The sequence below is a fragment of the Mustela nivalis genome (genome assembly GCF_964662115.1).
Source record: "Mustela nivalis genome assembly, chromosome: 11".
Taxonomy (NCBI): Eukaryota; Metazoa; Chordata; class Mammalia; order Carnivora; family Mustelidae; genus Mustela; species Mustela nivalis.
Window position 1 is genome coordinate 24095613 of NC_139030.1, and position 144179 is coordinate 24239791.

Sequence of the window (144179 nt, forward strand, 5' to 3'; positions counted from 1 at the left end):
CAGAAATCTTAAATTTTATTCCCACAATAGCTTCTTCAAGCTTTACCATCTTAGTACATGGAGTTCCATCCTTCCAGTTGCTCAGGTAAAAATCCTAATGTCAACTCTGACCTTATTTTCACATCAAGAAACAAATCTTGTTAAATATATCTTCAAAATACATGTGGAATACGATCCCTTCTTACCACTTCCAGTGTTCTAGTCTGATTTATCTCATCGGATGACCGCCTCCTGAGGTGGTAGCCTCCTAAGTCCTCTTTTTTCTTCTCCTCTTACTGCCCTCAGTCTAACCTCCCCATGCCTTATCTAAAAAGCAGCCATTGACAATATATGACCTCTCTATAGATCTTGTCCTAGCACTTATCAACCCTTGAAATGTGTGTGTATGGGTACATACATTTTGTAGTCCATCTCTTCCCACTAAATTGTAAACTCAGAAGAACAGAGACTTTGTTGTTCTGTTCCCTGACATATTTCCAATGCCTTGAATGTGTCTGGCAAACTAGAAAAAAATCATGCTTAATAAATATCACTTGAATGAATAAATGGACCTCTTTATATCTGCGTGCTCTGTTAGCCACTCTTTCCCTTACCTCCCCCCCTTCTATTGCATTTGGTACCTCCTGGAATAAAAGGATCATTAGGAAGCACATCAAGTGCCTACTGTGTGCCAGAGGCTATGAGAAATAAATACAAGATTCTGGTCTAGGAGGGGAGAAAGACATAAAGAAATGAAAGTAAAGGTACAAGAATGCATAAATGTCAAGGAAGTGGAAGAAAGATTAAATGCTTGGTCTCCAGGCAAAGGCTATTATTCTGGGTCAAGGAAGATTTCTCAAAAATAGAATACGGACTGAAGAAGGAAGTCAGATAGGTGAAGGATATTGACAGTAATAAAGAATGCCATACTTTTATGTCCTTTCCTAGGCTACTAGAACAATGGTTGTTAGTCACTGGTATTTAGAGAGAATTCCCAGGTTCAAGACTGATTTCCCACATTGGAAGAGACTAACAGCACCCAATCTGTATTGTTTACTAAAAAACTCTTTGGAAAAATACAGTTCAACTGTCAGTAGTCACAATGTTCTCTGTGAAGAGCATTAGATTTTATACTCCTTTTGATTGATTTCCAGGTAAGCTTCGGGAAGCAAATCTCCCTTCCCAGTCTATTTTAAGAAAACAAAATTATGTATAAGCAGAAATAAACTTTCATTGCAGTTAATTCAAACTTAATTTTTTTAAGTTTCCAGAATACATTAAAATTAAATTAAAATTAAATTAAATTAAATTAAATTAAATACATTTACCTATATCTAATATAGAGAAATCAATGAACCTTGTGTTTTGTCAGAAGAGAAAAAGTCAATACAACTGGTTTCAATAGGCAGATATCCTTTTTTTAAAGCTACAAATTAAAGAATACCTGAATTTGTATAACAAATATAGAACTACAAGTTTGAAATCTGTCACAATTGATCATAAATGCATATTGGCATGTGTCCATAAATATACACAATGGCTTTCTTTATAAAATTTGAAGATATTGAAGATATTTTTTTATACAGTAAAAGCCAGTATAACTTTCTAAAAATTAAAGAGATTAAATTATACCACAGGTGTAATTTGCAGGTATTTTGGCTTTTTCAACTTTGAATTTCTGCTAGTTAATACCATGTCTGGCATAAGGTAGATTCTCAGTAAATATTAGTGCAATTGAAATTGAGTGGCAGTAGACATGCTTCTTCAAGTCATCTATGAAAGAAGCATTTTAATATTTGCCTAGTAGACAGTTACATGACACACATTATTGAGAAGCAGCATTATTGTTCCTGATTTAGAAATAAGAAAACAGAAGCATAATGAAAGAACAGAATTTATATAGACCATCAACAAATCAACAACAATAATAATAATATCAAATTTGTGGGGCTTTTGTTTTTTACAGAATATCCAGGAACTTTTATCCCCACTAATCCTATAGTATAAAAGTATATACTTTTATATAACCCTATATAATAAGTATATATATAGTAAGTATATATATAATAAGTATATAATCCTATAGTATAAAAGTATAGCATAAAAACTTAACCCCATTTTATAGGCCAGGAATTGAGATCCAAGACAACAGTCATAGGCTGGAGACAAACTGATAATTTTTTTAAAGATTTTATTTACTTGTTTGAGAGAGAGTGAGAGAGAGGAAGAGGGTGAGAGGCAGAGGGAGGGGGAGAAGCAGACTCCTCACTGAGCAGGCAGCCACAAGTGGGGCTGGATCCTGGAATGCCAGTATCATGATCTGAAACTGAAAGCAGATACCTACCTGAGTGAGCCACCCAGGCACCCTGACAAACTGATAATCAGTAGAACGAGGTGGGGCTGTGTGGAAGTAGCCTTGTTCTCCTGTTACCAATTTTACTCTTCTTTCTTTTGGAATGTGTGACATCTTTTGACAGAAAACATCTCTCCCACCACTCTATCCTCTCTTTTCCAATTCCTAGCAATGAGTATTCTACATTATTGAGGGTGTGGGCTACAGCTAACAAGATACATATTTACTTTCTTATTGTTAGCTTTAAGGGTGCTAAATGCAAACAGCTATTTAAAGGTGACTTACAGTAGTTTCCACTTTGCCTTTGTAAATGCTATTCTCTTTGTATAGAATCCTTGACTTCTCTAACACTGTCACCTCCTCTGTGAAGCTCTCCTGCCCACACCAAGAAGAATCAAATGCATTTTCCCCATGATTTCTCAGTGTCTTGTATATCTTTATTATGGCACTGATATGTTGCTGTCATTTGTTATGGCTGTGTTCCTTGATGGAAAAGAGATATTTTTCTGTATTTCTCAGGAGATGCATAGACTGGCACATTTCAATAGTGGTTTCTTTTTAAATGAATAGATGAATAAAAGAACAAATTTCCCATAGTTTTGTTCTTGAACAACAGCAAAACCAACACTGGGGCTTATGGGAATCTGCCAGCCAAATAATAAGAATGAAAAATCAAAGATGCTGATCAAAAATGTGATTCTAGTAACAAAAATTCTAAAGTGATGGCATGAGTCACCTTCCCAAAAGGTATTCACAGAGTGTCTGTTCTTTACGGATTTGACCAGGCACCACTTCTATTCCAGCTATGCTTCATACATCTACACCAACTGGAGAGAGTATAGACTGACTTAAGAATGTATGAGGATTCTGGGATGCCTGTGTGGCTCAACGAATTAAGTGTCTGCCTTTGGCTCAGGTCATGATCTCAGGATCCTGGGATAAATTTCCACATCAGGCTCCCTGCTCAGCAAGGAGTCTACTCCCCTTCCCTCTGCTCTGTGAAGATTTTATATAAAATCTGTGGAGATGTTATCCTCCCGGCCCCCTTGGGCTCTCTCTCTCACACACACAAATAAATAAATAAATAATCTTAAAAAAAAAAAAGAAGAAGATTTTATTTATTTATTTCACAGAAAGAGAGAGACAACAAAAGAGGAAACACAAGCAGGGGGAGTGGGAGAGGGATAAGGAGGCTTCCTGCTAAGCAGGGAGCTCCATGTGGGACTGGATCCCAGGACCCTGGGATCATGACCTGAGCCGAAGGCAGATGGTTAACAACTGAGCTCCCCTGGTGTCCCAATAAATAAATAATCTTTAAAAAAAGAATGTACATGGATTCTTAAGATTGTAGTAGAAATTCAGGTGGTCATCTTACTAAAATAGTTTTCTGGTTTCTGAAATAGAAGCTTCAAGCAAAAGTGATTTCCCTTCTCAGTTATATGGTTTCAGTATTGAATTGGCTACTTGGACTCCCAAGGTGATTTAAATTATAGTAACTTACTCAGTAGGCTCAGATAGACTTCCACTAATCTGAAACAAATTTCATTGCCTTCTCAGACTTTCTGGTATCATTTCAGTAATTCTGGGAATATTAGCAACTGGCACTGCCTGGTTTTGTTTTGCTCAAGTCCAATTTCTTTCAGGGCAAAGATTTTGGGGAAATTTGCTGATTTATATAATGTTAGTACTGAAAAGAGTTGATTGTGCTTATCTTTAATCAATTATCTCTCTCTCTCTCTCTCTTTTTTTTTTTTTCTTGGTGCAAAATGGTGGTTTTTTTAAAGCACGGGGACAGGACCCATGGGCAGAAAGAGCTGCTGCCATGGGTTGTGAGGGATGGCAGGTTATGTACCCTGTGGTTGTGGGGAAGGTGAGGGGAAGGGAGGTTTCAATGGAGCTTTCATATGCTAAAGAAGGCCTAGGAGGTGCCGGAAGACCAATTCACATTTTTGCTATCAAGCGTCTTTGTTAGTGAGACTTGGGTTTAGAAGAAATTTAACTTTTATTTAGGGCTGAGTAACTGTGTTATTTGCCTCTGGAAATTGTGCTATTGATAAGGTAGCTTCTTTGTTTATAGATCTCTAGGATATTTGTAAAGCAAGGGAGACTCCTGTCTGGCAAGATGTGATCTCTGCAAGTTAACTATTTGTTTCTTATGGCGGTCAGGGGTGCCTGAGAAATGCCACACACATTATCAAGGGGAGGAGAGCGAGTGGAGAGGGGGTTCAAGGTGCCAGCCTTTGCTTTGTCCTCAGCCAGCCTCGTGCTCCCTCATTACTCCCCCCCTGAACAATTTTGACCCTTAAATCTTTAAGGTTATCATTAGAAATGTGTTCCCAAATAATAGTACTCCAGGCTACTGATTGCTTTGCTACTGATTGGGTAAGATGACCTGGCATTAGATGGCCAGCTCCAAATGGAACCCACTGGATATGTGGACTAACCAGTGGCCCTGGCTTCCTCCAGGGTGGATAGGTCGCTGTACTAAGGATTTGCCTGGATTCATGGGCACATTACTAAAACCATCACAGTCCAATTATCTCATTTTTAAAGATGGGGGCCCCAAGTTCAAGGTGAGTTGAGTGACTTGCTGAGGTTTCCTAATGCTAGCTGGGGGCAGGCATGCTTCAGAGTTCTGTTTTTCTGTCCATGAGGCCAGTGTTATGTTCACCACCCTGTGCTGCCTCCCACAAATGAGTTATTGCTTTAGGTATTCAATCCAGGGCAATGCAAGTATATGCCATCATGTGTACATTGAAAGCTTTTGAATTATATTTATAGAATTGAAGTTAGTTTAGGCATAAGCTTTGAATTTATTCACCATTTAGGAAAATAGATGTATATGATATTCTCAACCCACTGAACCATATTCTTTCTACAAAATACTAATGAAATACACAGTGTGATCCTGCTTTTCATTTCTCTTCTCCCCCGAGCACCCTCTTTCCATCTGCAGCACTCCATCTGAAGGCAGTGGCATGAATATATCCCCTTCTAGATAACCTTCATGACAGAATGAGCAAGACAAAGATCCCTTTGCCATGGACACATCAAGCAAAGGACTTAAGAATAAGACTCCGTTTCATAGAAGAACTGAAACAAAATGAAGAAAAAATAATGCATAGCAGTTTAGAAATTTTCTGAATTTCTGTAAGAAAATAAATCTAAAAATACATATAATTTTATTCGACCCATAAAGTATGAAGACTGTAGTGTCTCAATACAATGAAGAAGATTGTAGTTGAGGTTCTTAAAGAACTTTACAGACCAAGGTTCATTGGATTTTGGAGCAGTTTAAGGTCAATGAGATGGGAAGGAGAAATAATGGTGGATAGAGAGAATGGGTTTGCAAGGAGTTCCCTGTTAGAATTCAGAGCCAGTATGCTCTCCATGTGCTGAGCAATCCAAGCATCTAAGAAGGGTGTACCACTGGTAGGAGAAAGAGCATCTGACCTGAATCAGGAGACCTATGGTTGAGGAGACCACTTTGCCTTTGGCTGTGGGTACTCATCTGCAAAATACTGGGGCAGGATCAAACAGCCTTATAACTTTTTCATTCTGGGCTTGTGGAGAATTTATCTCTTTGAAGTTCACACTATAAAGAAACATGATAAAAGAAAACATGCTGAAAGTGTTGCTTGGGTTCATTCCTTGTCTTAGACTCTTCCCTCCATTTGGGCCTTGGCTTGATGAACAGTGATAACTGAGAATCACAGAAGAGGAGTGTGAAGTAGTCCTTCTATTTTTTCTGTATTACGGGTGATCTACTATACCCGTTCCTAGAATGTGCTGTTAAGTTTAGCCAACTAATCAGCTGAGGGCCGGTATGTCAAGCTACCTTGATAGGGGTACTGGTACACAGCTTAGCAACTGTGGACCTTGGACAAGTCCTTTCTGGATCTTTAGAAGAAGCTAATTCATAGTTCTAAAGACTTTCGCTTTCACAGATGACTGACTAATGGTTACCAACATCTTCTCTTAATGTAAAATTACTGCATTGCTAGTGTTTACTGAGACCCAGAATTCAGGACTCTACTCAAAGTCTTGTTGCAACACTTCTGTGCATAGCGCAACCATCTGTTCTCTGATCTTGGGAGGGGTCCTCTCTGCTTCTAGGACATGAATGTTTGTTTCCTTCCCCAGATTAGGGAAGTTCTCAGCTATAATTTGCTCAAATATATCTTCTTGACCTCTCTCTATCCACTCCCTCAGGGATCCCAATAATTCTGACATTGGAATGTTTCATGGCATCATTAATCTCTCTCAGTCTCTTCTCTTGGGCTTTAATCTGTTTCTCCCAGGCCTCCTCATTTTTCCTCTTTTCTACCATCTTATCTTTTAGCTCACTAATTCATTCTTCTGCTCTGTTTACTGTGGCAGCCAGAGTATCCAGTTTAGACTGCTTTTCATTCATAACATTTTTAAGTTCAGCCTAATGATTAGATCTCATTTCTGCCCTTAGAGATTCTATATTGTTGCTAATATTTTTCTCAAGCCTAGATATTAAATTCATAATTGTTATTCTGAAGTCTATTTCTGACATCTTGCTTATATCCATATCCATTAGATCTGTTGCAGAGGCCACAGTCTCTGAATATTTTCTTCTTTGGGGGTTCCTCCTCTTAGTCATTCTGTTGGGGGTAGTTGAGGGAATGTACAGAGTCCAAAGTATAAACCATAATCCAAGCAAGATGCAGCTGTTTTATAGGGACCTTAGGGTTGTAGTCCTCTTGTTCCTCCACCCTGTCTTCTTGGGGAGGGGCCTTGCCTATTCTCTTATACCATACACAAAGATAAACTCTAAGTGGGTGAAAGACCTCAGGATGTGATAGGAATCCATCAGAATCCTAGAGGAGAACATAGGCAGTAACCACTTTGATATCAGCCACAGCAGCTTCCTTCAAGACACATCTCCAAAGGCAAGGGAAACAAAAGAAAAAATGAACTTTTGGGACTTCATCAAAATAAAAGCTGCACAGTAAAGGAAACAGTTAATAAAATAAAGAGAAAACCCATGGAATGGGAGAAGACATTTGCAAATGACATTAAAGGGCTGGTATCCAAGATCTATAAAAAACTTCTCAAAGTCATTACTCAAAAAACAAATAAGTCAAAAAATGGGCAGAAGACATGAACAGACACTTCTCCAATGAAGATATGTGAATGGCCAATAGACACGTGAAAAAAATGTTTAACATCATTAGCCATCAGGGAAACTCAAATCCAAACCATATTAAGAGACCACCTTACACAGTTAGAATGGTAAAGATTAACAAAGCAGGAAACAACAAATGTTGGAGAGGATGCAGAGAAAGGGGAACCCTCTTACTCTGTTGGTGGGAATACAAGTTGGTACCCCCACTTTGTGAAGCAGTATGGAGGTTCCTCAAAAAGTTAAAAGTAGAGCTACCCAGTGATGCAGCAAATACAGATGTAGTGAAAAGAAGAGGCACATGCATCCCAATGATCATAGCAACAAGGTCCACGATAGTCAAACTGTGGAAGGAGCCAGGATATCCTTCACAGATGAATGGATAAAGAAGATGTGGTTTGTATATACAAATGGAATATTACTCAGTCATCAGAAAAGATGAATATCCACCATTAGCATCCATATGAATGGGACTGGAGGGATTTATGTTAAGTGAAATAAGTTAAGCAGAGAAAGACAATTATCATATGGTTTCCCTTATATGTGAAACATAAGGAATAGCATGGAGGACATTAGGAGAAGGAAGGGAAAAATGAAGGGGGGGAATCAGAGGGGGAGATGAGCCATGAGACACTTTGGACTATAGGAAAGAAACTGAGGGTTTCAGAGGGGAGAGGGATGGGGGTATGAGTTAGCCCCTTGGTGGGTATTAAGGAGGGCACATATTGCAATGAGCCATGGATGTTACATGCAAATGATGAATCATAGAACACTACATCAAAAACTAATGAAGTGCTGTATGGTGCCTAACATAACAGTAAAAAAAAAAAAAAGCACAGATGTATGTGTCAAAGTAGGATGGTCTTTTAGCTATTAGTAGGGTAGTATCAATATTGTCTTGCCTTAGTGATGGCTTTCAATAGCTATTTTTGCTTTGTCATTATAAATTTCTATTATATCACCACCATTTAGTTTATGCATAATTAACCCTTTGACATATAACACATTTACATTTTTCTAAACGAAGTTTTAAAATATATTTGCACCAAGAATGTAAGAGGGTTCCCCTTTCTCCACATCCTCTCCAACACTTGTTGTTTACTGTCTTGCTAATTTGGTCATTCTAACTGGCATAAGGTGGTATCTCAATGTGGTTTTGATTTGAATCTCCCTGATGGCTAATGATGATGAACATTTTTTTGTGTGTCTGTTAGCCATTTGTATGTCTTCTTTGGAGAAGTGTCTGTTCATGTCTTCTGCCCATTTTTTGATGTGATTATCTGTTTTGTGTGTGTTGAGTTTGAGGAATTCTTTATAGATCTTAGATATCAGCCCTTTGTCTGTAGTGCCATTTGCAAATATCTTCTCCCATTCTGTGGGTTGCCTCTTGGTTTTGTTGGCTGTTTCCTTTGCTGTGCAGAAGCTTTTGATCTTGATGAAGTCCCAAAAGTTCATTTTTGCTTTTATTTCCTTTGTCTTTGGCAAATCTGAGAAACAAGCTGAGGGTTTTGGAGGAGAGGGAAGTGGGGAGTTGGGTGAGCCTGGTGGTGGATATTATGGAGGGCATGTATTGCATGGAGCACTGGGTGTGGTGCATAAACAATGAATTTTGGAATACTGAAAAAAATGAAATTAAAAAAATAATATGACACAAAGAAAAAAAATAAATTTTTGCACTGTGGTTCCACCCATATGAAAATTCCTAAAGCAGACATATTGACATTGCCCCTACACTTTACTTCTATTATGACAGTTCTCTGGCTAGGGCTGTGAAGTACCTTGAACATATGATCAAAGTAAGCCTATAAAATTAATCAGTTGATTATAAGTTCATAGAGCATTATTGTTCTTATATACAAGTATATATGCTGTTGTACTTGTTTTAAGCAAGGGATAGGCACTTTATTTTCTCTGTAAAGAGCTTGATAGTAAGTAATATAGGCTTTGCAGACTCTAAGGAGTCTATAACTTCTATTCAATTTTGAGGTAGCACAAAAGCCACCATGGATAATAGACAAATGGGCATGGTTATGATAAAAAACAAAACAAACCACAAAAGTCACCAAAAACCGAAAAATAACTTTATTTACAAAAGCAATTGATGAGTCAGTGTGGCTTACACATCACAGTTTTGTGACCCCTGTTTTAAAAACTAAATGATGGGGCACCTGGGTGGCTCAGTGGGTTAAAGCCTCTGCTTTCTGCTCAGGTCATGATCCCAGGGCCCTGAGAGTGAGCCCTGCATCAGGCTTTCTGCTCAGCAGGGAGCCTGCTTCCTTCTCTCTCTCTACCTGCCTCTCTGCTTACTTGTGATCTCTGTCTGTCAAATAATAAATAAAATCTTAAAAAAAAAAAAAAAGTAAATGATAAGTAATTTGTATGAGGTCCTCTCAAATTCTTTTTCATGCTGCTTTATTTCCAGTAGAATGTGAGACTCAGTTCAGTATTGCATCAGTTGAGTTTTGCCCAATTTAAATCTGCTGTGTTCAAAAATATTTGAGAATCACAAGTATTCAAAAGGCAAGTTAATCTTATCAATATCCTAAAAAGAGCCAACTTCATTTTTTAACCTTGGTGGAGGCTGGCATTTATAAAACCAAAAAAGCCATTTCTTGGTATATATTTGTGGGAGAGCCTCGAATAGAAGAAATGGGAAGGCAGAAGACTAAGCTAAATAATACTCAGAGCTAAAATATCTGCTTATCAGAATACAACAGAACACTAAAAAAATAATGACAGAAATTCTTAAGGAAACTGCTTATTAAATAAAAATGAAACTGCATCAGTTCTGTGGGCAAGAGATTAGATTTAAAACTAATATGTATCTTTAAGAATAAGACAGAAATATTTATTTTATTAATATAATATGATCTTCAATGGAGAACATTTGTAGTTTGTAACCCATACTTAAGCCTTAAGTATATAAAATTGTAGGTTTTCGACTATATATATGAAAATATAAATCATATGATATTATTAGTCAGTGCTGCTTTAAATAGACATAAATGTAAGCTGCTATAAGTTATATACTATTAGGCTCTAAATTAAAAAATGTATAATATCTGATTTCTGTCAGCATAAAATTGTTTTAACCTTGAACAACATTTATTTATATTTGATGTAATAAATTAGAAAAGGACTTTTAAAATGTTCTTATGGGGGCACCTGGGTGGCTCAGTGGGTTAAAGGCTCTGCCTTCAGCTCAGGTCATGAACCCGGGGTCTTGGTATCGAGCCCCGCATCGAGCTCTCTGCTCGGCAGGGAGCCTGCTTCCCTTCCTCTCTCTGCCTGTCTCTCTGCCTACTTGTGATCTCTGTCCGTCAAAAAAATAAATAAAATCTTAATAAATAAATAAATAGTTCTTATGACAGGTTAAAATTAAAAGAATGTTGGGAGTCAAATTTCTGGCTAAAATGCAGGAAAGAAAGTTAGAATATGTGCATTTAAAAGTGCATCATAAAAAAAAGTGCATCTGGCTAAAATGCAAGAAAGAAAGTTAGAATATGTGCATTTAAAAGTGCATCATTTAAATTTATTAAAACCCTGACATATTTGCAAGCACCTTCCAAGATTCCTTATCATTTTCAACAATCAGGTAGAAATCAATTAAGGGTAGTTGTGATTTTTCACAATAATTGTCTTTGAAACAGTATTACAGTTTTGTTAGGTTAGTAAATTATCTTTACAAACCTTACACATTAGTTATATCCCACTGGGATTTCCAGACTGCCAATCAGTGGAGAGAATGCCAGCTGAGTACTTGGATCAGTAAAGTTTGGTTCCTCTGTAGCTCCACAAACCAAAGATAAATGACCTCTTCTGGGAGCAGCCCTAACAGACACCTGCCTCAGACAATTAATGAGATGACATACACAAAACATCCCCCAAATTCTAACCAATGCAATGGACTCTTACAGAAAGACTCTATCTTATTTTTTATGCAACAAACATATATCAGTTGCCCAGTCTTTGCTTATGACAGCTACTGTAGAGGACTGGATTCATTTGAAGTGAAAATTAGTGAATTGATAGTGACCCTAAGAAAAGAATTTGATGTTTACACTATCTCAACAATCTGCCTGAGGTTTTCTTTATCCTTGATTCTTTGTTTCTTTGAACATCACTTGATCTTGTATTCATAAATGTTTAAGAGGTTCAAGAGCATAGAAATAGTCTAAAAACAAAGAGAATGCTTAAAAACATGTTTATGCATTTCTTGTAAACAATTAGAAAATAGAATGCTAAGTGATAGGAAGTCAGAATTTAATAATTTAGCCTTTTACCTTTATTTACTCTTTCCTGTAAGTCCATATGTGCCCCAAGTACTGGATTCTTCACTCTCACATGATAATTTATGACTAGTGTTGTTCCTTTGCCTTGAGTTTCCATAGCATTGAACTGCAGCAGATCACTTAGCTGTATGTTTTGCCATTGTTCAATATTGTCTGGTTTTGGTTCATGCACGTTAGCTTTATTTCTGCAGTTTAATGGTGAGCTCCTTCAAGCTAAGGATCATGTCTAAGGCATTTTTAGTATCTCTCAGAGCATTGAGCATTACACCAGCCTCACAGCAAACATTAAGAGTCTATTTGTTGATTGACAGTAATCTAAACATAGTCAACATTTCTAGTCTAGGACTGCTTCTGTGCTACTGGACAAAGACAGATCATCAATTTAGGAAAGTATCAAACAGAAATGGGGTTGAGTGACACAACGGGGTGGAATCTAAAATTTAGATTTGAAAATTTTAACTTCTCTGCTTCTACTCATCATGATTCCCCAGGATACATTTAGATTGAAAAGACCACTTGCCCCCCCGCCATTTCTTATTCAGAATTAAGTCTAGGCTTAATGGTTGAGGAAAGAACATCCTTTCTCGAACTTTCACTGATAAAGTCTCTCCATGTCTCACTAACAATGGTTAAAAAGAATTGAAGAATTTCAGTCTGTGATGTGTCATAAGCAATTTGGATTAAGGAAAGAGGGTTTTATTTCTCCCTTTAGCTTATCATTTGCTTATTTTCTTGTTGCTAGGCACATCTGATAATTTGGCAGATCTAGTAATTCTTACACTGCTAATTGAGTCCCCCTTCATTTTTGGGTAATGCTATTTCCACATTCTCAAGCCTAGTTTTTCCTTCCTTTTTACTTCAGAGTCAGGCTCATGACCACAGGCTGGCCAACTGGAGTCCCAGTGATTGATGAAGGCAAGGGCAGAGCTCTACTCAGGAGCAGGCTGCCTTGGAAGTCTGGGAAAGAGGCGACTCCTTTCTGGTCAGGTTGCTGAGATGGCAGACTATATGCATTGATTAGCTTGTTCCTCTTGTTGTCAACATATGGAAAGAGGTTTCCTGAAAAACAAGTTAATGCTGAAGCAAGAAGAACTGAGAGATAGCAAGAAACAGATTTTATATGACTTTGAACACTTTTTCATTATAAGTGATAAACTCCCTTTTCCCAATGGGGCCTGTTTGCTTTGGGTTTTTTGCCACTGAGAGTTCTGTACAATTCATTGGCATTGAAAGAAAATCTTATTGTTCTCCTAAAAAGAACCTAGTGTGTATGTATGTGTTTTTCCCATCATGTTAAAGGTAACAGATGTATCCTACTCTGCTCTATAGTGACTAGGACAGAGTCTTTGCTTGGAAGTTCATGTTACTTCACATGGCATAGTTTTAGCAGGATGTGTATTAGGTTTAATATTTCTAGCCCTAAGGTGATGGCCACACTATGTGTAACACTTGTTTGCTGCCCAGTTTTATTTTCAAGATACCATGAAAAAACTTCTTACACTATAAAAGTATGAAATCCATATGTTGTTTTCTCAGTAAAAGATGGGATATTTTTACATGTGCACTATTTGTGAGTTTTGCCCTGTTGCCTAAATCTGCTCACCCTTCAGTAAAATGCCTGCGAAAATTCCTATCACGTTGAATGGCTGGCTATGTGCCCTTTAAACGGACTAGCACTTCTTACTTTTTCAGTGTAACAAGAGCATATAAAACACAGAGCCTGTGTTCTAGACAGGAGTGATTGTACGCTGGGTGTTATACTCTTAGCTTTCTGTGTTTTCGGTGAACCATGTACTTTGCAACAAAGCAGCGAAGTTAAAATAGAGGACACTAAGACTGACAGAAGAAGTTCCCAGAAGGAGCTTCTGTAGAACAGTGACTATGTAGTAAGGCACTTAGGGCAGGGCATTAGGAGAGTAACTAGCTGTGAGGGACCGACATTTATGCAGTTCTAAAGAGAGACAAACATAACCAGGTGACAATATGGTAGCGGTGTCTGGTAGAAATACAATGTGAGCCCTGTATGTCATTTAAAATTTTCTAGTAGTATTAGTAAAAACAGTAAAGATGAATAAGTGAAATAAATTTTAATAATATATTTAACCAAATATATCCAAGATGTTATTCTTTCAACATGAAATCCACTTAAAAATTATTGAGATATTTCACGGTCTTCACTTTAATATTTGGTTGTCAACATCTGGTGTGTATTTTTCGGTCTCAGCAAATCAGTCCCCATGTGTGAAGTGCTCAATAGTCATGCAGCTGGTAGCTCACGGGAGGAGATCAAATTCATCCTGGCTGGTGTTTGAACTTGAAATTTCTAGCTGAGAAAGAAGAACAAGAGGGCACATCCTTATAGCTACTATCTCTTCAGCTCTACTCTTTTTTCTGCCAGGTTTATTGAGAAATGATTGACATACGTCACCGAGTAAGTTTAAGGCACACACCGTGATGATTTGATTTTCATCTCTCCTGGAATGATGACCACAATAGGTTCAGCTGACTGCCATTTTCTCAGATACATACAATTAAAATAAAAGAAGGAAAAAAAAAAAAAACGAAAAAAAAAAAAAAAAAAACCAGGGAAAAAAAACCCACATTTTTTTCCTTGTGGTGATTTCCTCCCTTAAACAACTTTTCTATATCTCCTGCCTAGTGTCAGCTATTCCAACTCCAATCTTAATCCAAGCTCAAGCCTAGTCCTTACCTCCATCTGCCCTGACAAAGGAGTAGTCAGTGCCTTTTGGTGAATTATTATGCATCAATTAAAGCATTATCAGGAAACAGGTGGCAGTCAAATTAAAGTAAATTAATGTGAATTTAATAAAAGGGCTATTTACAAAGTTGTGTAAGCAATAGAGAAACCACACGAGAGAATGGGGTACCCCAGGAATTTAAAATTAGCCTGAAGGTACAGGGGAGGGAGTCGTTTCCAGAATGTGGAGCAGGAGGAGGTCCCATGACATGGAGAGGGTCCCATGACATGGAGCTCTGAAACTGGGTTGGAGGACACTGCCTGTCTGTGGTTACCTTGTGGAAGAAAAGAAAACTCAAACCTTCTTATGCCCTTTCCTTCCTGCCTCTGAGTGGTTGTTCCCATTGGCCAAGTGGAATTCCAGAGGGCAAGGCAGCTCACAAGGACAGTTACTGAAGCACAGAGAAGGTGGGGAAAAGCTCTGAAGGGTCAATTAAACACATCCAGTACAACTGCCAACTTGAGGAAATTAAAAAAAAAAAAAAGTAAAGTGAGACAAGATAGAATATATAGTTAATATGGCCTTGAGACGTGAAAAACACTAAGTGTGTTTTTTCCTAATCTCTCTGGCATTTGGGTATCTTATATATTTTTTTCCTGGTCTTAAATTATGTGTCAGAATCAATAGTTTGGAAACTGAAGTCCATGGGTAAGTTTCAGGGAGCTCAGGAACTCTCTCTCTCTCTCTTTCTATATATATATATATATATATATATATATATATATATATATATATACCCCCCATCTCTGGGCAGAATCCATAGCTTCCAATAAATTATTGTTTATGCTTATTTAAGAAACCCACATGACAGAGGGCAGCATATAAGCTGTCCACATTGCTGAATATCTCCCAGGGGTAGGATGGTCAGCAACTTTCTTAGTTTGGGTCCCCGAAGTAGACCCCGGTTCAAAGGTAGTAAATCCATAAGGATGTGGTGGGGTAGTAGGGGAAGCAGGAAAGGGAAGGCATAGAAGCCAAGCAAGGGCATAGCTTTGGACACAGTACTGAGATGGGTGGCTTCAGCCCCACCTGCTGGGGACTCTGGGATGTCATTACAGTTGTCATTCCTCATTGTCTAAAGGTTTCCCTGGGAAATATGAATTTCTGAGCCATTTCTGCTCTCTGTAAGAAAGCACAAAGCATCGTCAGTAGCTGGGGCAGTATGTTGAAGAGCCAGAGGTGCTGGCAGTAGGAAGGAAAAGGTCACCCAAACTGGTAAGGGGCACATGGAATAGGCAAAGTTATTTAGCAGTGACCACTACATTTAGTGCTAGTGATGGCAGGTCGGTAGAGGAGAGAGGCAAGAAAGAGGTTTATTAAGACAGGAAGAACTTACCTTCTTTCTGCTGAGGCAAGATGTGCAGATTATGGAATGGGAAGTGGACAGTTGGGCTGGGCGACTGCAATCTACCCACCCGTAGCCACTAGGTCACAAGCCCTGTCCTTTGGCTTCCTAGTGATGTCCTGAAACCTCTTCTGTTGCAGCTTCTTGTACTAGAAGCATTTCATGGTTCTCTAGAGTATCAAAGTGCAAGACATGCAGTGAGTTAGAGTCCCCTAACTGTAGCACAAAGTCTGGTCCCAACCTCAGTCCATTAATGCCAATACCATCCTAATCAACACAAAACATCAGGCCTATCCTAAACTCTCACCCCTCTCCTGCCCTTAGTTTCCTCTTTTCTCTTAAAATAATGACCATAATAATAGTAATGATAACGATGATGATGATGATGATGATGATGATGATGATGGAGACGCACTGAGCACTTATTCCTGTATAGGCTGTGAGCTAAGCATTTTATGTGGAGTACCTATTTACATGTCATTCAGGTAGGATTATTATCCTCATTTTACAGCAGAGAAAACTGAAGCTGAGAGTTGAAGTAACATTCCTAAGGTCACAGCACTGGTGGTGTGAATCCAGCTTCATTCATTCATAAAAAGCTCTGCACTTGAGCTTTTTATTTTGTCTTGTTTTGTTTTGTTCTTCCATAAGGCTGTGTTTCTATCTTGCATAATTCTTATTTCATATGATTGTTTGTGTGAAGATCCCTTCTTGCCTTGGTCCGTCGAGTTGTCTATTTCTTCTTCTGGTGGTGGAACAGCTCGTCTCCTTGAGGGACTCCTCGCCACCATGTAGTGAAGATGAAGCCATGTCTCCCAAACCTCTTGCCCTTTGGGGAAGTTGGTCAGGGTATGTGAACCAAGCTAGTGAATGATAACACTTTTCTGGGATATTTGTTGGAATCGTTTGTAGAGAAGCTTTTTCTCTTTCAAAGATTGAGGGTACTAAGTTTCATATAATCAGGTGCTGTGGAGGGGTCATCCCTGACATCTTGGGAAGAGTTCAAGTGTGAGAATAAAAGCAAAACAGGAGAATGGGTCCAGGACATTGCCAGAGTCCTGATAATATTGTTTAAGTACCTGTCTTCATCCATCTGTGGAAGAAACCAGGTGCATCTAGTTTTGTTGTCAATAAATTCTGCCTGCCTCCTGACACCCAGTTCTTTCTTTTGGCTTACTTGGTCCAGTTTGGTCTAGTTTGCTGATTTGAAATTGAAATCACTTTAGCATATTCAAATTTTATTTCCTCCCTTTTCACTGCCACTAGATTGTGAATTTCTTGAGGGCAGCGACCATGGCTTATTTTACTATTCCAAGTGCTTAGTGTGGATTTAGCATGCAAATTTGCTCATACAGTTTGTAATGAATTAAATAGTTTGGGATCAACACAAAATCCCAAGATTTTGTGGGCAAACCCAGTGATAACTCATAGTAAGCATTATAGCCTCAAAAAGCATATTTCTTGGACAGGCATAGTCAAATGTCTTCTGGCATCTGGGGCATGCTAAATGGACAATATTTTGAACACAAGGATTGTGGCTTGGTTTCCTGTTGGTTTATTGTCTCTGAGTGGTTTGATGAACACCTCACTTTCCTAATAATGTAAACCAGCAATGCCAGCCCCTCCCTCAGGTACCAGGGGACTACAGGTGAGCTGAAGGATGGAGTTGCTATTCTCTCTGGTGACTTGGATTGGACTGGCTGGGTTTTTCTGGAAGAATGATCAATGGCAGCCATATGGTAGAGAATATTATCCTGCTTTGTCTCCTCAGTGAGACCTAAAGATTGGTAGGTCTGACATGCCTGGTTTTTATGTGGGTATCTATTGTCAGCATCTTTATTCCTCAGCAAACCCAGCCTTCCAGCAATTACAGCTGAGCCGCATGTGTGTACCTCTTCCATCTGCATCTAGAGGCCCTTTCCCTCCAAATTCTCACTCAGTCGTGTAAGTCAAAGGCATTTAGTTCCTCTAGAGTGCCATTTCCATGTCATATAGAAATAAGTGTACTGCTCAAACTCCAGGCAGCATATGGCAAAATGAGAGTTTGGTCCAGGCTTAGGGAAGGGAGGACTAAGCCAGAGTGGGAGGTACCGAGTGGGAGGTAAAAATAGTCCGAGCAAGAGTTTTTTCTGGCTTTTCTATTCATATTATTCTCATTCTAAGCTACGGAATTATATTCTCAGTAATGTAACAATGCTGTAGCTATGGAGTATTGTTCGTTTCTATATGTCTGTGTATTTATAGCTAGCTCTGCACTCAGGAGACTAAATGACCACTTCTGTTAAAACACAAAGACAGAGTCAATGTATACCAGTTCTGTGGAAACTACTCTGGATTGATGCCACTATTTCCATAAAGACAAGTTAATTATAACTTAGTATACTAACCAACTAAGAAAGTGTCCATTTCAATCAATTCCTTAGATCTGGTACAACACCTGGAGCTGTTGATAGGTTGAACCTGAGATTCTGCCTTCAGAGAAACTTTCAAAGAAAAGAAAATAATTAATCTAGACTATTTCAGATGAAGTCTGGTAGAACATTTAGAACAAAACAAAATAACAAGGACAACAATAAGAAGTTTTGGGAAAAATGTGTGTTTTCATGTATCTGAAGGGCAAATGTAGAAGAGGAATGCTGTTTGTTCTCATCATTGCACTGGGCAGAGCCGGTGACTAGGCAGGAGCACCTTGAAGGCAGATTTCAGGTGGACTTGGGAAAAAGTCAGTCTGTTCTTCAGTTGGTTTTCTTTTCATTGTGGCAGATTTTCCATCACTGCAGTCACTGCAGATGATCACCCAAAACTGGATGAAGATTTAGTAGAGATGTGTTGTACCAGTGATGGCTCAGCACTTAACCAGGATCCTTTCTCTTCTTTCTTACTGACAGGATCTGAAATTATTATTTGAGATGAAAAATTACACTTCCCTGCTTTCCTTGCAGATAAGTGTGATCAATAAGGAGCAATCATTGGATGGAACTCTTGACATAGTCTTTTTGTCCTTCCTGTCTCTTTCTGGCTTCCTACCTGAAATGCAGATGTGTTGGTGGTGGCTCCAGCTGTCTTTAGAATGATGGTATGACCTTGAGGATGAAGGAGACACATTTAGTATGGTTGGACAAAAAGACAGAAACAGCCTCAGTTCCTCAGGGCCTTATCAGCTTGGACTGCCTACCTCCTTTTGTTTGTAGTCTGAAAAAAAAAATAACCAAACAAAACTTCCATCTTTTATAGACTTTTGCATTCCCGCCTTTCTCATGGATAGCCAAATGCAATTCCTGTCAGAAACATGTATAGTCAACCACCCAACTTTGTGGTCTTTTTCAATTTTAAGCATCTATGGATTAAAAAGTTCATTATTTCACTTTTACCTATAATCCCTATAAACTATTACATATGATAATTAAAAATGGAAAGGTATAATGCTAGAATAATATTGAGACATTACACTGATGTGTTTTTTTCTATATTGTCCCCAGTACCTAAATAACATTGATTCAGAGGCAATTATTTATTTATTTGCTTCAGGGAAGCCTTAAACAGAAGGCTTATTGTTGAACTCTAGTTTCTGATTGGCGTTTTATAGGTCACAGTGACACAGTGTCTTCAAAGCAAGGCTTTATTGAGAGGGAATGGGAGTTTTCTAAATTCCAAAAGCATCTCTCTTCTAACGGGAACCAAGCCTGGCTGACTCAGATAATAGAGTTTTTATAGAAGTCATAGAATATAAGAGGAGAAGGAAAAGTATATAATGAAACAGAAGTGTTCTTTTCTTCACTAATAAAAGGAAGGTCATCAGCTTCCTGTGCTTGTAGAAGATTCTGTAGAGGTGGGAGGGAAGAGAGTGAACATCAAATGGAGTGCTCTGGCTCTCCCATAATGCCAGTTCCCCTAAAATAGGGAAAAGGCAGAAAACCAGGTAAGTTTTATGAAATCGTGGGATTAGTCTATGCAAGGCTAGTCCTCTCATGTGAGGTGTTGGGCCTGAAGTGAGTATGTACTGGCTGTAATGGAAAAGGACATCAGAATATGAAGTTGGAAAGAACAAGGACAAATTATTTCTTTAAGGACGAACTAGAATCCATGGGGACAAAGTGGAACCCACACCTGAAGTTTGCCATCTCTAAATCTTCATGGTGTGGGCAACTGCAGAAGAAGCTGGTGCCTTTACCATGGAAGTGTACACATATACAGCCTAGGGCTTGGAGAAGTTGGAGGAGGGTACATGGCAGGAGAGAGAGGGCCACCAAGGGCTGGCTTGTCACTCCCCCAACAAGGTAAGCTACTGATCAGTGATGGAACCTGTAGGCTATTGCCACAGTGACCAACCTCCTGACCGTAGAAATGGCTACTCCTTCAACTCGACCTTCCAACTCTCATGAGTATTTCTCTGTGACAAACCAAGCTCAGAAACACACAGACAAGAATCTACTGGCAGATACAATGCCTACTTAACAAAAAAGTACTCAGTATGGAACCACCACAATTTATAATGATCATTCTAGAGTAGGTTAGTTTTAGGGAAAAAAAAAAAAAAAGGTAGTAAGCAACTCTTAGTTGAACTCAGAGTTCCACACATGTGTGGAACTCCTCTCCACACTCCTCTCCACAACTCCTCTCCACACATGTGTTTATTAGATTGTTCATGAGATAGGAAATTTCTGGTAATTTGAGGAAAAGGTAGAAATGTATTGTGGTCTGGATAAGGCTAGACTGGGTGATTATGAAGCTTCCTAATGGGTGATATCAACAGGGAGAACAATGATCATGTGGACCAAGATGATGAGAACAAGGACTTCCACTGATCTCTAGGGCAGACAAAATGCGCATGACGACTTGGTCCCATTCTCTGCACTGTCTGGATAAAAGGGGTAAGGAGGGAGATGATAATTATACTCTGTTAAACTTACTATAGAACTTGACACTGCTTCCAATTCTTTTCCCTGCCCATGGGAGGAAGAAGAGGAGAGGATACACAGCTTTTCATTTATAAATAATTTTTTAAGACACACATAGCTTTTGATGAAGGTTCTCACTTATAGAGCAGAAGGCCCCCGTTCCTTGGTTCATGGGATGACACTTGTTTTTTTTTTTTTTTTTTTAAGCATACTCATAAAGACTCTTCATCCTGACAGAGCCATCTAGTTTATCATTATATCAACCTTCTGCTTCCTTAAATGGATTGGGAAAAATTTGGAATTCCACATCTTTTTAAGAATAGGAAAAACATCAATAATGAGTAAGACAAGTTTCCTATTTGTCTATATTCCTCCATGATTAAAATGCTGTTTTTTGCTTTTGTGGCTGTGACATTGCAATTTATAATAATAAATCTGACTGGGCCCCCAACCCTTGAAATCTGATGCTCCCTCCAGGTAGATAGTGTTAGAATTGAGTTGAATCGTAGGACACCATGCTGGTGTCCAAGTATTGCTTGGTGGTGTTAGAAAAATCACCCACACATTGTAATTTGTGACTAGAATTGTAGTGAATTCTTGGCAAGACTCTTCTTAAATATTCCTCAGGCTCTATCATGCCAGATAAACACAAAGAACCCCAGCAGATATGGTTGTTTCATCATTCATAGAATATTCCATAGTATTTGGCTTCAGCTAACATGTAATTCTAATGTTTGTGCAAGCATGAAAGGTGCCTGGGGTATTCATGATTATATGTATGTGTGTTGAATGAAGATGGGAACAGAGCAGGTATGGGTTGGTCTTTCAACAGAGGCTGGCATTACCTATGCCTATCCTTCCAGTTGGAGGTATTTCTGCCCAGGGTGGGCAGAGGCCCTGGTGTACAGGCTGGGCACCCAGCCCTCTTTCAACATGATATGGCCTCCTGATGACCTGCCCTCCCCTCCATCTGTCAGGATGGTCCAGGTTCACTCCCCAACCACTTGGCCCTTTCTCTTTTGACATAGGTGCTAAGCGTCAGTGAATTTACAAGAAACAGCTCACAGAATCCTACTTGTGGCATCCTTTTTTATTCTTTACAGCAAGTGCTGTGCAGAAGTTCTTTCCCTATTTTTATTTTTCCTTTGCTGTCATGAGTTCAGACTCCGGTTCATTAACTCAGACAACTTTGTCTGGGTTTCCTCCTCCCCCTTCCTCAGTTTTTTTTGTCTGCTTGGCAAATTGCTACTTGCTCACTGAGAATTATTTCTCCAAGTTGTACCTTTCCAACTCTGGTCTCCAAGTTCCTAAAAAGGCTAATGAGCACTGGTGCTTGGATTGTAACACTAGACATTTGCCACAGAGCTAATGCAAAATGCATGGCATGTGTCCAATATCAGAAAGCAAAGGGTTGCAGAGTGAGGGGGAAAAAGGAAATGCCTTCTTTATTCTGTGTGACATGGTTATCTGGAGATTTGCTTTTAAAGACACAGTTAAGCCATAGAAAAAGCCAGCTGTCATCAGGATGAACTTGGAGCAGAACTGAATCACGAATATCTTGGAAATTATGCAGAGATTCATCTATGATCAAGGAGAAATTTTAAAATTAAGTTTACATATATTAGATATAGCTTAATTGTTTGGCAGAAAGAGAATCTGTACTACTACCCAATTTATAGGTTTTAATTTGTCTTCTTTGAAAACAAATATTTCACATCCCAGGGAGGAAGATGGTGATGAGCATGTGAGCTGCCCCAAGCCTTTTATTTGGTAACATTTCAGAGTTTACCCATGCCAGAATATTTCATGATCCCTGCCCCCGTTCCTCCCACCCCCTCCACCTCCACTTTCTGATTCTAGGAGGCTGTTTGGTACAGGACACATCAACAGACCCCTTCCACCTGTCTGACCTTCAGTTGGATTTTACCAGTGGAGAATCCCCAAGAGGAGATTGGAGAATGGAAAGAAAACTCATAGTGTTTCTTTCTCTAGTTCCTGCCTCAAAATCACCTCAGACTGGCTGTGACCTTGACCTCTCATGGTGGCACACTTTATAATTCTTTCTCCTTCCAGAAACTGGCCTGCTTATTTCCACAGACCCAGGGGATGGTGCATACTCATCATCATGCTGCTATGAAGGCACTGGTTAACACACCACCCCTAGTTCCTCTACACCTTCATTATGTAATTGTTCCCTTTGTAAATACATCCTCTGCAGTTATCCTATTTTGAGTGTGCCATCTGTTTCCTGTTGGGACCTTGACTGACATGTGTATTACTCAAAAAGATACATCCTACAAATAGAAGTTTCATTCACTAGGAATTTTGGTTAGCATAATCTTAGAGAGTATAAAATCTGTATATCACAGACCATTGCATTGAAAGGCAGGGTAGCATAATGGTTAGGCACACAGACTTGAGAGCTAGCCTGCTTGGTTGTGATTTGCATAGAGTTGTTGTGAAGATTCAGGTAGGTAATATATGTGTCTGGCATTTAGTGAGCACCATATAAGTACAAGTTACTATTATTATTTTTTTTTCTGTGAAATTTTTCTTTATTGATCATTCTTTTCTCTTCTGTTGTCATAGGACATCTTGTTATTCTCAAATCACATCCATGAAGAATAACACAGAGGTGATATCTCAATGTAGTTTTATTTTTTAAAATTAATATATTTATTTTAAGCATAACAGTATTCATTATTTTTTCACCACACCCAGTGCTCCATGCAATCTGTGCCCTCTATAATACCCACCACCTGGTACCCCAACCTCCTACCTCAGATTGTTTTTCAGAGTCCATAGTCTCTCATGATTCACTATTATTATTATTACTATGACTGTAACTACAAGGTTTTAAAAGATGAAACATTCCACAAGGTTAGGAAGACTGGGAGTTATTTGGTGCATGTAAATATATTAAGAAAAAACATCACACTGTGAACAACAGGATCCATTGGTTCAGAGTTTACGATGTGCCAGCATTGTGTTAGTAAGTATTTGAGGTATTCAGCAAACATATATGCAGCCTTCTATCCTCAAGGAGCTTAGTTGAATATGATAAAGTAGAGAATAACAGACAAAATAAAAAGAGATGAAAGGAGGATAGGATTTGATGAGGGGAGGAGAAGCAGAATTACAAGGGTTCTATCCAGCTGTCATCCATATGTTACCTATCTATGTATTGATCTGTCATCTGTCTATCTCTGGATTTATTACAGCACTTTGACCTTGAAAAGCCATAGAGACTGGCTAAATAGTCATAGGAGGCTATTTCTTCTGTCTCAGGATCCTGAAGTCCGAGGGTAGGCATTTAGGAAGGGAAGATGGCTGTGAAGCATGTAATTCAGGAACAGACTAGAAGCAATGAGGATGAGGGGGAGGGGACCACAATAACAGACTAGAACTTACATTAGTCTCTCACTACCTCCCAGCCTCCACGTTCTATGATGGGAATATCCTGCTAGAAAAGCAATTGCCCTTTGTTATGAAGCTGAACACACCTTGACTAAGGAGTTAGGCTGAAAAAGGATCTGGAAGGAGTTGGAATTGCTGTGGGCCCAGATGCTGCTCAACACCAACAAAATGAGGCAGCAGGTAAGTGCCATGTACTTGTGCTAAGAAACCTTCCCATGTGCTGACTTTCCCATCTAAAAGCACTTGGCCATTATATTGCTTCTGTCTTCAAACTCTTGCACAAAATCTCTCATGGCCCCTTGCTAATCAGAAGCTGTGCCATGAAGAAAATTTGAGGCAGTGGAGTGTCAGCTTAGCTAAGTTCACACAGTGAAAATCCTCCAAGAGAAGTAGGATTCATAGAGTTCTGGAATTGGAAGGAACCTAATGCCCCACAAATGGGGGTGAGGAGACTGAAGCCCAAGGACGTAACACAAAAAGTATACTCTAGTGGAACCTGGGTGGCTCAGTCGGTTAGGCATCTGCCTTCGGCTCTGGTCAGGATCTCAGGGTCTTGCGATTGAGGCTCCTGTCGGGCTCCCCAGTCAGAAGGGAGTTTGCTTTCCCTCTCCCCAATCCCTTCCTCCTGCTCTCTCTCTCAGATAAATAAATAAAATCCTAAAAAAAATTCTACTCTAACAGAGGTGTCTATATACCTAGTCTGTTTAAAATAGTAACAAGCATGAATATTTCATTTAGAGAAATAATGAGTTTATGTAAGAAAAATGTGCAGTATATAAATATGTGAATATCATGCATGATTAAGAGTAGTATAGGGTTATTATTTTCAAAACAGGAGCTTGTTACTTAGTACTTAAAAAAAAAGGTATATATTAGGTGTTAAAGAAAAAAATTGGATCAGTTGCCAAAGTTATAAGCAGAGGTTTGGGGAGGTATATGAGGAAAGTGTAAAGTCCTCTGCCACTGTCCCCTTTTCCACATATGATTCCACATATCATTCCTCCAGGACTGTATGGAGTGTCCCCAAAGGGTGGTCTTATTACCCCTTTCATACCCTGTGAGGCTGGTTGGCTGCCAAGCAAGGGGATGCAAGGGCAGCCCTGAGGGTCAACTCAGTGCATTTCCCCCTCACTCCATGATTAAGGGAGAGATTGAATCTTGGCATACTTCCAAAAAAAGAGCATTGCATGCACTGTGTTCCGCTCCTTGAATCTTGCTTGAATTGATGAATGGATCCTGTCTTCAAAAAGAAGGGTTGGATCCTCAGCCTGTTTACTGTGGATTTGCTGTATACATTTGAACAATTCACTTAATCTCATGGTGTGCAATCCATATTCAACCTACATTATTGGATTGTAATCCAGAAACTCTGCCTGGGTTGCTGTACCCCTAAATATGGAGACTCTCCTCAGGCCCCCACCTGCTCCCTGGTTTTCATTTCATTGCAGCTGACTTATTGCCCAGACCATTTGCCTCACATCTGGCCCACCTTTTGGGGGCCTCTCATCCCAAGCTTTACGTAGACATGGTACACACAGTCTCATTTTGTTCCTCTCCTGGGTAATCAACAGATAAATCCTCATCACTGGAAGATTTTATTGGCAAACATTTATGATTGTAGCTAATGCTTAGTGAGTTCTATCTGTGTACTTGGCTGCTCTAACTTCTATTTTTCACAGCAGACCTATGAGGGTAGATAATATTATACTCTTTATTTTACTTGTAAGAAAACAGAGTCTTGTGGCAACATTGAAAAGCTTAAGCTATAGAACTTAGCCTTTATTTCCCAATTTCCTGGACACAAGGTTAATATGAAAGCACCACTAGGATTCTGACTTCATTTTTGCTTGTGAAGGGTAAGGGTTATGAACATTGATCCTACCCTTTTTGGCCGTATGTTAACGAAGACTGTCTTTTCTCCATAATGGCATTTTCTTCCAGACTGAAGAATAATAATAAGTGCATAAAAATGGTGTGTCTGTTTTCCTTAAACGAAGAGCTGTATTTCCAAGAATCTCCAATCTCAACCTTGGGTCCTGAGAGAAGCCTGGTTTATCTGTGCAACAGTAAACATTGTGCTTCTGGCCATGTCTGATTTCAAAATGGCTGGATCAAAACCAGCCTTATTATAAGTGTTAATGTGGTATTTGCTACTACTATTAGCAGTAATATTCCATGACAAGAATCCTACACTTAGCAGATGTGTAGGTAAAAAGTAAATATGTGATAAAGGAGAAGGCTGCTGATTTAGCCCCTCAGCATATGTACATCAAGAGCACCTATTTATCAACTTTGAGAGAAGTGAGTGGTAGCTTGAGGAAAAACTGAATTCTGACATGCAGTCCGAGTCTGGTTCACATATTCTCTCAGTAGTAACAGTCTGGCAAGAGCAAGAAAATACCTGAATGTTTAAAATATTTGCTAGAGAAGGCAGGACAAATATCAACAGAAGTAAATTAAAGGCTGTACAATAGGAAAAATTAAGCTATTGACAATATGAAGCAAAAGGGCTGACAGTCAACTCAAACTATTGGTGGTCATTTTGGAGGGGGGCAAATGATGTGAAAAGGAACTGTGAAATGGAAACAAAAAGAAGCGGGTCAGAAGCTCTCATATGCCTCTGTATGGCTTGACCTGTAAGTGTCCATACCACTTCATTAAGTGGCAAAAGCAAGGCACGGAATACGCATTATTCTAGGGGACGACTTACTGTTGGTTGACTTGCTGAATACTCACCACACCCCATAAAATGGGTGTGATTATTTTGCACGATTTAGAAATGAGGGAATTGAGAGCATACCTTCAGTGTTTACTCAGGACACAATAGGATTAGGATGCTTTTTCAGGCAGGCTAACCTGGGAATTCCTGCTTTATGTCATGTTTGCTACATTTTGAAGCAAATATAGTTACAAATATGTGGACTATTTCTGAAACTTTCTTTATGAAAACAGTAATAGATTTTACCTCTAGATAGAGAAGGACTAGGGGTGAGCTGTTTGTGGTGGGAGGGATACTTACTCTTCTCTATACAGTCTTCTGTACTATTGCTTTATTTTTATGATTTTCATCATATGCACATATGACTTTTTCACTAAAAATGTGAAAACAATGAAAAGAAAGCATAAAAAGGAAAAAAAGCTAGACAGGAAAATCCCACCTTACATATGCCAATTTTGTTTTGTACACCTCCCCTTTGTCCATACCTCTACATTTCATCAGCTCAGTAGACCACAGAGCCTTCCACAAATAGCTTTGAGCCCCAAGGCCAGTCTGACTATTGGTTAATGCAAATAAGCACAGCAAATGTTTCTGCTCTGCCTCAGTACCCACAATCTCATTTGAAGCAGAGTTATGTGTTATGGCATTGCTAGGCAGACCCCTTCAAGCAATAGTAGTTATAGAATGTTCAAATTGGTTTCTCTTTAAACAGAGGTGGGTTTGGGTTTGTTGATCAAATCAATTAGAGTAGGTTTCCCCAGTTCACTCGTAGAATGAGAAATTGCCTTTCCAAAGCATTAGAGAATAACAAGGACCCCAGACAAAAGGACTGAAGGGTTTAAAGGTGCACATCTGGAAATCAACCTCTTTGTGCAAACAATATCTACTTATTCCTTCTCTCTCTCTCCTTTTTCCTCTCTAATTTTTAATCACTTTATTAAAGTATCATTTACTCAGAATAAAATGTACATGTTATAAAAGCACAGTGGGATGACTTTTGACAAATGAGTCTGCCCATGTTACAGGCACCTTATTTAAGATACAGTACTTCCATCATCGCAAAATGCCTCCAATACCCTACTTTAGAGGTAATTTCTATACTTTCTTTTTTTTTTTTCTTTGATGCTGTCATATGTCAGTCATTTTAATTCAGGGACATGAATCAGTTATCAGTCAAGAACATGTGTGGAGGCAGGAGTCAACAAAATAAAACAAAAACCCATAACAAATCAGAAGCTCCGTATCTCCGAATTATTCCCTTTAGCAGCTATCCCTTGGGTGTGAGGCCACCCTAGTACCAGTGTGAATAGACCAGGGAGCCAAATAGGCCATGCTTTCTTATTTTCACTGCCTTCATTTTGGAAATGCTGCGGGACCCTTGCCTTTATCATTAACCGCTAGTAGCTGGAAGAGAAACACCTTCTCCTCTACCTTATCAATATGTATAAAATCAGTTTCCATACTTTCAATCCTTATTCTGAGGGATAGGATTACTATTTTCATAGCTTAGTGTTGTTTCCTCTATATCTTTATAGAAATTAAGTCATATAGTATGTTCTCTTCTGTCTATCTTGTTTATTCTACATAATGCTTTTGAGATCCATCCTTACTATTTTGTGTATCAATAAGTTATGCCTTTTTATTTGTTATTACTTTTGTTTTGCCATTTACCAATTGATGGGCACCTGGGGTTTTTTCAGTTTGGAGCCATTGTGAATAAAACGGCTATAAATATATCTGTATAAGTTTTTGTGTGAACCTATGTTTTTATTTCTCTCAAGGAAATTCCTAGCGATAGGATTTCTAAGTCATGTGGCAAAATTATGTTTGATTTTCTAAGAAAATGGTTAACCATTACATTAGGAGACATTAGACTGAGGTATCTTCAGTGCTTGCAAACCAAAATCTAAGCCTACAAATGCCTCAAGGCTACAAAATCGAAACCTAAGAACAACCAATCACGAAGAGCCAAATTAAGCTTTAAACAATAACCTATCAGGAATTGCCTTACTTTACCTCTTTTTTTTTCTCTGTAAAAATCTTTCCAGGAGCTCCTTTGGCAGAGCTTCTGCTTTGGCACTAACCAAGTGAAATAGATTTTTGCCTTAGATAAACTCTTAAATTTTTAATATGCCTCAGTTTATGTTTTCACACTGTTTTCCAAAGGGATTATGCTGTTTTCCAAGTTTACCAGAAGCACGGTTACTCCACATCTGCTCTAGCACTTGGTACTGTCAGTCTTTCTATTTTTAGCCATTTTAGTATGACTGGAGCTTTTTCTCATTGTCGTTTCAATTTGCATATCTCCAATGAAGAATGACTTTGAGCATCTTTTAATATGCTTATAAGCCACTGGAATAATTTTTGTGCAGTATTTGTTCAAATCTTTTGCTCATTTTTTAAATGAGTCGTTTAATTTTCATTATTGAGTTCTAAGAGTTTTTAAGAATATATTTTGGACACAAGTTCTTTGCCATACATATGTATTGAGGCTATCTTATCCCAATCTGTCTTGCCTTTTGAAAAACAAAAATTTTACATTTTGATAGTTTATTTTTTCAATATGGTTAGTTTATGTCTAGAAATCTTTGTAATTTCTTTTTTTTTAATTTTATTTTTTTAGTGTTCCAAAATTTATTGTTTATGCACCACACCCAGTGTTCCATGCAATATGTGCCCTCCTTAGTACCTACCACCAGGCTCACCCAACCACCCACGCCCTTCCCCTCCAAAACCTCAGTTTGTTTCTCAGTCCACAGTCTCTCGTGGTTCGTCTCCCCCTCCGATTTCCCACAAGTCACTTATCCTCTCCTTCACCCAATGTCCTCTGTGTTATTTATTATGCTCCACAAGTAAGTGAAACCATGTAATTCACTCTCTCTGCTTGACTTATTTCATTCTGTATAATCTCCTCCAGTCTCGTCCATGTTGACACAAAAGTTGGGTATTCATCCTTTCTGTTGGAGGCATAATACTCCATAGTATATATCGACCATATCTTCTTTATCCATTTGTTTGTTGAAGGGCAGCTTGGCTCTTTCCACAGTTTTGTGACTGTGGCCACTGATGCTATGAACATTGGGGTACAGATGGCCCTTCTGTTCACTATGTCTGTATAACTTTTTAATGTTTATCTTCTGTATACTTTATATTTCTAGTCTCTTTATATTTTTAGGTCTTGATCCATTTGAAATTAATTTTGGTATATAGTATGAGGAAGGGGTAGATCTCCCATTTTTTCCCCTATATGAATATCCAGTTGTTTTAACACTATTTGTTGAAAAGAGATTTTTTCCTCAATATCTTGGAAGTTTTGTTGAAATCAATGAACCCTGTGTATGTGGCTCCAGTTGTAGAGCCAATTCTAGCACACTGGTCTATTTTTCTATCCTTTTGCCTATGCCATGTGTCTTAATTATTGTAGCTTTATAGTTACTTATTTTAGAATTATTTTTTAAAGAGATTATTTATTTATTTGAGATAGAGAGAGTGAAAGCAAGCTACAGAGAAAGAACAAGCAAGACGGCAGGGCAGAGGGAAATAAAGAAGCTGGCTTTCCGCTGAGCAGGGAGCCTGATGTGAGGCTTGATCCCAGGACTCTGAGATCATGGCCTGAGCTGAAGGCAGATGCTTAACTGAGCCACCCAGGCATCCCTTAATTTCTGTAGCTTTAGAGTATATTCTGAAATCAGCTCAGGAGCACCAGCCCCCTTGTCCACCCTGTGTGGTTTGTGTGTACCCACCAGCTTTAGCAGTGCTGCTGGAGGAGTGGGAGAACAGGGCACACTCACTGGGTTTACAAAGGCAGTAGAGAAATGCCTTGACTGTGAGCTCATTCAGGCTCCAGTAATGCTAGGGGAGAGTGCCCTGTTTACAGACACATGCAGGCCCCAGGCTGAGGGAGGAGGATGTCATGAATACTGGAGATCATCTGCCCCAGTCATGAGCTAAGGATCACTGCAGCAATCATGCTTTCTGCTTCAGCAAGGTAGTGGGACAGTGCCATAACCCTGTGCCTCTGCTTGTCCTGGGGAGGCAGCAGAAGGGTGCTGCACCATGTGTGCCCAGCTGTGCTAACAGGTAGGTGGGGAGTATAGAGATGGCATCTGCCAGTGCCTCTGTCTTTGGAGAGAACCCAACTGTCCCTGTCCCTCTAGCAGTTGCCTCCAGACAAGAAAATAAATTTCCTTCACATATAGTCTGGGCATTTTTCAAACTGGTGCTTTTGCACTGGATCCTGGGGCAAGTGAGACCTGAGGTGAGCCCTTTTAAGGGAGAATCTCAGTTTCTATAGCACTTTAGGTCCCTTAACTCCATTTGTTTTGTAATTCGTGGCATTTTTGGAAGCTCATCTCTCATGTCCTCTCTCAAGGTCTGAGGTGCCTGATGTGGGGAACGAATCCCTTATTCCTCCGGCAAAAGTATTGGACTGGTGAGATCTCTCTCTATTGTCTATGGTAGCACTTAGGGGGAGGTCTTTTGCCAACACTATGTCTCTGCCTCTCCTACTGGTCTCAATGTGGTTCTTTTATTCTTTATTGTGGAGAACCTGTTCATCTAGTTTTCAAATCTTTTTCAGAGGGAAATGATACATATGCAAACTGCAATTTGGTGTGTCCCTGGGATGGGGTGAGTTTAGGATCTTCCTATGGCCCCATATGATTTTTTTTCTTTATTTTGTTTTTTTATCATTTTGAGTATGATATTCTTGGCTGTGTTTTCTTTATATTTACTATGTTTGGTATTTACTAGACTTCCTGGATCTCTGATTTGATGTTTGTGATCAGTTTTTAAAAGTTTTTAGCCATTATCTTGCCTAATGTTTTTTCATGTGTCATTTTCTCCTTCTTTCTTTGTAGGATGACAATAATATATGTTTTACTGTTTAATACGGTTACACTCTAATCATTATTTTAAATCATTCTACCTATGGTTCAATTTGAGTGATTTCTAATGTTCTCTTCAACTGTATTGATTTTTTTTTTCCATTGTGTCCAGTATATTCTTAAATACATTTAGTCAATATTTTATTTCAAATATTTACATCTTAGTTTCAAGATTTATATTTTGGTTTTCTTTTGCGGTTTTAAAATCTTTCCTGAAATTTCACATTTCCTTGTTCATTATATTTATAATATCTGATAGATTCTCATACAAATTTTATCCTCATTATTTTTGTGTTTTTCTGTAATTCCAGAATTTGAGCTATTTTCATTAACTGATTTTTCTCCTGATTATTGACCAGAGTCACATTTTCTTGCTTCTTTATAGTCCTTTGAAGTCCTTTGAGTCCATTGAAATATGGGCATTATGTACAAAGAAAAGTAAAGGCTGAAATGGATTGTGATATTGTAAGACTAGAAGTCCCTTAGACTTTGGAACTGTGAAATAATGATAGCACAAAACCATGAGACCTCGTATATCCTTTTTTTTTTTTTCTTTTTGAGACCTCGTATATCCTAACTGCAGATGGAATACCCATGTAGTTTAAAAAAATCACAGTATTGAGGCTGATCTGGCACTGATATCACGTCCCTAAAGTTTCTACTGAGGGACAGAATTTATCTGTGCAGTAACCTACACTGCTGTAGGTCTAGTGAAGAAGGAACTTTCTTGAGGAAAGAAAGAGTTTACACGAAAAGGCTTAGTGGGTAGACATCTATTAGAGCGTCATAGGAAAAAGAGAGAAAAGGGACTAGAATGCTCTTCTAGGCAAACCCCAGGGTGTGTAACCCAGAAGGATGTGATGGAAAAGGGATTAAATGAGAGCTAATGAAATTATATGTAGTATAACTAAAGATCTTGCTATAAAGTCAGAGCACAAGAAACTTGATTTTGTGGTTTATAGCGTATTGAGAGTGTGAACCAAGGGCATGTACTTTACCTCTGTGGAACAATTACTGCAGCATAATAAAGAAATGTAAGTTCATAAGTATTTTGGGGAACCACAAAAGAGGAAATAGTTGATGTCATGTAGCATATCAGGTATTTTACTATAGTTATTTAGCATGCATGTAAGACATTTGGTGAATCCCTCTGAGTTTGGTTGGTCTCATATACAGAAAAATTATCTGCTTTTCCATATATGTAAAATAGAAAAACTGTGTGCTATTTTTTCCTATATTCCTGGAGAGAGATGGGCCAGAGAGTTCTGGCTTGGAAAATGTTACTGTGAATTTATTCTATTCCCTGGCTGATATGACCTGGGAGAATTAGCCTTATCTACCCTTGAAGGAAGGGACTAGATTGCCTTCTGACCACACAGACATAGCAACTCTTTGTAGTGATTTGCTTTTTGTTCTTGACTATGTAACTCTTAGAGCAAATAATCAGAACTGCCTAGAGGTATCTCTTGTTTGATGCAGGAAAAGATTTAATTGTGATTCCCTGGAGGGAAGGTCATGAAAAGAAAGGGCTATTGCAGTAGTGAATAGTATTACTTATGGAGAACCAAAGTAAGGTGTTCAAAGCTCGTCACAAAATCAAGGCATGGAATTAAGTCTTTTGAAATGAGGGAGTACAGGGAAGCTAAACAACTTGGGAAAATGAAAAGCTGGCTGTGAGCACCTCGGAGACCTTGGGCAAAGAAGTTCCAACATCCATGTTTGTCTAAGTGGGCCTTCAACTTTGAAGTATTTAATTGTAACTTCTGTGACAGGTTACTTATTCTTGGGCCACAGAACATGTCTGTCATTATTTTCCGAGGAGGTGGCAAAATTAAGGGACTGACATCTGCCAGTGAGGTACTTCTCAGCCTTGTGTCTCATAGTAAAGGCATCTTCTTTGCCTGATGTTGGGGTGATTGAGACAGAGCTGGGAGAGTAACAGAGAGTGACTGCCCCCTCCCCCTTAAGACTTTATTTATTTGAGAGAAAGAGTAAGAGAGAAATGAAAGAGAATGAGCAGAGGGAACCCTAAGAGGCAGAGGAAGAAACAGACTCCCCACGAAGCAGGGAGGCCCACACAGGGTGCCATCCCAGAGCTCTGGGATCACGACCTGAACCGAAGGTAGGCACTTAACTGACTGAGCCACCCAGATGCCCTAGAGTGACTGCCATCTGATGCCATATGTTAACTTTTCCATTATTCTCTCTGAGATGAATTCACAAAGATTATAAATAAATTCAAATAAAATAAATTAATTATTTTATTAATTAAAAATAAAATAAAATAAAAAAATAAATTCAAGCAGACTTCCAATTAAGTTCTCCATTACTTTGTAATTATCTCTCTAATCTGTAAAGAGTTGGAAGGGATGGAAAACTATGTGCCATGAATGGTGGACCTGATGTATCTTATGTAGTGTACCTTCCATGGGTACCCATGTCCTTATGTAGTTCCCTAGCCCATGTGCACAAGTCTCCATTGCTCTCCCTTAGAGGATGTCCCCTCGAGCCATTTCACAAGCTAGAGGAGTGGTCTTCTTATAACCACCTTTGCACCAACCATTTTCTAGTCTCTGATCTTCAGGTCATGGTTTACATAATAAAGTCCCTTTTTATTAACTTGACATTAAGTGGCACCATGATCCATGGTTTCTTCCCAATGCCTGGCTTTCTCTCCTGATATGAAGCACGAATCTGAGAAGGAAGCTCAGTCCTTCATATATGCCATATATGTCCCTAAGGCATATAGTCTTTCTTGGTACCACTTTATTCTTCAATGTATTTCTCTTAGGTCCAGTCTTGCCAACTCCTGTCAATTGAATTATATTTGCATATATTTTAGGCCACTCCTAGAGTATCTTGTATGTTATATGATCTGGCATAAAAGACATGCTTTGTGTGCTGCTTTTCTATTACCCTTGAGGACAACATTGAACTTATCCTCTTAAACTCTGTTTAATGACCAAGGCATATATTTTCATGAAATTTACCTAAGATTTAAAGAGTGATTTTTTGGTTTTGGTTTTGTTATAACAGTCCTTTGCAAATATGTTCAAGAACCACCTTTAATGGGAATTTATTTCACCTGTTGTCTACTATCTTTCCTATTGTGCTTAGATCTCTTAGACCAACCTGCTCAGGCTTCTTCTTGTAGATGAATACAGCCCTTATTAAAAGTAATAATGAGGTAATTTAAATGAAGATTATGTGAGTGCATACTATGAGTGGATTCATAATAATATGAATAATAATGAAAGTAATCTAAAAGCTTTGTTTATTCTGGGTAACTGAGTAAGTGAATACTTAACTCACTCTGAATGAGAAAACACAAAATCACTATAGAGATTTTCCCTAAGTTGTGCTTAGAATGGAGGGCAATAGCAAGAAGGGTTCAAGTTTAAGAATGATGATAAGTACATTGGAGAGCTCCACTGGAGGTGGAGCAGAAAGAATATTACATTTTTTGCTATTGCTTGTTGCAATGTAACAGGAAGGACACTAAGAAAAAATCAGTATAATAACTTGCTCAGAAGATGGACTACCTTATAATTATCCCAGACAATTGTATGTCATTTTCTTTAGATTCTTTATATCAGAGAAATTACCACTTTAGCTAGAAATTTTTCAAGGGTCTATGAATGCTTACATTGCCCAACCAAAATCTATTGTAGAAGTTTAACATAATGTATTCAAGAGGATAAATCAGGACGACAAAACCACACCACCTAGTTTCAAATCCTGGCTGTGTCACCTATTAGCTGGATGACCTGGCTTTGTGATTTCTGTTTTACCTCCTCATCTATACAATGGGATTTTAAAGGGCTGTTACAGAAAGCAAATTAATAGCTATATGTAAATTACTTATAACTGCCCATGGCACGTATGGGGAGATTTGCCAGTGTTTATCTTCATTCCACATTTTTTTTCCACCTGAAAGAACTCAATATTTCATTCTTGATTTCAATATAATAGCACCTTAAAGTAAACACTGTCTTCTATTAAAAGGTCAAACCTTGATGAGTCTAAGAAAATGGCTTTGTAATTCTTAGAGAGTGTGTGCCTTCCCTTGGTAGCAATTCTGTTAAACTGAACATATGTCATCTGTTTGACAGACAGCAGCAGAGAGAACCTCCTTTGGAGCATAGCATAAAGGTTTTGTGAGCAGTCAAACAAGAAGCTTTGGAACCAAATAGAACAGGAAGAAAGGGAGAAATTCATAATTTGAAAATAAGGAGAAAAGGCGAGACGTTTGTGGAAGAGCAGAGACTAGTCTACCAAATATATCACAAATTTCCATCACACCCTTGTTTTGTTGACTATGTTCATTCACAGAGGAAGCCTATATTTTGGCATTTGTTTTATTTGTCTGAAGTCTTACTTTCCGAGATAAGAACAGAGTATATTTGTGTGGTATTCCTGTGTTACAAATCCATTCTGGCCAGTGGGTCATCATTTCCTCTGTTCCCATTTGCTTCGCGATTCCCTCGTGTCACAGGAAGGCGATGTCTGAAATGTATCACCTTGATGGTGCACTCTGTCACCCTGCAGCCAAACTTCTCACCCACGAGCAAGATACTTAATTCATATGTTCTTTCCAATCGGCTTAAACTTTCAAAAAAATCAAATATTGTTTTGCACGACACAGGTGATCCTCATGAACTTATTACCTCTCTCAAAGGCCATTTCTCTTGGCAGCTGCTTCACACTGAATAAAGATGAGGCTTCTTCACTCCATCAGTCGAGATGAACATCAGTGCAGCTGTGTCCTATCGAGGCTGGAAGAAGTAAAAATGAGTTTAATTTTTCAGTGAGTTAGATCAATCTATAGAGAACACAGGGACAATTCAAATCAGACAACTTCATTTTGGAAGGTTTTATACCTCTAGATTATTAACAAAGTTGCTTCAATCCTGAACATTAATTGTGTCTAAGCTTTACAGTGTAGACATTTTTGCTTTTTATTAGAATTGGTGGGCTGTGTTGTCCAGTCAGGGAATTCAGCTGATTTTTACTTAGTGCCAATGACATTTGGTCTAAGGCCATGCTGCATCCGGGTGCAACATCAGAATCACCTGAGGGAATAAGAAGGATATAAACACGTTCAGGACACATTGTCAATATGCTTATTTTTTATTTTGCCAAATGTATATTTATATGGTATCATATTTATTAGAGCTATATTTGTGTCAGATATTGGAAATTAAAAGAAAAAAGACATATTTCTTGACTTTAAGAAGCTTACAGTTTACTGATAGGAGATTAATGAAAAGCATTTCTTTTTTTTTTTTTTTTTTTAAAGATTTTATTTATTTACTTGAGAGAGAGAGACAGTGAGAGAGAGCATGAACGAGGAGAAGGTCAGAGAGAGAAGCAGACTCCCCATGGAGCTGGGAGCCTGATGCGGGACTCGATCCCAGGACTCCAGGATCATGACCTGAGCCGAAGGCAGTCGTCCAACCAACTGAGCCACCCAGGCGTCCCATGAAAAGCATTTCTATATCTAGTTCTCAAATTATGTGAGAAGGAAGGGAGGTCCTCTAGCCTAGTGGTAGAAGGGGTGCAGCTGGTGGCAAGAGGGGCTTCCTGGAGAAAGTGGCTGCTGAGCTGTGTCCTCACTGTAGAATGCTAAGGAACAAGCAGGATAGAGAAGAATGAAAGGAATTTCGTGAGAAAGGACTATACCAGCTGCAGGATGAATAAAAGACTCCTTTGTTGTGCTGGAGGAAACAAAAGCAGTTTGATTTTATTGGAGCACCAACTAGGAGGAGACTAGTAAGAAGACATAAGACTGGAGAGGGAAGCAGGCTCCACGTCCCAGTGTACCATCCATGGCAGGCTCCAGAGGACAGATACACCTGACTTGTGTGGGGAGCTGCCGTAAGCTTCTAGATCTTCATTCCTCTGGTTTTCAATGTCATGATAGAGAACTTAAATGCTTGATTTATGCAAAGCCAATTGGGTATACAAACAAATATCCATTAGATATGACAGACTCTCCTGAAAAAGAATACTGTCATCACTGAGTAATGAACACTAAACTCAGAGCCACAATATGGAGCTGATAAGCCATTGAAAAGGCCTCAAGAGTCATTCTATAGGAGTTGAGGTAAAGGAGAAATCACTTCTGGCCAGCTAAAATGTTCCAAGACAGTTAGCGGAGTATAGCAGCCCACTTTTGGCCTTGAAGGAGGGGGAAAGTTTTGAAAGGCACCATTTTAGAAAGAAGGAAAGATTGACATGAGCAAACAGCAGAAAATGGGAAGTCCTTGTTAGGGTTGGCCCAAAAGGGCAGTATAGGAGGATACATAAAGGAAATGGAACAGAGAAAACTACAAAGTCATGCAGAGGCTCAGTCATACATGTTGAAAAGTCAACCAAAGTTTGGGGAATTCTAGAAAATGGGACCCAAGGAGAGTTTCTAAGCAGGGGAAAAATATTTTTTAATATGGTGTGATATGAAGATTGAACTGGCAATGGAATTCCGGATGGAGTTTTTAAAAAATGAAATTAAGTACAAATAATAAGAATCTGAACCAGCACAGTAGCAAGTAGAAATAGAAGACATGTGTAGGAGAAGTAAAACCACATGCCCGCTCTGTTCTATTGAGTGAACGCATTTTTATCCAGGGTTTTGTGTGATTTTGAAGTGCATCCAGAACCAGCAGCCATGTCTTTGGTGACATCCTCCATACCCTTAATCATGAGGACTCCCTGTTTCATTGGGAGGCAGAGTTATCTATATTAATGCAGAGAATAAGGAAATTCGGTCGTTAAAGCCAGCACTCCCCAACTTGCCTATCGTTAAATTCTCCTAGAGAATTCATACTTTGACACCCAGTGACCTGGCTTCTTTCTAACATTACTTGGTCATATAATGCATTATATATATACATTTGGAGAAGTTGCTATTAACCCAGGATAGGAAAAAAAAAAAATCCCATCTGTGTTGATCTCTTCATACTTCTTGCTTTTCATACTTGACTTTCTTCTGGGTGTTTAAATGTTCTACTCACATGTCTTTCCTAGCTCTATCCAGGGTCTTTATCTAAGATCACATTGTTCTTATTTCTCTGACCTTTCTCCTCCACTTTCTCTAATAAAAGCAGTCACTTTTTGAACTGATAGTCACAAACAAGCTCTTAGAAATGGCGTTACTTCCAGTGGAAGCGGAGTTGATCTAGATTTGGGATATTGGTAGCTTTTAGGGGCTGGGATTCTTTTAGCCTCCTACCAGTCTGGGTAACCAAAAACTTCTAGAAGATACACTGTGTACTACAACCCAATTTACACGGTCTAATTGGTTTTAAAGACAGGAAATTTAGAGCAACATGATATCAAACCATTGATTCAGACTTCATTGTGTCTTCATCGTGTCTGTCTCACTGGTATTAAGTCAGTCACAATTATCTGCTCAGCCCTTTCATGGTCTATTTTTTGAGACTCCCAAATTTCTAACTTGACTTCCCAGAGACAACTAGCCAATGGGGTGTGCAAGACAGATTCAGGATCTCTTCTAATCACTGTTCTCTCCTATCCATTACCTCTCTGAGGAAATTCAAGAATATATAAGTTGTTATTGCTGTGACTGTTTTCAATAATCTGCCAGCTGTGTTTCCTTTCTCCTATTTGATTTCCGGGTTTGACTTAAAAATAAATTTCCTGAAATCATAGGCTGTGAGCTCAAGATAAGAATATAAGAATCATTAATGGGGTTGTTCATCGATGCTACAACTGCATATGAACAGAACACTTGTAATTACACCTACAGGTATATGCCCCACACAACAAACACATGCGAGTGCTTATACCCTCCCTTTATCTTTTGAGAGCAAGATTGCTCGGCATTGCCTCACAGTCTATGTCAGTACTTCATTAAAAGAAATTATGTTTCTTCCAGAGATACTGTTACGGTGCGAGAAGGCTTATTGAAAGGAGCCTACACAGTGGGCTTCTGTGGTTCCGTGCCCTGTGGCCCCGTCTGCCTTGCACGGACCTGCCTTCCAGGACATGCTGAGGCAGTTTCCGAGCTCAGAACCCCAGCACCCCGGTGGCTTCAGTTTATTTTCTAGGCAGGCAAGAGCTGTTCTCTGTCTGATAGGCTTTCTGTTGTCGAGGACCTGCCTCGAGGCAGATCTGTCTAGTTATCTGCCTGCCTTTTGAAGCTGCACTGCACGCATCTGCTCTTGCCTGCGTCTCAGCTTCTACCTGCCCGGAAGGGCCTCCACTGATAAGTCCTGACCAGGGGGCCCAAAGAGTTATTTACCTGGATGTGAATCTCTACAGGCACCTGGAGAGTCGATTTGCACACCACGCTTTTCATCACTTAAGTTGATTTTTCTGGTTCAGATGTCTAGAGCTAAACAGAGAAAAATATTTTTGTAGTGGAAGAAACATCCCTTTCACAATTTGACTAGGGTAAGGCTCTTATGACAGGTAATTGACAGGAAAACTGCTAGTACATGGTAATAATGGCCTGGAAAAAGGAAGGCCACTCTACCCTTTAAAGTGGCTGTAAAATCGGGTAATGAAGGACAATTTGGGGGGTAGGGGAGGGTGGGCCAGATTTCTGCAACTTTAAAAAAAAAGTAATTCCCAATTAATTTCGGAGACTTGGGCATTCTCTGTTATTTGTAATATCCATCTTACTCTGCTCAGACTGAAACATGCAGTCAATGTCCAACAGCAGGGGACCCAAGCGGTGCTTAGCCGTTGCATTAAGTGGGATGAAATAAGTAGGTCGAACAGAAGGAATGCTTTAAAAACCCTGAAGTGCCATCCTAAATGAGTCACCCAGCTGTGGACTGCTTGGAAACAGCAGGATCACCCAGACAAGACTGGCTTTCAGCCAGGAGGTCAAGGGATAATGCACACACCCTCCTGTGCACCCAGGAGTGAATATCACTGGCTATACTTCTGGCTCTTTGGTATAGCAGACCCTGTGGTAGTGGTGCCGGGAGGGCGGGGGGCTGGGGGGGCTCTGGGCTCCACCTGCCTGTCCATCCACAGGGCGCGAACTGAGACTTCAGCATTACCCCCCAATGAAGTTCTACATACGATCTCGGAGATTCATAACTGGATGAAAAATATGTTGTAAAATGTGAAAGCTATGTCCTAGTCCTATGCCACAGTGTTTCAAGGGCGTGAGAAATTCACATTTTTCATCCATTTGCAAAATATGAATCTGATGGTGGTGCATTTACGAATTTATTTGATGTCTGTAATTTCTGTGGCTGTGCAAGCTCATAGACGTATACTTAACTCAGAGTGATGCTTTAAAAGCTCAAAAATGACTCTTTGCTTAAGGCCCATCAGTCACCTTCCATGGCTCCTAGGAGAATGTCCAACATCTAGAAACTATCCTGTCTCTTCAAGCTCATTTCATGTCAGGTTTCTGCTTCTTTCTTTTTCATTCCAGCAGCACTGTTTATCTTTTAGTTACTTTGTTGCCTTGCTCTCTCTCCCTGTTGGGCGTTGCTCATGCTGTTTCCTCTCTGGAACCTTCTTCCCATCTTGGTCACTAACTACTATTGCCCATTAGGCTTCAGCTTAAAGGCTATTGTGAGCAATGAACGCCTAGACCAGCTCAAATTCTCTATCAAAACCACCTTCAGGGGTGCCTGGGTGGCTCAGTGGGTTAAGCCTCTGCCTTCAGCTCAGGTCATGATCTCAGGGTTCTGGGATAGAGTCCCGCATCTGGTTCTCTGCTGGGTGGGAAGCCTGCTTCCCCTCTCTATCTGCTTGTCTCTCTGCCTACTTGTGATCTCTCTCTGTCAAATAAAATCTTAAAACAAAACAAAACAAAACAAAAACCACCATCATATGTTATTAGAATTGCTCATTCATTTATATTTCTCTGCTGTAAGGCCTAAGACAAAACAGGAATTGTCTGTCTTGTGTAAAAATTTTCTACCACTCTGGGCATTGTTCAATAAATATTTGCAGTATGAAAACCCCTATGATCGAAGGCATTTCATGTGGCTTCTACTTGTTTAAATGCACTTAGTGGTTACCTTTGAAAAATATCTTTTTAGGGGCACCTGAGTGGCTCAGTGGGTTAAAGACTCTGCCTTCAGCTCAGGTCATGGCCTCAGGGTTCTGGGATCTAGCCCCCCATAGGGCTCTCTGCTCAGCAGTGAGCCCAATGTCTGCCACTCTGCCTATTTGTGATCTCTCTGTCAAATAAATAAACAAAATCTCAAAAAAAAAAAAAAAGAAGAAAAATATCTTTTTTTAAAAAAAGATTTTTGCTTATTTATTTATTTAAGAGAGAGATGGAGTGTAAGCAGGGGCAGGAATAGAGGGACAGGGACAAGCAGACTCCCCACCAAGCGCAAAGCCCCACGGAGGGCTCGGTCCTATGACTCCAAGATCATGACCTGAGCTGAAATCAAGAGCTCCACTGACTGAGTCACCCAGACACCTCTAGCCGTCACTTTCAAATGAGAGTATTAATACCATGAAGAAATAGACCATCCAGCTTTGAAGATTAGAGTTTGTGAAGGGCAGGTTTTCCTTTAGTCCATAATAGCATTTGAACATGTTAAAAGACTTGGTTGAGGACACCACCAAAGCCTGTAGGGACCACCATCAATGTAAAGAATAGGGGTGAGTGGAGACTAGGGCAGACAGGGAGCCCACCATTGGTAATTGCTTCCATGTGGAAATATGAGCTAAGAATTGGCAGGTTTTCTAATTTTTCAAGAGAAGACAATCCAAAAGTTTTGTGGTAAAATCGTAATTTTAAAAAATGTTGGTAAATAATTTCAAACTTTTAAAATACCTTGCTTACCAGATGAAACGTTTCTCCTGGGACAAAACAGCTTGCCAGCTATGATTTTAAAATTTAATCATTATGTCAAAAAATCAGTATTGAGACAGTCAATTTGCTCATGCATGGATGTTTAACCCAATGAACAACTGATGCATAAATAATAAATCTAACAATTTTAGAATGAGAAGGGACATTAGAATCATCTTGTAAACACCTTCTTCCAAGTTACAGATGGCAGAATCTCAGGTTCGCAAAAATTAAATTACTGGGGCTTAAAGTCAGATGCACACAATTAAGTAATATGGACTTGAGTCCAGGTGTTTTGATACTTGGCTTTTCTCATAACTCCAAGCAACACTGTGTGTGTGTGTGTGTCTGTGTATGCATATTTTGCTCTAAGGAAGTGGAGGGAAATAAGGTGACCTGTGCTAGTGCTTCTGAAATTTTCCTGTGTATGTGAATCAATTGGGGATCTCATAAAAATGCAAATTCTGATTCAGCAGGTCTGGAATAGGGCCCAGGTTTCTGTATTTCTAACAGCTCCCAGGTGATGCCAGGCCCGGGACCAAGCTTTGGGTAGCGCGGATGGAACGACTCTATAACAATTGCTCTAGATGCTGGGAATAGAATGTGCTCTTTGATTTTTTTTCTTTGCCAATTAACACTCTGCTAACATTTTTTTTTCTTTCATGCTGAATCTCTGACAAATAAAAATATTAAATTAAGAGGGAAATCCACTTACCAGGGGAAGTAGATAAGTAAATGACTGAAAACAAGGGATGCTGAGGAAATCAAATCTTCAACTAAGGAATCAAAATCTCCATCATGCAAAATGCATGAGTTTTCGTGAGTCTTGTTTTGTAAATAATATTAGTTCTGGTTAGTTGCTGGGGAACTATTGAGTCGTTTTCTAACTAATAGCAAGGGAAAATGACATGCCAGAAAATAAAGGGGAGAAGATACTTCAGAATACAAACATTCCACAAGATGGCAGTAAGTTCCTATGCTTTACATTCCACATACCCTTTTACAGAGTTTCCATTTCATCAGTGAACATTTTAAAAGAATTACACTATTTTTTTGTTTTTGTTTTTTGTTTGTTTGGCTTTTTTTTTTTTTGTAAAGATAGAACTAAACTTAAGAGAAGTTTTATCTATCTATCTATCTATATATATATATATATATTTTTTCCCCCCTCAAAGGACTAATGGCTATTTTCTGTCACACTTTCTTCTTCATATTAGTGTGGCATACTGACATTATCCTTTCTTTCTTTCTTTTTTTTTTTTTTTAAGATTTATTTATTTATTTGAGAGAGAGCAAGCATGTGAGCACAGGGAGGGGTAGAGAGAAGAAGAGAGAGAGGGAGAGACGAGCAGACTCCCTACTGAGCTCGGAGCCTGATGCGGGACTCCCCAGAGACCATGACCCGAGCTAAAACCAAGAGCCAAGTGCTCACTAGACTGAGCCATCCAGATGCCCCCGATGTTATCCTTTCAACTTGTGTTTATTTTTTTCAGGTTATCATTGAAGACATCTTAGTGGAATACATTGTCACTGAATATTGAAAATTTTTTGAAAGAATAGATAGATGACTATATTCAAAATTTCAAACACATTTTTCAACTCTTAACTGGCCATTTATTTTCATTTAAGAAACTTCTTGAAGATTCAACCTACTGTTTAAGACAGAAAGAACCATAAAAGTGAATTCTTCATTATGTTATCAATTTAAGATTATTGGTAATTACATTTTAATTCACACTGCATTAAAGATATCACATTTCTAAGACTTGTTTATAAGGTTTTTGTTTGCTCAGAATTAGTCTCAGGAGATCAAGGAAGCATGGATTAGGGAAAATAAAATATAATAAAAGATTTTTTTTCTAAAGCTTTTTTTTTTTTTTTAAGATTTTATTTATTTAATTGACAGAGAGAGAGAGAGCACAAATAGGCAGAGAGGCAGGCAGAGAGAGAGAGGGAGAAGCAGGCTCCCTGCTGAGCAGAAAGCCTGATGTGGGGCTCAATCTCAGGACCCTGAGATCATGACCTGAGTTGAAGGCAGAGGCTTAACCCACTGAACTACCCAGGTGCCCCAATGGTTTTTTGTTGTGTGAATAAGAAAAGAGTGAGTAGTGTACTGAACTACAGATAACCATTTAAGTGTGCATAGATACCATCCTTAATACTGTAGCAATACCAGCAAAATTGGGCATTACTTTGTTATCATTATCAGACTTGTGTATGTTCTAGGACAATTCATTCAATGGCTTTGGGGTGCAATTTCTTCTGGTATAATATAAGGAATATAGGTTAGTTGATTTCATTTCCAACTTCTTAACACTCCATTCTTCTCAGGAGAAAATATATTTACGTAAGATGAGCATAAGCTTTGAAAAAAGCCCATGGTGACTAGGGATTACAGGGATCTTTAGAGCACTCTGCCTCTTATCCTATTTTCTTCATGTATTCTAGGTAGTTCATAGACCTGTTGAGTTGCATTTGTTCTAAAATTACTTAAAAAGAGGCTGGCAAGGCAGAGTGCTGGATCAATACCGAGGGGGTACGTGGCTGTTGTCTGTATTCCTGAAACAACATTATTTTAAAAATCTCTTTTCTTCTCCCTCTTTTTCATTTCATTAGGCCCTTAGAAGAAGAACGGGAAGAGAGGACAAACAGAAAAATGACCTGCACTTAGCAGATCCTGTGGGGATCTTACTTAGAGGAAATCTGGGACATCAAAATAGCTGAGTAAATTGTGGGAGTATGATGCTAATTGAAGACTGTTCCCCCAACTGCTCCCCCCACCCCCCAACCGTACTGGCTTCCTGCCTCAGTCTCCTGCTTCTTGCCCACCCTGACCTTTCTCCTCTTCGCTCCTCTCTTTCTGCTCCCATCTTGCTGGTCTCCACGACTAATTCCCTGGCCCAGCTCACTCCAAACACAAGCCTCTTGTACGCTGGGCCATGGCCAGATCCTGTCACTTAGAGCCACTGGTTGCACATTACCCCTTCTGGAGGATGGGTCATCACTTCATTTCTTATCTCTGCTGAGGATGGAAATACCTTATTGTTTTGTCCCCAATCAATCAGTGATTCCTCTCTCACTTCCAAATGAGTTTTTGTTAGACATTGGCTTAAAGCACCATTACATTAGATGAAGCCCCTAGAACTCATTACCTTTATAGGTATCTGCCACTTGGTAAGTAGCATAAATGCTGAATGGCCAGGCTTCAACTGAATGCTGCTGACCCAGCTCCGAGGCTAAAATTTCCTTTGTAGACCTTTCATACACACACTAAAATTTATGGCTCCAGGTTGTTAAGGCATATTAAGGATATCTTACAGGGGAAAACAAACTCAGTTTTCTCTCAAGATCTCAATTTTTAGGCAGTGCCCAGTGACCTGACGGGATTTAAACCTGGATTTAGGATCCAAACCCTCATTTAGAATTGGCTTAACATGTATTTCTAAAAAAGGTAGCTAGATCAAATTAAGATAGATAATAAATGATTTGGCTTTTACCTCCCAATTTAATCTTCAACAAATTGTAGACATACCTTGTCTCTCTTCATTATAATATTATCTTAGAGTTCTCATCCAATGGCAAAAATTGTATTTGAATTTAGTGAGTTGAGCTGATCCTTGGAAAAATTTAAATGGGCAAAGACTGTCTTCAGGATTCCTTTAGTCTCCCCTCAGGAGAGGTCTTTTACCCAGTTTTCTGGTCTCTTGGTATTTCCAAGGTGGCCTGGTTTACTTAGGATCCTACTAATAATTCCAACACAATGATGGACTCTGAACTATTTTTTTTTCTAGCCTGATAGTGATTTTTCTCTCCTCTAAACTCATGTCAGGTTTAAGTAATGGGGCCTGAGACCAGGGTCCAGAGAATGGTTAAGGTGGAGGCATGCTAACCATGATCAATGGGACAATTCTCTTTTCACCAGGCTTTGGGGGTAAATCCTGTCAATTTAACTACTCTTAAGGTTAATCTCATAGTAATGGATTAGAAACATTTTTCAGTGGTATGATTTAGTAACTAAAATGACTAGAATATTTGGATATCAAACTTTTGGCCTTATTAGGTTGGTAATTTTGGGGATCATATCGGATGAACTCTTCAGCAAACATACCACTTATTCCCTTCTCAAACCATATAATTTATAGCTAATTGCTTAAGGGGTATCTAGACAGATGCATTCCTTGCCTTTTAGAAGCCGACAAAGTTTGGGAGCCATTGACTTTATTATTGGTACAAACAGATTGCAGCCCCAGAACACAATAGTGTTCAAAATAGATAGCAAGAGGAAATCCAGGATTGGAGGGTGTTTCAGAGGAATAGAGATAGTGTATGTACATTCAGATAGACCTGTAAGATACAGTCATAGAGAAATAGTGGTGAGCATGAGAAATCAATTTGGTTACTGTTGATTTCATTGTCCGTTACAAAATGATATCCTATGTTATGAAACCTTTTACTTATTAATTTGTTCAGAAATAAGTTCACTCATTGAACAGAGTATTTTGCAAGCTTAGTATTTATGAGGCATAATACCTTGATTAGACTAAGGATGAATCAAAATATCTGAAGTTTTTATTTAACTAATGAAAAAATGAAGAAAGGTTGAAATTGTGTTTTGTTTTTCCTAAATAGAACAAATGCAAAAGTTCTCATGTAATACAAAGTGATTTTATTCCAGTTTCTTTATTTTACTGGTTCAGGATCTAGGGGTTAAGTTATTTGCCCACTGATAGCTAATCATTCAGACTTAACTGTTTTTGCAACGAAAGCTTGCATCTCTCTATCACTTTTCTCGTGAACTTTCCACTATTTCACACTGGCATTATTTTCATTGATCATTAAAACAGCCCTTTCGTCAGATTTTAAACCTCCGGCCTTAGGCTCTAATTCAGGCTCCAAACTCTGAGCTCCCAACCTACGCTTCTTCCCCAATAAGTAGCCAGTTTACCCCGCTCCAGCCTGCAATCACGGACACATGCGTAAGCACATACATAACTAGACAAATAAATAAATGTACAATATCCTCTATTTCCTTTCCTGAAAAAAAAAAAAAAAAACAGGAAGACTGTAGTGTGTAGACTTCACTTTGGAATTGGGAAGCTTCTACTCAGAATTGAGTTTTGTCCCCAGGTGACCTTAGCCAAGTCGTCCCAACTTTCTCCTTGAGGCCAGCAACTTGCTTCCTTGGCTCTTCATTGAGTTCACCTACCATCTTCATGTTAGGAAGCCACAGTCTAATAGATCTCCAGGAAATGAGCACTGAACTTTCTCATAGCCCAAAGTTTTCTGAGGGCGTTTGAAGAACAGGTCTATTTTCTGCCAATTATTCTGTTTTAGTAAGTTCTATTGTCGCTTTGGCACAAATACTCAACTTAAACCAGTACCTTTACTATTTAGCTGACCCCAAGTAAATGGCTGATTGTAATTCTTCGTGAAATCCATAGACTTCTTATGAGATGGCAACTGTACCTTTATGCCTCTGCTTGTTATTGATCATAGTAGAAGGTATTTACCTTTCTGAGGCAGTCTTAGAATTTCTGCATTTGGTGTTTCTCAACAAGTTTGCCTTTTGATGTGAAATGTCATTGTCAAAATTCAAACTTATAATAAGATTCTGTACAAAGCACTCTAAATTACATTCCTCAGAATAACTGGAGGAAGAAAGTGTTATTCAGTAGCAATGCAAAGCACTAATTGCAATATTTCAAAGAGAACCTTTCTTTTTTTCAAAACCTGTAAGTCTATTAATCCTAGAATTATGATTCATTCCAAGGATATTTTAGCACAAGCTCAAAAATATAATATAATGTTCTGTAATATAATTAGCAACCCAATAAAATATTTTGCTCTAAATTACTTAATAAATGTACTATGTGAGAAATAATATTCTTAAAATGAATTCCAGGATAGTTCTTCAGTTTCTTCTTTCAGAATAATTGCATATAATTCTAAAAATTATATTGGAGATCACAAGACTGCAGCCTATTTTCTTGAATTAGACAGTACACAGGCTACCAATGGTTCATAATGAAACTGCTAGATGTCAAGGGAGAAGATGATAGAAGAGAATCAAAAAGCTTTTAGAAATTTAGCTGAGTGAAATCCTCCGATTATGCCATTTGGCCTTTGTTTTATGACAACTCATAGAGAAGCAACAGAGTCTGATTTTATCCCCTCCCATAATTAACAAGTTGCTCGTCTAATTCCTCGTTAAGTAGATAAACATGATTCAAAGTTCAAATGCGAAGTCCCATCAATAAATGATTCTCTACTCAGGATTAGAAATCCTTTCATGTTTGCGAGGGTGCTTTATTTCTGTGGTGATTTGTTTTGTCTATTCATCCTCTGAGCTCAAGATAGGAAACATGTAAGCTTTCTTATCTGAAAATCCTCAAAGATGGGGAGAAAAAGCACCCTGCGTCATTATGACGAGAGGGGCAGTGGGTGTCTTCCTACATGAATGTAGGCACATTCATTTCCTTTCACTTCATAGCTCTAGAGAATTATCTGCTTTGTTTCTTGAGGCATCACTACTTATGTAAAAAGGGGATGCAATTTGAGGAATTTAGCATAAATACTCATCAGCCTTTTTCTGGTGACATTTTAGTGCCCGTCTTTTAGACATTCCTTTTAATGCTGTCAATATTTACAATGGAACATCACAAGCATAATTTTACCATCGAAAATCAATTTCATGTAAATGCCATTCTGTTATAGTGCTGGTGATGAAAGACCCTCCCTCAAAGCCCCCCTCCTTGCCGATTATACTGTTTTGCTCTGTGGTTTATTATCGGTACCTCCAGCCACAAAACACTCGGGAAAGTGAGAAGAATGATCTGGTGTGCCCATTCATTTCAGAAAACCTCATCTTTAAGACTGCTTATAAAGGTTGAAAATGATCATATTTAAGAGAATCCTAACATTGATTGAGCTTTTCGCTGCTTGTCATGCATGGTCATGCAGGACACATTGGTGTTCGAGCTCGTACGACCTTACAATCCCTAGTCAAATATTTTCATTTTATTCTCCATCCATAGAAGTTCAGTTCCTATCTGGTCACTCATCTTCCTCTGTGACATGTAATGCTGATCCCATTTGCTCCTTTTTTCTTTGTTCTTTCTTTCCTATCAAGAAAGTTTCCCTTCCTGATACTCATCATCCCTAAACATTACCTGTCCTCCAATGGCCAGCTCTGGTTCATTCTATCTTGTGAAACCTTCCAGATTACTTTTATTCAGTAGCAATGCTACTGTACATTGCAGGTACATAAGTGCCCTTCCATAAATGGGAGATCTGAGAGCTCTTACTATCTGTAGGGTAGGATCTAATCAGATGCTAATGATTTTGCTTTAGAACGCTGGCTATAAATATCAGCCCACACTTTTAAAATAGGGGAAAAATACAACTTTGTTCATTTCTTGTAATAGTGAATTTCCCTTTTGACTGTCTTACTGGGGTGATCAACATACAATCCCAGTGAGAAGTTATACTCCCCTTCCACCCCAATATTGTCTAAACTCTACAGGATCTGATCCTAAAGCCTTAGGAATTCTGCAGTGGGTGTTGGGTCATTAGATCTTCAATGTTCAGTGTCAAAACTCAAATCCACTAAAGTATTCATTGCCTTGGCCATTCAGTTGTAGGGGAAAAGAATTTCCCCTTTATCCTTATGAGTTCTTGGCTGGGACTCCTATGCTAAAAAGAGACTATCAAAAGAAAAGCAAAAGAAACTTACTAACATGTATACCTCATGTATATATAGGAGATACCCAGGGGAAAATGACCAAGTTTCTGAGGTAACTTAGAATTCAAGTTTAGGGGCACCTGGGTGTCTCAGCCAGTTGGGTCTCTGTCTTGGGCTCGGGTCACAATCCTGGAGTCCTGGGATGTAATCCTGTGTGGGGCTCTCTGCTTGGCGGGGAGTCTGCTTCTCCCTCTGATCCTCCCCTTTCTTGGGCTCTCTCTTTCACTCTCTTCAAGAAATAAATAAAATCTTAAAAAAAAAAAAAGAATTCAAGTTTAAATGCCATTTTAATAGATAAAAGGGAGGGAAGATAGAGGTCTCTTAGGAGAGAGTACATGAGTTTTAAGAAAGATGAATGGGCCCTCAGAAGAATAGGTGGGAGGCATGATGGTTTATGACCGTTTGTCTAAGTGTGGTGTCTCTTTCTCCTTCCGTAAGAGTCAATTTTCCTTGGTTGTTGAAACTCTTAGTGAGGGGAATTGTGACAGTTAAGTTTCTTTTGGAATATCTGTCTTTAGGTAATAAAGGGAGTTCAGAAAAAGCTTCTCCCCATGTTTGCGATTTTTCCAATACCTGTGGTTCAAAGCAATCAATATGCTGCAGCATATTTTGTGTTGGGAAGTCCTGAGCTCCTTCAGTCATATTTTGGGGTGGTATATTTCCTGCTAGCGTTCACCTATAATTAGGGTGTTTTGGAGATGTATCTGTATCCTATCAATATGGCCCTGACATGTCCATTGCTCTCTCTGCTGCCTTGATGTCATCTTCGGCATGTGGCCATCATTCTGTGCTCCTGCGCCAGGAAAGGGGAGGAAATCCCAGAGGCCACAGAAGGCTGTGTTTGCCGATGTGCAGCAGGCGGCCACTCCTCTCTCATGTCTTCAACGGGGAAGGAGTCCTGCTGCCTCTTCTTGTCTTTATCTGAGAAGTGAGGTACAGGACTCTTGCTTTCTGACACCACAAGCCTTCCTAGAATTTTGTTACTTTTCATGTGGGTATGTGATCCTTATCCTTGGGATGCCTCAATATTTATGCCTTTGTCCGTTCTCTTCCTCCCCATCCTAGTGCTAGACATTCTATTCTAATCTGGATGGACAAAGATCGGGAACAGTGCAGGCTTACTTTTATTTGTGTTTTGCAAAACCTTTCTCTTCTATGTGCAATCTTTTGCATTCTCCTAAGTGCTAGTCTTTTGAAAATCAAAAGACAAGGAAAAAATGTATTTTTTCCTCTACTTGATGCTGTCACATCTCATATGTAAAGTGAAAATCGGAAGCATTTGTGCCTAGCTAAATATTTAAATATGGAGGCACCATTGGAGAGAGGGGAGAAATGGCTCAGAATATGTAGAAAAACACTCACAAATATGTAAAAACCTCTATGATTTAGCATGCCAAAAATATTCTGACATAGTCCTATTCACTTCTCATAATACCCAGTAAGTTCCTTAAAGAAGGGCAGCTTTAGTATTTTTAGATCTCCTGTAATGCCCAGGACCACACAGAAAATGAGGATTTGTTAAATTCCTGTTGAGGGATTCACTGATCATTTAGACATTAGATATTTAGACTGATATTAAGACATGCTTAATAAATGCAGATTCTTGCTAAATTACTAGAAGAATGCTCATTTTATAATAGAATTTACTTATCTTCTATTATGTTTCTTAATATAACAAAAAGTTATGCAGAACTAAACAACAGGCAAGTATGCTGAACTTACTAGCTATTTGGGAAAATTTATAAGCTTCTGAAATATGTATTCTGCTTGTTATGTGCAGTGAAATTGAGCTTAAGAAACTTGACATGCAGGAACTATTTTTTTAACCAAGAAAACTGAAGAATCTTAGAGGAAATGAAAGATAAAAATTTGAGTAGTCTTTGGTTGTAATAAAGCAGCAAAATATGCTTAGGACTTATGTGCAAACCTTGCATAAATGAATTCCCAACATGTTGAATACAGATGTTAACAAACATTTTTTTTTCCCCCTAGATTTGGGAAACTTTTCCTTCACAGTTATAAAAAGAAATTTGCTGCATATAATCATCCTGGAGATTCTGCTCCCCAAATTGTGAAATCATCTATATTCACACCTCAGATAACTAGGCAATATGAAAATAGATTTTGTTTATGCCTTCAGCAATTTTGAATTTTACTTTTTTCGGGCAATCACGATGTAGTGATTAGGCAGACTTTAATGAGAGGAATGCCTCTGACATTAGCTAAAATCACCCCTAATGTTGGTACCTGTTTAATTACTTGACAACAAGCAGCATGATGACCTCTGCAAGTAGGTATGTAATAAAAATGTAGGATTTTAATACACTAACATGTTTTTCATAGGATTCTTTGATTATGCTGGCTGCTTATTTTAGTTGTGTCAACTCAGTGCTAAGCAAGAACTCATTTGCAGTTTTGATCCCTGCATCGACCACTTAGGTAAGCTTTGTTCTGTAGCCAGAGGGCACGCCATTTAGTGCTAGCAACCAGCTCACAGTCCTGCCACTAGTCATCAGCAGCACTCAGGAGAACACAGAGAGCTACAGGCAAATTTACCTTCCTACCACTGAAACAATCCTAGGTCCAAGTGTAGGGGTGCTGGGCTGCTAGGACCTTCCGACAGGAAGGCTAACTTATATTTATAGTAAATGATTGTAAGTCACTGGTGCACGCCAACAGCTCAGAGTTCTAAATACAGGACCTTTTTGAATCGATCCCATTGGCACCAAACATGAATTTCCATACATGGATTCTGAGAAGCTTAATGCCTTAGAGATGATTGTTAATAAGAGGTGTTTGTATTTGCGCCATTCCCTTGTGACTTTCCTCATTATGTTTTGCATTTTGTACATTTTGTTGCTTTGCTTACTCTGCCTTCTGCAAATTTGGCATGCTCTTAAGTACCTTAAGTACCCACAATCTGAAAGTGTAGTAATTCTACCTAATAAATATCAAAAAATATCAAAGGGAAAATATAAAAGCATTTTCACAAGTAGCTATGTATTTAAGAATATAAACATGAGTAATTTACTAACTTTACAGACATTATTCTGTTTAATTCTCAGCCCCAGGGAGGAGCTCAGAGAAGTTGAAGTAGCAGAGTATCTTCATGTCTTGAAGAACTCCGGGAAGAGTTTGTGAGGAAGACACCTGGAAGAAAGATGTTTGACTCTGGCTTCTGTGATGACAATACCTACCTTTTGGTCTTGCCCTTTAAATTAATTAAGATGGCACATGTGAAGGGTAGAGATCATATTCTATACCTAACAAGTGTCCCTCAAATGCTAGTGTTTTTGTCTTAACTTCCTTCTTACCATTCTTTGGGATGACCTTTTTTTTTTTTTTTTTTTAAAGATTTTATTTATTTATTTGACAGAGAGAAATCACAAGTAGATGGAGAGGCAGGCAGAGAGAGAGAGAGAGAGAAGCAGGCTCCCTGCTGAGCAGAGAGCCCGAAGCGGGACTCGATCCCAGAACCCTGAGATCATGACCTGAGCCGAAGGCAGCGGCTTAACCCACTGAGCCACCCAGGCGCCCTGGGATGAGCTTTTCCCACTCAAACACACTACTGCCTTTCCTGCCATTGTCATCCCTGCTTAGGAGACCCTCTTTCTTTATTTCCTTATTAATCATTGTCCTCTGCTTTGATTCCTGTCAAAAGTGATAGATTTTTATAATCTAAGAGAAAGGAGGTCTCACTTTTTAGTTCTGTAGAATTACCCTCTTATGTTCTCCCAATGACTTGACCTACAAGCATTTGCTGCTCTTTGGGCCACTAAAAAGTGGTCTAGTTGTTTCACGGTTTATCATTATGTTTTGCATTTTCTAAATTTTGTTTTTTAGAGGATATAAACCAATAATGGTTCTTAAACTGTTTGCATTGCTCTTTGCTATGTTGCTTACTCTCATCTCCTTGTGATTTTCTTGGAATGGGGAATAGACCCACTTTTCCTCCCTGGACTTTGGGCAGCGGTTCTTACACTGTTTGGTTTTAGGAACACTTTCCTCTTTTAAAAATTGGGGGCTAGGGAGAGGTTTTTTTTTAATTGTTTATATCAATTGACAATTACAACATAAGAAATTAAAACTAAAAGAATTCTAAAACATTTCCCTTTTATTTTATTTTAAAAATAGTAATGGTCAATACCTATTAGTATAAATACCATGTTTTTTTAATGAAAAATAAACCATATAAAATCTAAGGCAACAATAGTGAGAAAAATGACATATTTTGCACTTTCCAAATCTGTTTAATGACTGACTTAATAGAAGACAACTGGATTCTCAAATCTACTTCTGTATTCAATATCTAACCATCTGTTAGTTGGATAAACTATATGAAGAAAATTTGGTATCATCCAGATACCTATTTGGAAGGGAGGAATATTTAATGTCTTGTTAGATAATTGTAGATATTCTTCTTTGCTGTGACATTCAACCTTGTCAAGTGGTAATTTCTTAGAGGCTAATTGAAACATTGAAATGGAAATGCTAAAAATAAACCTTTTCATCCTCAGTTCTATCATGATCTATTTGTCTATCTTGTACTCTGACTGGATCATGTATCCATGCATTATTTTGTAGTATCATGTATTGATCATTTCTTCTAGACATTGACATGTTTCATTAAATGATATCCCAAAAACATATTAGTTAATATTACCACTGTTCTCAGCAGAAAAGTCTTTATGTATGAGGAAACTGTGTGGCTTATAACTTGTATGGTTACAAGTTTTCTGAAATTCTAATATTCACTTGAAAATTCTCTCATTAAAAACACACATTGTCATTCATTTGCCCTGATGTGAAAGCTTACTTCATTAATCTGTATTGTCAAATTCCCAAATGGTAACCATAGTTATCTGTCATTTATTTTTCAAGTGGAAATGATTTTATGTGAAATAATGAGCTAGAACAGCTCATGACTCAATCACACCCATGCTTTTACTTGAGATAACCTTTGGACATTGGTAAGCCACATACGTGCTTTTTGTGTGCTTCTTATTTCATGGCATAAAATATCAAAAAGATATGCATTCAAGGGTCAGGATTTAATGAAATTAATTGTTATTGTTTGATCAAAGAAATTCTTAAGTGAAGCTAACATTTATTCTTTTTAATTGATTAATTGATTTCTGCAACTGTTTGGTGGGGAAGATACTGTGACTACTAGCACCGCTTAGTACCACTGATCCGACTTTTGCTATGGTTACGGCAATTTTACCCACTACTGCTTTTGTACCATCAGTGCATGGTCAACACAATGAAATGGCAAATAACTTTTTAAGTATTACTATGATGATAGTTTTGATCCTATGAACATGTCCTCAAAAGGGTCTCAGGAATCCCCAGGAGTCCATGGATCAGAATTTGACTGTTTGCTTTAGAATAGTTTCCCGATTTCTTTCATTAAAAGTGATTTTGTGAGTGCTAGCATCCTAATATAAAGACTCTGAGATATTAGACTACTCAACAGTAAGTGGTCTTGGGATGTGGAAATGGAAGACATCGTAGTCTCAATCTCATTAAGAAAATTGTGCTTGTATGAACTGGACTTCCAAATAGTTTCAAGATTTGGATTGTTTCAAGGTTTGTGGCAGGCTTATTAGTCTAAGTATTCTCACACCATGCTGTTTTCTGTTTATTATTCAAGCTAATTGGAAAATGCAATGCTAGTAGTAGCTTCAGGTAGTATCCTTATGATTGTCTCCTTCTGGGCAGAGTTTATGCTCCTAGGTGCAGTGGATGTCATGGAAACCACTGTTCAGAGGTGGTGGAAAAAGGACTCTGGCCCTCCTGCTTAATCCTACAGAAGGGGCCCCCAGCAGGGTCCAGACCTTTCTCATTTTCTTTAAGTATCTGTCCCAGAATCAGTCTCATTATTTACTTCTTTTGCTTATGTTGGAGATTTATTTATCTGGAAAATATTCATCTTGATGTTTTACACTTTTATAGGCATAGTTCAAAATATGTCCTTTTTATAGAATTGTTGCTTCATCTCCTACAGATAATAGCACATGATGACAGGAGTTTGGCTCAGTGAGAAACTGCTCTGACAGGGACAGAGAGCTCATCCCAGCATGTCACACTGCCCCTGCAGCTCCCCCTATTCTCTCGGGCCCCAGCTTCGGCTTCTGCTCTCTGATCTATAGGTATGAAATCCCATGCAGGGAGCACAAATCTCCATTAACTGTAGCGCTGGTTACAGAAAGCTGAATCAGATACATACCCAGACATTGGTTGCATCACCTTGAAAAATCTAAGACCCCAAAACATTACTTATAGGTGCCTCCCTCTCTTCCAGAAAGAAGGAACTCAGTTTTCCCTCTGTCTGGGCTCAGCGATAGTGATTTAGGAAAACACCTGCTTCGAGTACTGTTTTATTATTGACTTAGGTGGGCCAAGTATTCTTCATTCCTGGAGTCCAAATGGGCTTTGAAGTTCTTATCTCCGTAATACATCCACCAATCCAAACAACAACAAGGAAATCAAACCAAATCTTGGGGAGCATCTAATGTGTATGAGATAATGAGCTAAGTCTGTTTAAAGCCTATATTCAAAGTAATGCACAAATTTCTGTATTTCTTTCCTGCTTTAGGAAGTCATAATTTTATGAATTAGTTATAATTTAAAGGCTAGACATTTTTCATAGAAGATAAGCCCTGAGAGATGATAGCTATTTAGTTCATTAATACAGAGCAGCTTAGAAACTGATTCAAGTGACTGATAGTCAACACAATGCCTTTGATAGACTTGTTTTACCCATCCCCCTCTAACTAGATTGCATGCTCAGAACAAGCAGACCCTGAAGCTGCAGGGATGACTTTGCTCCAGACCCTGGAGAGTCGGGGTGGTCTTGCAGAGCAGCATGGGGAGAAGAAGGACACATAGCCTCATCTCCTGGTTGAATTGTCACCATTCCAAAGGAACCTAATCTTTATACCTTCTTTAGTGGATATTAGAAACATGAGTTTCTAGACATTCAAGAAGAATGCATCCTTAGTTTTGCAGATCTACATTGTCTACAGAGGCCAGAGTCACCCTTTTCTTCGATTCTACTCTAAAAGAAAGCAGGAAACCATTTTAGCCAAGAAGAGTGACACAACTCTGTGACCAGGCTACTGGCCATTTACCTAAGGAAGATGCTGACTTTACTCTGATCCCTTTCAGGGTTAATTAGTCTTGTTATTTTATAGATACTCATATCAGGTTGCATTTCAGTTGCTTAAGGGCAGTTGGGCATGACTTCTTTTTCTTAGAATCTTCCAGTATCACCTTGGAAGTGATTCTGTACATAAGGAGTACATGTAGGTTTGATATTTATGTGTTATAATGTCGGTTCTCATTTCAAGTGCCTGCTTTCCTGGAAATAACCTAGATAGTTTACTAAATACTCAGATTTTCAGGACTTCTGGCAGGGACTCTGGTTGAGGAAGCTTAGACTGAGAGCCCAAGAATCTGGATTTTAATCAAGCAGCTGGAGTGAGATTGATAAAAGTGGTCCAGAGATTGCAATCAGGGAAATACTGCCTAGTAAATAAATCTACGCCCTGCCTAGACAGTGGGGAATAAAACACCTTCCTGCCTGTTACGAGCTTTGGGCAAGGAACTCCTGATATCTGGTCTGCAGAAAGCCAACAGGACAATAAAAATAGTCACATGAAGTTGATCACCAGTAAGGTGCCCTCCATCTTAGATATTGCTTCTGACTATGGATCTGTGGTTCATATGTGGTTTTATGCCTCTTCTGGTTGGGACTCTGATGTGTGTTTTGCCATTTGGAGGAGATTTATGATGTTGATGGCAAAACTCAAGGTATTTCACTTGTTTCTTCTAGTCTTGGAATCCCACAGCAGTGCCCTTCTCATGGGAGCATTCACTGAGAAAGTAAGAATAGCAACAAGAGTGACAGTGAATTCAATTTAGTGTATTCCTTTGATCAAAAATCTTGGCAAGTTCCTGGTGGTGTCAAAAATCGCTTGGCCTGCCAGGCAGTTAGAGGAGGAACATTTGGAATTGTCATCATCAAACTGGAATTTGAGGTGCAAACTCAGAGAAACTGGTCCAGTGAAAAATCTTGCAACAGTGCGCCATCCAAATATATTAAAAGACATCAAAGAGGAAGTGTTTTCTCTTGTGATTTTCCTTTCACTGTTAACTGAACACTTGTAAAATTGATGCTGATATATCTTACTAGTCACCTAGAATGTTCTGTTACCACTGGAGAAAACAAAATTACTTTAATATTTTCGAAGGTTTCTTTACTTTGTAAGATGTATCTGGGGAGCTTATTAAGTTCATTAGAAAACTTGAAGAAATTTAAAAGTACTTCAAAGGGCCTTTTCTTTCCTTTCTCAAGCTACTTCTGCATTTTTAGATAGGAGCATGAATAGATAAAAGAAGAGCTTAGCTAAAACAAATAAAAGTTGATATGTATTTCTGAGGAGTGTGTGAAGGGGAAATGAGACTATTTATTTCCCTCTAGCTGGGCCCTCCCTTCCCTGGTGTTCATAATCAATCCTGACTTGGAGCGGGAGTTTCTTAAGGAAAAATACCAGTCATTGATATTGAGATGTTGCCTCTTTCCTTATAGTGCCAGAATATCCTTGTTATTAATGTTATATCAATGAGAACAATTCAGAATGGTAACAGTCGATAACTTGTATTGTGTCATATGCTGGGCAAGGCACATAGACATTTGCTCATTGAATTCTCACAACATCCTTGTGAGATTAGCACATTATTAACAACATTCCCACATTCTTAAAATGAAGAATATTGAGAAAGAATACCTTGCCAGACTCTCAAGTTGTCAGGATTGAAGCAGACCACCTAAGGAGGGCATACTTCTCTGCTGGGCCCTGGAGGGTTTGATGGAGGCAGATTTGGTCCCTGGGGTCCCAGTAATGAGTTCTAGAAACTTTTTTCCCCATGAAGTTGGTATAGGAGTGGGATTGTAGGGGGGACAAAACAAAATTGAAGCTTTTTGTTTCCTCTTTTCCTATTGTTGTGTGAGGCTGTCTCTTTATTCAACAGCAAAGGAAGAGTTGCACAGAGTCCCTGTCCTTACTCAGCCTTTCATGACCACGTGGCTCTGTGTCTGCTTCCGCAGTACCCCGTTTGCCCTCGTTGGGCAGCCTGATTTCCATTTTCTGCCCTTCCTGATTACTCCTGGTACTAAGAAATGAGCCATTTCCTGCCTGAAAACCAAAATATCTCATTTGGGTGTAAAATTAAACCACAGACTTGGTTATGTGGCTGGACGACTGGAATTAAATTCGTCTTTGAGGTTTCTGGAAGGCTTCAAACTGGGTTCCAATTCTAGAACTTGCACCCTGAGGTGGAAATGCCAGAGAATGTGTGCTCCGCTGGCAAGGTTCTACAATTGTTCCTGACAGCAGAGGAGGATATAGATATCAGCAGGGAGATGAGGTAAGTATCACTTACCCTTCAGGTGCACCTTATACTTGACCTGGAGGAGATGTTTCTCTCAGCTGAAGTTTAAATGAATATGCAGGCATTCTGAAGGGCTTTCTTCCTGGAGTTGCTTCCGGAGAATCAAAATCTTGTTAGAATTATTCTGGGCACTGATTCAAAGTGTGAAAGGCTAAAATATTGCCAACATGGTAATTTACACAATATAATAGCAGGGGAAAATAAATTATCCACAACTTACAGCAATGCCCTGTGAGCAGAAAGCCTCTTGGAACACACAAAAATTATATCTACAATATATCAGCAACATAAAGCCTGGGATTATAAGAATCAGATTTAGGTTCTCGAAAAATTAGTGGAAATTCCATTTTGCCATCACTTTAGAAATTGAAAAGTAATAATAAATGGGCACAGCCAGTGTTGGGACATGATTGATTGAATTACATATTCCATCTTGTTTGTTACTTAGCACCTTATGTCCTCAGAGGGCTTTGCCCTTGTGCTTCTAGTCAAGTATGAAAACTTGGTAGCATTCCCGTGTTGTCTGCAAGGAAACTGAAGCACTGAGAGTGGGTTTCTTTCAAGGTCACCTCATTGATCTGAGACAAAGCTGTGATGGAGTTGGGAGATCTTAAATCTCTGTGCCCAGGGGATGGCAAAGGCTGTGGTTTAGGCCAGATTTCAGAGAGAAGAATCAAAGAGAAAAGGTAATTAGGGTAATAAAGGTGTGTGCTGGGACCTTTAAGAAACTCTAACTTGAAATCACTGGCCTTATTATGAACCTTCTGTTTTCTGGGTTTTGAATAAAATTTCCCTTTGCTGTGTAGCTTCTTGGTCATCTCTCTTGGAAACATGACATTCCCTTCCTGTGGTCTCTATTATGCGACTGTTAATTCCTAAGAAGATATTACCTCAGAACGTAGTTTGGAATGATGAAGCAATAAGATCCCCTGCTGAATAATATGGAAAAGGAGCAACTGCATGAAATTTTTATGTAGGATCCAGAAAGGTAGGCGAAAGTTAACAGCAGAATAAGAGAAGCAAAGAAGGAAGAGCAAATTGTGTGTTTTCTGGAACAGAGACCATGGACTTAGGAAAATATTTGGGTGCAGGGAAGACTTCACAGCCTCAGTAAGAGATGGAATTCATCTTGGATTCTCTTCATGTTGCCCACACCCAGCCATTGCATCCAACATTCACACTTCCTCCTCTTTTTCTGTAACTTCTACCTTTGTGCTCAGTGAAAACTAACACACACCATCTGTGTTTCAGGTATTGAGGGTGCTTGGCCAGAGGACTGAATACCTTTCTCTTTTACCTTCCACTTCACTTGTTGCACCAGCCTCTTAACTCTCTTTCTTTTGGTGGTCTCCCCCTATTTCAGTTCTACTGTGTTTCAGACCATCTGGATTCACTTTTTTTTTTTTTAAAGATTGTATTTATTTATTTGACAGACAGAGATCATAAATAGGCAGAGAGGCGGGTAGAGAGAGAAGCAGGCAGACCTGAGCCGAAGGCAGAGGCTTTAATGCACTGAGCCACCCAGGTGCCCGTGGATTCACCATTTTAACTGAAATTCTGACCATGTTACTGGCTGGTTCAAAGCCTTTGATCATCCTTCCCCACTACCATCCCCTGAATCCGAAGTCAACTGATTAGAGCCCAGATTCCCACAACCCTCCATTCTCTGGTACCATCTTCCCTATGTTAAGCTTGTCCTAGCTTGTTTTTACAGTTTCTACCTGAAATTCTAGCGAAGTATAAGGTTCATTGTTTACTGAGCAAATCTCAAGGTTCCTATATCCACTTCGTTATTCATTCTCATTCTTCCATAAGAACAATATCAATTTCTTCCCTCAGCCATGTCTGTATCTGTTGGTCTACTATTTGTCCTTCAAGACTCACTTTGATGGTCACTCTTGTCTCTATTTCAGATGTTGGAATTCGCATGTGATGTTTAGAAAACATTGGTTTCCCAAGATGACTGATTAAATTTGAGAAAAGGGAACTATATTATAAAAAGTGTTTAGTGTTTCTCTAAGAGTTGACTCTTTAATGGCAACCAAAGAAGAGATTTGAAATGTGATTGGAGAAATATTTCTCTGGCATCTGTATACATGATAATGTAGATTGGGGCCTACATTTGATGGACTACCACAAAAGCTACTATCCTAATATTTTTATTCCAAGGTTGTTTGGAAATTTCTTGATTTCAAGGAAACCAGACTCAATCCTAGGTTTAGGGACAAGTATATAACCTAGTTGTACCCAAGAAGATGTTTATTGAAGTCTTGCTAGGAAATTCCTGAGAAAGTGTTTCCCTCCTACCCCATCTTACTGCTATATTCATCTGTGACCATGACTAGGTGGCCAAGATCATTGTAGAGATCTTACTTCAGGCCCTTCAGGAAATCTTTAAGGTACTAAATCATACTAATTATTGCCTACCATTATGAGAGGAAAAAGGAAAAATACATTTTTATATATTGTTAATCCAGCTTTCTGCTTCTTTTTATAATTTCCTATGTCTCTCTCAAAATCTCTCTCTCCTTGTCATAAAACACACACACACACACACACACACAGGTACACACACTAATCTAGGTTTAGTAGTATCAGAGAGGTTATATATCCTATATATATATATGCTGGAGGAGGGGAGAATAAGAATCACTGAAAAGTACCTTAGCAATAACATAGTTTCACAGATAAGAACACTGAAGTCAAGCAAGGAGAAGTGACTTACCCATAATAACACAGCAACAGATTTTTAACCAGAACACATTTCTTCACTCTTAGACAAGGGCTTTTATCTACTTTTTCCTGTGTGGTTAACCACATGCTCTTTATAAGGATTTATAAAGACAGAAGAAATTTACCTCTGAGAATTCCTTCCCCATTGTTTCCTTATGAGAGTTTTAACTTTTGAAGCAGACAGAGCAACATATTGGGCTTGAATTTGAGGGTATTTTGTGAGTTGAGAAAGTTGCTTTCTTTTCTGTGTATCTTCATTTCTTGATCTCTAGAATGAAAATTAAGATAGGACTGAGTTCATAGATTTCTTCTGAAAAAAAAAAAATTCAGGTGAATGTATGTGAAATGCTGAGCATAGCAGCTGGCACAGAATAATACTCAATAAAGGTTAGCTCTCACTAACATTCTTGCTGGGACCTTGGAACATTGGCCACAGCCACCATTGACCAAGGTGTCATTTATTCAATTCTATTCTAGTCATCAGAGGCATTATGGATAAATTATGTCAGTAACTAAAAGGAAAACATGGCATCATTTTCCAAATATATGATGTATTGACTTTGTTATTGGAAATGTTGTGGGGAGATAGAGCCTGCAAAAACTCAGATGATGGATGGAAAGCAATAAGAAAAGTGAATGAAAAGGCATTGGAGAGAGTAGTAGTTTTTCAAAAGCAATTAGATCAGAATCATAATTTTAGATGCACTGTGATGAGGGCTTGGGTGAAAGTTGTTAGGGGATGAAATGGAAAGAGTAGATTCTAGAGGCGTAATGATGAAAACAAATGACTGGACCTGACAACGCACTTCATATATTGTGAAGGGTGGTTGAAGTGAGAACAAAGACAATGCCAAATTAAAGCGAATCATTAACTTTTCTTGCTTCTATCGGTGATCCTGAATTTTTCATGCTGTGTGAGAGATATGATGTACCTCGTATGTACCTGGAGGGCATGATTCCAATCATGGTTGTAAGTGAAAGTAGGGTGAGTCTGATTGTCCTTTTAAAATGTGAAGCAAGAAGGGCACCTGGGTGGCTCAGCGGGTTAAAGCCTCTGCCTTCTGCTGAGGTCATGATCCCAGGGTCCTGGGATTGAGACCCACGTCGGGTTCTCTGCTCCTTAGGGAGCCTGCTTCCTCCTCTCTCTCTGCCTGCCTCTCTGCCTACTTGTTATCTCTGTCTGTCAAATAAATAAATGAAATCTTAAAAAAAAAAAAATGTGAAGCAAGAATGGGCATTTCGGAGCATTTAGAACCAAAGCAAATTAGGCTAATTTTGGAGGACGGTTTTTGGAAATCTCTCTGCAGTCAGTTAAGTTTTCTCAAAAACCTTTATGATGGAGGTTAAGCAACTTGAGTAAAGGGTGAACATTTCCATCGAGATTTTAAATGCTGAGCCAATAAATCAGCCTTCCGAAGGATGTGAGGAGGACCTGCTTGTTTGCCCTGTTTCCTTTTCAGGTGCTCGCGATTTCTCTTTCACGTATGGTTTATAGTGTTGGTGGAGGGCTTGAAGGAGAACTCAGATGGAATTTACTGTATGGTTTCAATTCAAAGCCACTGCCGAGAGGAATCTGACCAGAAGCTAATGTGATGAGGATTTATTTTTGTGATGTGGGGGAAGATCCAGTCAAAACCCACACAGACCTCAAGCTTACAAACACAGATTGTTCCTCTGAATTGCCAGGTCCTTTCTTTAGATTCCAAAGATAACCTGGAAGATCTTAGCCAATAATAAAGTAGAATAAAGAATCAGATTCTTGCCCTTGCTTTTAACCAAATTCACTATTACTTTGCCAGGGCTGCCATAACCAAATACCATAGACCAGGTAGCTTACATAATAGAATTTTATTTTCTCAAAGTTTTTAGGTGGGAAGTCCAAAATAAAGGTGTCAGCAAAGTTGGTTTCTTCTGGAGGTTCTGAGGGAGAATCTTCCTCTGTTTCTTCCTTACTTCTGGTGGTGATTTTCAATCCTTAGCCTTCAGCTGCATTGCTCCAGGCTCTGCCTCTGTCACCCCTGAACTCCTTCTTGTGTGTCTTTGTGTTCCTGGGTTTTCATCTGATCTCCTTAGAAGGAAGACAGGCATTGGATTTGGCATTAGGCATTGGATTTCAAATAACAGTTTGTTATTTGAAGCTGAATCAAATCCAGGCAAATCCTTGTCTTAACTTTATTACATATTTAAAAATCCTATTTCCATGGGGTGCCTTGGTGCTCAGTTGAATAAGCATCTGCCTTCGGCTCAGGTCATGATCCCAGGGTCCTGGGATTGAGCCCCACATCAGGCTCCTTGCTTGGCGGGGAGTATGCTTCTCCCTCAGCCTGCTGCTCCTCCTGCTTGGGCTCAGTCTCTCTCCCTGTAAAATAAATAAAATCTTAAAAAAAAAAAAATTCTATTTCCAAGTAAGTCCTCATCGCAGGTACTGGGTTTAGAACTTCACAACCTATCTTCTTACACACACAGCAGAAAGCAATGCTCTTTTTGTTCTTTTTCTTTCATGCTTGAAGGTTACTGGAGGTGGTCGTTGGACTCAACATTGCACATTTCTATCACGATTTTCCATTCTTTATGCAGGAGATACGATCTTGATAGAATTGACAGGACATGGTAACTCATTTGAAAAAAGTGGAGGTAAAAAATAGTCACCTGACCACCAATCCTTGAGAAAGGCTTAAAGAAGTGACTATGTGCAGGGCACTTAGGTATGTGCTATCCCTAGGGACTTCTCCATTTAAGCAAGGCATTAATCTAGGACAGTGTGATCCTTCTTTTCCTTATTCCAATTACTATAGTAGAGTTACCCCTACTTACCTCCCCATACTCGTTTCCTATATCTTTTATTCTGTGACAAAATTTCTTGTCATTTTAAATATATATTTTCTTCTATTCCTTAGTAAAGAAAGAGAGAGAGAGAGAGAGAGAAAGAAAAAAAGAGAGAAAGAAAGAAAAAGAAAGAAATATTTTAAGCCTTTCTGCTGGGATTTCCTAGTTAAATTAACCATTTGATTGTTTTGTTTTGTTTCGTTTTGTTCTGGTCTGGTCAAGGGGATATACATGAACGTGTTGTGATGGCTTCCAGCAACAATCCTTAAAAGAAGAGGGCCCATTCTTTTTCATTCCTCCTATTTGCCCGTCGCTGGAATTAAGTTGTGAGGGCTGGAGCTCACTTGGCCATTTTAGATCACAAAGAGGATGCTGAAGCCACGGTATTGAAAGAACCTGAGTTCCTGATAGTTTTCTGAAGCTGCCCTTCCAATTCTAGACCGATGATCTTTATTTAAGCTACTGTTACTTTAGACCGTTCGTTATTTGAAGCTGAATCAAACCCCGATACATTCTCATGCTATCTTTCAGTCATTCTCTGCTCCTGTGTTTTTGAAAACATCAAGTATAATTTGAATTTAGGAATTTTTACTTGCTGTTACCTCTACCTGAAGTATTTCCGTTCCATTTCAGTGGCTGTGTGGTTCCCTCCAGTTTCTTTCTGGCCTCGGCTCCTGTATTACTTCTTGAAAGAGGAGTTGGCTAGTGCTACTGACTCCACCTGCATTGTGACCCCAATCTCTTTCCATCCTATAACCTCTTGTTTGCTTTGGAACATCCCTTTATCAGTCTCTGAAGATGGCTCATTTGTTTACTTGCTTATCCTCAGTTTCTCCCATAGAATATAATCTCCAGAACCTTGTATGTTGGCTCATCATTGTATCTCTAGGGCCTCAAATTAATTGTGACAGTAAGTTCTCAGTAGATAATGCATGGAATAAATTAATGAAGTCTTCTGGATCCTCTCTTAGCCTAAAAAAGTTTCAAGATTTCAGCTTTTCTTCCTTCTTTCTTTCTTTCTTTCATTTCTGTGACCAATGACTATAAAGAAGAAGATGTTGGAACAGAACTTGGAATTTTGGCTTCATATTCTTCTTTCTTGAACCCTCTTTGTATGAGTCATAGACTCATAAAATCGTTTACCATTCGAATAGGAGCAATATATACATAATTTAGCCTAATAAATAACACGTTTACTCCACCAAATGGTCTGGCTTTAGTGCAGGATTAGCTACATATATTTTAAAATAATTATCTCTTAGATTTTATTTAAAATATTTAAAGGTGTTCATCAAAACTCAACTTCTGAGTGTGTGATAGTTAGGCTACGGATTAGAAAATCTGAAATTTTTATTGAAAAAGTTATGTTGAGTCTGGATATAATCAGCATAATGGGGAATAAAAAGCATGGACTTTGGATCAAAGCTTTGAGTTAAGTTACTGAATCTGTTGTCACTAGTTATGTGTCCCTGGGCAAATTCCAGGGACTCCGTGAGCTGTTTTCTCTGTTCAGTAAGGAAGAGGATAACTCCCTTACTGGGTTTTTATCATTAAAATTAGAAGAGATTGTGCTTATGGAAGATCATTAAGAACCCTGTAAATGTCAATCCCTTCTCTTCTGATTAGGGAAAATCGCTTAACAAAAACAAACATTAAAGATTTCTTTTAAACTATCTTTATTGTGAAATATAAAAGCACATGGAAAAGTGACTAAGACAAAACCATAGAGATTAATGGATTATGTATTGACCAACAAGTTAATATATTGAATACCTGGTCCAGAATTAAGCATCATCGATACCCCCAAACCCTGCCTCTGGCAGACCTCTTCTTGATCACAGTGACTTCTCTTTCAAAACAGTCACCACTCTTTTGACTTCCATGGTAATCTCAAATCCTTCCTCTTCCAAGAGTTTAAAGCCTCAAAATGCAAGTTTCCAACACAAGTTTACTTTTGCATAATTTTGCACCTTGTAAAATGGAATCAGATAGTATGTCTTCTTCTTCTTCTTCTTCTCTTCCCCCTCCTCCTCCTCCTCCATCTTCTTCTTTTTTCTTAGAGAAGGAGAGGGGAGTAGAAGGAGAGACAGAATCTTAAGCAGGCCCCACACCCAGCTTGGAGCCCAGTGTGGGATCGATCTCGCAACCCTGAGATCATGACCTGAGCTGAAATGAAGAGGTGACACATAACACACTGAGCCACCTAGAAGCCCTAGTATCAATTCTTTAGTGTCCAATTTCTCTTACCTAAAATTACATATTTGAAAGTTTATCCATGCTATTGCATATGTCTGCACTTACTCCTTTTAGGTGTAATTTAACATCCCAAATGATGAATATAATTACAAGTTATTGAGTCTACTCGATAGGACATTCTCTCTCCAATGTGGGGATGTTATGAATAATACTATCAACCTTATTCTTATGTTTGTCTCTTGGAGCAGCCTCCCCTACTTTTTTAGAGTATCCTTAGGTGTGGATATGCATATTGTGAAATTTACTATGTCAAAAAAAAAATCAATTGAGTACATTTAAAGATCTAATTGGCTTTTTGCAGTGATTCATGAATTGGACACATCCCATCTAGCAAATAAAAGGGAGCTTTGAGGAGTTATTTAAAATGGGAGGATTTTATAGGCAGAAAAAGAACAAAACAAGGAGATTATTAGCAAAATAAAAGAAAGGATTGTTTCACACAACAAGTGACATACCTTGGAGGAAAGAGCCTTGGAGGAAAGTCCTTACCTCACTAGTGCTGATCAGGAAATTCCAGACTGACTGGTTTAAAATTCCACTCCTGCAAAAGGCTGAAATTACAATTAGCAAAGGTGAGTCCATTTTGGACCTGATGTTTCTTTTTTTAGTACTAGATAATCCTAAAATATTTCCAAGGTGTTTTGAACCCTTGGTATTCTCAGTGGCAGTGTAGAAGACTTCTTTGTGTACCCTGTCCTCAACACACCCTCCTCTTTCACAGTTTTTGAATAACAAATGGGCTTTCTTCATGCTGAAAACAAACCAAAACAAAACAAAAATGTAGAGACTAGGGAAATAATGGTCACTTAAGGAAAACAAAAAAGTGTCATTTCATTGAAATGAATTTAAGAAATGACACATAATAGGCGTTAGTATTACAGAGAGATAATCACCCTTGTCCCTTTCCTTCTCCCTGAGGTTCAGGGACCCAGTGTATCTGATTACCCTCAATACCCCAGGGTGGTAATTATTTCATGTAACAGCAATGAGGCATCCAAGGTGTTGTTATCAAAATCCCTCTTAGCACTATAGCTAAACACATTAAATCAGGACTTTGTCAACTGTGAGGTCTGTGGGGATTAATCTGTCCTTTCTCAGAACATAACTGACAGTCAAAATATTTTTTGGAATCCATTTTACATTTTTTTTTCTCAAGGGTCCAGAAAGAATTTATTATGGGAAGACCAAAAATATAGAATAGAGGATTTCATTGGCTGACAAATGAAACTTGAAATCCATAAACATGTCTCCAAAAGGATGGATAGAGAAGGTTAAAAAAAAAAAAAAGATAATAAGAATTTCTATTATGTTTGCATTTGTAGAATTTAGATGCCTCTCCAAACAAAGGTGAAGACTTTCATCAATGTTTTTATTTCAACAGTGCTGGTTGAGAGATGACTTAAAGGCAGAGTTTAATATGTATTTAAATATTTCTGTTTATGTCTCTTTTACAATTACAATATGTAATCTTATATTGACTTCGTGCTTTCCAATTAACAAGCAATTTTTTTCTGTTTTCTTCTAATTTTTCTTCTCTGAGAAAATTTTCACTTACACGGATTTATTTTTCCTTAGTTTATTATGTCTCACTTCATGATTATGAAAATATTAATAATAGCTACCATTTATTGAGTCTTAAAAGTACTCACTGATGTTTTGCAAAATGGTTGGAATAGATTGTCTTATTAATTTCCCACATCATCCCTGAAAGACAGGTATAATTATTTCCACTGTGCAAATCAAGAGACAAAGCTCAGAGAGGTTAATGCAATGTGGTCTAAATCGCACAGCTAGACATACTGTTGTGGTTGTCTGAATTCTGAGACAGTGCTTATTCCCCTACACTCTGCTGGCTCCCTGAAATGCTTGCTGTCTCAATGATCTTCACAGGGAGCAACACTGATGTTCAGGGTATGATCCTTGCTTACTTGGAAATGTCCCATGTTTTGCAGAATGTCTAGCATCTGGACTCCTTTCACACTGCTGCCTGGCAAGGAATGGCAGTTCTGCTGGGCTGTTCAGGAGGACCAGGACGAAGGACCCATTATCTGTGGACCTATCTCTTTCCCTACAGGCCTGTGAGCCCTTCAGAGGCAGTAACCATGTAGTATGCATTTTGTACCTTTTGAATGTCTTATACACACAAGAAGGCATTTAATGAACATTTCTTGAATGGTTACTGAGTAATAATATTTTAAAAGGACATCAAGATAGGAGACTTTCTTAAAGTTTTACAAATAATGCTAAGTTCAGGCTCTACTCAGTTACCTTTAAAGAAAAAAAAATGCCATGGAGAAAACTGTGAAGATTTACTTGTATAAGGTGTTACTTGAGTTTAAAAGAATGAAGTTAGAGGTGCTGTTATTACAGCCACAGTATTAGGATCTTCATTCTTAATCTCTCTCCCTTTCTCTTTGTTTTGTTTTTATTTTTAGCTCTCATTTCTTGAGCACTTGTATATGCTGGGCATGGTTTCAACTGTGAATTGTGTCAGTTGTAGTATCATTTAATAGTTCAATAAGGTTGTGACTCACATTTTATAGATGGGAATATTAAGGCTTGAGAGATTAGTAAATTTATCTATGGTCATATAACTTCTAAGTGGCCAGGATTTTTTTTTTTTGTAATTTCATGAAATAAAATGTATTTGTACATATAAAAATTATCTGTAGTAAAATAAAGAACATTACCCCACACTGCAGAGAGAGACAATGAAATCAAACATACCTCTACAGCTGTTCTTTGCTATTTAACAGATAGTGTACTTTTACACGGATTTTATTAGTAAGTGTCCAGGATTTGAATCCAGGTCTGTGTGACATAAGAACCCATATTCTTAAGAAGCAAATGGTAGGTATATGTTGGAACGCAACCCGATCCTCGCCAATGCGACTGCGGTCGTGTCAGATCCTGTGAGAAAACTCCAAGAGATGGAGGATAAGAGCCTTTCCGGGCCGACGTCTGGAATGGACATAGGAGGATCCCCGGGGTGCTCTCATGTCCTCCTTTAGATGAATCTGGTAAGTGTGGAGAATCCTTAACTTGCTCTTGTCATTTACAGCTAAGAGGTAATTGTTGTTGCTCACGCGTTGTCACACTTGATTGCCTGCACGTGGCCCACGCCCCACATGTAGCTCACGTCTCACATGCAGTTTGCATCCTGCACGTAAATCTATATCCTGTTTGTAACCAGATTTTGTGTAAAGTATCAAAGAATTGATTGTAAGAAGTAGAGGCATCTACTAATCATCAGCTGGTCGTCCCACCGTCATTTTGGCTCCCATCACCAGGATCCCCACTCACGAAGATGACAAGATGTCTATTCGGGGCATTGGCCCAGGAAGACTCTTGCCCTCCGTCTCCTGGAATTTTCTCACCAGATCTGTCATGACCCCAGTCACATTGGCGAGGATCTGGGTTGTGTTCCAACAGTTATAGGATTGTTTTAGAGTCCTAGAAGAATTGAAATATCCCAAAAGGGTATCCATGTATAACTTGCGTCTATTTTACCACTGTCCTTGTTTCAGATGGATGACCTCCCCTTAATCAGCTAGTTCTGTTAAATTCTGTCTAGTTCTTCCTAAGACAGGTAATGCTGGACTTTGCTTTCCAAATCAGCTCCCCTCCAGGTATAGAGACCTGGGCTCTAGTCTGGAGACAGCACTCAGAAATTCAGAGAATCATCCACATGGAGAAGGCTGGTTGCAGACCAAGAAGAATCTCAGGGCACACATGGCTTGGTAGCCTGTCTGCCTGATGAATGGTGATGATTTTAAGGGAAGATTCTCCCTAGAGTCAACAAGAAGTGAAGCTCCCATAGCTTCTGGGTATAGGTGATATACCCTATCCATAGAGGGGTTTGGGCAGGTGGTAAGCACTGTCACCTCCTGTCTACCTTTTGGAGGTGTGGGGCTCTGGTGATCTATAGGGTCTGAATTGGCTTCTTTGTGGACTCTGCTCAGATCTTATCCCCCATTGATAATGTACCAACTAATCTCTTACTTTCCCATATCTCATCCAACTCTCTCCATTATCTCAAACATGGGAGGTCTTTTTCACTCTTGGGGCAGAGAACATTTCTTTTTCTGATCACTTTTATTCAGCTTTTGCTTTTGTACTGTAGATCTTTTCCATGACTTTGACTGCCTATTTTCCTTCATCATTTCTGCTGTTTTCACTTCCTTGTTGCAAGGAATGCCCAAGAAACTGAGTGAAGGAATGAACCCAGGGATAGAAGACAATACACTAGAAATTAACACATGAGGTTACCACTACAATATTGGTTATGGTTGTCAAATTTAGTGAGTAAAATACATCATGCCCAATTAAATTGGAATTTCAGATGAATGATTTTTTTTTAAATGTAAGTATACCTCATGTAATATTTGAGACATACTCATGTTGCTTATTGTTGTTTATCTAAAAGTCATATTAAATATTGCATCCTGTATTTTATCTGGCAATCCTATCCTAAATTCATCTGGTTAAAAATGAGCTTATTCCTCTATTTATTATAGTTATAACAAATTAATACCAGCAGTAACTCATGCTACTTGTGGGTAAAATATGTTTTCTCTGCTTTATTTATTGGGCTGCCTTTGAAGAGGATTTCTCATCATTTGGTTGGCATGAATCTGACCATATTCTAAGCGTGTTCTGGGTCTTGAGTCTCTTTGCTTTCTGATCTAATATAATTATCAATTAGACACCATTTCTGAATTAATTACACTAGCCATCTGAGCCCCCAGATTATTCACAGCCTAAGCAAGTGTTCATTGCCTATCAATGCTACCTGTGTCTCACTGGCCCTAGACTTAGCTGAATGCCTCTCCGTCAACATGACTCCACTAGAGGTAGTTGTAGATGGAGTATTCAGGAATTATGAAGTGAATGCATCAGTTATCTATTTATACAATAATGTGGGGCACCAAATTATCGCAAAACCCAGTGACATCCAACAATAAAAACATTGAGCTCCTGGGGTGCCTGGGTGGCTGAGTCCGTTAAATGTCTGCCTGCAGTCCAGGTCATGACCCCAGTGTCCTGGGACTGAGCCCCACAGTGGGGCTCCCTGCTCAGCAGGGAGCCTGCTTCTTCCTCTCCCCACCCCTTGCTTGTGCTCTCTCCAGCTATCTCTCTCTCAAATAAATAAATAAATAAATAACATCTTTAAAGCAACAACAATAAAAAACATTTAGCTCCGGAGTCTGTGGGGTTCATCTGATCGGGTCTGCTCACTGGGATCTGGTCTGTGTTTGCTCCTGTGTCCATGGCCTGTGTGCCTCTGCAAGACAGACTTGTCAAGATTGGCTGGACTTGTTTACATGTCAGCAGGCTGTGGGCTGAGCTAAGATGGTTTCACTTAGGAAAACTGAAACGTCTCTTACCTTTCCTCTTGGAGGCTAGCCTGTTCTCATAACACTGTCAGAGGGCAAGAAAGACCAGATATGCTCTGAGCTTTCTAGGCTGGACCTGTGTCACTCTATTAACATCCAGTTGTGGTATCAGTTCAAAGTCAAAGAGTGGGGTGAGAGACTGCTCTTTTAGTAAAAGGATCTGCAAAGTCACATTTCAAAGGGTGTTCAGGCTGAGGTAAAAAATTGGTGCTTTCAGTGTGATGAGATTACCATAGACAGCATAACTTTCTAAACTCAAGTAATTTAGGGGAAAAAAAAAAAAAGATACCACCAAAGTAAAACAGCATTGAGCATGGCACTGAGGCAGGTGATGGGGACAGAAGATGGGTCTGGAATAAGATCAGGGTCACCAAAACCAGACTGGGGTGACTGGTAGGTATGGCAGGAGAGAAGCTTGGAGAGTGAGGGTGGGTCCAGAAAGTACAGGTCTTGCTGGTCTTTGAAAATGTGAATCCTTCTCATTTTATAGTTATTTTACAAAATTCATGGTGGTTTTGTCACTTGTCCTTGAGTATTACTTTCTGCAACTGTATGATGAGAGATTGCATTAAGTGAAAACTTATTAGTTTTAGGACTAATCTCGTTAGTAAATGTGGATTTATTTGGGCCAGAATAGTGTTAATTAAATTTTTTAATGCTTTATGAATGCTGTTCTTCAAGTTTGCACAGACCTGCTATTCTAATCTTTGAACTTGCTGCTTTGCACATTTGTATTTTCTACCTAGCTCTCAAGGCATTTGAGCTTGAAATTCCTTAGTAAGGTAATTTTGGTTCTCTCCCAATTCTATATTTCTCATTATCAGGGAAGCATGAGTATAAATTTGGGGCGGTACTGATTTGAGAGAGAAAACAATTAGATGAAAAAAAGTTTTACATAATCGCTCTGAAAATATCAGTGGATCAAAACAATCTCAGGTTGGCAAGAAACAGCCAAAATAATTTGCTTAATTAAAATAGCCAACATTTTTGGGGCCAAGGTGACAAAGGTTGCTTATCTATTTATTTGTCCCAGGAGACAAGATACTGATAAATGAGAATATAAATAATTAAACTGTGTAGAAATTATAACTAACTGAAAGCACTGTAGGCTTAGGATCAGGAAATATGCTTTACCTGAATATCTTTTATTTAAATTGAACTCTAAATTTCTTAAAATTCTCTACTGTGATTACTTTGAAGTAAATGCCATGACGTCTTTGAAAAAGGAACTGTATACAGAGATGAAGCAAAGGATCCTTGCCATCTCAAATTATACTTTCCATAAGTGAGAACATATGTTTTAGATGTAACAGATTTCAGAGAATTATCTTAGGCATGATACGCTAGAGGCACATGGATTGAAATTCATAAACGATGCAAACTTGCATGTCTATATGTTGTCTGCTAGACAAGGGAATTTCTTGCCAACCTTTGGCTTCACAAACAGAGTTTCCTACAATGGAGTATCCACATCTGTTGTATGAAACCAATGGAAAAATCAGGAAAATGTTCAGTGCAGAAGATTTCAGCTTATAGGGCAGTCAGATTCAATTTATTTAAATTGCAGGTTTAAAACATGTTTATTCTTGCTGTTTTTGAAAGATCATAGGCCCACTGACTTTCTACCGGCCAACTGGGAAGCAGCTGAGACAGATTTAAGGTGAGGGAGGACATTGTAAGCATCACATATTGAGAATCAGGAGGAAGTACTAAGAAGGTCGATCCTTTCTTCATCCACAAAAAATAATTACAGTCACTGAAAAATAAATTTTTAAATTTGAGTTCAGCTTATAATTCCCAAATTGGGAAATAGAGCAAGTCTATAAAGGGTCTGTCCAGTGACACCAGGCAAGGAGCAGGTGGGACAAATTTACCAATCAACTTACTAAATGATAAGGTATTAATTTATTGTTGAAGTGTGCCCATCTACTCGTTTTTAAATTCAATTTCATTCATTTATTCATTCATTTTAACATTGACAAAGTGACTATTAGCTTAATTTATATGTGATTAGCATATAATAGACAAATGATAAATATTTTTGAGTCAAAGATGAAAAAGAGTAACAAAAAAACAAAAATTACTGAAGCAAAAGAGGAAAGCAAAAAACAACTCATTATCGTTAATATTTTGGTTTTGAGTCATACTATATATATTATTTGCTAATCTTTTTTCCCCCAGATTCTGTTTCTGTAACACTAAATGTGCTTACAAAAACTAATTTTTATCCACTGAAGAGTACTTTCATATTGTTTCTAGATATCAATTTATAGATTGCCTACAAAAATCTCTAGGCCATTAATCTATTTATTTTGTTGTCTCCATAGTTTAGTTTATTCACATGCTTTCAAAATTCTAATCATATTCTTATTATGTAAAGAATAGATGCTCATTAAAAAATTCAGATGTACATAAAAATGTAGTCATTTCTCAATTATAAGATGATAATTGAAATTTATGCCAATATTTAATATCACTTTTGAGGAAAAGATATTTTGTTACACATGCCTGTCAATCATAAAACACAATCTGATTTTAGAAGGAATGGAAAAATACAACTTGGAATTGAGAACTTACAGTATTAATAATAAACATCTTGAGCACGTGTGGAGGATAACAAATGTACCAGATTGTGCCAATCACCACCAGAGTCTTATGAAGGAGGTGTGGTGCTGTTATTATGATTCATATTTTAAAGGGAAGGAAATTCATACTTAGAGATATTAAAAAACTTGTTCAAGATCACATGAAATGTAGTAGAGGTAAAATTTAAACCCAGACCAACCTGAAATGAGAAATCATTTTATTTAATTATGAGATTTATATATATATATATACATATACACACACACACAAAACAATAAAATACAGTATGTATAGCATACTATAAAATAAATGCAGAATATATAATATATCATAAATAATGTATATAACAAGTATATGTTGTATATAGCATATGTTATATATATAATTAGATAAGTACATTATTTAATAGTGTATAAAAATATTTAAAATAAAATATATATTATATAAGCATACATAAAAACATATTATGCATATAATATGATAAAAATATATAAGATAAATTGTCATTTTAATAAATTTTAAGTATACATTTCAGTGATGCCAATTACATTCCCAGCATTGTGCAAGCACCACTATGTATTTTTATCATCTTAAACAGAAACTTATCACCATTAAGCAATAACTCCTCATTTTTCTTTCTTCCCAGCCCTTGGTGATCATTATTTTCTGTTTCTATGAATTTGCTTATTGTAGATATCTAATATAAGTGGAATCATCTAATATTTGTTCTTTTGTTTCTGGCTTATTTCACTTAGCATAATGTCTTAAATATTTATCCACATTGTAGCATTTAACGGAAGTTATTTCTTTTTATTGCTGAATAGTATTCCATTGTATGTATATGTTTTATTTACCTATTCATCTCTTGAAAGATACATGTGTTATTTCCACATTTTGGTTATCATGGATAATATTGGTGTAAATATTAACATAATATTTGTTTGCATAACTATTTTTAATTCTTTTGGTATATACCCAGTAATTGCTGGTTAAATGGTAATTGTATGTTTCTCAAGGAAATGCTTCAATATTTCTCCAGTGGTTACATCATTTTATTTTCCTACCAGAAATGCAGAGAGCTCCAGTTTACATCTTTGCCAACACTTGTTATGTTTTATTTTTTGATCATGGCCATCTTAGTAAGTATGAAATGATATCTCATTGTGGTTGGATTTGTTTTCCTAATGACTATACTGAACATCTTTTGACACACTTAGTGGTTATTTTTATATTCTTTGGAAAAATGTCTACTGGGAGAAATGTCTTTTGCTCATCATTTATCAAGTTATTTGTATTTTTGTGGCTGAATTGTAGGGGTTCTTTATATATCTTGGATATAAGCTTTGCAAATAAGCATATTTTTCCTATTCCATAGATTGTCTTTTTATTGTCTTGATAATATCTTCTGATGCACAAAAGTTCATTATGATGAGATTCAATTTGTGTATTTTTTTCTTTTGTTATTTATGTTTTCAGTGTCATATCTAAGAATCCATCACCAAACCTAAGGTTACGAAGATTTAGTTTTATGTTTACTTCACGTTTCTGGTTTTTACTTTTTTTTATAGGCCATTGATCAATTTTGAGTTAATTTTTGTATATGGTGTGAGGTTGGGGTCCAACTCCACTTTTTTGCATGTAAAAATCCAGTTGCCTTAGCACCATTTGTATACAGAGACTATTCTTTCCCCATTGAATAGACATGATGCCCCTGTTGAAAAATTAGGTGGTTATAGATGTATTGTTATTTAGTGCCTCTCAATTTAATTCCATTGGTCTATATGTTTATTCTTATGCCAGAATGATACTATTTTGATTACTGTAGATTTGTAGAAAATTTTGAAATGAGGGAGTATGAGTCCTTCAACTTTATTTTCAAGATTGTTGCAGCTATTCAAGGCCCATTGTAATTTCATGTAAATTTGAAATTTGACTTTTCCATCCCCCCAAAACCGCTATTTGGATTTTGAGAGAAATTGCATTGAATATATAGTTTACATTGGGTAGTTTTGACATCTTAACAATACTGAATCATCCAATCCATGAACATGGAATGTCTTTCCATTTATTCAGTCCTTCTCTAATTTCTTTCTGCAATATTTTGTAGTTTTCAGTGGTATAAGTCTCACCTTCTTGGTTAAATTATTCCTAGGTGTTTTATTATCTTAAGTGACATTGTATATGGAATTTCTCTCTTAATTCCCTTTTTGAATTTCTTATTGCCTGTGTACAGAAACTTAATTGATATGTGCGTTGATACTGTAGCATATAACTTTGTTAAACTCATTTATTAGTTTTAGTATTTTTCTTATCTTCTTTCTTTTATTTCTTTTTAAAATTTATTTAGTTTTTTTAAAGAGAGAGAGAGAGCATGAATGGGAGCAGACAGAGAGGGTAAAGCAGGCTGTCTACTGAGTAGGGACCCCAATGTAGGCCTCATTCCCAGGACCCATGAGATCATGAAGTGAGCCAAAGGAAGATGATTAATCAACTGAGCCACACAGGTACCCATTCTTCTGTATTTTCTAACATAGCATTTAATCATTTGTGAATAAAGATGATTTACTTATTTTCTAATTTAGATGCTTTTGTGTTTTTAATGAATTTATTCCTATTATTTTTCAAGAAAATAAAATTCAACTCTAATCTTATCATTCAAAGGAGATAATTGCTGACAATTTGACAGATATCTTTTTAGATACTTTTTCTCTCCATCCATCCTATCATATTCTTACCCATATTTCTTTTGAATTATATATAATAAGCATATATTTTATATTATATGAATGTTATATATATTTTAGTAATTTACATTTAATATTACATATTTTTCCTTAGAAAATTATTCATTTTATTTCAGATTGCAATTACTTATTTAGACTGGACAGAACTTTATTTTATGAAAACATTCAGTAAACCAGATCTTCAATTAAAAATTTTCCTAAAGCATTTATATGTATTATTTTATTCTTCCTACTTATCTCTAATTATTTTTCTAGATTTTTGATTTAAATTTTAACATTTATCCATTCTTTATTTAAAAATAATTTATGATTTTTACTTGTCTGATTATAATTTTAATGATTTTCCATACATAGTTTTCTCATTGTAAGTACATTTCCTTAACCTGTGATTGCAGTTGTACATTTTACTTTGGCTTATGAATTATTCAGGCTGTTTAATTATTCTTGGTGAACTTTTTATTTATAAGTGGAGGTGGAGGATCTGGGTTACAGTTTATGGTAATTGGTAGATTTGTCTCTACTCTCTGTAATTTAGTTAAATGCTATGTTAGATGTTTCTTGCGCAATCAACCACTCAAAAGTCTTTCTGATGTACTTCTGATCTATTGACGTGGCATTACCTTTCTATCCCCAGTCTATGTCTGAAATTTACAATTTTCATCAGATTCTAAGTTTTTTTTTTTCCATTTTGACCTCCACTTAAAATACAGATTTTGATTATTTTTCTCACTGAACTGCTACCACCAATCAGCTTCCCTTTTCTGCTTCATAATATTTTTGAGAGTTCAAGACTTTTCAGGAAAGAGCTAGTACACTTGTTAGAGGTGAGAGAGAAGGAAGGAGACCACGCACTACCAGTCTCACATAGTATTAATCATGAACTGTAGAGATGACTATAATTTTTCTTGTTAGCACATCCCAGGATCCTAGAATTTGGGGAATGTATGGTATTGGAAGACAACAGCAATTCTTCTTTTGTCAGGCATTCTTCATCTTGTGAATGGAAACCAAGATATGCTATGGCCTGAAGATTGTGACGGTCCCTTATATTTCTGTCATATAAGCTACTGTTATTGTTGTATGAGTCTTTGTGGAGTTGTCTGACAGTTCTATATTTAGATATAGAAAATTTAGCTCATCTTGAATATTTTGAAGGTATTTGATAAATATTTTTGATAAACTGTTAAAAAGCACTATGGGCCAGATGACATTTTTGAACTTGAAGATGTTCCATGGAGCTTTTTAAGTGTACATCTCAGAATCTGAGAGTAAACGCAGTGTCCATGTGGTGGATATACAGAGAAAAATCCAAATCACACAAAACAACGGAAAAAGGTTAGCAATACTCTTGACACCCAGTGCCAATGATAGCTTTCAGCAAAATAACTTATATCGCTTAAGAAAAAATGGTTAGAAAAGAATATAACTAATGTATAACTAAACATAGAATAATAAAATGCATAATTACTTACGGGTCACACACACATACACACACACACACACACACATATACATATATATACAAACTTTAACTAGGTTAAAGACTAGAAGTCCCATTTCTAGCAAATAGAGAAAGTAAATATTGACTTGTTTTAAAGGAATGATTTAAAGCATTAACTGAATATTTTTTATTAGAGCCTTTAAAAATAATATCACATTATTAGCCTCAGATATGATATATTTTCACAAAGTTGTCCTATTCATAAATTTTCAAGAAAAGGTCTGTGGCAGATTGTATTTTTAAAAAATGGGATCCCTATTATATTTCATCCCCTATACACCTCTTAAAACATAATCTTGATATTCTTCCTATAGGAAGATTGGGATATATGACTTTTTTTCCCTTAAAATTGGACAGACTTGTAACAATAGCAATAATGATGTTATGTGACATCTAAAGCTAGGTTATGAAAAACAATATAGTTCCCACCTGGTTCTCTTGAGTTGCTTACTTTAGAAACCCAGCCACCATGCTGTAAAGAAGCCAGTCAGCCATATGGAGAGGACACATAGATGTGTTCTAGCCAACAGCTCCAGCTGCATCAGTCAGTATCAACAACCAGACATGCTGTGGAAGTCTTTGAGCTGCCCCAGATGATGCCATGGGAAGCAGGGACAAGCTGTGTCCCCTGAGCTCTGCCCATATTATCTCAGGTTGAAGATCAACATAAATGATTATTGTTGGATTTTGTTGCTAAGTTTTGGAGAGAGGGGTTGTTAAAACTATTGTTGCAAAAAGGGGAAAAATCTGTTATATAATCACTGGTATAACCTTGGTATGTCTTTATAGATATTTCCAATTTATATGTTAAGTCTAAAAAATATATTTTAAAAATATCTAAAATATCTGATCCAGTTTTCTTAAATATTGAGAGACTATTGTATTAATCAGCTGGTATGAACAAAAATTTATACTGAAGAATTTAAATAGAAACATTAGATCTTAGGTAGAAATGAAACATAATAAAACCACTTCTAAAAGAGTATTAGAGAGCAAAATGGGGAGGTTTCTGATTCTGCCAATGTTATACTACATTAACTTGTTGAGTTGCATAAAACAACTACAGAAATGTTTTTTCCTAAGGGTAAAACATTGAAACCCTTCCCCTGAGTTTGGAAATGAAGCAACAATGCCACAACTACTTCCATACAACTTACACTAGAGGTCCTAACTGGTGTAATAAAATGAGAAAAACAAATGTAACTAAGAATTAGAAGGTAGAAGTGAAGTTTCATTCACTGCAGATATAATTACCTATAGAGAAAATCCAAAATATTTTCTAGAAAATGTAATTTTTAAATTTTTTAAAGATTTAATTATTTATTCCTTTGCTAGGGGTGGGGTGAGTACAAGCAGGGGGAGTACTAGGCAGAGGGACAGGAAAAAACAGGCTTTCTGCTGAACAAGGAGCCAGATGCAGAACTTGATCTCAGGGTTCTGGGATCATGACCTGAGCCCAAGGCAGAGGCTTAACCGATGGAACTACCCACATGTTCCTGAAAAATATAATTAAATTAAAATTTTAACTTAGCATATAAAAGTCTAATTTACAGTATAGTATATCCATGACATCAAGCACCTTTGCTTTGCTTTGATTTGCTTTCCTTATATAGACTGTGAGGAAACCAAGTAATTTAGAAACATTCATTGGACTTGTTTCGGAACTTCATGCCATAACAAGTTATGTCTATTTGTGGAAATTTTCCAAGAACTGTTAGAAGGATACCTGGGTGAACTCGGTTAAGTGTCTGCCTTTGGCTCAGGTCATGATCCCAGGAGCCTGGGATGAAGTCCTGCATCAAGCTCTTTGCTCAGTGGGGAGTCTGCTTCTCCCTCTGTGGGCCACTCTCCCTACTTGTGCTCTCTCTCTCTCACACACACACACAAATAAATATACAAAATCTTAAAAAAAAAATGATAGAAGAAAGATGGATGTAAGTGAATCTAGGGTTATATCCCTCAGCAATGCATTCAGGGATGACTTTTATTTATCAATTTTTTTTGGATGACTCATTCTAAAGTAATATTTATTTTCTCCAGAGATAGTGAAGAATTAGATTATTATTCTAATATATATTATATATATGTATAATCTATAATATATAATAGATCTGTAATAGATCTATTATAGATTTACAATTAGAATTAGAAAAATTAAAAAAAAATGAAAAGCACAAATGAGTAGACTGATTCCCTTATATTCAACATTACGGTAAGTTCTGACTTGTAATGACATTCACTGGATGTTATGGTGGAATTGTGTCCCACTGAAATCTTATATTGGAGTCCTAACCCCAGTACTTCATAATGTGGCTTTATTATTACCAAAAGGGGTTGTTTTTGTGGATGTAATTAATTAAGACTATGTCATACTGAAATAAGGTGGGTTTTTAATTCAATATGACTGATATCCTTATAAAAAGAACTATTAAAAAAAAAGGCATGCACACAGGAAGACGGCCATGTGAATATTCGAGTTATGCTGCCATAAGTCAAGGACCTACCCAAAGTCAGGAGAGAGATCTGAACAGGTCCTTTCCTAGAAGTCAGAGGGAACATGGCCCTCCAGACACCTTGGTCTCCTACTTCAAGCCTCTGGAACTGTGAGACAATATATTTATGTTATTTAAGCCACTGAGTTTGTGGTACTTTATTATGGCAGCCATTGCACAATAATCCAGTGAACTTGTGGGTTTCTGTCAGTATTACAATGACATGAGATGTGAGACCTATATATTACTTACATGGGAGAATGATCCTTCTGAAAACTTAGCAATAAGGCATGCACTTTGATTTGTTTTCTAGGAAATAGGAATTGGTATGCCCTATGGTATTCTATGTATTTATTAATTCAACAATTATTTCTTTGTTCCCTAAGTGCAGTTCTACAATATTAAAAAAGATAATCTAAACAAATGTGACAAAAGTCTTCAAGAAGATTTCTGTTTAGTGGAAGGTATAGATATTAAAGACATTGCAAAAAACACTCACATACACATATCTATGTAAGTTTACTATTATCTTTATTATTACCAACTGGGATAAATATTGTGAAATAAGAGCCCAGAAGACTCTGACAGAGGTAATAGGAAGATCCAACCTAGCCTTGAAAGATACACTTTCTCAAATGTCTCGGTAGATGATACTTGACTTGAGATCCAAATGATATAAATGAGTTGAAGATCATTCCAGGCAAAAGAAACTGCAGGAGCAAAGGTATTAAGAAATCAAGAATTAAGAATTAGCACGGCATGAGGAATATTTGAGAGCTGATCAAGAGGTATATGTGACATTCAGGGCATTCTAGGCTATGCTGAATATATTGGCCATTGATTGTCCTTTGGATATCAGTAAGCTTCTGTAGTTTTTGAAACAGAGTCGTTACTACATCTATGTTATGACTCTAGAATTTTATCTTTAATATTTGTGTGCATTTTAATACATAAATAATATTTTAAATGACTTGCCAATTACCAATTAGCTCAGTTCTATAAACTTTAAATAAGAGCAGCTCCCTAGAAGAATTCATCGTACTTATTACCTGGCTTTTTCCATCTTTTTTTCTCATTTGTGCTTCAGTCTTGAGGATTGGAGATCTACATCCAGGCCAATTTCCCCCTTCCCCTTGTCTGGACCACCACCTGAATTGGGGGGAGGTGGAGCGGGGCTACATGAGAGTTTTCAGAGTACCACAGAGCCCTATTTACAAAGTAAAAATATAAAAAGTAAAATTAATATAAGAAACCTATTTTATCCTTTAATACTGCCTTCAGTCATCTTTTCTATAATAAGGTTATATAACATATCACTCTTTTGGTTAAGGCTTGGTCTTTGGAATTTCTTGTTCCTATATTAAAATGTTTATATTCTACATGGAAAGTGACATTTATTATCATAGATCATGTTATTGGTTCTTTACAGGACAAAATATGGCCTAAATAGCTTTTCATGGTTATCAATTCACCTATCATAAAGACATCTAGACTAGACCTGGCTTTCCCAACAGAAATTTTAATGTATACCATATTCTATCAAAATTCTTCAAGAATAAGGAAGATCAAAAAGAGAAGAACTAAAAAAAGAATTAAGTTACACCCAATTTTATGAAAAAATAAGCTTTATTAGTAGAGTTATAAAATGTTTGCCTTGACATTTCATAAATGCTAGGAATCATTGGATAGGGTGAGCATTAGGTCTCATCCACCCTATAATGACTTTGGAAGTCCTGGAAGTAGCAGCATGTCTTCGGAGAATTTGAAGATTCTGTTTCATGAGCTGGAGAATGCAGCACCAGAAAGGAGGAGAGGTAACTGGGATCAATTGTTCTCCCTACCCAAATTCTGTGCATGGGTCTGCTTCAATATGCTTACTAACAGTCAATCAACTAGTGCTTTGGGAAGATGAATTACTGTGTTATACTGAAGTAAAAATAACTAGGAAGAAAACATTGTTAAAAACAAATAAATCATCCAACAAAACTCCTGCCTTATAATACATGCCAGCGCCAAAAAGAAATGCTTAGGGGATTATCCCCCATAGTGCTGTTTCTCTCCAATAAAGCAGGTAATTGAGAGCTAACCATATTGATTTTGGATTCAGCTCTAGTCAGCCATACTAATTAATGCACTTGATTTGATATTTCATACTTGGACTTAGGGGCTTATCAACACATTATGCAGATTTATGGAAAATTGGACACAAATGAATACTTGGAACAAATAGCCCTGATGATTTTTAAAACAGGTCTGTAATATTTTACCACTATTTTGGATTGATGATTTTTTTTCCTTGCACATCAGAGCTTTTCTAGGTACCCGTTGGCTTCACTCTCTCTGGATTATTTGAAGAATAATCTCCTAAATTCTCTTTTATTTGTGGGGTTTGGATCAATTTTGTCCTATTTTTGCCAGACTTCTGTCCAGCAAGAGACTCCCCTTTTTAGCCCAATTCTCTTTTATATTTATGACTTGGGATTGTTTGAGGTTTTGAGGGTGGAAGACATCCATTAAAAAAAAAAAAAAAAGAGTAGAATTTGTTGATGATCAGGAAACCAAAAGTAAATAAAGTCTTCTTTCCATCGGCATATGGCAAGTCTGTACTTGACATCAGATTTTTAAAAAGAGATAAATGTTAAGTATCTCAAGTTCAGTTATTTTGACCAAGTCTCTTTGACAATTTTAAATGGTAGTGAGCTTTAAAAATGTCTACAAAACTTTGTAAGTTGAGGGTGTGGGGACAAAAGGTAAAGCAGCTAAAATGAGAGTGAAGGAGCTGAATCCTGTTTGTAGGTCAGACATGTGTTCTTGCTTAGAGGGACAGGAGTAATTGTCAGGCCAGTTGAGGGTGAAGGAGGCTGGAGACACCGGCTGGCTTTGACATAAAATTAGACTGCCTCTCTTTAACCTGTCTGTCACAGGGATCAGTCTTTGCTTTTCCTTTTCCTCCTGGGCATCCTGAGCTTCAGTTGGCCTGCTAAGTCTTCTGACTCTCATCAGTCTGATAACCCGAATTTCAAGATGAGTGATAGGTCACATGTTAAAGACAAATGGACATCCAGACTGACATGCAAATGGAGCATCTTGCTCAGGTTTTTGAAATTCATTCTTGCCTTGATTATTCCTTTCAGTATGCCAAGAGGGCGAGGTTGGAATTTAGCTACAAAATGGGAAATCTTTCTTTTTCTGTTTCCTCTACTTCATTTGTCAGTCAATGGCACTCTTTTAGCTTTCAATTCAACTTTCATTTCTTTCCATTATCCATCTTTTCTATGCCATTTTTCTTCCTCTGTCTTTTCCCTCCCCCTCACTTTTTGTTAAATTTAGATCTATTTATACTCAAGGGTATACAAGACAGAGGAAATTGCGAAAAGTTTGGTGAGGAGATTGATCTAACAGAAGTTCACATGTTTTCTTGATGGATTTCATTTTCCTACAAGAACCCCATGACAGCTGAGCCAGTTATGGTAACTGCAGGTTTAGGTAGAAGAATGCAGTCATTGCCAAATCACAGCCTTCAAGGAAGGAGCTGCGGGTAAACACCTTGACCTCTCTCTCATCACACCTTACAGTTTCTTCCAGGGCCTGCCTTTGGCTGAATTCAGCAGAAGCCAGAAGGCATGAAGGTCTGGTTTATGTCGTCTACTGAGGTCAGAATTTTCTGCCTCAGAGCAAGATGAAGAATGGTAGAAAATAATGACGAAAAAACAAAACAAAACAGAAAATATGTAGCATAGGGAGCAAGAAAATGAAAAGACAATTATGGGAATTTGCATAAATTTGCAGATAACTTCATGCAGGCAGATCTATCATTGTCTCTTTTCTTTGGGATCCATCTAAGATAATGGTATATTAGCTTAATGGCTATGAATGATTTTTTTAGTTAACCGTGGGTTTGTGCTTAATTAACATTATTCTCTCTCTCCCTAATTTTCATACACATTCTCCTTTCTCTTCTCCTTACGTTTCTTTTACACATTATCCAGACTCCATGCATATCCAATCTCTTCCACCAACTGAGCTTTGTTTTGGTGTATCCTGTAGTATTTATTTCCTTTACTGTTCATTTGACACATTGCTGTATTCGCTGGGGCTTTAAAAAATTGTGTATGTATGTATGTATCCTTTTTGTCTGGATTTAGACCATTTTTTTGTGTCTCTTGTGCCCTTAAAAATTAATGCTTTTAATAAATGCATACTAGTGTTGTTGATGTATTCTGTTAACATGGGAAACATAAACCAGGAAAAACCAACAGCAACTACATACTCAAAAATAAGACTCAGAATATTTCCTAGAATTTAAAACAATGTTGCCGGTCTTATCTATTCTTGCTCTCAGGTTATTTAGCGCTAGAGCTTTTGAATCCTACTTGGTGCTGCCAGGCAGAATCTTGATCCTGCTCCCTTGCAGCTAGCTATGTGACCCCGTTAGCCTGTTCTCGGCTACTTCAACTAAATTTGGAATAATGATATCCACCTCATAAAACTTTTTATTTCAGGAATAGAATGTGATACACTAAGAAAAACATAATCATCAATGCTTGCTGTCACACACGCAAAAATTTTTTAAATAGTCTAAATGAAAGCAAGGGTCCTACCTTGTTCTTTGTAAGAATCATAGGTAAAAGGAAATTCAAACTGTATTCCAGAAACCACAAATAATGTAGTTCTTTACTGGAAGTTTTCTTCAATGGACTGGTCTAAAGTTATATTTTTCTATGTTCATTTTTGACACTGTATTATGCTGAAAGTCTCACAGGTTTTTACAATAAAGTCAATTCTGAACATCTCTCTCTCTCCATCTGCCTCTCTCTTCCTTTTATCCACACGTTCCTTGGTTTTCTCATCAACGTGCTAGGCCTCCGGGCTTGCTTCCTCCCTTACATCTCCCTCCCCTTTCTTGGACCACATAACTCTTTCTCCTGCCTGGAAGTTAGATTGTTCCACATGAATTTCACTCCTATGAAAGGGGTCAAAGGTATAATTCAGTTAAGGGAAACGTTAGTGAAACCATTATTTCTGGTATCAAAGATAACACCTGAGTCCACAGAGCCCCCTTGCTGTCTACTTAGACTAGAAATCTCAGTATTGCGTTTCTTAAAGTGCATTTAGTGCAAGGGAAGTACCACAAAATATGTTCTTAAAAAAAAAGAAAAAAAACAGGCTTTCAAAGTCAAATTTTTGAAAATTCCTATCTTAGAGATTCAATATGTATATTAGCAAAGTGAAGACTCTGAGAATTGGAAAGTAAAAAATAACAAGATCCTCTTTAAAGACAATTTTTGGATCCATTATTTTCCAAACTGAATTAACCATTGTCTACGTTTGTTCCCCAGTTATACCTTACCAGACATTTTGGGGAACTCAGATCTATCTAGGTCATACTGTGTAAACTATAGAGAAAACATTTTCTTAGCAGCTGACATTACCACTTTTTTTCTCATAGGAAATGGACTTTTAGTTGAAATTTCTGCATAATATAGGATAGATACAGAAGGGCATTAGAGTAGAAAGACCTGATGACAAGACGGGGGAAAACGGGTCAATTAAAAACAAAAACAATGAAGACTGTGCTTTGCAATGAAATTACGATTTTCAGAGACAGAAATACCTAATAATTTGCTATGTGACATGCATTGTAATATTCTCTTTTCCCTCCTCCCACACATTTTTTCTTCTTAGTCTATAACATGCATTGATGTTTTGTGAAATTTATTTGATTTTGGAAAATGGGACAACATGCTAAGTTCTGTTCCATGGCTAATACATGATGAAAACAGAGGCTTCATATAAAACAGACACTTAAAGTTCTGCAGAACAAGAAGAGGACTTCTTAATGAAATTCTTAGTAATGTATGAAATGGGAGTGTTTTGATTTGCCAAAAGAGGAACAGCAAAGAAGCACTCAGATACGGGGAATGTGCAAGGTTGACAGGGAGAGATTTTGAAGTCAATATGCAGTTTGGTGCAAAACTTCCTATATGTTATCCAGAACATTCCTCACTTGCATTTACCTAACTGACAGAGTGATTGCTCTATTTCCTGTGAGTAAAACCCAGTAGTACCATAACATTTATTTCAAGGGCTTTTGTTCTTCCAGGACTTGATTTCAGACCTGCAAATAAATCTGTCTAGGTGATGACACCCTCTATTCAGTGGTGTGATAGTAAAAGTTTAGCAATAGACTCTCCTAGAAAGCAAACAAATTTCTGATTTTTAGTATTTTCCATTTTTGTGGTATAAACCCTCCCTTCTACCATGGTCAATTTCAAAATATCAATGTTGGGAAGAGATGAATGGTAGCATGCTGATCTCTAGTATTTATACCATGCAGATACAATGGATGCAAAAAACCTTAAGAGTATAAATAGTAGTAAAATATTTAGGAAGGGGGCGCCTGGGTGGCTCAGTGGGTTAAGCTGCTGCCTTCGGCTCAGGTCATGATCTCAGGGTCCTGGGATCGAGTCCCGCATCGGGCTCTCTGCTCAGCAGGGGGCCTGCTTTCCACTCTCTCTCTGCCTGCCTCTCTGCCTATTTGTGATCTCTCTCTGTCAAATAAATAAGATCTTTAAAAAAATATTTAGGAAGTCTGAGTTTTGAGTATTAACTTTGTTTTCTAAAAATTAGAGAATTAGGAGTTTATGCAATTTACTTTCATTTGCTTTTAGTAATGGATGTGTTTGAGAATAGACTGACAACATTCCTGAAAATGTAAGGTTGGCTCCTCTGTGCAGGTATGAGTTGCCAGCAACATACCACTGCCTACATCCATAAAAGATGATTTGAGAATTACTAACAAGTTTCCCTATTTCAAATTGTCTTTCCAAGTTATCTTTTTAGCCAGAATTCATAATGTTTCTTGTTCTTGGCCTTAATGCCTTGGATATCCATGATAAAAAGCAAATGTATTGTCCTGGTGAAGTAACTAATAATTATTGAACCTGCTTCCAAGTGAATGGAACATGTTCATCTGATTGATAGGGTGGAGAAAGATGAGACGTGTTAGCGTTTATGGAGGGCACAGAAGGAGACAGAACCCGAATCAGAAAGATCTGGCATGCTGGATGGAGAGAGGTCACACTCAAAACTCTGACTTCTAAAATGTTCTGCTGGAAACACGGGAGGCCAATTTTATTTCTGAACTGTGATTTGAACGGATCATGCTTAGAATATAGGAAACAAAGAAAAAAACCAAAGTCCTTCTTCACATACTTTCAATTAAGCAAATCAACATTAATTCTGTATAGTAATTTTGGTTCACAAATCATGTGACAGAATAAGATTATGGTTACAAAAATTAACATGGACATCAATGATCTCAATAGGAATCCATGCTTTTGGAGAGGCAAAGTAGGAGTCATCCATAAGGATTCCTAGATTCTAAGTTCCTATTCCCCTCCCACCCTACCCCCCAACCCCCCAACCCTACCACGGCTCCCTTTCTTTCTTTGAGATTTTTGAGGTCAGAGCCGAAGTTTATGCAGAACAAAAGTTATACCATTACAGAGTCTTCCTAAATATACCAGAGCATATTAAAAAGGGAGTCTACAAGGTCTGATTTTTGCCACAGTATCTTTAAATATGAAAGCCAGACATAATATTAACTTACACCCCCAATTGTGAGTACAAGTAAAGAGAGCATAGTTTATATTGACAAATCTAGTTAATCTCTCTTCCCATAGATTATATGCTCTGTGAGGGCAGAAATTGTTTGTTTTGTTTAAAATGGTTTCTCCCCCACCTCCTCCAGTGACCAGTATCATGACACCAAAGATTCTGTAAAGAACACAGAAGTCATTCAGTTACTATTTTTTTGGATAAGTGAGTATGTGTGTGTTACCTTTGACATAGTATAACTGAGTTAACTTTGTCTGGATTAGGTTTCTTCATTTAGCCGCTGTGTGACTACTGACGAGTTATGTAACATTTCCGTGTCTAAGTTAACTCACCTATAAAATGAGGATGCTAATAGTATTGCCTCACATGGTTGTGTTGAGGTGTAAGTGAGGTAGTTAACACAAAGTCCTTCCCTCAGCCTTGTGTGTGACTTATATAGAAGTCTTAATTGGTATTAGTTATTATTGTTCTACCATTGAAGAGATGAAGAGACATTGATTATATTTCTTGCATCTTGTGGATGGTATCATGATAAATACAATCATATCCAAGACATTTTACTGTGTTAATACACACCTCAATATGGCAGTAAGCCCCAGGATTTTGATGTTAACAAAGATGATGGGAAAAATCATGAAGGTTTCCAAAATTTTACCAGCATGAACTTGGAACATTACTGAGACTTTTATGTTAAAAATTATTTTTCATACCCTCTGAAAGCTGTGCATATAGTATAATAATATGGATGTTCTATAAATGTGAAATGAAAACATTTTATATTAACTGTCAATGGGAAATAAACTCTCACATTAGTACCTGTGAAATGGTAAGCTTGGCTTGTTAACTCAAATGTGCTGCTATTAAAATAAGGGGCAAAACTGGATTTCTTCATGATCATTTCACCATTTGTTATTTAAATATGCTTTTAAAATTCAGACCATCACCACCTTAGTGTTTGACATAACACATTTGGTTGACTTTTATCTTTAGCAATAATGACGGTTGAAAATATCACTACCGTTATGCAATAAATTGTTCCTGTGATGTGCCCTTAAGAAGCCTGTCTGCTAAGTAGAAAGGCAAATTACTGGACTTAGATAATCTTTCAGCAGCTTGGTGTTTGTATGTTTTTAATTTTCAAAGCAATTATAGAGCCTTCTGCTTGAAAAGCCTGTTGCATAGCAGGCAAATAGAAAAAATTGTCATTACTTCTCTTTAAGTCTTGAGGTACATTTGTTTTGCTGGGAGACAAGATCTTTGCTGTATAGTTGAGATCCAAATTTAGAACCCAAATCCTCCAAAAATCTTCATGCAGACTGTAGGTTCTTTCTTTGATTTAAAGTGATTTTGTCTTTCAGAATGCTGAAGTTAATACTATTTTGTTGAAATTATAAACAGGACTTATTTTGTTGAAATTATAAACACTAGAAAATGAGGAAGGATTGTGGAGAGAGTTGGAAGCTACAGCTAATTCAGCAGCATGGAGAGAGCCACGTCTGTGGGTTGTGGTGAAGGAGGTGTATGTGAATTTCTGCATGTGTCCGTGCAATCTGTGGGTCACATTTTCCAAGTTTTCCTGTATACACTTCCTCATCTCTTGTAGTTCATGTCTTTGAACTAGTTTTGAAAACATCAGGATTATGATTGCACTGGTGACTATCATTATAAATTGATATTTTTCTATTTATAGGTTCCCCACTATTTTTACAGCTTTAAGTGGTAGGAAATCTCATCTTGTAATTTTCACTGAACTTTAGGCACAGTGTGATTTTCTTTTCCCAAGTCTGCTGCAATGTGATGTTTCTTTGCCACTATTCCCTGCAATCAGGCATCAGGGTGTCATTTTAGCACCGTCTTCATGCAAAGGCAATAAATATGACACAGTCTCTGAGATTATAAGCAGAGTCTTATATAATTGATTACAGCTGTAATTGGTGGTACCATTGATATAATGTTCAATATTCCCTGAAAAAATATTAGCCAGCTGTCTAGGTGAATGACAGTCAGAAGAAATATAAAAACCACTATTAAACAGGCCAAAACCTGTCTCAGTGGCAAGATATTTGATACATTCAGTCTAACGTGTCCAAGGGCATCAACCCATCAATATTGGCAATTCAAGTCAACTTTCGGTCACAGGAAAGTGATTTTTCTCTCTAATGGTGGGAGGTCTCATTCCCTACCTGTTACTCTTTGATAAAAAAGATTTAGTTGGTATCTAGGTTTTCTTTGGCATATCTAGGTTGCGTCAAAATGGTTGAGCTTTTAGAATATATCACAGTTCAAACATGCTTGGATACTTCTATTTTCCCATCTGGGTTTTGTTTCTCTGTTGAATTTATGCTTATTTCATAGAACAGAGGTGCACATTTATGAGATGTGACATGAAAAGGAACTTAGCTGAGTGACACACTGCATACAGGCACTAAAGCACTCATTGTCATGGTCGAGGTAAAGCCTAAGGCATCCAGCTAAGATGCTTATTTTCTACGCATGTTGGAAATATCTACTGGAAGTTTGAACCACCCACTCACCTATTTCTAGGTTTTCATCACCTGGCTCAGTCAGCTTCCTTTCTGACTGTAAGTTCCAGATAAATAACATTGCTTTTCTTTCTGTGAATATGACTGATTTTTTTTATTTCTCTTTTGAGTCCTTGCTAACAGAAGTTCTATTTCCTAAGAATTCCTTTTAATCCCATTTGCTTATATAAAAATTAAACCTGTTTTTAAAGATTTACTTAAATTTTAACCTGATCCACGGGCTTTCTTTACTAACCAAAGAACATGAAAAATAGATAATCTTCAAAAACTATCTGCTAGATAAATTGATGAATGAGTGAATGAAGAGTTAGAAGGGATCCTTAACTCTCCCAAACTCTGTGATGTTTGTTCATACCCATGTAGTCACAAATGTAAAATATTATTTTACTTTCTTTAAAAGAGTAAGAGACTTGTGGATAGGAAATGTGTTATCAGAATCTTTGTATTTGGGTAGAGAAAATAAATTAGATTTTTTTTTTTTTTTTAAGAAATGACCAGTTTACTCAAGTCAATGGCAGATTAATTACCATAAGTGTGGACATAGATTTCCTCTTAACTATGTATTTTGCGTGGTTTTGGAAAAAAATATTTAACCTTCTGTGCTTCAGCTTCTTTGTATATTAAATGAGGTCACCGAATAAGGTAATCTCTAAGAAAATTTTCAGCTTTGAAAATATGATTCCATAAACAGAAGAAAAAATACACCTGAGTAAGACTATATGAGAATGGCAATGTAGCCCTAAATACCCACATAACGGAGTTTTTGCTAAAGTGTCAAAGACAGGCCATTGAGCAAATTAATGTGGAAAGTGGGAATCAGAGTTTAGTGACTTGCCAAAGGCAGGAATATTTACTAGAGAAAATGATTCTATCAGAAAATATAAAGCTAGTAAAATGAGTGAAATAAGTCACATCAGTTAAGTCTCTTTATGTTGCAAATAAGAGGAAAAGTTCAATGTGGCTTCAATAAAAAAAGAAATTCATCGGCTCACATAACTGAATAGTTCATAAGTTGGTCTGATTCAAGACAGGATTTGGTGATATAGTTGTGTAGATTTTGGAAATGATCTGGTTTTTCTTTATCTCTTTCCTTGCCCATGAACAACCATGGCAGCTAACGATACCCTGTTGGATGTTAACACAATGAATTTTGAATTCAAATTTCATATTTCACACCAGAAGAGCCAGAGAGAACTGGTAGCATCGTGGAAGTGAATTATCCTAGAATTCTCTGATAAATGTCTTTTTATATTTTATTTGCTTTATTTCGGTTACATGTGACTCCATTATGAATCTTTCACTGCAATCAGGGAAAAAAAGATATTTGACAGGCTTAATTCAATCAGGGCCTATCTTGGGGGTCTGGGTGTGGGGTGAGGCCACAATGACCAAGAATCAGGGAAAGATGATTGTCTAAAAAATTTTAGGTAATCTTTTCAATAAAATGAGATAAACAGATAAAGGAGAACAAAACACAGATAATCACTAAGAAAATAATTTCTTTCATTAATTTTTTTCATCAAACATTTGCCAAGTATGTACTAAGTAGCAAGCACTCTGAGCAACAAGGAGCTTGGGCTACAGAGAAGGCAGTCAGCAAAACCCATGATGAGATGCAGTGCGTAAATGTGCTAAGTGCTCTGCCAGGAGAGGCACAGGCATCTCATCTATGGGGCACTGCCCAGGAGTTGGGCTCATTAGCTTGTACTTAAATCTTAAAGAAGTTGAATAACCTGCTCAAGATCATGCTAATAACATTAAGGCAATCATGTCATCATGCTACCTAGGCTTTGCTATTCATCGATTCTAAGCAAAGATAAATTTATTGCAAGGAGATCAGGTTGTCATATATTCAAAGAAAGAGGTAAACAACCAGGACTCTACAAGGAGCAGCTAGACCAATTTTGATTCATGAAAACGCTTTTTACAACTGCTGTCAGAATGATTATGGGCAGCTCTTACACTAGAAGTCGAGAAGAAAGCACTGAGGATGGTAAGTGAGCATCAGAGCATATTTCTTGAGGTGGTGAGCTGTGAATTGGGTGTTGATGGACATACACAGGTGGAGAAGGGGGTAAGGGCTGAAGGAGGCAATGAATAAGAAAGAGCACTTAAGCCTAGGGGGATGGAGGATCAAGCTATAGCCAGCAGCCTTCAAATAGTTTCATGTGGTTAGACTTGAGGGTCTGTGTGGGGAACTGATACGTGTTTACCTGGCAAAGTAAGCAGGTGTCCGATTATGAAGAGTGTTTTATGAAATGGCAAGGAATATGGACTTCATCCTCCAAATAAAATGACCCATTGAAAGATTTTAGTGTAGGAAGTGACATGTTCCAATTTACACAATTGGCATTATGAAGATAATTAATTAGAGAAGGACCAGAAAAAACAGATATGCAGAAAATGAATTGCTATCAATGTGTAAACAAATAAATGTGTTTCCCTCTCTCCCTCCAAAAAAAAAAAAAAAATGAAATAAGGAAGGGAAAAGATCAGGTTTGAATGGGAAAGGAAATTTTAGATATTGCTTTAAATGCCTTCAAGTGAAGATACCGAATTAGAAGTTAAGATATGAATTAGGGAAAAGTTCACAGACTTAACAGTGAAAATATAGGTGTGACCCAGGAAAATTTGTAAAGTGACAAAATCAGAAGGCTAGGGATGAAACATTAGGGAATATCAGCATGTAAGTGCAGGTTTGAGGAAGAAAATGTAGCAAGACAAAGGAGAGGAAAATTAGAATAGTGCTTGCTTTATCAGGATTACTGAAAACAAAACAAAACAAGAAAACAAAGCCAAAACCAAATAAAAAACCCAACGGAGTTAAATGCCACCAAGACTGAAAAAAAAAATGGCAAAGAATTATTGATTTTTTTTAAGATTTTATTTGTCAGAGAGAGGAAGCACAAGCAGGGAGAGCAGCAGGCAGAGGGAGAGGGAGAAGCAAGCAGAGGCAGACTCTTAACCAACTGAGCCAACCAGATGCCCAGAACTATTGATTTTGACAAACACGTAAGTAGCCACATCAGAGGAGAAGTTCTATAGCTTGGTGATAGCGGAAACCAGATAGTAGGCTAAGGACAGGAGGTGAGGAAGTGAAGACATCAAGGGTTAACTGGTCTTTGTGGAAATTTGCCCATGCAAGGGGGGAGAAAGAGAGTGGCAGGACAAGGGAGAGGGTGAGGAAGTATTCCTAAATGGTCAGTGTTTGAAAATAATTGTATGCTGTGTCTGAGAAATATCAGGATGAAAAGGCTGTGATTGAAGGAAAAGAAGATGATGGATGGAAAGCAGTCCAAGAGAGGGAGAGTAGGGTGGGAGCCGAGGCAGCAGGAGGCTTGGACAGAGGGAGGGGCGTTCTGATTTCAGTCCACAGGCCAGTGACATTTGGGTCTGTTGTCATTACAGACTTGAGTTTCTAAGGAAGAAATTTCTGAGCATTTATATAGAATTGTGAAAAGTCATAATAGAGACATTTATGGGTTATAATACCCATCATGGAAGATATTAATGTTATATTAGCCAGAGTGGAACATTTTTATAACTTCATTTAGGAGGTCTTGTTTCTGAAGTGAGGTATTAATGTAAAGGAGATTTTTACTCTTAATGTTTCTAAAGTTTCAAAAAAAACAAAACGAACAACCCCTTCCCCCCCAATCCAGGCTGGCCTGATCCTCTCCAGATGCTGTTTTCTTGCCTATCTAATTAAATCCAGATGCATGGTCCAGCTTGGAAAACAAAAATAGGTATGATACTTATTTAGCTGTAAATTGTGAAGAAAATGATTTACCTCTGTGTCTGAAATTCACCAAAAGAAATAAAATGTGAGTATTTGTTTTGTTTTTGGTCTGCACCTGTGTTTTAGAAAGTGTTGAAGCTATGTAAGAAAAAAATGAAATGGAAAAGAAAAGCCCTTATGATTTCATTGAATTAGAAGTATGTGCTTTAAGAAAATAGTTCATCAGCAATGTGGTTTGACAGCCCTGGTTTCGTTTAAGAGAGCTCTCCATTTCCTTCATTGTCTCCCTTCCACAAGCTGATATGCAGCAATCATTTCGAATGTCTTGTTTTGTCATTAGAATGAAAGGAGGTTTAACAGAGAATTAAATGAACCTATGAGGGTCCTTGTCTCTTATTTAAGTCTGAATAATTTAATTTCTGTATGGTTGCCTTTATTTTTTTTTTAAGATTTTTTTATTTTTATTTATTTGACAGAGAGAGATCACAAGTAGACAGAGAGGCAGGCAGAGAGAGAGAGGGAAGCAGGCTCCCTGCTGAGCAGAGAGCCCGATGCGGGACTCGATCCCAGGACTCTGAGATCATGACCTGAGCCGAAGGCAGCGGTTTAACCCACTGAGCCACCCAGGTGCCTCTGTATGGTTGCTTTTAAATGACAATGATTTTTAATTATTCTGTTCCTTACTAAAATGTCCTTTTGTTATTTTCTACTCTAAAATTAATGTACGCATTTTTAAAAATATATTTTTAATGGCATTGTCTATATTTGCAGAGACTTACAAAGTTATTCTTTCTGGGGTCTGCCTCTTGGCTAGGTTAGCACCTGATTTCACAGCCTTTTCAGAGGACTTTAGTGTAAGTATTCCATCAGAATGCTCCAGCTACCAAGCCACATTCTTCCTGGTCTTCATGCTGTCACAGCAAGTTACATTCACATAGCACTTGGCAGTGTATAAATATTTTCAATATATGTTATCTTTATTCCTCAAACAAGACTTTGCTATTGAAAGGGTATGATCCCAATTTTGTGGAGTTAATTGGAAAGGGCAATGGGGTGAAAGAAAAGAGGTCTGGCTTACAATCTAAGGTGTGTAGCTTTGAGTCTTTTTGTTTTAACAGAAAAAGGAAGTATTGTGTTGAAATCGATTAGTACTTAAATCTGTTTTAAGTTGTATACGTATTGTTTAATAATACAAATTATGTGTAACCACTAGATATGTCATTGGGATTGTCTGAGACAATCTGGAAGAGAGTGTTGGTTGTCAAGTTGACCTTTCTAGCTTCTCCACCACTTTCCATGAGCCCCTGAGACTCCTGCATGCTTCTATACACTCTATCAGGTTCCCTTTTCCTCCAGTTCTATTTAATCAAAGTTAATGAAATAAAACCTTAGAAATAGCAAAGGTGTTACTTGGGGCTGGAACAAGCTTGTAGGTGTGTTTTGACATTCATGATATATTTTAAAGTGCTGAATTGCTTGCTAAAATTAAGAAATCAGGATTTCACAGAAAACCTGGATTTTTAGCTACCCTGGAAATATCAGGGAAATGGTCTGACTCTGGAGCAAGGCAGTGATGAGGGGTTGTGTATCCACTGTTCCATTTGGATGTGCCATGGAGTCATCAGTTGTCTTTGAACCTGGTGCATATATGTTGCCTTGTTGGTCCCTGTAGTCTTTTTGGCTTTAAGTCCCTGGCTTAGAGTTAGGCAACTTGCAAGAGGACATCAACCTCCACCAAGAGTAGATCCATGGCTTCTGTTTTCTGTGTGTCTCCTACATGACTTGGCAGTATTGTCCATAACTTGACAACAGAAACTACGTTACATTTAATCTTGTCATGTGACCACTGAAAAGCCTTTTCATGTCTTTAATTTTTAAGAAGTTACAATGTTAATTTGGAAAGTAAGATAAAATCGCTGCCTGTGTCCTTCCATGCTGGAGCTTTCTGGCAAGACCTCTAAGACTCCGAAACGGCCGCCAGGGTATCTTTACTTTGTCATTTTCTCATGTCAATTAACTAATGAATATGCGGGTCACTGGGGTTTATGGGTCTCAATTCTCTGTCAACATTTGGATGCACAATGGAGAACAATGGTGTGTTTCCTGATTGACAGCATAATGTTTAAAATGGTCAACTTCACTTCTTTAATAGGAAGTCTCCTAATGATACTGTTGTGGGGTGTGTGTGTGTGTGTGTCTGTGGCTCTCTATCATCCTGGAAATCCTCTGTTTTGTATAACAGGACAGGGACTTTCAACCTGCTTCAGCATAGAAACTTATTTTATTCTGTCCTGCTTGTGAAAAGTACTCCCTCTGTGAATATTTGAAGAAAAACTCTTCCTCTTGTTTATGAGGAAAGAAATCAGCTTCTTCTTCTTCTTCTTCTCCTTTCTGGTAGATGTGAAAGACTTCTAGTGATTCAGGATTTTGGTTTAAATATCCTTCAAGATTTATTATGAGAAGAAAAACAGAGAATATGGTTTTAGAAAGAAATTTTGTGTGATAGGGTGGTGACTACTGAAAAAAGATGGGAAAGCAAGGAAGATTCTAGTGTGTGTGTGCACACGTGTGTGCATGTGCGTAGTGTGTATAAATTAGCCTTATGGTGACCAACCATCCCAGTTTGCCAGAGACTGGCATATGGGATATTCTGTATTAAAAACAGAAAAATCACAGGGAAACTGGCACAAACTGGTTTCCCTATTTAGCTTACCACCATTTTTCTTCCTTATAAAGTCAGATTTACCATTGAGGGAATTCCTTTTCACACTGATATAGTCTGATAGATGTAAGCAGAGGCTTTAACATATTGTCCACTAAATAGTAAATGTCCCATTTATGTAACTGAAAAGAAAAAAAAAAAAACAAGAAACAAACTCTTAATAACTGCACTTCCATGTTTTCTCCCTGGTGGATTTGTGACCAGACTGTTTCTCCTAGGACACTTATAATTCCTGATTCCTGGGCAATTCCCAAACTAACTAGGATTCTTCTGGTCCTGCAATTCATTTCTTTCGACTGTATTCCAAAAACCTTAACTAGTATAAAAGGTTGTCATATGTGGAACCCAAATCACAATTTATTCCAGAGTATTTCTCAAAGAGAAGGAATGCTGTCCAGGAATGTCTAGAAAGTGAACCCTTCTAGATGGAGTTATATTAAGTGCCCAACAGGTTGTTCTGCATCAGTATGCGCCCCTGACTCATCAGAATTCACAAGAACAACAGTATTTCATGTTCATCAATTCCATCTGGGGTCTGTGCCAACCAATCTATTAAGTCCACTGATTTGGTTCTCCAGCACTAAGGTGGTAGAGAGGACATTGTCCAATCCATGCCAACACCTCACCATTAATGGCTAGGAATGTGTGCCTGAAGCTTTCTGTCTGGCTTTCTTCTGTCTCTATCTAATTAATATGAGTAGATTCCTCACTCAATGCACCAACAAATGTGTCAACACTAAAAACAACAGAGGCTAAACACTTGGTGGATGGTAAAGAGACTTTTCTTGTTTTTTCTCCTGGGATAGAATAACTGATTGAGAACTTCAGAGCTGGGATGTTACTGCTTAACATGATTTTATATTATTTTTTTATAATACCAGTATTCACACTCTCAATTCTGTCCTAGATTATTTATTCTAAACTTTCTAATATCTATTACATTCTCTTAGAATTCAAAGGAGAGAGCATTTTCAAATTTATGAATTTATCCTTTAGCAGGGAGACCATTATGCAGTAAATGGAATTGCTGACTATTTGATAGAAATGTAGATAGTACATACTTGCAAAATCATTAAGATAATTTCTAAGTGTCTCTACTTCCTAGGGGGTAAGATGTCTTTTATGGCTGTCCCTTAGGAACAGTCTGCTTCTAACACCTGATGATGTTACTTTTGATTTGTTTTTCCTCTCACTTCGCCTTGTTCTTCTTGTCATAAAGTATTAACAATGAATCAGAAGATGTGAATCTTCTCAAATTTGGTGCCTGAAAGTGTATCATTGAGGCCCATTGAGGAAGTGCAAATAGTGGTGAGGAGTCCTGATTCTGGAGCTAGATGGCTGGATTTCGATTCAGGATTGTCATTTGGCATGTAGGCAAGCAATGTAAACTTCAGTTTTTCAATTGGAAAATAGTGATAACAATAGTACTTACCTTGCAGGATCATATGGTTTAAATGAGGTAATATATGTAATCACTTGAAATTGTGCCTAGTGATATATGCAAAACTCTTGAAATTGTGCTTTCAAATGTGACAGAGAATTCTTTGATATCCATGAAACACAGTGACCTCTACAGTCATTAGTTGATGGACATGAGAAAATGATAAACTGAAGATAAACTGGTAGCAGTATTGGTATCCTGGAGGTCTTGCTAGAAACCCCCAGTGTGGCAGGAAACAGGAAGTGACTTCATCTTATCTTTTGTATTTTATTTTATATATTATCTTACACTGTAAATCTTATATGCATTGCCTATTCTTACTGTTATACAAAAGCAAGTGATTTTAGGCTTACCTTTCTGGAGCTATTTCATGATTTTTCTAATGCTTTATTTTTGATTCTACCTTCCTTTATTGTGAATGTGTGTGTTGCATGTGTTCTCTTTACTTAAAACACACACACACACACACACACACACACACACACACACACACAAACCTTATTCTTTAAATTTATTTTTCCTTTCTTTTTTAAGAATTTTAAAAAAGGATAATCTAAATTAAATCAGTTTTTCCTCAGTTGTAGATATAAAGTTTCCCTCAATGGGAAAACTTCCTACTTGCAAAGAGATTACCTAAACTAATGTAAGTGTTCAAGACTAAAGAATTGTGATGGGTCATATCAACAAATAGATGTGTAACTGCCTACTCAAAGCAATAGCAAATAATTCTTTCACATTTAAATAGTGAGTCCTTTCCTGAGATACCAGTAATCATTGCATAGATTGAAATACTTTTGCTTCTGTCCTAAAAGCATGTCTTCAGCTGGAGATGAATCAATGACACAGGACAGAATAAGGAAGTGTGCTTTTCCCAGTAGAGATAGTCTAGAGCTATTGAGTTAGGTTTGAAGAGAAACAAAACAGTTTCCCTTGGGATTTTGACCATTATCATTTAGAAAACTTTTGTTAAATGCCTAATGACATGTAGCATTGTATTACGTGAGCTGAAAATGAAGTCTTAAACAACTTTTTAAATACTTATTGTTTGAGATCTTTTGATTGACCTATGAGACACCATAGATGAAGGTATTTAAAAGCTCACTGTTAAATAAAACTTAGTCAATATGTGTTCAGTAATTCGTGGATTAACTTATTCATTGTATTATTGAGTGTGTACTCTGCAACAGACACTGTTCTATGCTCTAACAGTTCAGCACCATGGTATAGACTGTTACTAACTTTTTTTTTTCATTAGCAGAAAACTGACCTTGTTTAGGGTAATATGCTTAGATAAAAATAAAACAAACAAAATCTTAGAATTTATAGCAACTAGAGTTGGCAGCATGATAGAGTCCTGGTCAGTAGGGTGGAAGTGAATATCTGTAGGATGGATCTTATAGGGACATTATCAGTTTTTTGCTAAAGGGTTTAGATTCAGGTAGCCCATGTCTTTGTTCTTTGTCCTTTCCCCTCTTTCTGGCCTCAAACTGGCATGTAGTGCCTCAGCTGTAGTAAGCATACTGTGTCATCAGGATAAAAAGGCAAAGAGAACCTAACGGATGGAAGGAGCTTGGGTCCTCCAACACTTCCTTGAGTATCTGGACTATTTATGGAACACTTACTTCAGGTTTTCTGTTGTTCAAAGAAAATAAGATTTTCTTTGCTAAAGTGTCTCTTGTTAATTTCTTTTTTGTGGAGCCAAACACAATCCTTGCTGATGAAGGGAATAAACCACACAAAATAATTGATCAACAACAAGCAGAATGGTGGGAGAAGTGATTTTTTTGCCACCCTTAGTAGGGGAAACAAATATCTATATAAGTGAGTTTGGATTATGATTTTTCAAAGGAACAATGTGTGCAATCCATATTCTTTATTAAGAATTTGGAAGTATGTAGGAGATAAAGACTTATTATAGGCTTAGTGGTCTGTGTGTATTTGTGTCTGTGAAATATGTCTGGCTGACTCTAAGCCTTTTCAAAAGGATATTAACCAGTTTCTCTCCTATTAATAATATGGCAGGAGACCAATAACAAGTTGCAATCTAATAGGGGTTAGGAAAAGGGAGATTGGAGGTGGTATGACATTGTTTCCTCTCTTGAAGAACATATTATCTAATTGAACAAATAAAACTAATACATAATACAAATTAAAAATACTTAATATGCTTCATAGTATGTAGAATATGAAACTTGAAGTTCATAAACTCTTTTATGGAGGAAAATGAAGTTAGTTTATAGAGACACAGTAAAATAAGGAAGGTCTCCTGAGCAAGATAGTTCTTGAATAAGTGAATTTGGTGGATGGATGGACAGAAAGAAATGAAAGAATATTTTTGAAGTTGAGACTGGTTTATACAAGAGCCATGATAAGACCAAAGCAAGTCATTTATATACAATACAAATATCAAATCTACTGGGACAGAGATAGCAGAAATTAAAGTTACTGAGATGCAGAGAGCATGATAAAGGAAACATATTTGGGTGGGGGCATAGACATACCTAAAGATTTCCAAATATCATATAAAAGGGTTTGAATTCTATAGGTAGATAATGAAGAGATAATTTCTCTTCATCTCTTATTTCAAAAGAAAAAGTTGTTTCTCTGGAATTTATCTGTTTATGTCCTTCTTGGTTGGTCAAAGTGAGGCACAGAATTAGGGAAGAATGAAATGACATATATCTAAGGTTTACAACTTAATTGGAAGTTGGAACATTTTAGTGGGAAATTCTACATCATATTTCTTCACTCATCCCCAAATACAAAAACAAACACAACAAAATGATTTTTTATTTTTTTTCCTTTCCCTTATCCCTTTCTTTCTATTTCACTCTTCCGGCTTCCTTTTTTATTTTTAAGCAAAAGGTTTCTTGTACATCAAATGGTTCTTTGAAAACAACATGCACTGAAGTGAAAGCAGGTCAGCCCTAAAGGAAAAGGCGCACTTATTAGAGAACACACAACTGTGAATAAAGAGAGGGAAGCCTTTCCTTCTATGAAGAAAAAGTTTCCTAAAAGGGCAAGGGATGCTTTTGAACCCAGTGACAAGACTGTCTTTTAAATCCCCCAAAGGTCATATAATAATTGAGATTCAGTGTTTTTTTTATTTTTTTTAAACAGCAACTTCTACTAAGTGAACCAGTAAAAGTTAAGCACTTAAATTAACCAAGCTGAACATAGACCTAAACATCCCTAAGGCAGAAAATGACTTTTGCTTTGACTCTCCAAACTTTCATATCCCTGGTGACTAGGAACACACGCCCCAAAGTCATTGCAGCTTAAGTACAAAACACATGAAATATTAGAGGCAGTTTCAAACTTTGGTTTCCACATTTCTAGAGCTGTTTCTTCACGACAACTTTGGGTTTTATTTCTCTACCAGATTCCCCAAAGCCTCAAAATTTAGTCCTAGCTCACGTTGCTAACTTTATCCTCTCTGGGAACTACTACTTGCCAATAGCATATACTCTTCTGCTTTGAAGTCTTTGGTTATACTACACCCTTCCCCACCTTTACATGGTTTGAGATTTTTACCTGGTAAATAGTGACTTTTTTCAGTACTTAGTTCAAGTACTTTTGTTCCATCTCATGTTACGTGTTTCCATTTGGAGTCACATCCTTGTGCAGAGATCTTTGGCAGGCTTCTGCCATGTACCCACTCCTGTGGCTGGCATCAGAATGACCCTTTCTGAGTCTCAAGGACTGAAAAGAGGTGAGGGGTAGTTATGTGAAGGATGGCATTCTCAGAAGTGGGGATATGTTCTAGGTAGACAAAATAGCAGATTTCCACCTCAGATAGCAAATGCACTTTATGAGCTGCCTCTGGCTTTTTCTTTCCAGTGACAATGTGTGGTTTTGTTTTAACTGGTATGTTTTGGGATAGGATTTGGGGCATGGCCATGTGCACAGAAATTGGAATTGTTGAAGACTCTTCAATACCTTCCAAGTTAGGTTAATCCAATCATGAATCTTTCAGGTGTCCTTTTTCTACCATTTGTAAAGGTCAATAGGATGCACACAAATAATACTGAATCGGTCCATACTCATGAAACACAGAAAACAGATTCCTTGGAATTAGATATCAACATTCAAAAATGTCCATATAGATAGGCAACTCATTTATTTCCCTATTGTAAACAGAATTCAATTAAAATAAATATTCTATTAATAAGTAATATTTTTCTTTTGGAGGAGGTGGACTCAAACTGGGACTTGATAACATATTTTAAAGATAGGAATCAGTGCAATACAACTGAGGAAAATGACATTGACCTTGGTTTAATTGTTCCTGAATATGTAACAACCAAACATTTTTCTCCCGTCATAATATGCCTCCAAAAAGAAGGAACTTTGATTTAAGAGACTTATCATAGATAAAGTAAATGATGCTAGTGAGAAAATGATTGAAAGTAGGGAATGGTCATGGAATTAGTAGGAGATAAGGCAAGTTGAAATATATCTGTAAAAATTAAATTACAAAACATAAAATGTTCTGTTTATGAGGAAAAATACATTTTTTATTTTAGTGAAGTTTACATAACATAAAATTTATTGTTTTAACTATTTCAGAGTATACAATTCAGTGGTATTTACTACATTAACAATGTAATGCAACCATTGCCACTGTGCAGTTCCGGAAGGAAATCCTGTATCTATTAAGTAGTTTCTCCTGATACACACCCCTCTCCAGACCCTGGAAACCATAAACATCTTTATTTTTCCCTTATGGATTTCTCCATTCTAGATAGTTCATTTGAATGGAATCATACAATATGCAGCCTTTTGTGTCTGACTTCTTTCACTCGGCACTGTTTCCAATTTTCATTCATATTGTAGCATGTATCAGTGCTTCATTCATTTTTATGGTGGAATAAAATTGCGTTGAATGGATATGCTGCATTTTATACATCCATTCAGTTGTTGATGGACAGTCTATTTCCAGCGTTTGACTATTATGAATAGTGTTGCTTTAAGCTTTTATGTATGGATTTTTATTGGAACCCCCATTTTCACTTCTTTGGAATATATATTTAGGAGTAGAATTGCTGAATAATATGGTAATATATGCTCAATGTATTGAGGAACTGAAAAACTGTTTTCCTTATGTTGAAAAGCTAGGTTATAGATTGGAAAAAAAAAAGATTTAAGGTAGGGCTTTGTAGCTATGAATTTTCTTTTGAGTACTGCCTTTGCTGTATCCCAGAAGCTTTGGTTTGTTGTGTTTTCATTTTCACTTATCTTTATGTATTTTCTATTTTCCTTGGGACTTCTTCTTTGACCCATTTATTGTTTAGAAGTGTATTATTTAATTTCCAAATATTTGTAAATTTTTCAGTTTTCTGTTTGTTACTGATGTTTGACTTCATTCTGTTGTAGTTGGAGAAGATGACTTATATGATTTCACATGTTAAAATTTATTAAAATTTTGGGACGCCTGGGTGGCTCAGTTGGTTAAGCAGCTGCCTTCGGCTCAGGTCATGATCCCAGCATCCTGGGATCGAGTCCCACATTGGGCTCCTTGCTCGGCAGGGAGCCTGCTTCTCCCTCTGCCTCTGCCTGCCATTCTGTCTGCCTGTGCTCGCTCTCTCTCCCTCTCTCTGACAAATAAATAAAATCTTAAAAAAAAATTTATTAAAATTTTTTTGTGGGTAAACGCATAGTCTATCCTGGGGAAAGTTCCATGTGCACTTGAGAAGAATGTGTACTCTCTTATATATATCTGTGAAGTCTCAATGGTTATTCTTATTGTTCAAGTTCTCTATTTCTTTATTAATACTCTGTAACTTTATACTATTCATTATTGATAATGGTGTATTAAAGCATCCAACTTATTGTAGAACTGCTTATTTCTCTCTTTGATTCTGTCAGTTTTATCTTCATATATGTTGGGGCTCTATTAGGTGTACATAAATTTTTATATCTTCTTTATCAATATATTTATGCTTATAATTGCTAGGGCATTTTGGTGGACTGACTTTAAATAGAAATATCTTTGTCCCTTGTAACAGTTTTTGAAATAACATCTATTTTGTCTGATTTTAGTGTAGCCAGCTCAGTTCTCTTTGGGTTACTATGTGCATGGAATATCTTTTCCATCTTTTCCCTATTTTTCTATTTATATCTCAAGTGAGTCTCTTATAGGTAGCATATGGTTGGGTTATGTTTTCTTTTTTTCTTAATGCGTTCTGCCACTCTATACTCTTTAATAAGATAGTTTAATCCATTTACATTTAAAATATGATTGATAGGGAAACACTTCTGTCATTTTTCTGTTTTCTCTATGTTTTATAGCTTTTCAGTTCATTTCCTTTTTGTGTGTGATTTGTTTTGTTTTGTTTTTAGTGAACTATTTGATTTCCCTTTCATTTCTTTTTGTGTATTTTTGTGGTAACCATGGGATTGCATTTAATAGCTTAAATTTATAACAATTTAATTTGAATTGATAAAAACTTTATTTCAAAAGTATACAAAAACTGTCTTCCTCTTTAAATTATTATTGTCACAAATTACATCATTGTATATTGTTTGCCCAATAATATAGCTCTATAATAATCTCTTTTAGATTTATTTATTTACTTTAGACAAAGACAGAGAGAGGGAGGGAGGGAGAGAATCCCAAGCAGGCTCCATGCTGTGCATGGAGCCCCACACATGGCTTGACCTCAGAACTTTGAGATCATGACTTCAGTGGAAATCAAGAATTGGGCACTTAATGGACTGAGACACACAGGTGCCCCTAGATTTATAATTATTTTTTGACATACTCTTTAAAATCATGTAAGAAATGAAAAGTGGAGTTACTAACCAAAAATATAATAATGTGGTTTTGATATTTACTTAAGTATTTAACTTTACCAGAGATACTTATTTCTTCATAGCTTCCAGTTCCTGTCTCTTCCTTTTTTTCTGGTCTCCCATTATGTATATGTTGGTTTTTCTCAGGCTCTGATCATTTTTATTATTCAATTATCTGTCCCTTCCTCCAACTGGATAATTCAAATTGATCTGCTTTTATTTCATTGATTCTTTCTTCTCCCTGATCCAGTCTGATATTGAACTTCTTTAGCAATTTTTTTTATATCAGTTATTATACTTTCTAGCTCCAGAATTTCTACTTGGTTCTCTTTTATACTTTCTATCTCTTTATTGGTATTTTCTATTTGGTGATACATTGTTCTCCTTATTTCCTTTATACTTTGTTCATGATTTTCTCCATTTCTCTGAACGTATTTGAGAAGTTGATTTACAGTTTATGTCTAGTACATCTAGTGTGTGGGCTCCCTTCAAAAGTTTCTCTTAATTTATTTGTATGTGTGTAGATACAGGGGCCATACTTTCTTGCTTTTTTGTATTATTTTTTCCTTTCCTTTTTGAGAACTGGTGATTTTGAATATTTTAATATGGTAACTTTAGAACTCAATTTCCCCCCATTCCCCAAGAGCCTTTTACTACTTGTTATGGATTGCAGTTGTTTACATAGTGGCTCTTCTAAACTGTTCATTAAGATTGCATTCTTTATCATGTATAGCCACTCAATTTTCTTTTCTATTAGATTAATAGCTAGCTAATTATCCAGAGAGTTTCTTTAAAAGCCTGAAGACAAAACAGCAACAGCAACAGCAACTACAACAACTACAACTGTAAGTCTTCTGGTCCCTCTGAATTGGCTCTGCATTGGACATTCCTTCAATGCTTATGCAGGCTGTTTACATCTCTGCCTGAGCTTTCACTGCCTGCTTACATGATGCATTAAGGTCCATCAGAGGTAACTTAGTATCTTCTCAGGTCTCTTTTGAGCATGTGTCTGTCCTGGAGATGTGTATGGCTTTCTAGATTCAACAGTGTAGGCAATAATTTTTTGAAGATCTTATTTCCTTATTCTTCATTCTCTTTCCCAACCTTTTCTTTCCCATTTTTGGGCTTATTTACTCCTTGCTTTGACTTTTATCCTTTGCTCTGTGGATTCTCTGGAATAAGTATATTTGCTTTTGCATGCTTTCAAAAAACTCCTCCCCGGAGTATGCTTTATTCCTGAGCAAGATTTGAGGTGGGTAAGACAAAGGCATATCCCGGAACTGAGTGCTCAGGAAGTCATCACACAGTCAAAATATACAACAATAATTCTTTGAGATCAAGTTCTGTATTGTTACCTCTGGCATTAACTAGATGAGAAGTGTGAGTTGCCACTTCATTCCCACCAACCAGCTAGAGAGTGAAGGATGGTAGGTAGATAAGTTTGAATGCTTTCTCACATAATTTTGGTGGCTTCTTTCTTCATTAGGCACTTTCTTGGTTCTCTTAAGTTTTTTATCAGGTTTCACAATCCCAAAATATTCGGGTTTGACAGTTTTTGCCAGCTTACTCTTTGCTTTGGTAGAGGGAGATAGTTTTAAAAACCGAGTTTTAAAACTCATTTTCAGACATCATCTGTGGAAAAGACTTTTATATGTATAAAAAGAAAGGATAGAAAAAGAAGCATTAAGAAGAAAGAGAACAAAGGACATTTTGATAGATAGACCATGAAGGATGATTTTTGAAATTGTCAGTCTTCTGGAGTGAAAGAATGTACTGTGCCAGTCAGATAAGAGTTCTGTGTGGCTGGTATTGAGAACTAGGTACATGGATGCTGAGGACTTGTATACGATATTCAGAAATAGGATGGGCTTCTGTGGAGATTAACACAAATTATTAAGGCACACATGTCCATACTCAGCTTGTAATTTAACTCTGAGTTGTAAAGGTGATTTGTTCTTTCTATTTTTTATTATCTTGATGAAATCAAATTAAGGTAAATCCAATTCTACCACAGTATTTCCTTTTCCCCAAAACCCTCTTATAAACAAAACAAATGTATATCTTACGCTTTCTGCTCTGTCTCATTTCCTCAGATGTGAGATTCTGCTTCTAAATTATATTAGAGCCTATGTGAACAAACAAACTGAGACTTTACTTGACCTTTGGTTATATTCATTTTTCCACAGGAGGTTGTCTAAATTTTTTTTCCCCTCAATTCTGTCTGACTCTGGTTTTTTACATATTCATCTTACAACAGCAGACTACTGATACCTGAAAGTAAACGATTTCAAATAAATCTCCAAAGTGATGACATTTTTTGTGAAAATTCATCGTAGGAAAATCAAGCTAATACTTCTCTAGATTACGTGGTATTTAGTTTAAGTAAGCAGACAATGGAAATGGAGTTATACTGAGATTAAGTACCCTGGCGTTATTTTCAGTTCTGTGTCCTTGTACACCAGTGTGACCTAGAGGCCTTAGTCTTCTTGGATGTAATCAGTCATTGGCCTCATTGGTACATCTATTGATTTAAGGAATTAAAATAGCATGACCCCTGCAAAGAATTTCTAGAAAGATCACTGTAGCTGAAATAAGGTTTAAGGGTAAGGCTGATCAAGAAGTTTTAGGAGTATACAGTAATTGGAAATGGCTACAGAGGTGTGAGACTCAGCTGTTAGGGGTTTGGAAGACATCTCATGTAGTTCCAATTAATTATAGGGCAAGTGATAGTTTTTGTAGGTTTTTTTTCCACTCCAAAAATTTAATAGTCCTTCTTTAATATTATTAAATAGTAGAGTCAAATTTCCCTCACTTATACTTTGTTCAAATCAGAATCTAAAAAAGATCTATACATTGCAATTGATTGATGAATCTCTCTCCCTCCCTGCCCCTTCTCTTTAATAACAGCTTTATTGAAATATAATTCCTATACTGTACTATTCATCTATTTAAAGTATACAATGCAATACATTTTATTATGGTCACATGGTTGTATGACCATCACCACAATCAATTTTAGAATACTTTCAGCACCAGAAAAAGAAACCCTGTACGTGTCAATAATCATTTTTCACTTCCTCTCAACTTGCCTCTAGCTCTAGGCAAATACTAACTAATCTATTTTCTGTCTCTATGGATTAGTCTGCTGTGGACATTTTGTATAAATGAAATAAAACCATATAATATGTGGTCTTCTGGCATTCTCACTTAGTGTAAATTTACAGGGCTCATCCATATTAGAACTTCTATTGTACTTCACTCCTTTTTGTTGCTGAATGACATCCTGTTGATGGACTTTTGGGTTGCTCCTACCTTTTTTTAAAGTTTTTTTATTTTGATTCCAGTGTAGTTACTAGACAGTGTTATATTAGTTTCAGGTATATAATATAGTGACTCAATTGTTATGTATATTACTCAAGGCTCATCATGATAAGTGTACTCTTTAATCCCCATTCCTATGTCATCCATCTCTCCACCCACCTCCCTCTGCTGTTTGTTCTCCATTGTGAAGAGTCTGGCTTTTGATTTGTCTCTCTCTCTTTTTTTCCTCTTTCCTTGTTTTTTTTTTCCCTTAAATTCCACATATGAGTGAAATCATATGGTATTTGTCTTTCTCTAACTGACTTATTTCACTTTGCATAATACTCTCTAGATCCACCCATGTTGTTGCAAATGGCAAGATTTCATTTCTTATGACTGAATAATATTCCATTATGTAATAATATTCCAATAATAGGCAATCTTATATATATGTATATATATATACACATTTGTGTATATATATGTGTGTGTATATATATATACAATTTTATACACACACACACACACACACACACACACATATATATATATATATATATCTTTGCCCATTTTAATTGGATTATGTGGTTTTTGGGGGGTGTTGAGTTGTATATTCATATGTGTGTATATCTATATATGTGTATCCATATATTTTAAATATTAACCATTAATTGGATATGTCACTTGCAAATATCTTCTCCCATTTAGTAGGTTGTCTTTTAGTTTTGATTATTTCTTTCACTGTGCAGAAACTTTTTATTTTGATGTAATACCAATAGTTTATTTTTGCTTTTATTTCCCTTGCCTCAGAAGACATATCTAGAAAAAATGTTGCTATGGCCAGTATAAAAGAAATTACTGCCTGTAAGGGCCTATTTAGTCAGAGCAATTCCATCTGGTTAAACAGTGATTTTGTTGTTTATGCAGTAAAACTTAAACTGACCCTGCCCACCCCCCACTCCCCAGGGAACTTACTTAAAAGCAAGTCCAGGGAAACCAGTCCCAGGTAACAAAGCCCAAATACAAGGGTGGGCAGGTCAGGCCAGGGGGAGACATCTAATCAGTGGGGCATGCATACTGTCTCCCTAGTTACCAAAGAGTGTGGGCCCCACCTTTTGGGTGCCTTTTGGGCACCAATTCTGATCAAGGTGATAGGCTAGTTCAAATATCTACCATAGGGTAAATGGTAACTTGTGTGCGACCTAGCATGGCTGGGCAGCTTTCTCTGTATGTGTTGCAATTTCATTGGCCACCTGTGCGCAGCCAGGCCCAACCACATGGCCTTTGCCCTTAAAAGCTAATCTGTAAGGCAGAGAGGGGTCACCTTTTTGTAAGAGATGGCCCAGCTGGTCAGTTTGATTCTCAATGCTTGGCGTGAAAATAAAGCGTTGCTTGACCTTCGCTTTGTATCCAGTCTCACTCTTTTGATTATGGACCTAACACTGCCTATACTTTCTTCTAGGAAAGTATGGTTTTATGGTTTTAGGTCCTACATTTATGTCTTCAATCCATGTTGAGTTTATTTTTGTATATGGTGTAAGAAAATGGCACAGTGCAGTTTCATTCTTCTGTATGTAGCTATCCAGTTTTCCCAAAGCCATTTGTTGAAGAGACTGTCTTTTTCTCAATGGATAGTCTTGCTTCTTTTGTCAAAGATTAAATGACCATTTAATTATGGGCTTATTTCTGGGTTTTCTCTCCTGTTTCATTGATTAGGTGTCCATTTTTGTGCAAGTGCCATACTGTTCTGATTCATACAGCCTTTAAAATATAACTTAAAATCTGGAATTGTGGGGCACCTGGGTGGCTCAGTGGGTTAAGCCGCTGCCTTCGGCTCAGGTCATGATCTCAGGGTCCTGGGATCGAGTCCCACATCGGGCTCTCTGCTCAGCAGGGAGCCTGCTTCCCTCTCTCTCTCTCTCTGCCTGCCTCTCAGTGTACTTGTGATTTCTCTCTGTCAAATAAATAAATAAAAATCTTTATAAAAAAAAATCTGGAATTGTGACACCTCTACCTTTATCTTTTTCGAGATTGTTTGGCTATGCAGGGTCTTTTGTGGTTTCCTACAAGTTTTAGGATTATTTGTTCTAGTTCTATGAAAAACGTTGTTGGTGTTTTGATGGGATTACATTACATCTGTAGATTGTTTTGGGTAGTATGGACATTAACAATATTTATTCTTCCAATCCATGAACATGGAATATCTTTCCAGTTGTTTGTATCATCTTCCATTGCTTAACTTGCTTGTATTCCACTCAGCTCATTTGCAACATATAATAAATAATGCTTGGATACTATAACTTTCTCACTTTTTGGAGAAAAAATGAATTTAAATGTTACCTTATTAAGTAATGAGTTTTACAATTGCTTGCTAAATAACAATCATAAAAGATGATCCTGTTTAAATTTTCATGATGACTACCTTTTGTCATTATTAAGCTATACCTTCCTGGAGTGATTCTGAATTACATAGCTCTTCCAACTAGAAGCTGTTGAGGCAGCATTGGGTTAAGTTTGCCTTTGAAGTTTCTTTTGGCTCAGGGTTAGTGATAGCATAGATTACTCCAAAGTCTCTTGCTTTGGATGTAGAAAGGTAAGAGAGTTCAAACATTTTGGAAGGTTTTTTTTTTTTTTTTTTTTAATCTACACCTTAAAAGGAAATTTACTGGGGTAAAGAGAAACAGTTTATGAATACTTGTGTCAGCATAGGAGCATGTTATTTTAGAGGGGATAAAACTTATGAGCTTTTTTTGTTGTTGTAAGGTATTTTAAAATACCATAAAAACAGATGAAGGGAAGATGTTTCTCTTAATTCCAATAGTTTTCCTCTTCCTGTGGTGCTTCCCAGGAGTCAGGTTTAGAGCTGAGCCTCCTGCTACACTGCCTAGTTATTAATGATTCTATTTCCTCAGTGGCCCAGATAAAGTTATAATCATTTTCTTCCTGTAGGTCTTCGCTTCAGTGAGAAGATGAGTGAAAATGGATATATCTGTCCTCAAACTGGTAACAACGTCTCACCTTCATCCTCTGCCCCAATTTATCTCTGTCAAATAGAAGTATTTTTGTTTTCATCTAAAGAATAAAGGATGGAAAAGAAATATTCTCTTTGTGGATTATGTTAGTCCAGAGTAAAGCCAATCACCCTGCCTTATTAAATGGTTAGGAAGAGAGAGAAACATCTACAAATTCACTGAGTGATAAAATGCTTCCCAAGAATAGAAGCAAGGGCACTGGAGGTATTTTAATAAATAATTTTCTCTTTTCTATTCAGAATTTGAGAACAAATACTTTCCCGACGTTTTGAAAACACACCTGGGCATCTAGGTCTCTGGTGCTTTTGACATACAAATACTACAATAGCCATTGGGATCCACGTTCTATCAAGCCTATGATCTAAAAGTAGGATAGGGACTGTTATAAAATCATAACTAATGGGCCTAACTGGTATTTAATCCACATGAAAGTGCCAAGGGCACCCTGATCACTCTAAATTGATTTAAGCCTTATCAAAAACAAAGCTCAGTTAAGTCAAAGATTGACTTTGAAAAAAAATGCTTTGAGGTGGAGATTTACCCATTGGGAAAAAATAGAGATGCTAAAAAGTTTTTTGTTTTGTTTTGTACCAATTTGTCAATTATGACCATTATTGCAGTAATAATTTCCCTTAGAATTGTGGTTTAAGATAAATCCTTCTGACTAACCTTGAGTATTCATGAAAATAAAATAATAAAACAAAATAAGTAACAAGGTCAAGTCCTTTAACTTCAAGCTCAAGTCTAATAAAAAACAGAGTTTCTCTGTAACACGTCCATGGAATAGTTACACTTGAGTCTTCCTTATGGTTCAGCAAATCTATTGATATTTATCACGTTTATGGTAAATGGAGATGCTGTGTGGAATCTCTAAAAAGCACTAATAGGAGAATCATAGCTCAGACCTCTAAGATTTTGGAGAAAATCTATACTGTCTCCTGCAACTGTTTTGAGAAAGAGCTACTAGATTGCTACTAAGCCTTCATAGAGATTGAATTCCTAACCGTGGAACAATAGGTGACCACGTGCCGTCATGAGCTGGACATTTTCTGACATACTTGGTCATAAATTTGCGCATGCTCAGCAGTAATATATCATTAAATGAAGTGATCTATAAGACACTGAACTAAGACAAGTTCTGAAAATACGAGTTAATTCATATGCTGGTACCACTCAAAAGTGGGCAGCTAGAGTATTACAGCCCCTCTTAGGGAAGCTCTCTGAATGCCAAGGAAATTCCTCCTATTGTAAAAGCCCTCAAGCAATACATATGGTTGCCTGTTATGCCTGGAATGAGGGATAGCTAGAGGTAAGGATTTTCACGGATTTATGAATAATTACTAATGGTTTGGCTGGATGGTCAAGGGACTTGAAAGAAACTGGATTTGATAATTGGCAATAAGAAAGTCTGTGGAAAAGAAGGATAGACCTTTCAGAATGGGAACAAAATATGAAGATATTTATGAACTCCACGTGAATACTAGTCAGAGTTTACCCACCATGGAGGGGAATCTTAATAATCAGGTGGACAGAATGATACATTTTGTAGATAACCTTTTACCACTACATTCTCTAGTGCTTGATCAACTAACTCATCAATAAAGTTATCGTGGTAATGGGGATAGACGACACATGACTTAACAGCATGGAATTTTTCTTACCAGTGATGACCTGACTAATGTACTGCTTAGTACATGATGTATCAATAGTGGAAATAAACATTTGGTCCCCAATATACTGCTCTTCTTCAAGTGGACCAGCCAGTGAGATTGATTATATTTGGAGATCATCATGGAGGAAATAAAGATTTGTTTTCATTACAATAGACTCATACTCTGGCTACAGATTTTTCCTTTCCTGGTGTTTTTGAGAGTACAACCATCTGTGGAGGCAGAGAATACCTCAGCCACTATCATGTCATTCTATAGCATTTGTTCTGATCAAAGAGCTGGTATCACAACAAAAGAAGTATAGCAATAGTGTATGCCCATGGAATTAACTAGTCTTTCCACATACTTCATCATCCGGAGATTGTAGGATTAATAAATATGTGGAATGGCTTACTGAAAACTCCGTTCCAGTGCCAACTGGGTGACAACACCCTGGGCGGATGAGGTTCTGACATACAGAGTGTGTCTATATTTGGAAGCAGAGACCTTTATATGGTGCTATGCCTGCCATAACCAGAAGACATGGGCCTGGGAATCAAGAGATGGAAATTAGTTTTTTTTCTCACTATATCACCAATAATCCCCCTGCAGAATATTGCCTCCTGACCCAACAATCTGGAACTCTGCCGGCTTAGAAATCTTAGTCTTTAAATTGGGCTTGCTTCAGTTATGGGACATGTTTTTCCTATTGAGTGAGAAAATGAGACTGCTACCTGGCCAACTTGGACTTTTTTGCCACAGAGCCAAGAGGTAGAAAAAAGGATATTCTAATTGAAGGAATGATTTATCCCAGTTACCAAAGAGAAATTTGTGTTTTTGCTACACAAATGGAATAAACAAAACAAACTCTGAAATCTAGAGGATATTATAAGGATCTTTCAAGGTGTTTCTTAGTACTTCATGCTCCCAAGTAAAGATTAATGAGAAATTGCAATAACCACCTCTCTTCCCCCAATGGCAGCATGATTGGGAAATCAGACCTTTCAGGAAAAAGGATTTATATCACTCCACAAGGTAAAGAAAATTGACCAACTGAAATTCTGGCTGAGGGAAGGGGAAATATAAAATTAGTAATGAAAGAAAGAACCAATCTATATTAATTATATTCTGGTGAGCAATGACAAGGATGAGAAATATATTAGTTTAGTATAAATACTTTTTGCTTTTTTTATATATGTGTATTTATTGGTGTATGTTAATATTGTTCTTCTCTTGCCTCCTTTCAGCTTTTATTTTATATACATGTTGTTGGAAGTTAACTTTAAAATTTCGTCTTAGGCAACAGAGTATTTCCTAGAACTGTGATAAAATTTGGGAAGTACTTCTTGAAAACTGTAATGGATATAATAAGTATTGAAACTGTGTTTTCTGCATTTTGGGAAGCAACTGAGGGCTTCTTTACTTGTAAAAAGAATAGTTTATCCTGTTAGAAAATATAGAGGTATTTTGTTATTATTTCCCGTTGGGAAAGACTGAACCTCAGAACTCGGGGCAAAGGTGCCCAAAGGAGTGACAAGAGAATCCGCTCACTGCTAGACACTGACGATCTTGAAGATCTTGAAGATCTCAGTCTTCCTGTGAGCTATGCCCATCAGTGTCTAGCACTGTCACTCCTTTGGGCACCTTTGCCCCGAGTTCTGAGGTTCAGTCTTTCCCAACGGGAGACTTCCTGGCATTTCAAGTTCTGAGAATGCGTTAACTTAGTGGACTTTATAATCCGTATCTCAAGCTCTGATGGTGTTGGTGGGAATGTGCATGCTCCTTCCTTGGATACTTTCTTCATACAAGCTCTTCCTATGTTTTTCAGAGTTCCTTGCTTATTACTAGAGAAATCCTTTGTTGTGCCTTTATTTTTTTTTTTAACATTTTTAATGCTTGCATTAGCTTTCCTCTTATTAAATAACTGTGATTTACTGTTTTTTGTTTGTTTGTTTGTTTTGTTTTGTTTTGTTTTGGTCTCCTGATTGGATCCTGATTGATAGACATGACTAAGTAAGTGGCTTTCTGCTTGATATTTAAAATATAACAAACCAGAAGGACATTTGCTCTGGAAATATTTTCCATTACCTGCTAAAAATGCCTGGAATTTCATATCTGTAGACCCATTTAGTTTCATAGATTTTTATTAATATCTGAGTATTGTTTCTGTGCTATGTGCTGGGAGGTAAAATAGAGTCAGTGTTCATTCTATGAGGCTTGCAGCTCAGACTTTTATAAGCAAAGTCTTTTAAATTATGTATTTACAGAGAGTTAATAGATTTAGTCAAAATCTAAGCACAATATAAGTTGACTTATGTGTTGCTTTTTTTTTCCGTTACTGGGCTGTTAACTCATATTAATGAATTAAGGTATAGAAATTTTCCTTTTTTAAAGTTAGGTGCAGTGGAAAGCAGAGGAATAAAGGATGATTAGCATTCAGAAAATTTTCTAATTCCAAAAAAAGAATTATAAGCTCACTGGTAGGAAACTTGGAATATTAAAAATATATATATATATAAAGAAAGTTTAAAGTTGTTGTTGTTTTTTTTTAAGATTTTATTTATTTATTTGACAGTCTAATTCCTGTCTAATCCAGTCTAATTCCTGGCACAAGTAGGTAGAGAAGCAGGCAGAGTGAAAGGGGGAACCAGGCTCCCTACCGAGTAGAGAGCTTGTTGCAGGGCTCCATCCCAGGACCCTGAGATCATGATCTGAGCTGGAGGCAGAGGCTTAACCCACTGAGCCACCCAGGCACCCCAAGAAAGTTAAAAGTTTTAATATTTATTCAGCTTTTTCCATGTGCCAGGAATTAGACTGAATTCTTTTCCATATTTTAGCTCACAAATGGTCTAAAAATTACAAATTATATATATATGTACTTTTTTTGAGCAGATGATGAGAATGATATTCAGAAATATTAAGTTGCTTCTTCAAGGAGTTAGAACTGTGACGCAAAGCCCATGATTCCACCTCCAAAAGTCATGCTTTCTCAATCTGAAATACAACTTTCCCACATCAGTCAAGGAGCCTTAGTCAAACTCAGTGATAAATACTTTGACTTACTTCTTTTTAATCTCCTATTACACGTTTGTAATAGATATCTGCACTTGTAATAAACATGTCAGTTACACTACACATTCAATTTTGCAGCCTTTCTGTTTTATTAAGGCTATGTCATATTTGCCCACATCTTTAATAATGGCTTTGCAATATTATTTTATCACTGTACTGGTGGTTGAAATTTATGCGCTATCTACTATTTTCACTGTGACAAATAATACCTCATATATTTTGTGAATCCTTTGATGACCTTAAATGATTTTTTATGACTTTTTAGAATAAATTCCTAAAGGTGAAATGACAAAATGACACATTACAGCTTTTTGTAATGATCTTGACACACATTGCCAAGTTTTTATCAGAAAAATTGTAACAAAATACAAACAATGACTGAGAGCATATTAAGCAGTTTTGTTTAACATATTGGCTAATTTCACTGGGAAAATATGGTGGATAAAATTATTTGAATGAAAAAGGAATTAATACTTTTAAAAAAAACTAAGTATCACTCAATTTGGGGGGGAGTGAGATATATTGTCTTTTGTATAAATATCTTTAGAAGTTTCTTTGTTTTATAGTAGATAGAGCATTTTAGATCTCTGATTGCTGTCTTTGTTGAAAAATTTTTAGCCTTATGTTTGTTTTGAACTTTGTTTATGGCATTAATACTGTTTTCCATTTTTCAAAAAAGATTTTATTTATTTATTTGAGAGAGAGGGAGAGCATGAGCAGGGGGGAGGGGCAGAGGAAGAAGCAGACTACCCACTGAGCAGGCAGCTAGACAACAGGGGCTCAATTCCAGAACCCTGAGATCATGATCTAAGTAGAAGGCAAGTGCTTAACTGACTGAGACACCCAGGTGCCCCTGTTTTCCATTTTGTGCAGTCGTTTTTACTTTGTTATTGATCTAATTGTGGTTAACTTAAAAAAAAAAAGTCTGCAGATCTAGAGTTCAGATTAACATTGCCTATATTTTTCTTTATTTTTATTACTAAAATATTTACACTTAGCCTTTGATTCCACTGTAATGAATTTTGTTATATAACTTGAGGTAAGAGGTAAGCATCTATTTTTTGTGTATGTTTTTGTTTTCTCTATAAAACAAACTTTTAATAAATAGCTTGTAATGAATAAGAGGGTATTTTAAAATGATGGACTAGCTGGTTATGTAAGAGCTGGCTTGGGTCCACCTTTGAGAAACTTCGATTAAAAAAAGGTCAGCATAGGATAGTAGGTTACATAGGAGGTGAGGAGCGTGATAAATAATGTCCTGCTGCCATTTAGTTATTATATACAATGCATCAAACAGTTGGCTAATTGTTATTCACACGCTGTTTATTCTCACAAAATCCCATTAGTTGTATTTTATCATCTTTGTTTTCAAAATGTCCAGTGATGTTAGTAAATTAGTAAGTTAGTACACTTATCCAAGGTCAGTAAACTAGAGAATGTCAGAACTAGCATATGTGAAGCACATACTTTTTAATTTGAACACTTTATTTTATTTTGAGTACTACATGACAACTTTTCATTTCAAAAGTTTGCATAAAATAGAACTGTATAAAGTGAACTATTTAAATATCCCTCTGATTTCAATTTTTACTTAAATAGGACATTATTATTCATTAAACAAATATTTGGAGACTGCCTACCATGATCCAAACTCTCTTTTAGAATATCTGATATCATGGATGGCACATTTTTTTTTAAGATTTTATTTATTTATTTGATAAAAAGAGAGAGCATGAGAGAGAGTGTGAGTTGTGGGGAGGGGCAGAGGGAGAGGGACAAGTAGACTCCCAACCAAACAGGGAGCCTGATGTGGGGGGCTCGATCCCAGGGCCCTGAAATCATGACCTGAGCTGAAGGTAGACATTTAACCAATTGAGCCACCCAGGTGTCCCATGGATGGTACATTCTTGTATTATTCAAAACTTGTATTTTTATCTTGCTTATGGGTTAATAAAACTTGTTTAAAAGACTTTTATACATCTCTGTTTTTACCTTTATCTTTATATCTGTATCTCTGAATCTGATTCTGTCTTTTGTCTATCTCTCTCTAACATCATCTCCATGCAGACTTTATTCTTTTTAATGACTTCATAATATTTCATAAATACATATACTTTAATTTATAAAATTACTGGTGAAAGTTTAGATTGATTCCAGGGTAAAACCTTTAAGCATCCCTCTGTAAATATTTTTTACACATATATGAGAGTTTTTTAAGATAAATTCTTAGGACCAAATGTATGGAGTCAAATGTTTACATTTAAAATGTCTAAAAAAAAATTCCAAATTACCTTCTAAAAATATTTTGCTATTTGACATCCCTATCAACATTGTGGGAGAGTGCTCATTTCCTTTCCTCTTTACAAAAATGGATATTATCAGTCATTTAAATTTTGCCAATCTGAAGTCTGAAAACTGATGTCAATGTATTAATTTACATTTCCCTGATTTTTTCATATATCACTTCATTTTTTCAAACATAAAATGTTTATTGGATGAACTGCAGTTAAGATGATGCAGTGCAGAGCCATTCTATTTCTTTTTTTCACTGCCAACCCTGCAAAACCACCCCTTGGTATGCTTATTTTTCCCTGGATGAAATCTAGAGTAGGTGTCATAGATTTTTCTGAGTTATTCCTTCAAAACATTCCCATCTCAGTAGTTTCAGAAATTCTATGTCATATAAGATCAGCACCAATGTTTGTTACTCATTTTAAACCTCTCCCCCTCTCCCAGCTGGAGATCTTTAGTAGCTAAGAGACCGTATTTTGTTAACTCACCGTTTTATTCTTCTATCTTCCTCATTCTCAAACAATTTTTCTAGCTTAGTGTGAAAAAAGATTAGGAAAGAAGGACATACTCATTATCCCGGGAGAGGCATAACCTCTAGTTAGTGTTCTGTTGGTAATGGCTATAAAACCAGCATTGCTTTCTTTTCTTCTGCAGGAAGCTTTTTTCCTATCTTTGGTTTTTCCCTGGGAGGGGGTCCTCTTCCAGCTTTCTGAACCTTAAGGTCACCTGTTCTCCTCACTCTGGGTTTCGGTCGTCTACTTCCCTTTTGCATCCTCAAGTTGTTTTTGAGAAGAAGGATCCCCCTTTTAAAGTAACATTTTATTAAAGCACATGGGCCATACAGGAAAGTAGATACTTAAAATTTTTCCCAGAGTGAATATATCCATGTAGTCACTGCTTGGATCAACAAATAGAACCTTACTGGCCGACCAGGAAGACATCTTTGCGCCCTTTCCCGGTGACCACCACTCCTCAGAGTAATCATTGTCTTGGTTTGTAAGTAGCTTTATCTGTTTATCTCTAATCATGCTTCTGATCTTAGCTTCCTCTCCTTTAGTATGGGCGAGCAGCTCTCCTTTGGTGAGTGTCTGCTTCACACACCTTTCTCTACCCTTGAACTTCCAACCTCTGTGCCCTTTCTAAAGTAGCATATAGTCAGATTTTTAATAGTCTTGCCATTCCTTTCAGTTATTCAGACTGTCACTTTAAAAAAATATTTCATTTATTTATTTTTGCAAGAGAGAGAAAGTGCAAGTGGGTGAGGAGGGGCAGAAGGAGAAGCAGACTCTCTGCCAAGCAGGGAGCCCGATGTGGGACTTGATGCCAGAACGCTGGGATCATGACCTGAGCTGAATGCAGAAACTCAACTGACTGAACCACCCGCATCCTCCAGGTTGTTATTTTGTCTTTTTTTTTTTTTTTTTTTTTTTTAGATTTTTATTTATTTATTTGACACACAGAGAGAGATCTCAGGCAGGCAGAGAAGCAGGCAGAGAGAGAGGGGGGAAGCAGGCTCCCTGCTGAGCAGAGAGTCTGATGTGAGGCTTGATCCCAGGAGCCTGAGATCATGACATGAGCCAAAGGCAGAGGCTTAACCCACTGAGCCACCCAGGCGCCCCTGTTATTTTGTGATTTTATTATTCATATATTGAGTTTAAATCTATCATCTATGATTTCTTTAAAAATTTCCCAGCTCTTTTATGTCTCTTCTTCTCTCCTTCTTTTCAGTTACTCAAGTATATTTGTTACTACATTTTCCTATTCTGTCATAGTTTCACATTCTTCTGCTACTTTTTTTTAATTGATTACTTTAGAGATTACAACAGGCACAAACTTCTTCACCTGCTTCATGAATCTACCTCTTATGCATTCCAAGTTATGCAGAAGACTTAATTCTTAAAGAAAAATTAATTCCATTCAAGACCTCTTGCCTTTGTGTTTTTGGTTTCATGTATTTTATTTCTACCTCAAATCCTCAGTATATTATTTTAAAATTCAGATTTGCCTTCAGTTACCCATATAGTCACCATTTTTATTACAGAGTCACATCATTCTTTCCTGTATTTCCATGCTCTGCCAAGCATTCTGTTCCTTCTGCCTGAAGAAATACTGTTTGTCCCTTCATCTTTTTAAGTTTGATTGGCAAGATGATTTATTTATGTCTCATTATTACCGGGGAATGTTTTTATTTGGTATTTGGCTCCTAATTAGCCTTTAGCAATATGTTTTATTGTTTTCTATTGTCTGTCATTTCTTTTAAGAAATCAACTTTTAGGGGCACCTGGGTGGCTCAGGCGGTTGAGCCTCTGCCTTTGGCTCAGGTCACAGTCTCAGGGTTCTGGGATTGAACCCAGCATCGGGCTCTCTGCTTAGCAGGGAGCCTGCTCCCCGCTCCACTTGCCTCTCTGCTCACTTGTGCTCTCTGTCAAATAAACAAATAAAATCTTAAAAAAAAAAAAAAAGAAGTCAGCTTTTAGTTGCAAAATTGCACCTCTGAAGGCAAATATCTTTCTTCTATTTTTATTTGGTATTGTGTAGTTTTATGCTGATATACTTAGTATAGATTTTTAGTTTTTTGTTTACATCCTCTTTGGAGTGAATAATATATATTTAATCTTGTGACTTGATATGGTTTATCAATTCTGCAAATTCTCAACTATTAGATTTTCTGATATTAATTCTGTGTCATTCTTTCTCTTGAATTTTTCTGAGATTCAAGTGATATCTATGTAAGATTTTTCCATCTTGTCTTATGCAACTTTTAGATCTTTACCCTTTTCAATATTCCGTGTTTTCTCCTCTTTGTACCTCAGTCTGGGTATCTTCCATTGGCTTATTTTTAGAGCATGAATTCTCTTTGCAGCTATAAATTAATTCCATCAACTGCATTCTTATTTTCAATCAAGTATTTCTCACTTCTAATGTAACTTGAATTCTCTTTTATAGTCTGCATTCCTTTTGAGAAATTGTCTATATTACTATCTCTTTTCTTAAACATAGTTAATCATACTTACATGATATCCACATCTGATAACTGAAATATCTGAATCACCTTGAAGATCTCTTTCTATTTTATGGTTTTATCTCATGTCATCTTTTGATATACTTGCTATTTTTTGATTAAATGTTAAGCATTATAAATTAACTGTAAAGGCTTTAAAAATGCTTTATTTCCTTATAGAATATTTTCTTATTTTCTGCTAAGTAGTTAGACCACAATAGGATCTCATTAATGCAAGCCGTGATTAAATATATTTCAAGTTAGTTTTCAATGTCCATCAGAAGTTTTGTATTTCAAGATTGCTTTTATTCTTGGAGGGTCATCTTTAAGTGATACAAACTGAAAACACGAGATTTTCACAAGGGTCTCTACAACTTGGTCAATCCTTATTCAGTTTTATTCTCTTCCACCAGGTAAGGCCGCTCAACAATCTGCTTACCTTCTCAGCATCTTAGCAGCTGCATTTTCAGCTTCTCTCCCTCTCACCTGAGATACCAAAGAATCGTGACGTTTTGAGGAAAAAGAGGATCGGATTGTCTGATTCCTTCTCTCTACTTTGCTTCACTCCTGGATCATGGATACAAAGTCCTGATTGATCGGTATCCCTGAATTCCATTTTTTCCCCCTCTTCTATAATATCTATCCTAAAGCAGCTGCCCCTTTCCCTTTCTTTCTTCATTTCTTAGTCTTTCTACCCTCACTTCTGTTACAGGTGAAAATTATCATGGGATATATGTTGGCCTCAGGGAATTTCCTTTCTATGGAATCTCAGTCCCTCACATTTATGCTGCCTTTATATTCCTTTATACCCTTAATCTGATGATTTTTGTATTTGATCCAACTTTTCTAGTTAGTTTTGATGAGTACATTGGTCTACCAATGTAGATTATAGGTTTCCTTTTGTGATAATCCCAGTGTGATTCTCCTTGCTGTGATCCACTTCTACTGAACTCTGGAGCCCTGCATTCTATCTCAGGTAAAGAAGAGGCACCCTCTCAACCCACTGAAAAGCTACTCAAGTTGTACTAACCATTCTCTCTAGAGATATTTTCCACAAGTCCTCTTCAAATTCACCTCTGCTCAGACCTGAGAAGAGTGCTTGGCTCCTGTGGGGAACACATTTTTGGCTCATGCTGTGCTCATCTCTTCATAGCAAACTGTTTAGAACGAGGGATACTTGAAGCTTATTGTTTTGTCATAGTTTAATGAGTTTCTCTGGAAATTTTGAGAGAGAAAAGTTGTATTTGCCATTCTGTTGCATATTTGTTGGCTGTTTTAAATTCTTCTCTTTAAATTGCCTATTTGTGTCCTCTAACCATTTTCTTCAGCTAGCTTTTTTACTCTTTTAAAATTGGCTTAGTATTATTTAGTGTTGACTATTTTCCAAATATGTTCTTTTTAAGTTTGCCACTTATTTTAAACTTTATGATTTTTTTTTTTGTTACAACAAGTATGAAGTAGAGGTCTAGTATTTTATTTTTAGTTTTCAAAATACATCCCCCTGGCACAAAACAGCAGAGTAAATAATGCACCCATTCACAGTTATACAGTCTCTCCGTTATCTTAGACTGTATTCAATCCCTTTCTTCGACTACCAAAACAGAAGTTAATGGCACCTAAATTAGTAAGATCCTTAGTCTTTTTTCAATACTAATACTCCTTATATTATTCTCTTTCCTTTATTCAGCACATGAAAGGTAGGCAATATCAAATAGTAATACCTAATATATATTCTGATATTTTTCTTCTTTTTACTCATAAAGTTCTTATACTTTTCCATTTTAAATGTTATGTCTCTAATGTGTCAATGTTAAGATTAACATTTACCATAGTTTTTGGTAGATATTTCTTAAGTAACTTTAAAGATGTTCCCATTTATTTCTATCTTAACATGGTTATTTAGTTGGAAATATCTTTTTTGGATCTACGGAGTTGATTTTTTTTTCTTTTACCATCTTGATGCGATGAGTTAATTTGTTAACGTTTTTAAAATGTTAAATAAGCCTTGACATTCTTAAAAGTTTCATTGGTATGATTTCCAATATTTTGTTTAAGTTTTTACATTTTTGTTCAGAACTAAGCAGGATATATATGTGCTACTCTTGTCTGCTTTGGGAATCATGGTGAAGTGAGGTTCAGAGATGGTGCAAAAATTAATTCCATCTTTTTATTCCTTATTCTCTAGTGATTTGTATAACAAAAAATCATCTCTGTTAGACCCAACCACTATAAGTGATTCAGCCTGATATTTCTTTTATGGATAGATTTTTATCCAGAATCTCCAGTTTTCTCTAGGTATATTGTACTTATTCATATTTTCTTTCTCTTCTTTGGGCAATTTTGGTGATTTTAATTTTTCTAAGAAAACACATTTTATCTAGATTTGATGATGTGTGAGTGTCTGTAGCAGTTGCAAAATGTCAGTGGAAAGCACATGGGAGATGCCACAGGCTTTCCTATGCATTTGCTTTTCTTTCCATCTTTTTTTTTTTTTCACATTCTCCTACCTTATTTTTTAATTTAATTTTATTTTTTTAAAAAGATTTTATTTATTTATTTATTTGACAGAGAGAGACACAGCGAGAGAGGGCATACAAGCAGGGGGAGTGAGAGAGGTAGAAGCAGGCTTCCCACCCAGCCCGATCCCATGACGCTGAGATCATGACCTGAGCCAAAGGCAGAGGCTTAACCCACTGAGGGACCCAGGCGCCCCTCCTCCTTTTTTAAAATTTAATTTAATTTAATTTAATTTAATTCTTTTTCAGTGTTCCAAAATTCATTGTTTATGCACATCCAGTGTTCCCTGCAATACGTGCCCTCCATAATACCCACCACAAGGCTCACCACCCCACCCCCAAAACCCTCAGTTTGTTTCTCAGATTTCACAGTCTCTCATGGTTTGTCTCCCCCTCCAATTTCCCCCAACTCACTTCTCCTCTCCATCTCCCACTGTCTTCCATGTTATTCCTTATGCTCCACAAGTAAGTGAAACCATATGATAATTGACTCTCTCTGTTGACTTATTTCACTCAACATAGTCTTATCTCCCTTCTTATTTTGGTCACATGGAATTTTATTTCCCAGTTATTACTGTACATTATTTGTATATGGGCTTTTAAACATAAATTTATTAAAGGATTTACTTTTTCCCTAATGGTTCTTGTATTTTTTATTTTTATCTAACCTGAATCCATAATTTATATGTTGCGTGTAGTCTTCAGTGGTTTCTTCATATATAGTCTTTGCATCTTAAATGTTCTTAGTTTTTCCTCGCATTTGTACATTAACTTGACTATATAATTGCAACTTGAGGTTTTCTGTTTTTGTTTTTGCTAGCGATTGACAATATTGTTCCCTTGTGATCTAGCCTCCGATGTTAGTAATAGAAAATCTTGATACCCATTTGATTTTCCTTATTTAATCTCTGAAAACCTTTTGGGCTTTCTTCTTATCTTTCAAACTTTGTGATTTCGCCATAATATTTCTTCCTTTCTAGGGCATAAAGATTCTGTTTGTTAAGCTTGATCCTTCTATGTCAAGGTAATGGTTTTAGAAGACTTGGATTTCTACCTAGCTATTTTGATTTTCACATCCTAGAGTGGGTATTGTTCTGTTTCCAGCAATGGGTCTTTGCTAATTGTCAAGGGCAGGCCAGCAGCTCATGAAAGTATGTGGGGACTTCCCATTCTTTTTATGGTCCCTTGTTACCCCAGACATGACCTTGCCTCTCCATTTTTGCTCTCACTGGTCCAGTATAAGGGCAAAGACTGGTGCTGCCTGCAACAGAACACAAGACTTTGTCCTTGCACTTGGTGCTGAGCAGCCACCTGGCCTGGCTCCTTCAAATGTAGTTCCCAAATTAATCACCATGATCAGTAACTTAGGAACTCTTCCTTCTTGTTGTGTTCATTTTGTATACACTGAGGGCAGAAGCCCCTGATACTCTCCTATTTTCATAAAATACTTTTAGACATTTTAATCACGCTTTTCTGAAATGTTTGTTTCTTCATGGATTAGATCTTTCAGCAGTTCTTCAAAAGATTTCTGTTCTGTTGATGGCTCTCTGTTGTTTTGCCCTCCTCTTATTGATTTTCTTCTTCTTCTTCTTCTTCTTCTTCTTCTTCTTCTTCTTCTTCTTTTTTTAATAATCCAAATGGAGTGGGAGATGGAGAGGAGAAGTGAGTTGGGGGAAATGGCATTTGTAAGTATGCAGCTGTCTTTGATATCAGCATTTGAAAGGTGAAAGTTAAGTACCAGAACATGGCAGAGGGGAGTGGCAGAGAAATAAGGTATGGAACAATGTGATTATATTTCTTCTCTCTGTCAAAAGTTTAAGGGGAGTCTAAGCCTGTCTACTATTAATTTTGCCTTTCCATTATCTTAACTTATTTTTAGCAAAGATCCTTGTTCTATCTTTTCACAATGCAACATTTAATATCAGCACAGTCTGTGGAAGCAAAATATCTTGATTATAAGATTACTAGAGAAAACAGTATTTTTTGAGGTGCTTTCATTCACTGTGACACATCAATATGATGCTATCTTCTCTAAAAAATTACTGAATTCACAGTATTCTAAGTCTACTGAGGCATTTTTTGTATCAATAAGGTATAAACAGAACAAAAGGAATCTGCCCAAGAGTGCTTGCTCCCCAAGGAGCTAGACATTCCTTTACATATTTAAGTCTAATAATGTGTTTTTTTCATGCCCCACTTAAAAAAAGCAGCCTGCTTCTTGCTCAATAAACATGTTTTGAAAATCAAACACTATTATCTCTAACAGAATTTTAGTCTCTTTCCATCTGGTTGTCAAAAATAATGATAGTGACCAGGGCCTTAGTGGCTTAGTCAGTTAAGCATCTGGCTCTTGATTTCAGCTCAGGTCCTAATCCCAGGATCCTGGGATCGAGCCCTGTGTGGGTCTCTGTGGGACATCTGTGGGATGTTCAGTGGAGCATCTGTGTGAGGATTCTCTCCCTCTCCCTCTACCCCTTTTTGCTTCCCCCACTCCACTCATTTACACACACTGTCTCTCTAAAATAAATAAAAAATTTAAAAAAAATAATGATAGTGACCTATAGCATTAGACAAGATTGGGCTAATGGCCAGAAAGAATTGGTTTTAGGTAAAAGGTTCCTGATCTCTGAAAGCAATGGAATCTCAGCTAGATATCTTCAAATATTGTATAATTGTTGTCTGTTTTTAAGGAGGATTAGTGTTTTAGTTGCATTCCACTTAAGCAACAAAGAAACCTGTTTTGTACTGTCTTAAGCTGAAGAATGGAGGGAGGGTAGCATCCAGATTCTCTTGGATATACCCTACTCCATGTTATGTCTCCATCCTAAGACTCATATATAGATTGTTGTTCCAGATTTCTCATCCAGCTACGCCCATTCCCAGAAGAAGTCACCTGCTACTGTACCACTTTTCTAGAAGTTGCCCAAAAGTCTAGCCCAAATGCCTCATTAGCCAGCATTGGGTCACATGCTTATTTCTAAATCAATCACTAGCAAGGTGAATGGAATTATTATGATTAGCTTAGACAACATAGAATCTCTAAGATGGGATCATGTTCCTCTGAGTTATGTCTTTGTTGAGATGGATGGCTATGTGAATTGGATTAGGCAAGAGGAAGGCGGCAAAATGGATTGGGCCAGCAACTCAATATAATGGTGTCCACTCTATCTTAGTAGTAGGGAAACAAAATGGATTTAAATTTTTTAATGTTTTAATAAACATTTTAATAAATTAAAATGGCTATATTACGGAAAGCATAATTTGTGTAATCTAATAAAATCTAACAGGCAATTACTAGTGAAGAACAGAATCAGACACTTTTTTGGCTCATGATATATTTTAAATAGCAAGAATTATAAAATTAAATGATGATAAAGTATTGTGAGTAAGGCACAGTATGAATGTAGTGGATATTGTTATATAACTTATTTTTTCTGTTTTGACCCCCATATACATAAGACATTTAATGAATTTCCATATTCATAAGTTAAAACACTTTCACTGTTTACTTCCTTTTATCACTTACTTTCTGAAGATGTTCTCTATTTTTCAGTAATGTGATTGCATTTGGGATCAAATGTGTCCTTCCAAGGAAAATATTTCATGAAACACATTAAAATGCAAGTATATTTTTGATATGAAAAACAAAATATAACTCGAGAGAAATAACCTTCTAATTTAAAAAAATCAACAATTTTACAGGACACCTAAAAAGTAATGATACTTGCTAAATACTTAGGAATTTAATCAATTTTTATAGAAAATTGGAAAAATCTGGAATGTCACCTCAAAAATCTATTGTATCTTTGTGATTCTGTGATTCTTGCTTCTTTTATTAAGCAAAAGATGCTAATTATTTTGGAAAACAAATATACTTAGAAAAAAGGAAGTTTATCCCAGCTAAATTTGGTAGTTATCTCTCTAGCCCAAATATAAAAAATATATATACGCGGTGATGGACATTAAGGAGGGCACATATATATTGAGCACTGAGTTTTAAAAAGGAATGATAAATCATGGTACCATACTCACCCTTCTTGTTGTGATTTGAGACAATTAAGATACCTATGTGATGAAAAAATAAATTAATTTAAAAAATGTATATAATATGCTTTACAGATGAGGGTATTCTAAATACTACCAGGTACTCAGTTTTGCTCTGAGGTGTTGAGTAGGTGTAGTTCTTTGGGAACATGGTAGTGGGTATTTAGTTCTATTCCAAATAGGCTTTATGGAGGCTGATCTTTTTTCATATAATCTTAAACTTTATATTTTGATCCATCTCATTTTTAATGGAATCCAGTGAAGCCTGGAGGAAGTCTATGATCTTGAGGAGAGAGTGGTGATATGCTTTCAGTGCTGCTAGTGCAGAGCCAACGGCCAGACGTTAGCAAAAATGTCAAGATAATAACATGTTTGTCGTTGGTGATAAACATCTAAATTATATTATGGGCTCCGTATCAAATCGTCTTGAGAGGCATCTTAGTATTTTCATCACTGCAGTTAGGAGATAACTAGAAGTAACAAAGTCACGATTCTAGTGTTGGTCATTTTGTCATTCTGAAGATATGTTTAAAAGTACTAGCCTTTTAGCACCTGAGACATTGCACCTTAGCATGACTGGTCTGGCATATGAAAGCACATAAATTGCTAGAACACTCCCGAAGTAGACTATTCTATATAAACCCACAAAATGGTGTCTCAAAGTGATGTTTATTTCTTCCTAGTTGTTGATGACCTTACTCGCCCTGAACCCCACCCAAAATGAGGCATGACAACTACCTTCAGATTTATTTTCAAAAAACTCCCTTGATGTTAAAGAAACTGTGCCTGGCATAGACCCTAGTAAGTATTCACTGCATATTTTTTGAAGTGAGAAAAAAAAAATTCCACTTAAGTCACCTTTAACACAAAATGAGAGAAAAGTGGCCATTAAGAACTGAAGGAAAATGAGACGTATCATGAGGCTGCTGCCTTTAGCAGTAAGAACATCTTTAGTTTATACTGAATTTAAAATGAATGGAGTCAGAGCCCAGGATTGCTGGAAATCTGTGAGGATAGATCAGTGCATGAGAGGACTGAAAAAAATCAAAATTGAAATAAATGGAAATGTGAAAATATAATATTGAAAAAAGCTATGGTAGTTTAAATAGCATTTTGCTTGTATTTATTTCTGAAAGCTAAGTTGTGGTTTATAAAATTTGGGGTAAGAAAGAATCAATGGGGGAATAGGTGAAAATGCTTTGTTGGGGGATTATGGTATATTCTCATCAATTCTGATCCAATGGGTCAGAGTTTGGCAGAAAACTCTGAAACATTTTTAACAAGCATTCTTGGTGATTTAAAAGCAGGTGGTTATGCAGACTTATTTTGAGACCGAGAAATAATCGTCTGTGTATAGGAGTTAAGGCTGAAGAATTAGATTTTCAGGTATTGGAAGTTGTTAATTTTATGTACTTAAAAAAGAAAAAAAAGATGTATGGGAAAGAAAAGTTGGCAGAACATAAAATACCAGTTCTAAGAGAGAATTTTGAAATAAGATTTCAGCTACCTTATTGGCTCCAAAATTCATATGTTGAAGCGTCCTTGTGCTAGTATCTCAGTGGACACATGAGGCAGATGGCAGCATCTGAGTGGCTGACGGGGAGGTTAGGCCTCTGAAAGAATAATGGTGATTCTTTAGTGAAGTCAGAGACTTTGGCACATAGGCTTTCTGGGTAAGTGACAAGAACCACAGCCAGGCCAGGATGACTTCATCCATCTCAGAGTTACACAAAGGCTTAATATGATTAGGAGTTAGATCACAATAAAGGTGGTATGAACAAAGTTTTCATCAGTTTTGACTCTTCCGAAACAAAATGGTGGGATCCAGAGTCATTGCTGAACCGAGTGTTGTGGAACCAAAATGGGGATGAAACTTTCAGGTATTTCTAAAAATCAGGTTAATGAGCTCTTAAATCATTTATAGAGCTTATCTTTCACAGTAAGCATAGTAAATTTGGGGTAAAAAAAGGAATTATTTCATGTTTTGTAAAATATATTTCTTGTGTTGCTTCAGTTCCATTTTAAAAACATATATTAAAGGCCTATTGTGTGCAAAGTACTAATCTCTAGGAAATTCAGAAATTCAATTTCAGACTGTCTCTTGGAGTAAATTGACTGAAATACCATGAACTCTGATGCAAATTAGACCTGTTCGCATACTCTAATTGCAGGAGTAAAAACAGCAAGTTAAGAGACCAGAGAATCATTCTGCAATTGAAGTGACTCTCCTAAGTGTGCAGGGGATAAGTAATTTTGGATAAGGTTATCTGCTATATTCGTGAAATCTTTATACTTTAGATACTTCATTACTCATTCCAACATCGTTAGCGAACAAGGATTTGTGTCTACATAAATGTTCTAGACAACTGTTGCTTACCTCCTCAAGCACCAATTCCATTTTCAAGTATAATGTTTAAAATTTATTATAAAAGTAGTAGTATAAAATATGGAAACAAAATCATTAAAATCTCACTATTGGGACTTCTAGCTTTAGCTCTGACATAAAGATCTTGAAAGTTGTTACTCTTAATCTTCCAACAAGGAAAAGGTGGATAAACTGAAAATCAAGACCGAAGTGCAAACTGAGGCCACAGGGCAGTGCGCCACCCTCAGATCTGGAGAGAGATGTGTAGCCAGAGAGCTAGGCTAGAGCAAGAGAGAGAAAGAGACAGAGAGAGAGAACCAGAGAGAGAAAGAGAAACCAAGATCTACTTACCTGGGTCAAAATGTAAGGGTGCCATAAAGTGGTTGGAGCATTTCAATGACAACTTTGGTGAATTCCTAGATCCAAGTATGGACTAATGCGAGAGTGACTCTCTTAGGAACTGATTCTTAGGCGGGTCTAGATTCTTTCCTGAGCTTTCCTTCCAGGAACCCTATCAGGATCTTTCCATAAGAATCTGAGAAAAAGCCCCTCATGGTTCTTGAGGGAGAATGAGAAGAATAATGAGTCTTCTTTTTAATAGAGTCTCACTCTCCAGGTAAAAAGACTGCCAAAATTCAGTTCTGAAATTCAGTTCAACTTCAAAATTCAGTTCATTCCAGCTGGAGAAAGGGAATCGCTCCTTAATTTAGCCCCCTCTGGTTTTCCTATCTCGGCAAAGGGGAAAAAACAGTCAATGAGACAGTACTTCATGGAAAGTGGTTGATAATCCTGCAGCCAAGGAAGGGAGTAGAAGGTAGGGGCAGGGAGCTATGCCAGGAAAAAAACACTTATTATGGTCTCATCACTGAGACACAGGCTCTGTAAAAGACTGGAATTTAATTGGAAGAGTATAAAATTTATTTATTTTTTTAAGAGATTTAATTTATTTATTTGACAGAGTGAGAGAGCACAAGCAGGGGGAGCAGCAGAATGAGAGGGAGAAGCAAACTCCCCACTGAACAGGGACCACAGTGCGGGGACTTAATCCCAGGACCCTGGGATCAAGACCAGAGCCAAGGGCAGATGCTTCCTAATTGGAAGATTATAGAAAGTACCACACCAACAGGGCTCCAGAATAACAGTAGATTATAGCTTAAAGAGCTTCAAGGCAGACTCTATTCAAAGAGCAGTTCTTGGGGAACTCCAAAGTAATACAGGATACAAAGATGAGGACACTAGAGGAACTTAAAGTCTCTGATACTTAGAACTGGAAAAAAAAAAAAAAAAAGATAGTCTAAGGTTGTGTAATTTCTAGAAAGATTAACATGAATTGTCACACTAAAGGACTATTTAACTCAGTTCCTATTACCTGATACAACATATCCAGTTTATTTTTAAGGTTTTATTCATTTATTTGACAGGCAGAGATCACAAGTAGGCAGAAAGGCAGGCAGAGAGAGAGGCGAAGCAGGCTTCCTGCTGAGCAGAGAGCCCAATGTGGGGCTCGATCCCAGGACCCTGGGATCACGGCCTGAGCCGAAGGCAGAGGCTTTAACCCACTGAGCCACCCAGGTGCCCCGAACTACCCAGTTTTCAACAAGAAATTATAAGACATTTTAGAAAGCAAGAAAAAGCTCACTCTGAGGAGGTAAATATTTTATAAAGAAAGGAAGGGCATCAGTGAAGGGATAAATGAAGGTAAAATAAAAGTAATTTTTCTCATTCTTAATTTAAAATATAACAGCTTGCTTAAAAAACAATAGTTAAAATGTTTTACATGATTATAGTATATGGATATGGATCAATGAAATAAATGAACCACAATGTCACAAGAGACGAGAGAGGAATGACAATTCCTGTTACAAGGTCCCTGCACCATATATGTAGTGGTGCAGTTTATTTGAAGTTTCACTTAGGTTAGTTAAAAATGGGTATTGTAAACTCCAGGGTAAACTCTAAAAATAATAAAGAAATATAATGGATATGTTAAGAGAGGTGATAGAATTGAATCATGTAAAATGCTCTATTAAAATTAGAGAAGGTAGAAGAAAAAGTGGAAGTAAAGAGATAAAGGAAGAGAAAACATTTGCAGACATGGTAAGTATTAATCTATCAGTAATCACTTGAGATATGAATGGTCCAAACACATCAATAAAAGATAGTCAGAAGGGCTAAAAATAAGATACAGCTATAGGTGGTCTGCAAGTAAGCCACTTTAAAGATGCAAAACTAAAGGAATGAAGAAAGATATATAAGGATACCAGTAATGGAAAGAAAACTGGTATAGCTGCATTAGTTTTAGTCAAAGTAGACTTCAGAACATGGGAGATTATCAAGGATAAAACGGGACATCACATAATGATAAAGAGATCAGCTCTCTAGCATCATAACAGTTCTAATGGTGTGCCCAATAGCAAAATATAAATGGCAAAGACTGACATAATTAAAACTGAAAAAAAAATAGTCAAATTCACAATTATCGTTAGAGACCTCAACAGCCCTGTGTCAATGATTGGTTGATCAAACAGGAAGAAGATCTGGATGTAGAGGACTTGAATAGTACTATCCATCAACCTGATCTGACTGACATTTTTATAGAACACTCCACCCAGAATATACATTATTCTCAAGCTTACCTGGAATATTCACCAAAACAGACCAAGTGCTGGTTCATGAAATATACCGAACACATTTAACACTAGAAATCAAAGGATTTATTATGCTAAGTGAAAGAGGCCATACACAAAAAGCTACATATTACTCATCTTTTACAGAATTTAGATTGGAACACTGATTAGAATTGCATTAGATTTATATACATTAAAATATTGATCAGGGGTGCCTGGGTGGCTCAGTGGGTTAAAGCCTCTGCCTTCAGCTCAGGTCATAATCCTGGGGTCCTGGGATAGAGCCCCGCATCGGACTCTCTGCTCAGCAGGGAGCCTGCTTCCTTCTCTCTCTCTCTCTCTCTCTGCCTGCCACTCTGCCTACTTGTGGTCTCTGTCAAATAAATAAAATAAAATAAAATAAAATGATCATATTTACATTAATGAACCTTTCTATGCATGAATATGATATGACCCCAAACTGAGCTATATATACTAATCTTACAAATTTATTTCTAGATATTTTGTAGGATTAAAAAAAGACTCTTTTCTGGTGTTTGGATTAAACTCTTATTTGTATTATTTCATAAGTGATCTATGAAATTTACATTAGATATAATTTTTAATCTGAGAAACTTGAATTTTTTATGTAAAAGGGTATGTTATGTGAAAATTGTATTTTGGTCTTCACTTCCCAAAAACGTTGAATAGTTCATCTTGCTACTGTAACTATATGAGGAGACCAAAACTCTAGGAACCAATTGCTTTTATTTAGGGAAGTAATATATTCCTTTCTGTTATGCCCCTCTGTTTTCATATTGTTATGCTTTTAAAAATGACCCTGTCATAATTATGAGAAACCACAGCACCTATGTGTATTTTTATTTTTCTTCTGATAACTTTTGCTGTGTTCTGTTCTTTCTATTATATGCTAAAGAGGCAGATTTGACATGTTTTATTCTCCATTGCCTCATTATTTTTTAATTCATTACTCTCATATCTGAGCATTTTTATTTCCCTTCTGTTTCTTGGTCTGGGTTTACTTCTGGTAATTTTTATAACTTCTATGTTGGATATTTAATGCATCTTCAGTTTTTCTTCTTTTCTAGTGAATGAATTTAAGGTTCTATATTTCCATGGGAAATATAGTTTAGTCTAATATGCAAGTGTCAGTATGGTCATTTTCAAAACCATTCAGGTCTCAATAATTTCTAAAATGTGTTTTAATTCCATTTTAGTTTCATTAGATATTTAGAATATATATATTTTCTAAACATGTATTTTTATGTTATCTATTCTGTTGGTTCTATTCTATACCAATTATTGGTATAATTGCCCTGTGGTCCAAAACATGGAATGTATGATAATTTTTGGAGTGTGTCATAACTTGTTTTTGGCCTTAAAATGTAGCTAATGTACATTACATTTTCATGTGTACTTGATAAAAAAATGTATATTCTGTAATTGTTAGCTCTAGGGATCTATGCGGTAAGTCTTTGAGTCCTTGTATACCTGAAGTTATTTTCCTTTGAGACTTGCAATGATAGTTCTACATTTTCTTGTATATCAGGTTGTTTTGAGCATGCTGATATCGATCTGATTCATATTCCTTTTGGTGCTATGCTTTCCCTTTTAACATACTTTAAGATTTTTAGAACTTATTTTGCTTCTGATGTTTTTAAATTATATAATTATCTATCATTTATCTGTCCTATTTTATCTATGCATTTGTAGTTGTTTTTTCCATCCTTTTTGTTCTTTAATCTTTAAATCATAATGATTTAGAAATTTTTAATTCTGGAAAAAATTTGGTCAATATTCATTCAAATATTTCCTTATTTTTTTTCCCCTTTCCTTTTGGACAGCTAGCACATGGCCACTGACATACATGTCTAGTTTTCATAGCTCTTAATTCTTCCTTTGAAACTTTTTAAAAATTTTTTAAAAGATTTAATTTAGTTATTTTTCAGTGTTCCAATATTTATTGTTTATGCACCACACCCAGTGTTCCATGCAATACGTGCCCTCAACAATACCCATCACTGGGCTCACCCAAGCCTCTGCCCCATCCAAAACCCTCTGTTTGTTTCTCAGAGTCCACAGTCTCTCATGGTTTGTCTCCCCCTCCAATTTTCCCCAACTCAATTCTCCTCTCCAACTCCCAGTATTTTCTGAGTTATTCCTTATGTTCCACAAGTAAATGAAACCATATAATAATTGACTCTCTCTCCTTGACTTATTTCATCCAGCATCATCTATTCCAGTCACGTCTATGTTGATACAAAAGTTGGGTATTCATTCTTTCTGATGAAGGCACAATACTCTACCGTATATATGGACCGTATCTTTATCTATTCGTCTGTTGAAGGGCATCTTGCTTCTTTTCACAGTTTGGCGACTGTGGCCATTGCTGCTATGAACATTGGGGTACAGATGGCCTTTTTTTTCACTACATCTGTATCTTTGGGGTAAATACCCAGTACTGTAATTGCAGGGTCAAAGGGTATCTCTATTTTTTAATTTCTTTTTTACTTTTAAACAATAATTTTAATTTATTTGACAGAGAGAGAGATCACAAGTAGGCAGAGCAGCAGGCAGAGAGAGAGAGGGGGAAGCGGGCTCCCCACTGAGCAGAGAGCCCGATGTGGGGCTTTATCCCAGGACCCTGAGATCATGACCCAAGCTGAAGGCAGAGGTTTAACCCACTGAGCCACCCAGGCACCCCTATTTTTTTTATATAATTTTTTATTTTTTATAAACATATATTTTTATCCCCAGGGGTACAGGTCTGTGAATCACCAGGTTTACACACTTCACAGCACTCACCCAAGCACATACCCTCCCCAATGTCCATAATCCCACCCCCTTCTCCCAAACCCCCTCCCCCCAGCAACCCTCAGTTTGTTTTGTGAGATTAAGAGTCACTTATGGTTTGTCTCCCTCCCAATCCCATCTTGTTTCATTGATTCTTCTCCTACCCACTTAAGCCCCCATGTTGCATCACCACTTCCTCATATCAGGGAGATCATATGATAGTTGTCTTTCTCTGCTTGACTTATTTTGCTAAGCATGATACGCTCTAGTTCCATCCATGTTGTCGCAAATGGCAAGATTTCATTTCTTTTGATGGCTGCATAGTATTCCATTGTGTGTATATACCACATCTTCTTGATCCATTCATCTGTTGATGATAGGTTCTTTCCATAGTTTGGCTATTGTGGACATTGCTGCTATAAACATTCGGGTGCATGTGCCCCTTTGGATCACTAAGTTTGTATCTTTAGGGTAAATATCCAATAGTGCAATTGCTGGGTCATAGGGCAGTTCTATTTTCAACATTTTGAGGAACCTCCATGCTGTTTTCCAGAGTGGCTGCACCAGCTTGCATTCCCACCAACAGTGTAGGAGGGTTCCCCTTTCTCCGCATCCTCGCCAGCATCTGTCATTTCCTGACTTGTTTATTGCACCCCTATTTTTAATTTCTTAAGGAATCTCCTCACTGTTTTCCAAAATGGCTGCACCAACTTGCATTGCACCAACAGTGTAAGAGGGTTCCCCTTTCTCTATATCCTCTCCAACACTTGTTGTTTCCTGTCTTGTTAATTTTGGCCATTCTAACTGGTTTAAGGTGGTATCTCAGTGTAGTTTTGATTTGAATCTCCATGATGGCCAATGATGATGAACATTTTTTCATGTGTCTGTTAGCTATTTGTATGTCCTCTTTGGGGAAGTGTCTGTTCATGTCTTCTATTCATTTTTTGATGTGATTATCTGTTTTGTGTGTGTTGAGTTTGAGGAGTTCTTTATAGATCTTGAATATCAGCCCTTTGTCTATAGTGTCATTTGTCAATATCTTCTCCCATTCCTTGGGTTGCTTCTTTGTTTTGTTGACTGTTTCCTTTGCTGTGCAGAAGCTTTTGATCTTGATGAAGTCCAAAAGTTCATTTTTGCTTTTGTTTCCTTTGCCTTTGGAGACATGTCTTGAAAGAAGTTGCTGTGGCCAATGTCGGAGAGGTTACTGCCTATGTTCTCCTCTAGGCTTTTGATAGATTCCTGCTTCATGTTGAGGTCTTTTTGTCCTTTCTTGATGAATTCTGAGACACATCTTTGAGTAAATCATCCAGTTCACTATTTTGTTCACTATTCTATTGTTTAGCTGTATTCAATTTGTTACATAAACCCCTGTATTGAGTGATTTATTTTAACCACTCAGGATTGTCATCCCACTTAGGATTTAATGTGTGCAATAGAAACTTCATCACATCATTAAGTGTCCTTTGGCTTAACCAAAGGACACTTAATTTTATTACATCTAATAAGTCCAGAGATAGATTGTTCAGGAGTTGTGAGGTGGATTTATAATTCCAGCACTGATTCAGGCTCCTTCTGTGTTTTTCTGCTCAGCTCTTACTATCCTATGAATTTTGTCTTCATGTTTCATCTCACTTAGTATCAACTCCAGCACTGCATCTTTTTTTTTTTTTAAAGATTTTATTTATTTATTTGACAGAGAGAGATCCCAAGTAGGCAGAGAGGCAGGCAGACAGAGAGAGGAGGAAGCAGGCTCTCTGCTCAGCAGAGAGCCTGATGTGGGACTCAATCCCAGGACCCTGAGATCACGACCTGAGCTGAAGGCAGTGGCTTGACCCACTGACCCACCCAGGCACCCACAGCACTGCATCTTTATTCCAGGTAGGAAGGAGAGGGGATGGCAGAGGGCAAAACATACCTCTTTAAAGAATTTGTTGTAGAGGTCCCTTTTAGTAATTCCTTCTTTTGTATCATTGGTCATTACTGTTTCACAAATAGCTTCAGGGAACCCTGGAAAATATAGCTAGTTGGCTGAGTATAAGTTCACTCTGGAAAATAAGTGGACCCAGGTTGTTAAGAAGGGAAAATGGATATTAAATAGTCAAATGACAGTGTCTTCACCAATGTTTAAAAAATATGGTTCTGGGATTTAGTAAGTTTCCTGATCTAAATATCCATATTTTTAGGACAAAAATGTTCTTTTATTATGTTTTTATATTTTTCTCTGTCCTCCCATTGATAAATAATTGTTGAATTTTCTGAATCTCTCCCTGTGTCATTTATTTCATCTTCCCCATAATTTTTTCCCATCCTTTTACATTATATTTTTTGAGAATTCTATAATTCAATCATCTATATTAATTCAGTCCTCAATTCTATTTAAACTTTCTATCAATAGCATTAATAACTTTTCTTAATTTTTAAGAACTTTTCTTATGCTATGATTATTCTTTTGTCATAGGAATGAGATATTATCTTATAATATTTTATAAAAGATTTATGAGGATACTAATTTCATAATTTTAAGTTATTTTATGACTTATGAATTAAATGTTTTCATCAGCATGTATTTTTCTGCTATTAGGTTAGTCTTATTCATCTTATTCAAGCTAATGATGTTCTCCTAAGGTCTGGGATTCTTGGTTACCATTTATGTTTACATTGTTTTTTAAATAAGGAAATAATTTATTAGTTTTGAAAAGTAAATGGCAATTCTCAGAACACTGGAAGTCATGACTCCCCTAGACTATGGGGAAGTTGTGGTTTGAGGTACTTGGGAGATTCACAAGTCTGCTTTCTGTGTACCAGATCCATCTCCTTGGAAGGACACTTAGTTTGCCACCTCCCTTTTTTTTTGTCCCCATGGGCTCATCTTATCTGTTCTATGTAGAAGAGCTGTGTGATCTAGAAAATATTCTTTTCTGCCTCTAGCCTGTGAGCAAAAACTACTTTTATCTGCTTTAACACTAAGTCCAACCATTCTTTAATGTTTTAATTAACTATCCTAAAGGGGCTTTGTGGGGCTTCTACTTCCTGAACCTGTTTTCCAGGACCAAGGGCTTTTCTCCTGCTTTTCAGCAGTCTCCTGTCTCATAGGGCTGGGGCAGCTGTGTTTTCATACAAAATAAATTTGTATCTTGCCAATATTTCTCAATGTTTCTGCTCCAGTGATGTTGCTCAGTTATCCAGTGCTATTGGGGATGTGTTTTTCTTCTGGATATGGCTCTTGGTATTTTTAAGTGAGTCTTTAGAAAGGAAGAAGGATAAATATGTATGCCTGGTCAATCATCTGGAATCAGAAATAAAAGTGTCTTTGCACTTCTTTTCAGCAAGAATCTCATCTTCATTATCCAAAGTTGTGGGGGGGGGGGGGACAGAGAGTGAGATAGAAGTAATTTTGTACAAAAATGGTCTAAAGGGGTGAATAAAAAGGGCATGCAAAGGAAACTCCTTACAATTTTCAAGTAATAGCAAGGAGACCCACATGGCAGAGGAAGTTTATATTGTACCATTAGAGGTGGTAAGGAGATGGGAGTGATAGCACCTAATGAGACAAAAAGTCTCTTTGTTAAAGTAGCCTTTAGAAATATAATTTGAGGTAAGAAAATAAATGATGTTAGGTGTTTGGATCTTAACTGGGATCCTAAACTTATTTTATAGGCTTAAAACACAAATATAGTAAATGTTAGCATTTGCCATTATATAACTAATGGACACTGTTTCTTTAAGAACACCATCAAAATATATGATGTTATAAAGTCTCTTATGGATAAACTGATGGTTGGATGGCTCCTAGGGAAGAGAGGTTTTTGGACTGTGGTTTTATCCTAGGATGACCATGTGTCCTAAGGAAAACAAAAAATCTCTGTTTAGTTTGGCCTACTATAACAAAATAGCATACATAGGTTGGATGGCTTAAACAACAAACACTTATTTTCCACAGTTCTGGAGGCTTGGAAGTCTAGATCAAGGAACTGGTAGATCTAGTGTCTAGTGAGGACCCTCTTTCTAGTTTGCAGACTGGCATCTTCTCATTGTATCTTCACAGGGGAGGGAGAGAGGGAGAAATGAGCAGAGAGAGAGAGAGAGAGAGAGAGAGGAAACAACTGCTCCTAATTATAAAGGCACTAATCTCACTCATGAGGGTCTGACCTTTATGACTTCCTGTAAACCTCACAAAGGCCTCACCTCTTAATACCATGGTATTGAGGACTAGAATTTTAATATATGAATTTGAAGGGCATACAGCATTTAGTCTACAACAGGCTCTTATTAACCAAATGTGCAAATGATTTTAACTAAGAAGCTAATTATTACTTGAGAGCAGGCTATCAAAGTACTCAGTTCTTGAAGCTATAATGTTCATAAAATGGAGTGAATCCCCTCAGGGTAAACCAAGTAACAAAGCAGAAAGTTGCTTGGTTAATACATACTTATTTCTCAATAAAGTAAAAAACAACAACAACAACAACAGAAGCACTCACCAGATTTGTTGGAGATATAATCACATATCCTTGGGGGGAAGATTTAAAAAAAAATGTGTTTTACTTGTTTGGACTTGATAGTTTACTTTTCTCGGCTACATGATTCCACTAATCATACCACTTATGATTATTTTCTAAAATCAAATTTCTCCTCTAGTTATTAAGCAACTCACAGTATTCATTCATTAAACTCTTTGTTGACCCTCAACCTCTGATTTCCATATTTCCACCACACCTTGACAGCTGCATGACACTTCTACAATATTCAATAGCTCAACATTCAATAAGAGCCCATCTTGTGTTTGCCTCTGAGAATGCATTTGGATTGTTAATTTCATACATAGTATAGGGATTTCTGTCACACATTCTGAAGGTGTTCTCCTCTTAACCTTGCTGGTTATACCTTCGTAGTTGTCTACTATGTTTATTTTACTTAAGTCAAGACTATTTTCCACAAGAACTGTAGAAGTCACCATTTGCAAATACAGGCTATACTTGAAGAGGTATGATGTTCATTCAATCCAGGTGACCAAAAATTGATTTACTTGAGTCACCTCTTGAACTGAAGCAATAAATAGTTTGATAGAATTAAATTATTATATGGTTGATTTGACATTCAAAATAGCCATAGTCCCTCTATTTAGATGGAGACTATTTGGGTAAAGATAGACTAAAGCATAAGAAAATTAGTATAGTCTTAAATTTTCAGTATCTTTACTGTCGATAATACTGATACCAAACTGAATTTGAGCCTGTCTCTCTTCATTTTCAAGTACTGACATGGGGCTGCCTATGAGAAAAGTGCTGTCCAAAAAGAACTGAAGGTCAAAAATTAAACATGGTTGGATTTGACTATTACAAAGAAAATGAATTTCAAATATTTGTTTTAAAATATTTTCTACTTCAGTTTTTTGCTAAGTGACACTGGGTAAGATAGCTCACAGCTTTATTTCCAATATGGAAGTTGGAAATATGGACTCATAATTCTGTAATATCTCTGTTTCTAAATACACAGTATATATCTCTTTGCTGACTATAACTAACTGTTCTCCAGTTAGTTGGGATAAGGGCAAAGAAGATCAAGATATGTTAAGAACAGAAGTAGAGTAAGCACTGTAATGAAATTATAGACACAGCTGCTAACATGATTTGGAGGAGTGGTGTTTTATGTATAAAGACAGTATAGAGTTACCGTGAGCTAAAGGGATTAAATTAAGGACAAAAATCCTGTGTTCTGTATTCAAGATTTTAGGTCCAAATAGGAAGATTGAGTGAAAAGAAATTCAGTATTTGGAGATCAGGAATATTTAACTGTCATTTAACTAATAATCATTGAGAATATAGTCAGTGTTAGACACTGTGGTGACTTTGGGGACATAGCAGTTTTCATTTATGGCTGACCAATTTTTCTTCTGATACTCTCTTTATTGGTCATCCTGACACTTTTCTATTTCTTTCCCAATATTCTTTGACCATTTTTTAAAAAAGATTTTATTTATTTATTTGACAGAGATTACAAGTAGGCAGAGAGGCAGGCAGAGAGAGAGAAAAGAGGGGGAAGCAGGCTCCCTGCTGAGCAGAGAGCCCAATGTGGGGCTCGATCCCAGGACCCTGGGATCATGACCTGAGCCAAAGGCAGAGGCTTAACCCACTGAGCCAGACAGGCATCCCGACCACTTTGTTTTTAAGATTTTTTTCTTCTGCTTAATTTACACTGTGTTTATTATTTTTATTTTTATTTGTTTATTTATTTATTTTTTCTTAAGATTTTATTTATTTATTTGACAGACAGAGATCACAAGCAGGCAGAGAGGCAGG